This window comes from Natator depressus, chromosome 25 (assembly GCF_965152275.1).
Source record: "Natator depressus isolate rNatDep1 chromosome 25, rNatDep2.hap1, whole genome shotgun sequence".
Taxonomy (NCBI): Eukaryota; Metazoa; Chordata; order Testudines; family Cheloniidae; genus Natator; species Natator depressus.
The window spans coordinates 3,520,658-3,660,333 of record NC_134258.1 but is presented as its reverse complement, the minus strand read 5'-3'; the positions used below and the strand labels follow the sequence as shown (position 1 = coordinate 3,660,333).

Sequence of the window (139,676 nt, the reverse complement as noted above, 5' to 3'; positions counted from 1 at the left end):
CCGCAACCCCTCGGTCAGACGAGTTCCATGCCCCCATTGATTATTCGGGGGGCAAGGGGGGCAGTGCCCCTACTCCCCAACCTCACCCCATGCACGCTCCTGCCTGCAAGGAACCTGTTTATCACCCTCTGGTGACCAGCCCCAGCCCACAGGCCTTAAGAACCCAGTTTTCAGTATGGAACTGTAACACCACACATATTCACCGCACAGACATGTCCCGATGCTCGTGAGGCCCGGTGTAACACAGGCATTCAGCACGACACTCTTTGGTGAACTAGACCCCAGACCCAGGGGACCCCTGTAACCTGGATGCATCCATGCCCTTTGCCAGTGGGCACCAGCAGTCCCTGGCTCACAGCCCTCACCCCACCCCACCCCCCCTTATCTAATAATGAGTTTGGGGCCCTGCAGATTGGATCCATTCTGCCCCAGGCTTGGGAGGGGGAATTATGAGAGGCCTGGATCCACCAGAACTTTGGGGTCCCTTCTGCCCCCTGCAAAAAAACTCTAAGTCCCTCTTGACTCCTGGAACTTCTGCCTCCCTGTTCCCGCCTGAGCCCCTTGACAGTCAGATCAGAGCCTCCTCCGGCGGGAGGCTGTTGGGGCCAGAGGAGTTAGTGCGATCACTGGCATTTCACAGCAGATAACTTAGTAACTTACTCAGTAACTTTCTCCTGTGTCAGGGGCCCCCTCAGCTCCCTGGATCCTGCCAGGGCCAGGAGCCCGAGTCCCTGATTTGGTCAGGTTGATCTGATTTGGTGCCCTGCCCAGTCTCTGTGCTGAGCCCACTGTCTAGACACCAGCAGGGCAGTGGGCAGCAGTTTCGCACACGGAAGAGCTGGGGGAATCTCCTGGCCTGTGCTAGGAGCTCAGACCCAAGGAGCGAATGGTCCCATCTGGCCTTGCTCTCTATGTATCTGCGAGCACTGAGTTTTCCAGTAGCCGCCGACTGAGCCCTGGCACGGGGGGGGCGAGCTGCTGTCTGCTGCCTGGCTCCCAGCATGTTCACATAGCCTGGATGACCTCAGACCAGAAACGGGTTTTCATCAGGGTAATTCCCAGGCCGCTACAGAACAGCAGGGCAGTACATACGGCCTCCATCGCCCCAAGTAGGGGTGAGCTACCGGATATGGGGGAGGCAGCTCCTATGTCCATTGCAGCACTGGCAGGGGGCTCGCAGCTTTAGGGACTGAAGGAATCTCTCAGCCCTGCTCCGGCCATTTGTCCTCCGATTTTGCCAAGCCTGGTTCTGTTCTCCCCCTGGTATAACCCCCCACCCCACCCCACCCCACCCCCGACATCAGTGCAGTTCGTTCTCCTGGTTACACTGCAAACTCAGAGAGTCTCTGCTAGAGACTAATTCCCCCAGGCTGTCACTTCCTCCAGGGCAAAGGGGCTGGAAATGTTCCCTGTCTGACCAGGGAGCGCTCTTCACCCATTTGGCCCTCCCTTTGCACTGCTACCAATGAGTGCCCAGCGGGCAGAGCAACCCAGACGTAAGACACTGGTTCTAGCCCTGCCGCGGACACTGCCCCACTGGCTGACCTTGGTCAAGTCAGGGTTCTGCTCCGTGCCTCAGTTTCCCCATCTGTAATGTGGGACGAGGGCTCTGACCTGGCTCATGGGTCTAGGGGGAGGCTCAATCAATGGATAATTATAAAACACCTAGAAATCCTCAGTGGGAAAGAGCTTGAGCCGCGCCGCTGATAACGCCAGGCCCCACCTTCCCACAAGTGCTAACCGGTCATGGCCACCAAGCCTGCGTCTCCGCAGCGCTGGGAGTATGCTCATCCCCCACCCCGGTGATAAGTCCTGTGAGTGCTGTGGCTAAAGGAGACCTGCCTCAAGCTCACGCAGGCAGGGATCTGGGCTCCAGCTACCATGCTGCATATGTGTTCAGCTGGGCAGCGGCATCCACTGCCTGGAGACCCTGATTTGGTCCTTTGTCACAGCACCCACATGAGGGGCACACACACATGCCACTACTCCAGCCTCAACAGCGCTCACCCCCTCCGTCTGCCAGCAGCTGTCCAGGGGCCAGGACACAGGAGTGGGAGCCAGGTGACCTGGGACCTATTCCACCCCTCCGCCACTGACTTGCTGGGTGGCCTTGGGTGGGTCCCTTTCCGCTGCTCTCTCTGTGCCTCTGTTTCCGTCATACCCAAAATGGGGACCAGGCTTTTACCCCCTTTGTGAAGCCCTTTAGATCCCGGCTGAAGACGAGGCGCTGACGTGCTGGGCCCCTGAACCTGGACACATCTCCGGAATCCAGCCAGGTAGCCCCCAGCCTTTGGGATCCCCTGGGGGAGCCAGTGCAGCTGCCCGAGCACTCGCTTCCCACCCCACAGACCTGCAGCAGCCCTGTCAGGATGCACACCGGGCTATGCCCTCTGCACAGCTGCACGGTGTTCCGTACAGCAAGTGGGAGTTTGGATTTTGATGTGCAGTTTCATTTTGCTCTTTCGCTTCCTCTGTCCTACATACCACAGGTCCAGCCTACCCTACCCCCGCCTTCCAGGACAGAAATGCAGGCAATCATCCTCTCTGCAGGCCAGAAATAAACCTGCTCCCTTGATCTGTGCGATTTCAGTGGCCTCTTGATGGTTTTAACGAACAAGCAGCCAGAGAGGCATTAGGGCAGAGCCTTAGGAAGTGCAGCGATTGGCTGGCTGAGCCTTTAGGGACAGGAATAATCATCAATCGCACTCACAAACTGCCTTTATTAATAGTTATTTATCCTGCAGTGGAACCTCCGAGCCCAGGGCATGGAGAAGGACCCTGTGACACCAGGCGCTGTACACACGCAGAACAAGACAAGAGGGTAATTAACCACTGGAACAATTTATCAAGGGTCGGGGCACATTCTCCTTCATTGACCATTGTTTAAATCAAGACTGGATGTCTTTTAAAAGCCTAGCTCTAGGAATGATCTGGGGGCAGGTCTCTGACCTGTGCTAGACAGGTCAGACCAAATGATCTCAGTGATCCCTGTGACATTATATGATTAAAATATGACCCTGTAGATCATTGTTGCTACCATTGTTATATGATTGCAACACATCTCATACATCAGCGGGTCGCAAACTTTAGCAACCCCCATTTTAATTTAAAATTTTTCTCGGAGCCCCAAACCCCCTGCTCAGCCCCAGACCCTGCCCCTACTCCACCCCTTCCCCCAAGGCCCCACCCAACCTCTTCCTGCCCCCACTCCCTCCCTGCCCCTCCTCTTCCCCACCTCTTTCCACCCCCTCCCCTAAATGCACCCTGTCCCCACTCCTCCTCCTCCCTCCCAGTGCCCCCTGCACACCACTGAACAGCTGTTCCCCAGCATGCAAGAGGCACTGGGAGGGAAGGGGAGGAGTTAATCAGTGGGGCTGGTGGCCCCAGACATGATTCTGCCCCCTCCCCCGAGCGCACCCTGTCCCAACTCCTTCCCCTCCCTCCCAGTGCCTCCTGCACGCCGGGGAACAGCTCGTGCAGGAGTTGAGGGAGGGAGGGGGACGAGTTGATCAGCGGGGCCCACGGACCCCCTGCAGTACCCTCACGGACTCCCAGGGGTCTGTGGACCCTGGTTTGAGAAATGCTGTTTTATGTCATGGAAGGTGTCAGTGGAAAAGTGATGGTTTGCTGAATATGAGTATCCTATTTGTGTGCATGGATCATTTTTGTATCTGAAGTTATGAATATTGACCGTGTATCTGTATTTCAAATGTGTTTGCTCCTGTGGTAACACCCAGGAGGTAGTTTACATGGAGTCTAACCAGCACACTGTGAATGGAGTAGTCGAGCGATGGGCCATCAGTAAACACAATGGGCCATGAAAGAAGCTTATCCCCACCTGATGGACTTTCATGTGGCTGTTCTAACTAGAATATGGGTAATGGCCCCTGTTATGACTCAGCGAAGCATGCAAGGGCATGTGACTAGATCATGTGACATTAAACGCCATCCTGTGTCTGTATTTTTCCACAGACTGTGCTCCAGGATTTGTTTGAAACAATGAGTTTCCCTCCACATGGCAGAAGCTATAAAAGGCCCTTGAGACATCTCCATTTTGCTTCTTCCCTGCTCTAACCTCTGCACTTATACCAATGGGAGCATTCTAACCAAGGGACTGAGGACCTTCCTGTGACAGGGTGGGTCACAGAAACACCCTTGGGACTGCAATCTGATGTGCTGAGACTACCTCTAAGCCCGTTTTCCCTGGCAACCTGGTACCTTGCCGGGTTGTGCCAGACACGCCAGCCTGCTGCAAACACAGACCCAGGTCTGAAGCACATCCCCCGAAAGCTGCAGACTAAACTGAAAACAGCTTAATAAGTGCTCCTGTCTCCAACACCCAGACACCCAGTTCCCAATGGGATCCAAACGCCAAATAAATCCATTTTACTCTGTATAAAGCTTATACAGGATAAACTCATAAATTGTTCACCCGCTATAACACTGATAGCGAGATATGCACAGCTGTTTGCTCCCCCAGGAATTAATTACTTGCTCTGGGTTAAGTAAAAAGTGATTTTAGTAAATATAAAATGGAGGATCAAAGTGGTTCCAAGTAATAACACACAAAACAAAGTAAATTACCAAGCAAAATAAAATAAAACATGAAAGTCTAAGCCTAATACAGTAAGAAACTAAATGCAGGTAAATCTCACCCTCAGAGATGGTCCAATAAACTTCTTTTCCAGACTAGACTTCCTCCTAGTCTGGGTCCAGCAATCACTCACACCCCTGTAGTTACTGTCCTTTGTTCCAGTTTCTTTCAGGCATCCTTTGGGGTGGAGAGGCTATCTCTTGAGCCAGCTGAAGACAAAATGGAGGGCTTTCCAGGGGCTTATATAGTCTCTCTCTTGTGGGTAGAAACCCCTCTCTCTCCCTGTCATAAAAATAAAGGGAAGGGTAACCACCTTTCTGTATACAGTGCTATAAAATCCCTCCTGGCCAGAGGCAAAACCCTTTCACCTGTAAAGGGTTAAGAATCTAAGATAACCTCACTGGCACCTGACCAAAATGACCAATGAGGAGACAAGATACTTTCAAATCTGGAGAGGGGGGGAAACAAAGGGTTTGTCTGTCTGTGGGATGCTTTTGCCAGGAACAGATCTCAGAGCTTCTGTTAGTTAGTAAGTAATCTAGCTAGAAATGTGTTAGATCCTTTTGTTTAATGCCTGGTAAAATAAGTTGTGCTGAATGGAATGTATATTCCTGTTTATGTGTCTTTTTGTAACTTAAGGTTTTGCCTAGAGGGATTCTCTATGTTTTGAATCTGATTACCCTGTAAGGAATATACCACCCTGATTTTACAGAGGTGATTCTTTTACCTTTTCTTTAATTAAAATTCTTCTTTTAAGAACCTGATTGATTTTTCATTGTTCCTAAGATCCAAGGGTTTGGGTCTGTGTTCACCTGTACAAAATGGTGAAGATTTTTATCAAGCCTTCCCCAGGAAAGGGGGTGTAGGGCTTGGGGGAATATTTTGGGGGAAGACATCTACAAGTGGGCTCTTTCCCTGTTCTTTGTTTAACACGCTTGGTGGTGGCAGCATACGGTTCAAGGACAAGGCAAAGTCTGTACCTTGGGGAAGTTTTTATCCTAAGCTGGTAAGAATAAGCTTAGGGGGTCTTTCATGCATGTCCCCACATCTGTACCCTAGAGTTCAGAGTGGGGAAGGAACCTTGACACCCCCTGTGTAGAATCACAGCTACAAGATGGAGTTTTGGAGTCACATGGGTAAGTCACTTGTCCATGCATGACTCAATTCTCTACAGGCTGAGCCATTGCCCACATGTTAGTTTGAATGTTCCCAGGAAAGCTCAGATGTGGATTGGTGTCTCTGAAGGTCCATTGTTAGCTTAGTGCTCCCAATTACTTGAATAACCCCTTCACACTATGTTGACCAAATCTGCCTTATGTACTTCCTACAGCAAACACTTTAAATACAAGCATAGAGCCAATGCTCATAACTTCAGATATAAAAATGATACATGCATGCAAATAGGATGAATACATTCAGTAGAACATAACCTTTGCAAAGATATGTTACATGTATAAACATACAGCTAAGGGTAGCATAAAATCCCTTCTTTACTTGTAAGGGGTTAAGAAGCTCAAATAACCTGGTTGGCACCTGACCAAAAGAACCAATAAGGAAAGAAGATACTTTCAAATTTGCATGGGGGAGTTTTTGTTTGTGCTCTTTGTTGTGTTCTCTCGGGACAGAGAGAGGGACCAGGCAGGAAAAAAACGTCTCCTAAAACCCTACCTGAAATAAGCATCTAAGGGTATGTCTACACTATGAAATTAGGTCGAATTTATAGAAGTTGGTCTTTTAGAAATCGTTTTTATATAGTCGATTGTGTGTGTCCCCACACAAAATGCTCTAAGTGCATTAAGTGCATTAACTCAGTGGAGTGCTTCCACAGTTCTGAGGCTAGCGTTGACTTCTGGAGCATTGCACTGTGGGTAGCTATCCCACAGTTCCTGCAGTCTCCGCCACCCATTGGAATTCTGGGTTGAGATCCCAATGCCTAATGGGGCAAAAACATTGTCGTGGGTGGTTCTGGGTACATGTCATCAGGCTCTCCCTCTCTTCCTCCCTCCCTCCCTATGTGAAAGCAACAGCAGACAATCGTTTTGTGCCTTTTTTCCTGAGTTATCTGTGCAGACGCCATTCCACGGCAAGCATGGAGCCCGCTCAGCTCACCTTCACCGTATGTCTCCTGAGTGCTGGCAGACGTGGTACTGCATTGCTACACAGCAGCAGCAACCCATTGCCTTGTGGCAGCAGACGGTGCAATAGGCCTGAAAATCATCCTCATCATGTCCCAGGTGCTCCTGGCTGCCTCGGTAAGGTTGGTCAGGAGCACCTGGGCAGACATGGGCGCGGGGACTAAAATAGGTCATTCTCTTTAGTCCTGCCGGCAGTCCTATTGTACCGTCTTCTGCCGAGCAGGCAGGAGATGAGGATGGCTAGCAGTCCTATTGTACCGTCTTCTGCTGAGCAGGAAGGAGATGAGGATGGCTAGCATTCTTACTGCACCGTCTGCTGCCAGCCAAAGATGTAAAAGATAGATGGAGTGGATCAAAACAAGAAATAGACCAGATTTGTTTTGTATTCATTTGCTCCCCCCTCCCTCCCTCCCTCCGTGAAATCAACGGCCAACAATCGTTTTGGTGAGGTCTGTCAGGGGCACCTTGAAAAGTTTAATGGAGATTCAGTCCTGCCTGAAATACCAGGGGGAGGGATAGCTCAGTGGGTTGAGCACTGGCCTGCTAAACCCAGAGGTTTGAGTTCACTCCTTGAGGGGGCCATTCTGTGTGACAGTTGTTTTTGTTTCTCCTTCATGTAAAGCCACCCCCTTTGTTGACTTTAATTCCCTGTAAGCCAACCCTGTAAGCCATGTCGTCAGTCGCCCCTCCCTCCATCAGGGCAACGGCAGACAATTCTTCCACGCCTTTTTTCTGTGCAGGCGCCATACCACGGCAAGCATGGAGCCCGCTCAGATCACTTTGCCAATTAGGAGCACATTAAACACCACACGCATTATCCAGAAGTATATGCAGCACCAGAACCTGGCAAAGCGAAACTGGGCGAGTAGGCTACCTCAGCGCAGTGACGAGAGTGATGAGGACATGGACACAGACTTCTCTCAAAGCATGGGCCCTGGCAATGTGGGCATCATGGTGCTAATGGGGTGGGTTCATGCCGTGGAACGCCGATTCTGGGCTCGGGAAACAAGCACAGACTGGTGGGACTGCGTAGTTTGCAGGTCTGGGACGATTCCCAGTGGCTGCGAAACTTTCACATGCCTAAGGGCACTTTCATGGAACTTTGTGACTTGCTTTCCCCTGCCCTGAGGCGCAAGAATACCAAGATGAGAGCAGCTCTCACAGTTGAGAAGCGAGTGGCAATAGCCCTGTGGAAGCTTGCAATGCCAGACATCTACCGGTCAGTCGGGAATCAATTTGGAGTGGGCAAATCTACTGTGGGGGATGCTGTGATGCAAGTAGCCAACACAATCAAAGATCTGCTGATATCAAAAGTTGTGACCCTGGGAAATGTGCAGGTCATAGTGGATGGCTTTGCTGCAATGGGATTCCCTAACTGTGGTGGGGCCATAGATGGAACCCATATCCCTATCTTGGCACCGGAGCAGCAAGTCGGCGAATACATAAACCGCAAGGGGTACTTTTCAATAGTGCTGCAAGCACTGGTGGATCACAAGGGACGTTTCACCAACATCAACATGGGATGGCCGGGAAAGGTACATGACGCTCACATCTTCAGGAACTCTGGTCTGTTTCAAAAGCTGGAGGAAGGGACTTTAATCCCAGACCAGAAAATAACTGTTGGGGATGTTGAAATGCCTATAGTTATCCTTGGGGACCCAGCCTATCCCTTAATGCCGTGGCTCATGAAGCCATACACAGGCATCCTGGACAGTAGTCAGGAGCTGTTCAACTACAGGCTGAGCAAGTGCAGAATGGTGGTAGAATGTGCATTTGGATGTTTAAAGGCGCGCTGGCGCAGTTTACTGACTCGCTTAGACCTCAGCGAAACCAATATTCCCGCTGTTATTACTGCTTGCTGTGCACTCCACAATATCTGTGAGAGTAAGGGGGAGACGTTTATGGTGGGGTGGGCGGTTGAGGCAAATCGCCTGGCCGCTGGTTACGTGCAGCCAGACACCAGGGGGGTTAGAAGAGCACAGGAGGGTGCATGGTGCACATCAGGGAAGCTTTGAAAACCAGTTTCATGACTGGCCAGGCTACGGTGTGAAAGTTCTGTTTGTTTCTCCTTGATGAAACCCCCCGCCCCCTGGTTCACTCTACTTCCCTGTAAGCTAACCACCCTCCCCTCCTCCCTTCGATCACCGCATGCAGAGGCAATAAAGACATTGTTGCTTCACATGCATGCATTCTTTATTAATTCATCACACAAATAGGGGGATAACTGCCAAGGTAGCCTGGGAGGGGTGGTGGAGGAGGGAAGGACAAGGCCACACAGCACTTTAAAATTTTAAAACTTACTGAATGCCAGCCTTCTGTTGCTTGGGCAATCCTCTGGGGTGGAGTTGCTGGGTGGCCAGAGGCCCCCCCCACCGCGTTCTTGGGTGTCTGGGTGAGTCGGCTATGGGACTTGGGGAGGAGGGCGGTTGGTTACACAGGGGCTGTAGCTGCGGTCTGTGCACGTGCTGCCTTTCCTGCAGCTCAGCCATATGCTGGAGCATATTAATTTGATCCTCCATCAGCCTCAGCATTGCATCCTGCCTCCTCTCATCACGCTGCTACCACCTTTCAGCTTCAGCCCTCTCTTCAGCCCGCCACTTACTCTCTTCAGCCTGCCACTTCTCCTCCCGGTCATTTTCTGCTTTCCTGCACTCTGACATTGTCTGCCTCCACACATTCGTCTGTGCTCTGTCAGTGTGGGAGGACAGCATGAGCTCAGAGAACATTTCATTGCGAGTGCATTTTTTTCACCTTCTAATCTTCGCTAGCCTCTGGGAAGGAGAAGATCCTGTGATCCTTGAAACACGTGCAGCTGGTGGAGAAAAAAAAAAGGGACAGTGGTATTTAAAAAGACACATTTTATAGAACAATGGGTACACTCTTTCACGGTAAACCTTGCTGTTAACATGTGCACATGTGCTTTCATTCCAAGGTCACATTTTGCCTCCCCCCAGCGCGTGGCTAGCCCCTCCACCCTCCACCCTCCCCGTGGCTAACAGCAAGGAACATTTCTGTTCAGCCACAGGCAAACAGCCCAGCAGGAATGGGCACCTCTGAATGTCCCTTTAAGAAAAGCACCCTATTTCAACCAGGTGACCTTGAATGATAACACAGAGAGATAAAGAACGGATGTTGTTTGAATGCCAGCAAACATACACTGCAATACTTTGTTCTGCAATGATTCCCGACTACGTGCTACTGGCCTGGTGCGGTAAAGTGTCCTACCATGGTGGACGGAATAAGGCTGCCCTCCCCAGAAACCTTTTCCAAAGGCTTTGGAAGTACATAGAATCATAGAATATCAGGGTTGGAAGGGACCTCAGGAGGTCATCTAGTCCAACCCCCTGCTCAAAGCAGGACCAATCCCCAATTAAATCATCCCAGCCAGGGCTTTGTCAAGCCTGACCTTAAAAACTTCTAAGGAAGGAGATTCTACCACCTCCCTAGGTAACACATTCCAGTGTTTCACCACCCTCTTGGTGAAAAAGTTTTTCCTAATATCCAACCTAAACCTCCCCCACTGCAACTTGAGACCATTACTCCTTGTCCTATCCTCTTCTACCACTGAGAATAGTCTAGAACCATCCTCTCTGGAACCACCTCTCAGGTAGATGAAAGTACCTATCAAATCCCCCCTCATTCTTCTCTTCTGCAGACTAAACAATCCCAGTACCCTCAGCCTCTCCTCATAAGTCATGTGTTCCAGACCCCTAATCATTTTTTTGCCCTCCACTGGACGTTTTCCAATTTTTCCACATCCTTCTTGTAGTGTGGGGCCCAAAACTGGACACAGTACTCCAGATGAGGCCTCACCAATGTCGAATAGAGGGGAACGATCACGTCCCTCGATCTGCTCGCTATGCCCCTACTTATACATCCCAAAATGCCATTGGCCTTCTTGGCAACAAGGGCACACTGCTGACTCATATCCAGCTTCTCGTCCATTGTCACCCCTAGGTTCTTTTCCGCAGAACTGCTGCCTAGCCATTCGGTCCCTAGTCTGTAGCGGTGCATTGGGTTCTTCCGTCCTAAGTGCAGGACCCTGCACTTATCCTTATTGAACCTCATCAGATTTCTTTGGGCCCAATCCTCCAATTTGTCTAGGTCCCTCTGTATCCTATCCCTGCCCTCCAGCGTATCTACCACTCCTCCTAGTTTAGTATCATCCGCAAATTTACTGAGGGTGCAATCCACACCATCCTCCAGATCATTTATGAAGATATTGAACAAAACCGCCCCAGAAGCGACCCCTGGGGCACTCCACTTGATACCGGCTGCCAACTAGACATGGAGCCATTGATCACTACCCGTTGAGCCCGACAATCTAGCCAACTTTCTACCCACCTTATAGTGCATTCATCCAGCCCATACTTCTTTAACTTGCTGACAGGAATACTGTGGGAGACCGTGTCAAAAGCTTTGCTAAAGTCAAGAAACAATACATCCACTGCTTTCCCTTCATCCACAGAACCAGTAATCTCATCATAGAAGGTGATTAGATTAGTCAGGCATGACCTTCCCTTGGTGAATCCATGCTGACTGTTCCTGATCACTTTCCTCTCATGTAAGTGCTTCAGGATTGATTCTTTGAGGACCTGCTCCATGATTTTTCCGGGGACTGAGGTGAGGCTGACTGGCCTGTAGTTCCCAGGATCCTCCTCCTTCCCTTTTTTAAAGATTGGCACTACATTAGCCTTTTTCCAGTCATCTGGGACTTCACCTGTTCGCCACGAGTTTTCAAAGATAATGGCCAATGGCTCTGCAATCACAGCCGCCAATTCCTTTAGCACTCTCGGATGCAACTCGTCCGGCCCCATGGACTTGTGCACGTCCAGCTTTTCTAAATAGTCCCTAACCACCTCTTTCTCCACTGAGGGCTGGCCATCTACTCCCCATGCTGTGATGCCCAGCGCAGCAGTCTGGGAGCTGACCTTGTTCGTGAAGACAGAGGCAAAAAAAGCATTGAGTACATTAGCTTTTTCCACATCCTCTGTCACTAGGTTGCCTCCCTCATTCAGTAAGGGGCCCACACTTTCCTTGGCTTTCTTCTTGTTGCCAACATACCTGAAGAAACCCTTCTTGTTACTCTTGACATCTCTTGCTAGCTGCAGCTCCAGGTGCGATTTGGCCCTCCTGATTTCATTCCTACATGCCCGAGCAATATTTTTATACTCTTCCCTGGTCATATGTCCAAACTTCCACTTCTTGTAAGCTTCTTTTTTATGTTTAAGATCCGCTAGGATTTCACCGTTAAGCCAAGCTGGTCGCCTGCCATATTTACTATTCTTTCGACTCATCGGGATGGTTTGTCCCTGTAACCTCAACAGGGATTCCTTGAAATACAGGCAGCTCTCCTGGACTCCTTTCCCCTTCATGTTAGTCCCCCAGGGGATCCTACCCATCCGTTCCCTGAGGGAGTCGAAGTCTGCTTTCCTGAAGTCCAGGGTCCGTATCCTGCTGCTTACCTTTCTTCCCTGCGTCAGGATCCTGAACTCAACCAACTCATGGTCACTGCCCCCCAGATTCCCATCCACTTTTGCTTCCCCCACTAATTCTTCCCGGTTTGTGAGCAGCAGGTCAAGAAAAGCTCCCCCCCTAGTTGGCTCCTCTAGCACTTGCACCAGGAAATTGTCCCCTACGCTTTCCAAAAACTTCCTGGATTGTCTATGCACCGCTGTATTGCTCTCCCAGCAGATATCAGGAAAATTAAAGTCACCCATGAGAACCAGGGCACGCGATCTAGTAGCTTCTGCGAGTTGCCGGAAGAAAGCCGCATCCACCTCATCCCCCTGGTCCGGTGGTCTATAGCAGACTCCCACCACTACATCACTCTTGTTGTAGTACATCCAGGAGAATTTTATGGAGATGTCCCTGGAGGATTTCAGCTCCATCCCCAGACACGTAAACAGACTTTTCCAGTAGCTGTACTGGCCGCGAATGCCAGGACAAATTAATCATTAAACATGCTTGCTTTTAAACCATGTATACTATTTTAAAAGGTACACTCACCAGAGGTCCCTTCTCCACCTGGCGGGTCCGGAAGGCAGCCTTGGGTGGGTTCGGGGGGGAACTGGCTCCAGGTCCAGGGTGAGAAACACTTCCCTGTAAAATTACCTTCCATCCTGATTTTACAGAGGTGCTTCTTTTACCTTTTTTCTTTATACTAAAGTTCTTCTTCTAAGAACCTGACTGATTTTAGTGTCCTAAAAATAAAGGGTCTGGTCAGAGAGCCAGGTGCAGATCCCAGCTGCTGAGCAGGCCTCCCTACAGCCTCACCCCACCCCATGCTGGAGCCGACCCAGCCCCTCCAGCAGGGTGGGAGAAGGAGCGAGGGCTCTGGCTCCTGAGGGGATCGTGGCCCAGTACAGTGCAAGAAGGCAGGAACTCTCTCAGTGCCTAGGGACCCTGGGACTGGGGCTCTCAATGCCACAGCCTGGAAGGGCTCAGGGGGCCGCGGGGAGAGTCCCCTGCACTGGCCGCACCAGGCAGCGAGGCCCAGAGGGACGTAGCAAGGGAGGTCTGCTGCGCCAGGGCGGTGGCTACCTAGGGAGGTGCTGGCGGGCGAACACAGGGGCCAGATGGGCTAGAGGGAAGGGCTCTGGTTGAGGGTCTGGCTTGAGTCTATAGGGGAGGGGCTTTCTCTAGCCACACATGAGGGATTAAGCTGCTCACAGCCCCCCCGGCAATGTGGTTTTCGGGGTTATGCTCAGCAGCTCTCTCAGCATCACAGGATGGGCTAGTGGTTAGCACCGCACTGGCCCCAGAGCTCCTGGGCTACATTCCTGGGTCTCCTTTTGCTTCACTCTGTGACTTTGGCTAATCCATTAGCCTGCTGGTAACAGCCTGGGAGCCTGGGGCAGCCCTGCCAAGGGCACGTCCCCTGGTAGCTCTGGGTTCCATACCGAAGGCCCTTTGCCCCTCAGCTGGCCGTTAAAGGTCGGGCACTGCTGCTGCTGGGTCTCTGTGAGGACTGAACGGAAGCTGCCCGGCTTTAGGAGCTTGTGATTAATTACAAAGAATTAGGGCTGATTTTTTTCCCCAAGGCATTTTGACATTTACAAGCCAGAACAGGCATGGCCAATTGCCCTGAGGTGGCCCCCAGCACTCCCTCTTGTCACCCCGTTATGTGTTGTTTTATGGCACCAGCATTTTCCTTTAAAACATTTTTTTAAACCCACAAAACTTTCCAAGGAGCGACAGATCCCAATGCCAAACTAACCAGAGATGTTCCCAGCACAGCTCCACCTCCACACAAAGGCAAACTGGGATATAGGTGCAAGTTAGATCACCAGTTGCAACAAGGAATCAGTGTCCCACTGGGCGAGATTCATTATGTTAATAAAGGAAGTGTTATAATCAGCAGTAAGGGGAAGGGATGGGAGAGGTAAATTGATCAAAATGTCTGTAAAAATTAGAACTGGCTGGACAATTTTTGGTGGCGCAGTTTTTCCATTAGAAAACACCAATTCAATGTGAGAAAGTTTCACAGCAACATATCAGTTTGGTCAACATTTTCAAAAGGAAATATTCAAAACAAAGCATTTTGACAAGATCAAAATGTTTCGTTTTTGACTTTTATGTTATATAATATAATTAATTACAATCAATTAACTGTCAAAATGTTTTGCTTTTAATATTATGTTATAAAATATGAATAACATAAAAGTCAAAAGAAAATGTTTTGACCTTATTGAAATGAAATGTTTCAATTAGGTCATTTCCATGTTTCCAAGACGAAATATTTTGGAATTTTTATTTCATGGTAAATTTCAACTTTTTGTTCTGATTTGGAACAAAAGGAAATTCACAAATGGTGGAAGGGGAGCTCCGTTTTCCGACCTGCTGCATGAACGAGGCGTAGGAATGAGCTCCTAAGGGTACTGGGAGACGCCCCATTTAAAACTAGACGAGATGCTGGTAACTGCAGTAAGGAACCCTCCTGAGCTGGCGGATGGACTAGATGGGACCTAATGGGCATTTTCCATCTGTACCTTGAAAGATCTTCTATCTATTCCCAGGTGCTTCCAGCGAGTGCAAATCCAACCTCATCTAGGCGCTGCCACAGAACAAACACTATATATGAATGACAGGTTTCAGAGTAACAGCCGTGTTAGTCTGTATTCGCAAAAAGAAAAGGAGGACTTGTGGCACCTTAGAGACTAACCAATTTATTTGAGCATGAGCTTTCGTGATGCATCCGATGAAGCGAGCTGTAGCTCACGAAAGCTCATGCTCAAATAAATTGGTTAGTCTCTAAGGTGCCACAAGTCCTCCTGTTCTTTTTACTATATATGAATGGTCTCCACTACAAACTTATGGCAGCGTAACTCCGTTGTGATCTAACCTCCGGTGTAGACAGCGCTATGTTAATGGGAGGGCTTCTCCCGTTGCCATAGCCACCGCCTGTCTTCAGCGTAGGTAGCGTCTTCACTAAGCCCTACAGCCACTCTGTTGCACTGGTGCAACGCTGCAGGTGCAGACACATCGCGCTAGCCCTTGTGAACACATGGTAAGATAATCAACCCCGGAGCTGCTAGACTGAAATACAACCTGAGCAACCCCCCGTCTCCAGGGTGTGCCCGCTGAGAGGGCGTTTCAGGGAGAGGCGGGTTAGGATGATCTCCCGGTGGGCCGAGTAGATGCTGCATGGCTGACCTTCAGCACAAGAAGCACCGTGAGGAAATGTGCCCAGCACCATGGCGAAAAGCCAGTGCCCCAAGGCAATCTTCAAAGCCCCAGTTTTCATCTCTCTGCAGAATCCTGACCTCCCACTCCTGCTCAACAGTCTCATGCCCTGAAGCAGGAGGGTTTCTAACCCTTGAGAAGCTCTTGTTTATTTTTTAACATTCACTGCTATAACACTGGATGGTCACATGAGCCAGAGACATGTCCAGAGCTTTTCTGAAGCCTGAGCCCTTGGGCTTAGTGATATCCAGTGGCAGTGAGTCCCACAGGCCGGCAGCACGTTGGGTGCTGGTTTGAATTTGCCACACTGGGGCTGCCTGGGCGCAGAATTCAGGCCCCGTTTGCCATAGCATATTGAGCCGCCTCCGGCGCACGTGGAGTTTGCTGGTGAGCGAAGCCGGGAGTGGAACTGGGCCTCCAGCAGAGATGGCCCCTGCTAACAGTCCTGAACAGGAGAACGGCACATAAATCCGCTCGTGCCAAGGGAATCAGCTCTCTGGTGCCATCACCTCTCTCCAGGCAGAGGGGCTGCCCTTGCCTAATAAGGAAGTGAGCTGTCTCAGGCTTTAGGGATGGGACCCACCGAGCCCTCGTGTCTGCCCCAGCTCCTGGCTCGCAGGTAGAGCACGTCTCTCCACTGCCAGCCAGGGTTAGCAGGGGAGGATGGGAAGCAGGCCTGGCTCTTGCCCAGACTGACACTAATTCAGCTGCTGCAGCCAGGGGCTCAGTCCAGGGGCTCCTTCTGCCCTCTGCACCAGGCCCAGCCCCACAGGCCGGCTGCAGCCAAAGCCCCTGAGGAGGGAAGGGCCGCCCCATGCCCTTTGCTGGGCACATGGCTCCCGGTCAGTCCTGCCAGGAAAGGCTCTGCCCTCACATGTCAGCCGTCCAGAAGGTGGATCAGATGGCCCAGGGGGGTTGCCGCAGGGCTCCCAGTGGGGAAGCCAGTGGGGACCATTAACCCAGTGCAGTAAATCCTGGGCTGCGTGCATGGCTTTACTGCAGGCTGCACTTACAGCCATTGCGCACCCCCCCTTCCCTGCCAGCCCCCAGGTCCTGCTACAGCCGGGGGCTGGTGATGGCCCTGCTTCTGCTAAGTACCCACAAAGACCACAGTCTGACCCAGGGGCCTCCCTGGAGACCTCAGCCCTTTGCCGGTCACAGCCCCCAGTACCAGCAGGGGGCACTGTGTAGGGGCGCGAGGGCCCATCGGTTCATGGGCCCATTTCCAGCGCAGCTTGTGGAGGTGAAGGGGCAGGTGCTGCAGAGGGCCTGGCCCTCGGGGGGTGGGGAGGTGGGAGCTTGGAAGCCAAGCTGCCTCCACTGCTCCAGGCCCCGACCCATCGCCAGCAGCGGGAAGGGCCGGGGTGCTGAGGGACTGGCTCCCACTGGTGCGTCGGCCCAGAGGCTGTGTCAGCCCCAGCAGGTGGGAGGTGCTGGGCTGGGGAGGCGAGGGGGAGCACGTCATAGAATCACAGAATAATAGAACATCAGGGTTGGACGGGACCTCAGGAGGTATCTAGTCCAACCCCCTGCTCAAGCAGGACCAATCCCCAACTAAATCATCCCAGCCTGGGTTTTGTCAAGCCTGACCTTAAAAACTTCTAAGGAAGGAGATTCCACCACCTCCCTAGGTAACGCATTCCAGTGTTTCACCACCCTCCTAGTGAAAAAGTGTTTCCTAATATCCAACCTAAACCTCCCCCACTGCAACTTGAGACCATTACTCCTTGTTCTGTCATCTGCTACCACTGAGAACAGTCTAGATCCCTCCTCTTTGGAACCCCCCTTCAGGTGGTTGAAAGCAGCTATCAAATCCCCCCTCATTCTTCTCTTCCGCAGACTAAATCAGCCCAGTTCCCTCAGCCTCTCCTCATAAGTCATGTGCCCCAGCCTCCTAATCATTTTCATTGCCCTCCGCTGGACTCTCTCCAATTTGTCCACATCCTTTCTGTAGTGGGGGGCCCAAAACTGGATGCAATACTCCAGATGTGGCCTCACCAGGTCTGAATAGAGGGGAATAATCACTTCCCTCGATCTGCTGGCAATGCATATTGGGCTGCAATGACTAATACAGCCCAATATGCTATTAGCTTTCTTGGCAACAAGGGCACACTGTTGACTATCATCCAGCTTCTCGTCCACTGTAACCCCTAGGTCCTTTTCTGCAGAACTGCTGCTGAGCCACTCGGTCCCTAGTCTGTAGCGGTGCATGGGATTCTTCCCTCCTAAGTGCAGGACTCTGAACTTGTCCTTGCTGAAACTCATCAGATTTCTTTTGGCCCAATCCTCCAATTTGTCTAGGTCACTCTGGACCCTATCCCTACCCTCCAGCGTATCTACCTCTCCCCACAGCTTAGTGTCATCCACGAACTTGCTGAGGGTGCAATCCATCCCATCATCCAGATCATTAATGAAGAGGTTAAATAAAACCAGCCCCAAGACCAACCTCTGGGGTACTCCTCTTGATACTGGCTGCCAACTAGACATCGAGCCATTGATCACTACCCGTTGAGCACGATGATCTAGCCAGCTTTCTCTTCACCTTATAGTCCATTCATTCTTGCTGGCAAGAGTACTGGGAGACCATATCAAAAGCTTTGCTGAAGTCAAAATATATCACATCTACCGCTTTCCCCATATCCACAGAGCCAGTTATCTCATCATAGAAGGCAATCAGGTTGGTCATGACTTGTCCTTGGTATATCCACGCTGACTGTTCCTGATCACCTTCCTCTCCTCCAAGTGCTTCAAAATGGATTCCTTGAGGACCTGCTCCATGATTTTTCCAGGGACTGAGGTGAGGCTTGAAACCATTTAAATCCTACTTTTTATACTTAATAAAATCACTTTTGTTTATTAATTAACCTAGAGTAAGTGATTAGTACCTGGGGGAACAAACAGCTGAGCATATCTTGCTATCAGTGTTATAGGGGCAGACAATTTGTGAGTTTACCCTGCATAAGCTTTATACAGATTAAAACGGATTTATTTGGGGTTTGGATCCCATTGGGAGCTGGGTGTCTGGGTGCTGGAGACAGGAGCACTTGCTGAGCTGTTTTCAGTTAAGTCTGCAGCTTTGGGGACGTGGTTCAGACCCTGGGTCTATGTTGCAGCAGGTTGGTGTGTCTGGCTTAACAAGGCCGGGTTCTGGAGTCCCAAGCCATCCGAGAAAATGGGCTCAGAGGTAGTTTCAGCACATCAGGTGACAGTCCCAAGGGGTCTCTGTGACCGAACCCGTCACACTGTGCACTGCTGTATTGCTCTCTCAGCAGATGTCAGGGTGATTGAAGTCCTCCATGAAAACCAGGGCCCGTGATCTGGAAACTTCTGTTAGTTGTCCAAAGAAAGGCTCATCTACTTCCTCCTCCTGGCCTGGTGGTCGATTGCAGACGCCCACCACGACATCACCCTTGTTGTTCTTGCCTCTAAAATTAACCCAAAGACTCTCACAGGCTTTTCTCCAGTTTCATACCGGAGCTCTGAGCAGTCATACTGCTCCCTTACATACAATACAACTTCTCCACCTTTCCTCCCTTGCCTGTCCTTCCTGAACAGTTTATACCCATCCATGACAGTGCTCCAGTCATATGAGTTACTCCACCAAGTCTCTGTTACTCCAAACACATCGTAGTTCCTAGACTGTGCCAGGACTTCCAATTCTTCCTGCCTCTTTCCCAGGCTTCTTGCGTTCGTGTACAGACACCTAAGATAACTAGCCGATTGCCCTACATTCTCAGTATGAATCAGGAGACCTCCCCTGTTGCATCCTCCTCCTTTTGTTTCCTCCTGGTATCCCACTTCCCCACTTACCTCCAGTCTTAGGTCTCCTTCCCCCGGTGAACCTAGTTTAAAGCCCTCCTCACTAGGTTAGCAAGCCTGTCTGTGAAGATGCTCTTCCCCCGCTTCATTAGGTGGATTCCATCTCTTCCTAGCAATCCTTCTTCCTGGAACAACATCCCATGGTCAACGAATCCAAAGGCCCCTCTCCAACACAACCTGCGTAACCACGCATTTACCTCCACAATTCAATGGTTCCTACCTGGGCCTTTTCCTTCAACAAAGAGTACCTGGTGGGAGCCACATCGCTTGAGACAGAGCCCCTGGGACAAAACTGCCCTGGGGGACTGGAGGAGCCAGGTCTGCTCCGGGTCTCCATGCCCAGGGTCCCTGCGGAGCTCTCCAGTGCTCCCCCAGCCCTGCTCCCTGCTTTTCATCTCTCCATTGAGGTGGCAGCGTGGCCCAGTGGGCTAAGCATGGGATTTGGAGCTGGGAACTCTGCAGCTCCACCTCCATTCGCCGCATGGCCTTGGCCAAGCCCCTTTCCCATCCGTGCCTCCTTTCTCCCGAGCGATATGACCCACCTCCTCGGGTGGAGGCGGTCAGAAGGCTAATGGGTTTGTGTCTGGGTACTGCGGGCAGTGCTCAGTAAATGGCAGGAGAGGGCATGAACCTGACCTCACAGGCTGCCGGATAGATTCCCCTGGGACCTGCACAGCCTTCCTCTCCACAGTCTGAGGAGTCTCTCCCTGGTGCCTGCTTGCCCTCTGTCTCGGGAGCCCAAGGGCTGGTGCGGGAACCCAAAGGCCTGGCTCTATTTCCCCCCGTTTCCTTCGGCAGGATCTGGACGTCTGTGTCATCAGAAAAACCAACACACAGTTCCCCTACGGCTATGAATACCTTGGTCATCATGCTGCTCACTGACAGGTACAGGCACGGTGTGCCCAGCCCCTGCCACTCTGGGTACGGTCGGCAGCCCCCCGGGGCACACTGGGAGTTCAGGGGGATCACGAGAGGCACCTAGAGCTTGTTGGCTAAGTTAAGGTGATCGCTTGATCCCTGGCAATGAAACTGATGAGGCCGTGTGCTGAGAAAAGGGCTACAGGAGAGCTAGGGACTAACTGCTGGCAGTGCACGTAGATGGCTCCAGCATAGGTCTGTTTCCAGAGGCAGAGGGACTGGATGGGCAGGAGAAGAGCAGGGTGGACATGAGAGGGATGGAGAGAGGAGATCCCAGTGGCGGATGGCCCAGGGGCATGGTGGAGAAAGCAGGGAGATTGATGTGTGGTCTCCCCTCTTTTTCCGGGTGCTACGTAACTCTGACCACAGCCCTCCACCTCCACCGGGGAGGATCTCCCAAAGGCCCTGCGAGCACAGGGAAAACGGAGACTGTGAAAGACCTGGGCAAGGCCCTGGGCATGTATGTGATTGTAGTGAACTGCTCCAATGGCCTGGACTATAAATCCAGGGGGCACGTGTTCTTGGGCTTGGCTCAGGTAAGGGGTCAGAGATGCAGGACAGGCCACCGCACTGGCTCCAGAGCACATGGGCACTTCCCAGGGCTGGGACCTGTGCTAGACCCCACTCCCCTCCCAGAGCTGGGGATAGACCCCAGGAGCCCTGGCTGCTGGCCCCCCTGCTCTAACCACTAGATCCCACTCCTCTCCCAGAGCTGGGAACAGAACCCAGGAGCCCTGGCTGCTGGCCCCCCTGCTCTAACCACTAGACCCCACTCCTCTCCCAGAGCTGGGAACAGAACCCAGGAGTCCTGGCTTTATTCATGGTGCAGGTAATTTGAATCCAACAGACACAGACATAAAGACACTTGAGTCGGGTTGGACAATTGCAAAGAATTGGATGGCCTTGGCTGCACGCCTACGAATGGTCCATGTAGAGCATGTGTGAATGCGAGGAACCTGTCTGTTGCAGTCCCCACCCTCATCTTTCTCCTCTCCTCCCACAGACAGGAGCCTGTGGCTGCTTTGACGAGTTCAACTGCATCAACATTGAGATGCTGTCTGTGGTGGCCCAGCAGATCCTGTCCGTTCTCTCTGCCTTGGCCGCCAACGTGACCTCCTTCACCTTTGAGGGCCATAAGATCAAGCTGGTGTGGTCCTGTGGCATCTTCATCACCATGAACCCAGGAGGGAGACACGACTGCGCCCACGGAAAGGTCCCTCTCACTGGCAGAGTCGCTGGCTCGGGTGTGGCAAGCCCCTCCCCATTCAGAGTTCAGATGGGCACCATATGGCCACTAGGGAAGAACCCAAGACCAGCCCATCCCTATGCAGGGGCCTCGGCTCAGCATCCCGGGCCTGGAGTTGGGGTAAAGGGAGCGGGGCGGAGATGGCAGGTGGCCAGGGCTAATGTGCTGCTGGGTGTCACGGGGCAGGTTACGCTGGACGCACAGAGCTGCCCGACAATCTCAATCCATGTTCCGCCCCATCTCCATGGTGGTGCCAGACTCCACGCTCATCGCAGAGATCATCCTCTTCAGAGAAGGGTTCAGCAACTCTAAGGTACTCGCAGGCCTGGGGCCGTGGGGGCTCAGAGAGTCGCCCTTGCTGGGAACGCTCATGGCCTGGTCAGTGGGTCCAGTCCCAGCCAGGGCGGGGACTGGCTAGCTCAGAGAATGGGACATGGGGCCTTTCCCATCCAGGGGCATGGGCTCTCATCTGGCCCCAGGGCAGGGACTGGCTGGCTCAGAGAATGGGACATGGGGCCTTTCCTATCTGGGTGGCACGGACTCCCATCTGGCCCCAGGGCGGGGGACTGGCTGGGTCAGGGGGTGGGGAATGGGACATGGGGCCTTTCCCGTCCAGGGGCATGGGGTCCCATCCGGCCCCAAGATTGGGGGACTGGCTGTCCAGGGTGAGGGGGTTTCTGTTCTTGGGGGTGCTGGCTCTGGTATGGCCCCAGGTTGGAGCAATGGTTGTTAGATGGGGGTCACAGGACGGTAGGCGGGGCCTTTCCTGGCTGGCGCACTGCAGCCTGGGGTGAGCTGGGGGTTCCCAGGGCTCTTAGCAAGATGCCACCTCCGAAGCCTGGTTCCCTGGCCCCCTGAAATGGAGCCAGTTTGCCCCTGACTGCCTCACCCCTGCTGATGGGCTCTGCTCTGTTCCAGCTTCTGGCTAACGTCTACACCCTGTATTCGCTGGCAGTGCAGCAGCTGTCCAAGCAGGACCGCTATGACTTCGGCCTGTGGGCGCTGACGTCGCTGCTCCGTTACGCTGGGAAGAAGCTCAGGGTGCACCCCGACATCACCAACAAAGAGGTGAGGTGCCCCCGGGATCCTGCACTTGGGGAGGCCCTGGGTCTGTGCCAGGTGGTGTCGGGATGGCATGGGCAGCGCTGGAGGGGAGTTTTGCCGTGTAACATTCTTCAGCTGCCTTTCTGCTGGGGGCCTTAGGCCGTGATGCTAGCGCCATCCCATTGGTTTAGAAGGGCCTCTAGTGCTACTTTTAATTTCTGAAGAAATAATTTGGAAAGTTTCAGGAAAAACAAACCAAGTCTAAGTTCTACCATTTGGTTTTGTTGTATCATCTAGATGAAGGACTCAGATTAGCTTCATTTTTCCACCTCGGAAATAGATAGAGACCTGTAGGGCACAGCAGACCTCTGCAAATTCTGATTTTATGATCCTTTTCATTTGTTTAATACAATGAAGTAAAAATTGAAGTGCTCTAAATAAGATCCGCTCCCCCTGCTGAGACTAGTTTGATGTCTCTGAAATTGTGTATTGTAAATACTAATCTCTCACTGCTTGCATCTTACCCGGAGTTCAGTGTTATGCTAACATGTGCTGCTGTCAACAACTCGCTCATCTAAGGTGCTTGTTATTTAGTGGCATAAATGTTAGTTTAATCTTTTGTTCAAGCGTTTGACGTGGTACATATGGGATTAGGCTATTGGAGCCCTGCTAGAGATACCTTGGCAACAAGCTAGTTTAGTCTGGACTTGGCGGTCCGACTCTTGGATAAGGCCTTTGCAAGGGCAGTTATGGCCCAGCTAAGGGCTGCATGCAATGAAAGGTTATGGAGAGCGATTGATTTAAATTGTATGAGAGCAGGCACAATGGGTATTCTTCCTCTTCCTGCTCTTTCATTTACAAATTTTGGCTTGTTAACTTGCACAGCCATTGCTTACTTACGTTGCTACAAAAATTGACAATTCTGTGGCTGCGCTTGAAAGTAAAAGAAGAGACCCACCTCCCAGGGCAGGAAGGACACTGCTTGTACACCTACTTCCAAACCACAGCTGGCCTCATCACTTTTGTCCCTGTTCCTGAGGGACCATTTTCCACTCCCTCTTTTAAAATTTTGTTGCATAGAATAGCACACCTGGGATGCTGTGGGTAAGACTGTTCCTCCCCCACCCACCCTGGTTCTGCAGGAATTTGTGTCCGTCAGGTAACACCTATGGACTCTGGTGCTTTTTCTACCTGGCTCAGAAATCTATTTAATTTGAACTGAGAAGTGTTTTCTCTTAGATGCCTATCAACTCTACAGAACATTTGGGATATGAATGAGTTTCCAAAAGAAAAATATTTAATTCCACCAAGACACTCTCTGTGTGGGAAATTAGCCAGCTCTGCTGACGCGGGCTCTTGCGTGCTTGGCCAGAGGAATAAGTTGATTGTGTGTGTAATACAATTTCTATTTTTAGGGCAATCAGTTCACACTGTTGTGAGTTAAGATTTATTGTCCATTCTCCCAGAGCTAAGTGATTTCTCTCATGACTCCCTGAGAATTCAACCTGCCACAGCACCTGTTATCTCAGGATTTTCCATCTCATAAAGGTTTGAATATTTATGACTCTCTGCACCCCACAGCTTGCAGAATCAGCAGCACAAATGTTACCCCACTGACCGAGCCCTGCTGTGAAGCTGATCCAATAGTAATAAGCTTGACAGGATTAGATCTTTATCAGTAAACATTGATTTCACTGTACATGCACAGACAGACAACAACTAGAATTTACAGACAGGCAAAGCAAGAAAAATACTGCTGGAGAACTTGTTCGTTTGATTTAACGATATTTACTTTGTATCTTTTGACATGTGAGATTGACACTTTGTGTTTTAATGGTTATAACCCTTTAACTTTTTGAATGTGTCTACTGTAATTAAATAATTAGTCTGACCCCCCTCCTCAATTTCCTGCAACTGTGAAAATTTAAATAGATAAACACTGGGAAAATGCTTAAAACCCATAACTTTGCACAACTGTGAAAATTTAAAAATAGAAAAAATGCTTTAAAGTAATCGCTATGAGTGGCAATTACACGCAAATGAAAATCGAATTCTGCCAAGGCCAAATAATGAGCAATGGACTCCGAGCCTCTCATTTCCCCTAATCCTGCCAAGTTAGGAAGTAGAATTTAGATGGAGTTATTCTTCTGGGTTGGAATTCACTAACGCAGAAGGCCAGCTGAAGGCCAGTTCATCACTTAAGTCCCATTTAAACCCTTAGTGGTGCTGAACCGTTCCTAATTCACTCGGGACAGGGAAAGTCAGGGAGGCAATACCTCAGGCCCTGGTGGCATATTGGCACAGTGGCCTCTAAGCCACTCCTGCTTCTTTATCAGTATTGAAAAGAGTCCCGATTCAGTGCAGTCCTGCAGGTGAGATGGCTTGTAGCTTCAGGGGGCAACGTTTCAGAAAGTCAACTGCTGTTGCTCTATATTAACCCCAGGTTGTCTGGAGCATCAGTGTATTTATGCAGAGAAGTCAAGGATGCCATCCACAATGGCAAAACCTTGATCCTTTGGCACGTTTAGCTGTGCAGTGTCTTAGAGGAGGAATATGAGCTACTGGTTAGAGAAGAACCTTGAGCTCTTTGACTATCAGGCACTAAATAAATGTCAGCTACCATTTTTCAGTAGAAAAGAGATATATTATGCCCCTCAGTGAAAAGAAAATGGATGCAGCATCCAATGAGAAATATCTCTGCTTTGTTCTGTGTAAAGCCGGTCATGCTTCACAGAGGGCTAGCCAAAAGATTTAAGAAAAGGCAAAATTTGGTTGGTTTGATGACACCCCTCTCCCCCCCCCATGTCGAGGGGTAATGAATAGATAGGTCTGAACCGGAATTCTGCATCTGAGTGCACCCAATGGGAACTCTGGACTTGACCCCTAGGCTGAGCGACAACCACAGCTCTGACCCTCTCTGTGGAAAAAACCCAGATCCGAACTCTCTGGCTCCAGTTCGTTTTTGGGAATTAGGGATGTTGGTTTTGCTCCCTGCTGCTGCTGTGCTAAACCTACTGTAGGGACTGAGGCACCCAGTCTGGTGACCTGCGCATTGTTACATGACACCTTCTTCCCTAAAGATCTGCCTACCCAGTAACTGTGGCACCCAGAGTTCTTTGGAGAGGCCCTTGGGCCAGGTCACTTTCTGCAACAGTAAAACACATCGGAGGGAGATCTGGGGAGGAAGAGGTCTGTATCTCTGTAAAGATCTCCTTCCTATAAGAGTCTCCCCAAATCCTCATGTTGCCTTGTGTGGTGGTGCCCTCCCTTGTTGGAGAAGTCACAGGATTCAACCCCAAACCCTCCCTGCTCTGCTGGCTGATTGTGGGGCTGGTTATGAGAGTATTCTATAAAAAGGAGATGTCTATATCTGTTTGATTAGTTGGTTAATAGCTAAGGTTCCGGTGGACACAAGTATATCTGGGTTTTGTAAGACCAATAAAATATCTTGTTGTGCACTGCAAGTGGCTTTTTGGGTGCAGCTCTTAACAGGGCTCCCCCCAGTAGCCTGGCCCTGTTAGCTCTCTCTGCCTCTCTTTGTCCCAGGGAAGGGGTGAGGAATATGTGGAGAAGATCACATGGCCCCAGGCTGTATTATGTTTCCTGGGGAATAGCTGTGGGGCTGGACGGGGGATAGGTACAAGCTCTGCTGGCTCTAGCCTGCCTCTACCCCTCTCTCCTGCCATGGAGCCAGGGTAGAATTAACACTCTTTTTAGGGATTTTTTTACTTAAATACATTTTTCTTTTTAAAATTTTATTAAAATTTAAAATTTGAAATTGACAACCCATGTTAAGGCCTAGACTTCATATAATCTGCTAAGATAATGTAAGCGAAATTAAAAAATACTAAACATGTTTCCTGCCAAAGTTTTTAAGAAAGTCAAAGCACTGGATGGGTGGAAGTCACTGGTCAGCACCTGGAACCCGAATTTGCTGAAGGGGTAAATCAGACATTGCCGGCAGATGCAGAGAGACGATTTACTTCATTTCAGTTTATTCAACTCATGCAATTCAACGACTAGGCCATTCAAAGTTGAGAAGCTACTTGGGAGCTGAAAACCCAGGGAAGCTTATTTCCCTCCTCCAACCGATGAATAAAACTAGGGTTAAGAGAATGAGATCTACTAGTTCTAAAATCTTGAAGGACATGGTGACCAGAAACAACCAGTTCAAGTCACTAAACGCAGATAATACTTCCTTTTGTTTAATAAATCAGTATTAAATGCAGAACATGGTGCTTTTCCCCTACATATTCAGCACCTTAAGCTGGTTGTATTTAATTAATGAAAACAATTTTAAAATGCTGTTTGTGCATTTGTAATTGAATTCTTTCAATTTCCATCCAAATGCAGTTTGACACAAATTACAAGTGAAAAATTAATCATATCTAGTAAATAAGAAACGAGTCATTCACCATTTTCTAATGTAATAACTGCAAAAATTAAGAATCTCAATAAATGTGTGCTAAGCTATATAATTGCTTAAATAAAGAAAAACGTGTACAGATATAGTCTATCCTCTGTGACAAAGTTCCTGCTCTACCTTGGTGGGTCTTGTGCTTATTGGCGGATTTGCTCGCCTTGGAGCTTCACGGCAGCCCTCAGCTTGGCCGTTTTTCTGAATTCACAGTCCAGGTCGACTCCTCCTGTGTCTGACCAGGAGTTGGGAGGATTTGGGGGGGAACCTGGGCCTGCCCTCTACTCCGGGTTCCAGCCCAGGGCCCTGTGGAATGCAGCTGTCTAGAGTGCCTCCTGGAACAGCTGTGCGACAGCTACAACTCCCTGGGCTACTTCCCCATGGCCTCCTCCCAACACCTTCTTTATCCTCACCACAGGACCTTCCTCCTGGTGTCTGATAATGCGTGTACACCTCAGTCCTCCAACAGTCCGTGTTCTCACTCTCAGCTCCTGGCGCCTCTTGCTCCCAGCTCCTCACACGCACACCACAAACTGAAGCGAACTCCTTTTTAAAACCCAGGTGCCCTGATTAGCCTGCCTTACTTGATTCTAGCAGCTTCTTGATTGGCTGCAGGTGTTCTAATCAGCCTGTCTTAATTGTCTCCAGAAGGTTCCTGATTGTTCTGGAACCTTTCCTGTTCTGGAACCTTCCCTTACCCAGGGAAAAGGGACCTACTTAGCCTGGGGCTAATATATCTGCCTTCTATTACTCTCCTATAGCCATCTGGCCCGACCCTGTCACACCTCATTAACTAAAAAGTACGAACTACTGTGAATTGACCTTTCTTTAGCAAAATAAACTGAAAGTACAAATGCAAACCAAAATTTAAACTGATTTATTTTTATCAAGGTTTCCAGCTTGGTGATTTAAATCAATCCATACGGAGCACCTGCTGGGAGCTTTGGGGTGGGAGATGGCTCAAGACCCAATCCACGGTTTCTCCAATGTGGCCACTATGGCCGCATGTGGCCACCAGAGGTTTTCCCTGTGGCCATGGCAGTTTCCTGGGCAACATCAGCCCCTTCCCTTCCTACCTGTTGCTCCTGCGTGCGCCGCCTCACTGGAGACATAGGTGGACACAAGAGCCTTAAGGAGCAAGGTGAGGTAGCGAGGAGGGGGGGAGAAGGCGGGCAGCGGGTGGCGGGGGAGGAGGTGAGTGGCGGGGGGGCCTGGTGGACGAGGAGAGCAGTGGAGGAGAGGGGGATGAGGAGACAAAAGGGGGGGGTGGAGTGAGGAGGCGGGAGGGTGAGGAGGCGGGAGGTGGAGGGGTGAGGAGGTGAGCAGGGGGGTGAGGAGGCGAGCTGTGGGGCGGTGAGGAGGTGGGAGGATGGGGGTGAGGAGACAGGAAGTGAGCTGTGGGGGGGGTGAGGAGGTGGGGGGTGGGGGTGAGGAGATAAGCGGGCGGGAGGCAAGCTGTCGGGGGGTGAGGAGGCTGGGGGGGGTGAGGAGATGAGCGGAGGGTGAGGAGGCGGGGGGGTGGGGTGAGGTAAGCAGGGGGGTGAGGAGGCGGGAGTCGAGCTGTGGGAGGGTGAGGAGGCGGGGGGTGGGGGTGAGCAGGGTGGTGAGGAGGCGGGAGGCGAGCTGTGGGGGGGTGAGGAGGTGGGGGTTGGGGTGGGGGTAAGCAGGGGGGGTGAGGAGGCAGGAGGCGGGAGGCGAGCTGTGGGGGGTTGAGGAGGCGGTGGGTGGGGGTGAGCAGCGGGGTGAGGAGGTGGGAGGTGAGCTGTGGAGGGGGTGAGGAGGCGGGGGTTGGGGTGGGAGTGAGCAGGGGGGTGAGGAGGCGGGAGGTGAGCTGTGGGGGGGTGAGGGGGTGGGGGTGAGGAGATGAGTGGAGGGTGAGGAGGCGGGGGGTGGGGGTGAGGTAAGCAGGGGGGTGAGGAGGCAGGAGGCAAGCTGTGGGGGGTGAGGAGGCGGGGGTGAGCAGGGGGGTGAGGAGGTGGGAGGCGAGCTCTGGAGGGTTTAGGAGGCGGGGGTGGGGGTGAGCAGGGGGTGAGGAGGTGGGAGGCGAGTTGTGGTGGGGGTGAGGAGGCGGGGGTGGGGGTGAGCAGGGGGGTGAGGAGGTGGGAGGCAAGCTGTGGAGGGGGTGAGGAGGCGGGGGTTGGGGTGGGGGTGAGCAGGGGGGTGAGGAGGCGGGAGGTGAGCTGTGGGGGGGTGAGGGGGTGGGGGTGAGGAGATGAGTGGAGGGTGAGGAGGCGGGGGATGGGGGTGAGGTAAGCAGGGGGGTGAGGAGGCAGGAGGCAAGCTGTGGGGGGGTGAGGAGGCGGGGGCAGGGGTGAGCAGGAGGGTGAGGAGGTGGGAGGCGAGCTCTGGAGGGTTTAGGAGGCGGGGGTGGGGGTGAGCAGGGGGTGAGGAGGTGGGAGGCGAGTTGTGGCGGGGGTGAGGAGGCGGGGGTGGGGGTGGGGGTGAGCAGGGGGGTGAGGAGGCGGGAGGTGAGCTGTGGGGGGGTGAGGGGGTGGGGGTGAGGAGATGAGTGGAGGGTGAGGAGGCGGGGGTGGGGGTGAGGTAAGCAGCAGGGTGAGGAGGCAGGAGGCAAGCTGTGGGGGGGTGAGGAGGCAGGGGCGGGGGTGAGCAGGGGGGTGAGGAGGTGGGAGGCGAGCTCTGGAGGGTTTAGGAGGCGGGGGTGGGGGTGAGCAGGGGGTGAGGAGGTGGGAGGCGAGTTGTGATGGGGGTGAGCAGGGGGGTGAGGAGGCGGGAGGCGAGCTCTGGAGGGTTTAGGAGGCGGGGGTGAGCAGGGGGGTGAGGAGGCGGGAGGCGAGCTCTGGAGGGTTTAGGAGGCGGGGGTGAGCAGGGGGGTGAGGAGGTGGGAGGCGAGCTCTGGAGGGTTTAGGAGGCGGGGGTGGGGGTGAGCAGGGGGTGAGGAGGTAGGAGGCGAGTTGTGGTGGGGGTGAGGAGGCGGGGGTGGGGGTGAGCAGGGGGGTGAGGAGGCAGGAGGCGAGCTCTGGAGGGTTTAGGAGGCGGGGGTGGGGGTGAGCAGGGAGTGAGGAGGTAGGAGGCGAGTTGTGGTGGGGGTGAGGAGGCGGGGGTGGGGGTGAGCAGGGGGGTGAGGAGGCGGGAGGCGAGCTGGCGGGGGGATGAGGGATGAGGCAGCAACGGATATTGGGCCGCTCTGCAAATCATAACATCTTTATAGGCACAAGTTGGTGTCAGCTCTGCCCAGCCTGCCGGATGGCCCATTAAGGACCACCAGCTGTACGAGTGACCCACTGTGAGACGGCGGACACGCCTGGGGACTCAGCCAGGTGTGCAGGGACCTGCCCATGGACAGAACTCGGAGGTGTTTCCAGGCCAGGTGCTGGGCAGCTTGTCCTTGGGACAAAGAAAGCAGAGGCCACATGGCAAGAGACTGTACAAAGCTGCTGTAGCTCCTCCACCTTGTCTTCAGTCCTACTTCCTACCTCTGGAGGGACTTTGCTACAAACTGAAGCTCCGAACAAAGGACTGAAAGACCCATCCAAGCTGGGGATGTTCTCCAGAGACTGGATTTGAACCTGCCGTTTATTCCGTCACTGCTGCAAGCCTGAACCATGAACTTTGCCATTCCTGTGTGTCACTGATTCCATTTAACCAGTTCTAGCTCTCATCTATATTTCTTTCCTTTTTATGAATAAACCGTTAGATTTTAGATTCTAAAGGACTGGCAACAGCGTGCTTTGTGGGTAAGATCTAATTTGTCTGTTGAACTGGGTCTGGGGCTTGGTCCTTTGGGATCGAGAGAACCGTTTTTCTTTTACTGGGGTATTGGTTTTCATAACCATTTGTCCCCATAACGAGTGGCACTGGTGGGGATACTGGAAAACTGGAGTGTCTATGGTTAGCCAGCGGGGTGAGACCGAAGTCCTCTCTGTTTGGCTGGTTTGGTTTGCCTTGGTGTGCAAAGGAACCCCAATCTTGGGCTGTAATTGCCCTGCTCTGAGCAATTTGTCCTCAATTGATACTCTCAGTTGTGTCCCACCGAAGGCCGCATCCTTATACCAGGACTCCTGGATTTTCTCCCCAGCTCTGGGAGGGGAATGGGGTCTAATGGTTAGAGCAGGGGGCTGGGAGCCAGGACTCCTAGGTTCTATCTCTGGCTGTGGGAGGGGAGTAGGGTCTAGTGGTTAGAGCGGGGGGGGGGCTGGGAGTCAGGACTCCTGGGTTCTATTCCCAGCTCTGAGAGGAGAGTGGGGTGTAGTTGGTTAGAGTAGGGATGTGATATAGCCCAACTAGGGACTATTCTTAGTCTCATCTGGCTTTGAACTTTACCAAGTGTGACAAAGTTGGGGATTTTTGTAGTGTTTTACATGAATAGTGTGTGCGCGCCTCAGTTTCCCTGTGTACTGCATGTTTAACAACATGGTGGGAGAGGATTTATTGTTGCAGAGGACCAGGTGTGACCTCACCTACTGGCCGGGACCCCTGGACAACAGCCTGGAGATGGGGAACCCTAACAACTGGTGACCTGGTGACTAAGAGGCCCACCCCAGCTTGGCAGTCAGCGGGTTCTGGCCAGTGGGAGGACAAAGGGCTGAGGAGAGAGGACCCCAGTGACCTGATCAGGCAGTTCCAGCCAGAGGGAACAAAAGACAGAAGAGAGAGGGCCCCAGCGACAGTTTACCAGGGACGGAAGACAAAGGACAGGGAAGGAGCTGTTGGGGGTGGTGATATCGGATGCCCAGCTGGAAAGCGCAGGGTCTCGGAACTGGACAGAGAGAGCAGGCAGAGCCAATGGGACGCAGGAGAGACTTAGATGTACTTGTGCTGAGGGAGGCCAGGCCTGAGGCCCGGAGAGTTTCCTGCGCTGGGGTCAGACGCTCACTAAACCCTCCTGTGTTACGCTGGCTGAGAGTCGCTCCAGTCTAGAGAACAGGGGGGGGCATTATTCCCTCGGGGAGGCCTGGCTCCCACCGCCATGCTCTAATCACTTCATCGTTCAGCCTCCCTTGTCCTCTCCAAGCGCAGGAAAAGGGTCCCTGGCCGATGGTCCAGCCATCCAGAAGAGGCGCAGCATGGGCAGAAGCCGCCGAGCTCTTTGTTGCGCAGGTCCATTCACCAGCGCTGTGAGATGCCCCTGGAGCAGATCATGGCGCTGCGGCAGCTGCTGGCCACCATGAAGGATGAGGAGAGCACCCTGCGCTCCAGCCTGGGCATCTTCAGAATGGGACGGCCTGCTTCCAAAGACCTGCAGAAGCTCGAGAAGGTGGGAACCCCTCCGTGGCACGGCAGCCTCCAAGGCCCGAGCTCCCCTCTCCTCCTTAGGGGGCAGCGATGAGGCTCAGTCAGGGTAGGTTGGAGGGATCATGCTTGCTCTGCTGCCGTCTGAGAGCAGATCCACATCCAGCCCCCAGGGTCGGTGCACTACCCTTGGAAGTGGGGGTCGTAGCCAGCTGAGGGGGGTCCCCTGCTGGACTGGCCGGAAAGTGGGCCCAGGTGTCTCTCCAGCTGTGGCTAAGCTCTCTCTGTGCGGCGTCTTGCAGGAGCCAGACTACCTGCAGCACGTGTGGAAGATCACCGAAGAGTGGGAAGACAGTGGAATGAGTGGAAGACAGGAAGCTTCAAAACCCTGTGTAACGAGGCTGGTTCTGGTGGGACCCAACGGAGAGTGCCAATTCAGGACAAATTGCTTCAAGCAGGGCAGTTACAGCCCAAGGCTGGGGTTCCTTTGCACACCAAGGCAAACCAAACCAGCCAAACAGAGAGGACTTCGGTCTCACCCCACTGGCTAATCATAAGTCACACAAGCAATTCCCTTAGACACTCCAGTTTCCCAGTATCACCACCAGTGCCCCTCGTTATGGGGACAGATGGTTATGAAAACCAATACCCCAGTAAAAGAAAAATGGTTCTCTCGATCCCAAAGGACCAAGCCCCAGACCCAGGTCAATAGACAAATCAGATCTTACCCACAAATCATGCTGTTGCCAGTCCTTTAGAATCTAAAATTTAACAATTTATTCATAAAAGGAAAAAGATAGAGACGAGAGCTAGAATGGGTTAAATGGAATCAATGGCATACAGGAATGGCAAAGTTCTTACTTCAGGCTTGTAGCAGTGATGGAATAAACGGCAGGTTCAAATCAAGTCTCTGGAGAACACCCACACCTGGGATGGGTCATTCAGTCCTTTGTGCAGAGCTTCCATCTGTAGCAAAGCCCCTCCAGAAGTATGAAGTAGGATTGAAGACCAGATGGAGGAGCTGCAGCAGTCTTTTATAGTCTTTTCCAGGTATAAGAACCCCTCTCTGTTCTTACTGTGGAAAATTACAGCAAAATGGAGTTTGGAGTCACATGGGCAAGTCCCGGCATACTTTGCTGAGTTGCAAGGTGTATCTGCCTTCTCTCAATGGGTCATTGTATGCTGATGGTCCTTAATGGGCCATCCAGCAGGCTAGGCAGAGCTGACACCAACTTGTCTGGGGTGTCACCCAGAAGCACAGCATAAGTTTGAAATACAGACAGTATAGAGCCAATATTCATAACTTCAACTACAAAAATGATACACACATATAGACAGCACAGTCATAACCAGCAAACCATAATCTCTCCATAGATCCCTTACACAACAACCTCTATACAATATTTGCTGCAAATATATAACAGTGGTGGCAACAGTGATCTATACAGTTACAGGTTATGTTAATAATGTCACACCCTGCAAAGGAGGTGATGGATGGAGACCATGACTTATGGGCTCTTCCAGAAGCTCAACAAACTGAGTTGGGAGCTCAAGGTAAGAAAGGCTCCCCTGGCCGTGCACTGCTGGCTGGTCCCCTTGTGGTGTACAGGAAGGGCTCTTTGGAGGGCAACAGCTGGGGAACCAGGGCACTTGGGCGACAGAAGAGAGGGGGGCTCTGCACCCGGTTCCTGCAGACCGTAGCTGGAGGTCATTGGAGGGGCATTGTGGGATTGTGCTGGGAGGACCAATAGGACTGGTGCAGCTGCAGGGCCCTCACTTCCTGTCCTCATTCGACGTGGTGCAGAGGCTCACCCCAAGCAGCCCACTGGGGACGTGATCTCTTGTTCAACACTGCATGAAGTTCTAGGGGTGGATGTGATGCACATGAAAGGTGTGCCAAGGGGCCACCCAAATGAGTATTCCCCCCTTCCTGCTGTCACCCCCCTCCCCCAAACCTGACATTGCTTCCTTTCCAACCAAAGCATCAGAACTGGGAAAGTACTGAGACTTCCAAGGTGAAGGTCGAGCAGTTTAAGAGGACGTTGCCCCTGATCTCAGGAACCCGGCCTTGCGGGAGAGGCAGGTACGGCTCATCCAAGGGCACGGTCTGCACGCGCGCTGCTGGCCCAAGCTTCTGGGCCACTGGAGAAGCTCTGCTGCCCTCTGGAGAGTGGCGGAAAGCTGCTCCGCCATGGAGTAATATACGGGACACTGCGCCCCTGGCTCTGCCTGCGAGGCCGCAGGATCCCACTGAGGGAATGAATCGTCCTCTGCCTTTCCTTAGCTCCTGTCATCTGAGAAGCTCGCACACCTTAGCATGCATTTAAGAAAGAAATTTCCCCACCCCTCTGTGACATGGGTAAATTCGCTGTTCCCGTGAGGCCCAGAGAGGAGAAGGGATGTATCCAAGGTCACAGAAAGTGAGTGGCACGAATTGAACCCCGGAGTCCTGAGAGCATCCTCCCCCCCCCCAGACTACACTCCCCTTCCCCAATAGGAAAGAGAACCCAGGAGTCCTAACCTCCTCCTTTAACCACCAGACCCCACTCCTCTCCCATAGCTGGGGAGAGAACCCCGGAGTCCTGGCTCGCAGCCCCCTGCTCTAACCACCAGACCTAGATTACCCCCAGCCCAGTCAGGCCTGTTGACACGCAAATTGTCTCACTCTAACCATGGCCCACCCAGAGCGTGGATGCAGCAACACCGGTGTAAAGAGGACTTATGCCTACAGAGCTGGCCCTTCACAGGAAGGGGAACGAGCTATACTGGGATATGGCTTCTGTAGACCAGTATAACCCTGGCCCCAGGAGGGGCTGTGCTGGTCTGATGCATGGTTCAAAATCACCTCTGAGCTCCCAGGACAAATCCTGTATTCAAACCAGGAAAGTCCTGCCTTTTCCTGTCTCCGAGCCCATACACCGTCCCAGTATATATGCTGTCCCCTCCCACATGCTATCCCCACTCATACACTAGCTGGTGGCCCATATACCAGCTTCCAGCCCATATGCTGCCCTGGCCCAATACTAACGTCCAACACATACAATATCTAGCCCATATGCTATCCTGGCCCATCCCCCAACTGGCACCTCCCAGCCCAGGGGCTCTCCTGCTTAAAAGCGCAGGCTCCTCTCTGGGCCAGACTTTGCTCCCAACTGGAATCCCTCAAGCCCTTGTTTATTGTCTCCTAAATCCCTGTGCTCATTAGCAGCTCCGAGAGACCATCTGTCCCCGCCCCCATTAAACAACCCCAGGGATGCGCTTCACACTCTTAGGGGAGCTGGGGAGGATTGGCAGCCAGATTGCAGGCTGGTCTGGTCCAAGAGGAATCTGAAAGCGGCTGCAGACAGCACTGGCCTTGTTATTTCTGTATCCACAACAGCCTTGGGGCTTGCACAAAAGCTTCTCCTTCTCACATCCCGTGCTCTAGCACCCCGGCGACCTAGAGGGTTCAATACGCTGAGCTGCGTTTCCAGCTCCCCGGCCTTTGCTGCCTCCTGCTCACGGCCAGGAAACTGCAATTCGAAGAGCTGAGTGGCCTGGGAGCAGGCACTGGGAGCATGTGCCCTTCCTGGACGGGGGCAGGCCCTGGGCCCTCCCTGCCGCCCTCTTCCTGGGCCCTCAGCCAAGGCGAGATGGGTCTGGAGAAGGAGCTGTCAGGACCAGCCCGTGAGACTTCCACTTGGCTTAAAAAGGGGGGTGGCAGGGGGAGATGCAGCTGGAGAGGGGCAGCTTGGGAGGTGCCAGCTGCTGACAGGCCAGGACTGTCCTAGGCACATGGCCCAGGTGACTGTCTGTAGAACCGGACAGCGCTCTCGATCCAAGTTCAGCAACAGAGCAACAGTTGGTGGGTAAAAACCCTCCCTGCATGGCCCCCTGACCCCGTGCTCACCCTCCCAGCTAGACACTAGCCCCCAGCTACTTTCATCTTAGCCCCGGAAGGCAGCGTGGGTCCTGGAAAGGGGCAGAGGTGACATCAGCAGGAGCAGAGGGTGCTGGGCTCCCATCAGAGAATTGAATCTAGGCTCGTTGAGAAGGGAGGGAAGCATCCCAGGGCAAGCTCCCAAAGCAGGATCTCTCATTGAAGGCCCCACAAGAAAGGGCATTGAGGACACTTCTTGGGAACATCTCCGTTGAGAGGAGTCTGGCATGGGCCGCTCAGGCCTGGAAACCATCAGCAGAGGAAGGCCCAGTCAGCTGAGGACACAGAGCCAGCTCTTCGGTGCTAGGCCTGTCAACACACAGGGCGCTGGCTGCTAGTGCGTGACCCTTGCTCCCTACAACAGGGGAGTTAGGAGCTTGCAGAGTGGCCTGGCAGGGTAGGGTGGGGTAGCAGGGGATAGCCCCACATTGAAGGCAGCCCACTGGTGAGCATGTGGGGCAATTTGAGTAAAGAAGGCTAGGAGGCAGGACGCCTGGGTTCTATTCTGCACCTCTGTACCCCTCTGGACAATCAGGTGACGGGGGGGGGGGGCACAGAGCATGGCAAGGGGCTGGACTGATGCAGTCAGACCAGGGCAGCAGGTGCTCAGATGACTGATAGGGAGCCAGGGAGGCTCAAACGGACCCTGGAGAAGCAAGGCCCCAGCTGAGGGCTGAGCCGGGAACGGAGCGCGGGGACCTGTGTGCCGAGCAGCAGTCGCTGGAAGCTTGCAGCACTGTGCTGGCTGCTCACCATCCCCTCCCCCTGAGACACCAACTGACACCTTTAGCCCCGCTACGCTCTCACTGGCCCCCAAGGTTGGGAATCATCCCAGCAGCGAGGGGAAGGGGGCAGGTCTGGCACAGTGGTTTTACCTCATGCCACATCCCTCTGCTTGTGCACGCACACTGCCACTTCCACACTAGTGCACCTGTGGTGGGTGGGTTCCCAGGAGCGGCTGGGGGCAGCTCAGCGTCTGTAGTTATCTGGGATGGGCTGATGGCTATGGGTGGCGCCCTGGGATTCTAGCTTCCCACAGCAAGGATGAACAGGGGAGAGGAGGGGAGCTCCCATGGGAGCAGACGGCTTTTCCAGGGAGCAACTGGTCAAACTGAAGACACAAAGAAGCACGAGTGCTGGCCACCCTCTAGCAGCTCCTTTGCAGATGGCAGGAGGAGGATAGCACTGCCGCGGGGCTCTTGCTCACGGAGCGCCAGGTTTAGAGAATCTAGGTTTATTTTTCTGGGTGAGTCGCACCACACCCATCCCAGGATCCCCTACCAGAGCCCATTAAAAACACAAGGAGAAGAGAGCCCCCTCTCTGCCCCCCCCCCCCGACACGAAGCAATATACAGAGTGCGCCAGAGGGCCCACTGGCAGGGAATGTCCCTACAGTACAGAGCAGGGGCGGAGTACGCAGAACCTGCACCCTTTGGAGGTGAAAGAGCTCGCCCACGGGTGCGGCAATGACGCAAAGGGACCCTCAAAAGGGAGGCAGCCCAGAGTCAGCGGGTGGAAGGCCAACGCCCTCACCTGCGGTAACGGTACCGCTTGAAGTGGAACCAGAGCTGGAAGATGCCATTGGCGAACTGGCAGCGGAAGCCGTGGCGGTGCGAGTACTCCCACTCGCGGTTGACAATCTTGAAGGCGATGTCTTCGTAGGGCGGGCCAGCGTGGAAGCGCAGGATGGCGAAGTCCTTGTTGTCCTGGCAGGCCTCCAGGAAGTACTCAGGCGTGGAGCGCTTGTCAATCAGGTCGGGGTAGAAGATGTTGAACTTGTAGCCCTGCACGATCTTGGGTGGCGGGTTGTCGAAGTCGTAGTGCGTCTGGTTGTACTTGTTCCACTCAAAGCCTGTGTGGACCCGGTTGAAGAAGCGGGGCTTCCGGGGCCGGTACTTGTCGGCCCATAGGTAGGCCTTGCCCGTCAGGGGCATCTCCACACTGAACTGGGCCTCGTCGGCACCCATGCCCTCCTTGGCCCTGCGGAAGAAAATGTCCTCGGCGCTCTCGCTAGCATCTCCTGTGGAGAAGGGGCAGGGGGTTGGTTAGAGGGAAGCCTGGTGGGCGGGGCCTGCAGCACGGCTACTCCGGGGGCGCAGGCCTGGCACCCTCCCAGGGCAGCCCAGGATGAGGCAACACCACTGGATCTACCCCAACAGGACCCAATCTGGGAAGGGGGACTTGAGGCCCGACAGTTCCACCCCCAGCAGCCCGAGGCTTGTGCTGGGGGCCGGTCTGTGGCATACTAAAGAGAGAAGGGAGGAGCCCACACACCCTTCAATTGGTTACAATGCAAGTGGCCACACTGGAGGCTGCTGAGAACAGGGGGGAGCAGAGGGCTCCGGCTTGGGCTCCAAGGGAATGGGCTGGCTGCTTGATACCCAAACCCTAGGTTAGTGGGTCCCAGGTCTGCTCAGGCTCCTCCAGCCCCTCATCCCACACACCCTGAGGCAGGCACAGACTCCCCAGGGCTTTGCCGAGTCTGTCCCAAGCAAGGAGGCTGCAAGGCCTTCCCCAGGGAGCTGCTCTGCGGCCCCCATGCGAACTGCTGTTATCTTAGAGACCCAGGCCTTGGGCCCAGTAGGGAAGGCCCTGAAATCTGGACATAGGCAGTGCCTGAATGAACTTGCCAGCCAGCACCTCTCAGTGACACAGAGACCCTGAGAAGATGGGCACACCCACGCCATGGGGCACCCGCGCCATCCAGCAGCTGTACCTGTGGCCTGGAGCTGTTGTCTCAAGAGCAGCAGCCGCTGGAGATCCTCCTCAGCCTCTAGCACATGGGCGTCGCAGGGCAGCTCGTGGGAGTTCAGCAGCCTGGGGCTGTACCTCCCGGCGTCGTAGTCATCCAGGCTCTGCTGAATCAGGTCCTCCTCCATCAGCACTGCTTCCCCTTCCCCCTCGCCCTTGGCCTCTGCCTCTCCACCCCCCTCCGAGGAGGCTCCCGCTGTGGAGGGGCCAGGGTGCGCTGGAGCGCCCTCCTCTGGGTCCGGCCTGCAAGGCAGAGGGGAGAGAGGTTATGGCGCAGGGGGCGGGTGAGAACCTGGACGGACAGGCTCAAGCAGCGTGGAAGGACAGTGAGGACAGCTCTAACACCTGCGGGTGTCTGTGCTCCCACAGGTAGGACGAGTGCCACCATGCCTCTTCTGCAGACACTCGTCCTACCTGTGCCGTCCTGGCACCGTCCAGCTTTTGCAGCCTACAGAGGCCAAACACAGTGAAGCTGCCTCACAAACGTGAACGTTCCGCGGGCTACTCCTGCTCCAGGGCAACCCCATCCTGCCCTTCCTCCCAGGAGAGAGGACTTCTGGCAGGCGGGGGAATGGGGATGGGCTGTTGATGTGAACACCCCCAAAACACTACACTCAGAATGGGGCATTCTGTTGTCCAGGACTGGTGCAAGGCTGCTGAGGGAGGGTGGATGATCCATGCCCCAGAAGGGAAGAATCCACCCTGCAGTGCTCGTGACAAGGCACTGATGCTGGCCTCTGGAAGGATGGCGGCACCTTGATGGATCCATCGTCTGGGGGTCAATGGGGGGGGAATATTTGCCTAAAACGCCAGGAACTCGACTGGAGGGAACCCCCTCAGGTGCCGTTAGCCTCTGTGATCGAGGCTGAGCAGGTGGAAACGAGGAGAGGTAAGCCCAGAGATGGAGGGGGGTCACATGAAACCTGCCCACACCTATGCTTCCTATCTGTGTGCACAACAATGCTCGAAGCCAGCCGACCTTCCCATTGCTTGGGAGCTGGATCTTGGGAACTTCTCAATCCAATCAACTCTCCCCAGCCCGACATGGCAGCTCGATAGTCAACCCAACTTCACGGGGGGATTTTAGAGAGGTTTGGGAATCCAACTGTTACTAAAAACCTCATTGCAAACCTTGTCCATGGGACACACCAGCAACCCTCTGCCCTTCATCCACAGATCTCAAGGCATTTTATGAAGGAGGCTTTGCTTGGTTAGCACTGCTGTGCAGATGGGGAAGCCGAGGACAGCAAGGGGAAGTGACTTCAGCAAAGTCACAGAGAGGCAGCAGCAAAACCTGGAACTGAACCCTAGAGTCCTGTGCTCTACCTGCTGGGCCGTGCTGTTCAGCCATCACTAGGCCTTGGGGGATGCTCAGCAGAGGGAGTATTCTCAGGGGTCGGAGCTAAATAACCCTGCTTAGCTTCTGGCATCAGAAGGAAATTGCCCACCCTGTGTACCTGTTGCTGGGAGAAGACGGCTCCTTCTTCAGGATGGGGAAAAGAGGCTCGCTCTCCACTCCCTGCTCCTGCTTCAGCTTGTATAGCTTCTGGCGCAGCACGTCCTGGTGCCGCTCCCGAAGCCTGCAAAGAAGTGACGAGAGCAAAAAAGAGTGAGGCCCCCAGCACAGCCTTCCCCTGAGCCCTCCGGGCTGGGACCCCCTGGGCATCCAGCAGAAACTCACTATGTTTCACTCACACAACACCAGAACAAGGTGCGAAACATGGGCTCAGCGCCCACGGTCCTGCCCCGAGGGTTTCAGCAATGCTCCCAGCGAGACCCACACAGACAGTGTCCATGGTGGGCATGCAGCTGACTCCTGCAATCTGATGGTTCGTGATCAGACAGCTTGAGCCCCAGTCATTGTGGGGGGCGACGAAAGAAAAGCGGACTCCATATTAGCCTTTGTCCTGTGCAGCATCTGAACCGGTCACCCAGGCTAAAGGAGACATTAGGCACTCTCCTTCCCCTCAACCCCAGAAGGGAAGCAACCCATAACCAGCTGGGAGGGGACTAAAATGCCCACGTCCGGCTTGGCATCTTGGCACACCTCCCACTCCCGTGATCTGTGCCACAATTCCCCAATACCACCCACTGCAGGCAGGTGTTGATACCCCACCTTGAGGGTGCAGCCCTGATGGGATATGTTCCCCCTCCTGCTCACCTGGCCCGGGCCATATACGCTTTAAGTTGCTGCAGCAGACTCTCCCAGTAACCGATGTCCAGGTTGGGCCCCCCTGCTCGGATCTTGCCCTCGATCCCTTGGAAGATCACTTGCAGCTGGTTGTACGTCTTCCCCTTGAACACTGACTGCACGTCCAAGCTAACGGAGGCATTGACTCCTTCTCGGCGCTCTCCTGTCGCACGGACAAATGAGGGTTAACACAACTTAGTCTCAATGGGCGCTAAGGGGGAGAATGACCCACCGGTTACTGAGCCACAATGCAGAGTCTAGGCCTGCACTGGGCCACCCTCCAAAATCGGACACTCCATCAGTGCACCTCACTGCCTGGTGCACGAACCCCACCGAACCCCTGCTGGATTCTCCCTGCCCAGATGTTAGGTATTGCTCGGCTAACCCCAGCACTTTCCGTCCAGCCAGAGCCCACCAGTTACAGACTGAAGGCCGTTTGAACAGGGTCATTTGGCAGGGCCCAATCCCGCCAAGCACAGAGTGCCCTCGATTCAGAGAATATTAGAGTTGGAAGGGACCTCACGAGGTCATCTAGTCCAACCCCCTGCTCAAAGCAGGACCTACCCCAACTAAATCATCCCAGCCAGGGCTTTGTCAAGCCTGACCTTAAAAACTTCAAAGGAAGGAGATTCCACCACCTCCCTGGGTAACCCATTCCAGTGCTTCACCACCCTCCTAGCTAAAGTTTCTCCTAATATCCAACCTAAACCTCCCTCCCTTTGATGTGCATTGAGTACCAAGCACCATTCAGGATGGGGGTCTGGGCTACGATGCACATGCCACACCCAGTCCTTTACCAAGCTCTTGGCTGAGAGTTCCTAACCCAGGAGCTTTGGCACAAGCTTGGGCTCAGGTGACAGGATCGTGCTCTGAGCGTGGGAAGCTGTCGCTCACTGTGCCAGTGGTTCTGCAGCAATCTCCGGGCCCCATCTCTTCGCAGGCAGGATGGAGCCATGGGGCCTCAGTTCTACTTAGCTCAAACAGGAAGAGCAATAACTGCACATGGGCACTCCCTGGCAGCAGCAACAGAAATTGCAACTGCCAGCGAGCAAAGCTCTTTGATACAGGCCACGGAAGCGAGGCTGGGGAGCCGCAATCATGAGACTCAGGATTTTACCTGCCAGAGCTGACATCACCACTGGGCAGACAAGCAACTGTACACGTTACTGAGTTCTCTGTACAAAGGCAAGGGAATTCACTTGGCTTGGTTACAGCCTCCAGGCTCAGCCTGCACCTGCAAATCGGGACAGCTGAGGGCTCTTTACTAGAGCCAGGCAACCGAGAGTTCCCGGCCCGGGAATCGCCCACACTCCAGAACCACGGTTTCATGTAGCTCTGTGATTATTTTACAGCACCCTCGAGCCTGCTTGGCACTACACAGACAGTGCAGACCTCACAGTAGGGAGGTCACCGCGTCAGTGACAACAGCTCAGAGCGGAGAAGCAATTTGACAAAGGTCAGAGAGTGAGATGGGGCAGAGCAAAAGCACAGGCCTCTACTCTAACTACTAGGCCATGTTCCCCTCTATCACCCTCTCTCACCTGCACTGCTGTACATAAGCAATGCAGGTGCCAATAGCCAACGTTCTCCTCCCTCTTACCTGGGCCTTTCCCAGAAGCCTCTAGTTTACGGAGTTTGGCTATCTCATCCTCAGTGATAATGGTCATGTCCCTCCAGAAATCCACATTCTTGCCCTGCTCCAGTTCCATATAAACCTGAAACAAAGAGCCATATGAAGTCAGAGGCGAAGCCTGGCCTGGCGCTGCTGTTTGAATCAGGCCATTTGCAGCTGCAGGTGTTGCTATTCCAGTGAGTACTGGAGGCAGGGCTGATAAGCACCAGAGGTGGGGCACAGGGACAGCATGCAAAGGACAGGAAGGAAGGTCGGACAGCACCTAATCTCCCCAGCTAGAGAATGGAGGCCTGGAAGCAGCAGTACTGGGGAGAGGTACCTGGATATCCTCCAGCAGATCCTCCATGTCGGAGACCGTCAGGCCATTCAGGAACGTGTATGGCTCATGCATTTCCACCGCCAGGTCATCATCCTCTGCACTGATGTACTTGGCCAGCAAGTCGATGGGTTTGGCACGGCCATCCCGGATCCGGATTTTTGATCTGCAGGTAACAAGAAAACACGCTGAGCTCTGGCAAACAGGTCTCAGACCGTGCCCGCCCCCAGCACACAGGCCCGAGACAAGTCGCTGGTGCCCACCTACCGCAGCTTAGCCTGGTGGAGGTGGAAGTTGTCCTCTTGCTCCTCCCAGGTTTTGAAGTGCTCCGCCTCCTTCTCCCGCTGCAGCATCTCCAGCTCCTGCTCGCGCATCGCCTTTTCTCGCTCCCGTTCCAAGCGCAGCTGCTTCACCTGTCTCAGAGAGAGGGAAAACTGTTGCAGTGCAGAGCCTGGGGCACCATCCATTCCCCAAAGGCTCAGCCGGTCCCAGCATGTAAACTAATGGATGCTAGCTTCAAATCCAACCCAGCGCAAAACTGCCCCGTTCCCCATGACTGGCCCTGCTGGCTGGGGGGCACTGAGATCTCTATTGGTTTAATAGTGCGTCATTAAAGAGACCACGGACCAGCTCATTCTGAGGATTCAGTATTGAGAATAGGACACCATCTCTGTGCAGAGACAAGAACCTGCTTGGACCACCACATCCCTGTCACCACATATGCCAAAGATGGGAGCGTTAGACTTGGTGGAGGCAGAGGGGAATAAGACAGCCACCAGTAACCAAGTGACTTATATTGGGGTCAGTGTCCTCGCCTGCATTAAACTCCGCTGCAGATCACAGGCAGAGAAGGTCTATTGGCGCTCACCTTCTGCAGCTCCAGGCGGTTGTCTTCCTGGATTCGTTTGTTTCTCTCCTTCAGTTCTTTCTCCTCCAGGTGACCGATCCCTTTCTTCTCCAGGGCCTATAATCAATCACACACCAAGAGGAATTAGGCCCCCAACAGGCCTCTCAGTTGCCATTTGTGAAGTGGCAGGAAGTCCCCAACACAAGCCCTCTGCAGGGTGCTAAAGTACATACCATCCACACACTCCACCTCACTGCAGATGATGCTGTGGAACTAAAACTCAGCCAGTGGCCCCCAGGAATTTAGCTGGGGCAGCCTCAATGTGGATACACAAGAACCCACCATCCCATTTAAATTAAGTTCTATGTAATGCATAGGTTTTCAGTGGCAAGCTGAATAAAACTGCACTGGATCTTTAAGATAATTGCTCAAAACAAGTGGGTGCCTCTCCAGCATGTTCTCAGTGCAAGTTTCACCCTCACTTTTGCTTTGCTGTTCCTAGCATTTTCCAATTCCTCCCCCAACTCACTCCAGGCAAACGTGTCCCTCCCTGCGCCTCATCATCCCTGACCCTGCACCATCACCCCTTGGCCCTCTCCGCAGCAGCTCAGCCGGTACGTGCAATGCTGAACAAACTGAGGGTCCACGGGGGAAGCTCTACCATGGGGAGCAGCACGGCCCTGATTATCTCAGGACATGGGACGCTTGGGGGAGGGAAGACCTCATTTATCCCCCCACCTCACTGCCAGCTGAGGTAGAGAGAGGCCTCACCTTGCTCCAGATGAAGGTGCCTAGCAGATTGTTGTCCCCGAAGGGGTTATCAGTGTTGGTGTAGCCCATGTATTCCTCCCCCCAGCCCATCTTCTCACGCTTTTTCCTCTCCTTGGCTTCCTTCTTCGCCAGCCGCCTAGCCCTCTTCTCCTCTGGCGTTTCCAACGCCTTCATCATCTCAGCCTGCTTCTTCTTCTCCTCTTTCAGTCTGAGTCGCTCCTGAAGGCTCAGCTGTTGCCCCAGCTCCTCCCTGGAGCTCTGGGAACGTGAAGGAGAGGGAGATGTGACGGAGGACACAGAAGACCTGGAATGGGATCGCTTTCTTCTCCTCTCTCTGCTGTGGCCTCTTTTTTTCTCTCTCTCTGCCTCAGAGTCTGAGCTAGAGAAGTGATCCCGTGACCGAGAGCGGCGTTTCTTCTGGCTTTTGCGGTGCCGGTCCCTGCTTTTGCTTTTCTTCTTTCCCCATCTCTGCCTCTCATCAGAGTCAGAGCTAGAAGAAAACAACGACACTCTAGTGATAGCTACCACCTCAGAGAAAGACTGCATAGCAGCACAGGGCTGACATAGCACCCTGCCTATCTAGCTGTGCAAACGTTCATTCATTCACTCATCCTCACAACAGCCCTGAGATGGGTAAGCGCTCGCCACATTTCACTGGCAGAGAAAGTACAGAGGTAAAGCAGGCTCCCTAGAGCCACGCAGCGAGTTAACGGCAGAGCCAGGGAAAGAACCCAGCTCTCGTGACTTTCGGCCCTGGGCTTGTGCCTCTCAGTCAGGCCGCCTCTCCTGTTGCCAGCTCGCAACTTGCATTGGGGATGAAGCCACAGCCAACCAGACAACGCACCTACGAGACTCAGGCCTCCAGGGGTGACCCAGGAGAAGGCTGCTGGCTGCGGCTGTGATTTCTCAGAGCCCTTACACCCGAGGCTGGGCACAAAGGGGCTTGACGCCGCTTTGCTCTCGGGCCGGCTCGGACTGTCCCGGGACGGGGGAGGTGCTGGCGCTTTGGAGCGGGGCCCGGACCCGGGAGCTGGGCGTGAAGCGACGCGCCCCAGGTCAGAGACCCCCGGGCTGGGGCTGTCCCGACTCCCCCCCGTCCGGGGCCGCGCCTCACCCCGAGCCCGGCTTCCTGCGCAGCCGCGTCTCGCGACCCCGAGCCCGGCCGCTTCCATCGCTGCTGGCGCCGCTGGAGCCGGAGCCGGAGCGGGACCGGGACCGGCGGCGGCGGCGGCGCCTCCTCTCCCGGGACCCGCCCGCCTCCCTGCGGCTCCGGTGCCGCGAGCGCCCCGCGGGGCTCCGCGACCCGGACCCCATCAGCGCGCCGCTGCTCTCCGCCGCGCGGCCGCTTCCGGGCCAACGGGGGCCTCTCTCCCCAGCGGCGCATTCCCAGGCGCCTCCCAGCGCCTGACTGGAGCGGGCCTTTCCCCAGCGGTCCCGGCTGCGGGCTCCCACGCCCAGCCGCCCCCCTCCCCGAGCCTCAGCTATACAGAGCGCTGAGGCTGAGGCAGCTGCAGCTCCGACCCCTACTGCTGGGCTCTCCCGACAGGCGCCTACTAAGGCAGCCATAAGCGCCGGCGGCCTCGCAGGGATGAAAGCCCTGAGCGGGAGCATCCGGCGCGTCACGGCGATGAGGGGCGGGACCAGCCCTTAAAGGGGCAGGCGCCAGGACCACTTGCGGGGGGGGTTGGGCTCCCGTTGAGGCCAGAGGCTGCAGCAGCGGGTGCTGGGCTCGACACTGGGCCGGGCCGACGCGCGCACAAGGGGCCTCCGGCTCCCTGGGGCACGACCCAAGGGCGGCGCTGGGACCGGGGTGCGCGAAGGGGGAGCACAGCTGGGGGACGAAGCTCTCCCGTCAGCAGAGGTGAAATCTGCGCTAAGCACTACAGGGGTGCAGCCGCACCAGTAAACAAGCCCTGTGAGCATGGAGGAGCCCTGAGAAGGGGCCGGGGAGGGGAGGAAGAGGAGGGTATTTTTACCTAGTTGCCATGGTCGATCCTTGTTTTTAAACACCCCTGCCCCACAGAAGTCTTGAGGTTAAACTATCCACAGCCTCTTTGCCACTCCTGAAGTCGGTTTCCCCTTCTCAGGCCGGACAGCATGGAAGCTTCTTGCCGCAACAAGTCCTGTAAACAGGTCACCACACCCTGTCCTCCCCCTTCCAAGAGGCTCCCCCTCTTCCAACACAAACTTCATGTTGTTACTTACAAAGCTTCCACAATTTAGCCTCATCCCCTCTGACCTGTCATAAGAACATCAGAACGGCCAGACTGGGTCAGACCAAAGGTCCATCTAGCCCAGTCTCCTGTCTTCCGACAGTGGCCAGTGCCAGGTGCCCCAGAGGGAGTGAACAGAACAGGGAATCATCAACTGATCCATCCCCTGTCGCCCATTCCCAGCTTCCGGTGAACAGAGGCTAGGGACACCTTCCCTGCCCATCCTGGGCAATAGCCATTGATGGACCTGTCCTCCATGAATTTATCTAGTTCTTTTTTTAACCCTGTTATAGTCTTGGCCTTCACAACATCCTCTGGCAAAGAGTTCCACAGGTTGCCTGTGTGTTGGGTGAAAAAAATACTTCCTTTTGTTTGTTTTAAATCTGCTGCTTATTAATTTCATTTGGTGGCCCCTAGTTCTTGTGTTATGAGAAGGAGTAAATAACAACTTTCTTATTTACTTTCTCCACACCAGTCATGATTTTATAGACCTCTATCATATCCCCCCTTAGCCGTCTCTTTTCAAAGCTGAAAAGTCCTGGTCTTATTAATCTCTCCTCACACAGAAGCTGTTCCATAGACTATAAGGGTTGGAAGACACCCCAGGAGGTCATCTAGTCCAACCCCCTGCTCAAAGCAGGACCAATCCCCAACTAAATCATCCCAGCCAGGGCTTTGTCAAGCCTGACCTTAAAAACTTCTAAGGAAGGAGATTCCACCACCTCCCTAGGGAACACATTCCAGGGCTTCACCACCCTCCTAGTGAAAAAGTTTTTCTTAATATCCAGCTTAAACCTCCCCCACTGCAACTTGAGACCATTACTCCTTGTTCTGTCATCTGCTACCACTGAGAACAGTCTAGATCCATCCTCTTTGGAACCCCCTTTCAGGTAGTTGAAAGCAGCTATCAAATCCCCCCTCATTCTTCTCTTCTGCAGACTAAACAATCCCAGTTCCCTCAGCTTCTCCTCGTAAGTCATGTGTTCCAGTCCCCTAATCATTTTTGTTGCCCTCCGCTGGATGCTTTCCAATTTTTTTACATCCTTCTTGTAGTGTGGGGCCCAAAACTGGACACAGTACTCCAGATGAGGCCTCACCAATGTCGAATAGAGGGGAACGATCACGTCCCTCGATCATAGAATGATAGAATATCAGGGTTGGAAGGGACCCCAGAAGGTCATCTAGTCCAACCCCCTGCTCGAAGCAGGACCAATTCCCAGTTAAATCATCCCAGCCAGGGCTTTGTCAAGCCTGACCTTAAAAACCTCTAAGGAAGGAGATCTGCTGGCAATGCCCCTACTTATACATCCCAAAATGCCACTGGCCTTCTTGGCGACAAGGGCACACTGTTGACTCATATCCAGCTTCTCGTCCACTGTAAAAGATGGTTACTCACCTTTGTAACTGTAACCCTTCTGCCCATCAGAGTTGGCAGCAAAAAGGGCCAGGTTCAGTATCTAGGGGTTCCATTCCAATAACACAATGCAAAACCAGCTCGAGCCCCCACCCAGTGACCTGGGACAAATATATACCACCCCGCTGGGCACCTCTAAGAGAGGAAGCCCTCTCGCAAGCACAGAGTCTGAGTGTATCAAAAGCCTTTTAATAACAGAGAGAAACAATGTGGCATTATGTTGGGGAAACACCACCAACAGGATTCATAACACAACCCATGAGCAAAAAACCCACCCCAAGCAAATTGGGGTGTGTCCTTTCCCTTTGGTTGTTGAGTCCAGCAACCCAAAGTCCCAAAAGTCCAACAACCCAAAAGTCTCTGTCCCTGGTCAGTGCAGCGCCAGAGTTCAAAAGTTTATCTGCAGAGTTTTACCTCCCAACCTGGGTGGAGATCGGGGGTTAAGGGGCACCTTACGTGGTCCAAAGCCGATTGCCCCACCTCTCCATGGGGCTCCGCTCTACCAGCCATTGCTCCGCTCTGCTAGCCACACCCCATGAGCTGCTCCAGTTGCCCCACAAACCGCTCTGCTCCACCAGCCGCTCTGATCTGCCAGCCGTCCCATGAGCCGCTCCAGCCATCTCACGAACTGCTCCACAATATATCTTCCGTCCCCCCCACTACTTAACACAACACTCAGTGATTTCAGCTCTTAGTAATTTTAGCTCTTTTGTGATTTCAGCATGTAGTAGGGGAGTTTCAGTGCTGGTGTACCATTGGCCAAAAGTGAATTCAGCTCAGTAGCCTGTAACTATATTCCTAATGGAATCAAAATTAGCTCTAAGAAAAGGAGTACTTGTGGCACCTTAGAGACTAACAAATTTATTTGAGCATAAGCTTTCGTGAGCTACAGCTCACTTCATCGGATACATTCAGTAGAAAATACAGTGGGGAGATTTATATACACAGAGAACATGAAACAATGGGTGTTACCATACACACTGTAAGGAGAATGATCACTTAAGATGAGCTAATACCAGCGGGGGGGAGGGGACACAACGACGACATTCCACAGTGGAAAGAGGAGAAAGTGCAATTAGCATGTAAGGCCTTCACCAAAGGGCCCATACCACCAAGTATTAATACCTACCCTCAGCCTCTCTCAATTTGTTGAGTTTTGGAACCCATGTCCCTTGCTTAGTGATTGCTACTCAGTTGATGGCGAGTCCCTCCATCATAACAAAAGGCCAAGTACAGTTCCAGTGTCCTTGATTCACATAATCAGGGTAATAATAATTTATCCTTCCTGCCCCAATAACAGAGAAACTGGGGATCCCACAGCAGCCAAAGTGACCATTTGGGCAGCTATGGGCTTATGCTAGGGGGGGTGGGTGTGCCTATGCAAATGAGATCAGCCCCTGAAGTTCTTTTCCACAACTTGCCACAACTCACCACCAGATGTCTGGGTGGAGCTTATCCTGGCTCTGCTTACATAACTGTTGTTCTTCGAGATGTGTTGCTCATATCCATTCCAATTAGGTGTGCGCGTGCTGGGTGCACGATTGTCGGAAGATTTTTACCCCAGCAACACTCAGTGGGTTGGCTGAGGCACCCCCTGGAGTGGCGCCTCCATGGCACCGGATATATGCCCCAGCCGATCCAGCGCCCCCTCAGTTCCTTCTTGCGGGCTACATCGACAGGGGGGAAGGAGGGTGGGTTTGGAATGGATATGAGCAACACATCTCGAAGAACAACAGTTACAAAGGTGAGTAACCATCTTTTCTTCTTCGAGTGCTTGCTCATATCAATTCCAATTAGGTGACTTCCAAGCCTTACCTAGGTGTTGGGGTCGGAGTGAGATGTCGCGGAGTGAAGGACTGCTGAACCAAATGCAGCATCACCCCTGGACTGCTGAATTATCGCATAGTGGGCAGCGAAGGTATGCACCGATTACCAAGTCACTGCCCTACATATCTCCTGTATGGGTACGTGTGCCAGGAAAGTAGAAGATGAAGCCTGAGCCCGCGTGGAGTGGGCGGTAAGGTGCGTAGTTGGGACACCAGCCAAGTCATAGCACACATGAATGCATGATGTGATCTAGGACGAGATGCGCTGGGAGGAGACCAGAAGGCCCTTCATCCGGTCTGCCACAGCAACAAACAGCTGCAACGTTTTCCTGAAAGGTTTCGTTCGCTTGATGTAGAAGGCGAGGGCCCTGTGAACGTCCAGGGAGTGCAGCTGTTGTTCCCATCGAGAGGCGTGTGGCTTCAAGTAGAAGACGGGGAGGAAGATGTCCTGGTTGAGATAGAAGGCAGACACCATCTTAGGGAGGAAGGCCGGGTGGGGTCACAGCTGTACCTTGTCCTTATGGAACACTGTATACGGTGGTTCCGATGTGAGTGCCCTGAGCTCACACGCCTCGCCGAAGTGATAGCTATGAGGAAAGCTGTCTTCCACGAAAAAGTACAGGAGTGAGCAGGTGGCCATCGGCTCGAACGGGGCAGCCATGAGTTTGGAGAGGACCAGGTTAAGATCCCACATAGGGACCGGTTGTCGAATTCATGGGAACAGGCGCTCCAACCCCTTGAGAAATCTGCTGACCATGGGATTGGAGAAGACCGAAAGCCCATTTTTGCCTGGGTGGAAAGCCGAAATAGCTGCCAGGTGCACTCTGATGGATGCTATTGCCAAGCCCTGCTGTTTTAAGGACAGGAGGTAGTCCAAGATGATAGGTACTGATGCCTGTAGCGGGGCCGTATGACTCTGAGCGCACCAGGAGGAAAAACGCTTCCACTTGGCTAAGTACGTGGACCTGGTAGAGGGCTTCCTGTTACCCAAAAGGACCTGCTGTACCAAGTGAGAGCCGCACAGCTCAGATTGAGTTAGCCATGCAGCATCCACGCTGTGAGGTGGAGAGATTGCAGGTCAGGATGACAGAGTCATCTGTGGTCCTAAGTGATCAGGTCTGGCCACAGCGGGAGTGGAATTGGAGTGTCCACCGACAGCTCTAGGTGCAGGAGCTGTTACTTGTCCTGTGCGCTCCAGCAATGGACGCGGCTCCGACTGCAGTGCGGGAAGTGTCGGTGGCTGTCGAACCGACAAAGATGAAGATCAGTCAGCACCTGCTTGGGCTGCTTCTTCTTCTGGCCCAGAGACAGGGACCGGCACCGCGGTGGTGGAGGTGCCGGGGCGGCCTGACGCCGCGAGTCTTTAGCAGAGTCTGAATGCAGTGCTGGACCAGTCGGTGCCACAGGGGCACTCCGCACCAAAGACGACGCCGAGTCCCGGTGCACGGAGGAAGGGACCAGGCTACGTGCCGCCTCCATAAGGAGATGCCTGAGTCTAAAGTCCCGCTCCTTTTCGGTCCATGGCTTGAAGGCTTTGCAAATGCAGCACTTGTCCGCTTCGTGGGATTCCCCCAGACACCTTAGGCAAGAGTTGTGGGGGTCTCCCCTTGGCATCAGTTTCAGGCAAGCCAAGCAGGGTTTGAAGCCCAGGAGATCCAGGCATGGGCCCCGGTACTGGGATGGGGGAGAGGGGAGAAGACCCCGCTCCACCCTACTAAGTACAGTAATCTAACTACACTAACTAACTACTAACTACTATAAACAACTATTAACAGCTAATTACAACTATTAACAGGTACTAAGAGAGAAAGCTAGGGAGAGTGGAGATCAGCTATGCTGTGCTCCACAGTTCCAACGGTTAGAAGGAACTGAGGGGGCGCTGGGTTGGCTGGGGCATATATCCGGCGCCACGAAGGCGCCACTCCAGGGGGCGCCTCAGCCGACCCACCGAGTGTTTTTGGGGTAAAAATCTTCTGACGATTGTGCACGCGGTGCACGCACACCTAATTGGAATCAATATGAGCAAGCACTCGAAGAAGAACCCCTAGGTCCTTTTCTGCAGAACTGCTGCCTAGCCACTCGGTTCCTAGTCTGTAGCGGTGCATGGGATTCTTCCGTCCTAAGTGCAGGACTCTGCACTTGTCCTTGTTGAACCTCATCAGATTTCTTTTGGCCCAATCCTCTAATTTGTCTAGGGCCCTCTGTAGCCTATCCCTACCCTCCAGCGTATCTACCTCTCCTCCCAGTTTAGTGTCATCTGCAAACTTGCTGAGGATGCAATCCACACCATCCTCCAGATCATTTATGAAGATATTGAACAAAACCAGTCCCAGGACTGACCCTTGGGGCACTCCACTTGATACCGGCTGCCAACTAGACATGGAGCCATTGATCACTACCCGTTGAGCCCGACAATCTAGCCAGCTTTCTATCCACCTTATCGTCCATTCATCCAGCCCATACTTCTTTAACCTGCTGGCAATAATATTGTGGGAGACCATATCAAAAGCTTTGCTAAAGTCAAGGAATAATAAGTCCACTGCTTTCCCCTCATCCACAGAGCCAGTTATCTTGTTACAGAAGGCAATTAGATTAGTCAGGCATAACTTGCCCTTGGTGAATCCATGCTGACTGTTCCTGATCACTTTCCTCTCCTCTAAGTGCTTCAGAATTGATTCCTTGAGGACCTGCTCCATGATTTTTCCAGGGACTGAGGTGAAGCTGACTGGCCTAGTTCCCCGAATCCTCCTCCTTCCCTTTTTTAAAGATGGGCACTACATTAGCCTTTTTCCAGTTGGGAACCTCCCCCGATCGTCATGAGTTTTCAAAGATAATGGCCAATGGCCATACCCCTAATAATTTTTGTTGCCCTTTTCTGAACCTTTTCCAATTCCAATGTATCTTTTTTGAGACGGTGCGACCACATCCACACACAGTATTCAAGATGTGGGTGTACCATGGGTTTCTATAGAGGCAATACGATATTTTCTGTCTTATTGATCCCTTTTTTAACGATTCCCAACGTTCTGTTTGCTTTTTTGACTGCCGCTGCACATTGAGTGGATGTTTTCAGAGAACTCTCCACAATGACTCCAAGATCTTTTTCTTGAGTTGTAACAACTAATTTAGACCCCATCATTTTATATGTATACTTGGGATTATGTTTTCCAATGTGCATTACTTTGCATTTATCAACATGGAATTTCATCTGCCATTTTCTTGCCCAGTCACACAGTTTTGAGAGATCCTTTTGTAGCTCTTTGCAGTCTGCCTGGGACTTATCTACCTTGAATAGTTTTGTATCATCTGCAAATTTTGCCACCTCACTGTTTACCCCTTTTTCCAGATAATTTATGAATATGTTAAATAGGACTGGGCCCAGTACAGACCCCTGGGAGACAACACTATTTACCTCTCTCCATTCTGAAAACTGACCATTTATTCCTCCCCTTTGTTTCCTATCTTTTAGCCAGTTACGAATCCATGAAAGAACCTTCCCTCTTATCCCATGACTGCTTTCTTTGCTTAAGAGCCTTTGGTGAGGGACCTTGTCAAAGGCTTTCTGAAAATCTAAATATACGATATCCAGTGGATCCCCCTTGTCCACATGCTTGTTGAGCCCCTCAAAGAACTGTGTAGATTGGTGAGGCATGATTTCCCTTTACAAAAACCATGTTGACTATTACACAATAAATTATGTTCATCTATGTGTGACAATTTTGTTCTTTACTATAGTTTCAACCAGTTTGCCGGGTACTGAAGTCAGGCTTAGCTGCCTGTAATTGCCATGGTCTCCTCTGGAGCAATTTTAAAAAATTGCATCATATTCGCTATCCTCCAGTCATTTGGTACAGAAGCTGATTTAAATGATAAATTACAGTCAACAGTTAGTAGTCCTGCAATTTCACATTTGAGTTCCTTCAGAATATCATCTGATCCTGGTGACGTATTACTGTTTAGTTTATCAGTTTGTTCCAAAACCTCCTCTAATGACATCTCAATCTGGGACAGTTCCTCAGATTTGTCACCTAAAAAGAATGGCTCAGGTTTGGGAATCTCCCTCACATCAATCATGAAGACCAATGCAAAGAATTCATTTAGTTTCTCTGCAATGGCCTCATCGTCCTTGAATGCTCCTTTAGCATCTCCATCGTCCAGTGGACCCACTGGTTATTTAGCAGCTTCCTGCTTCTGATGTACTTAAAATATTTTTTTGCTTTTACTTTTTGAGTCTTTGGCTAGCTGTACTTCAAATTCTTTTTTGGCCTTCCTAATTACATTTTTACACTTCATTTGCCAGAGTTTATGCTCCTTTCTGTTTTCCTCATTAGGATTTAACTTCCACTTTTTAAAGGTTGCCTTTTTGCCTGTCACTGTTTCTTTTACTTTGTTGTTTAGCCACTGTGGCTCTTGTTTTGTTCTCTCACTGTGCTTTTGCATTTGGGGTGTACATTTAAGTTGAGCCTCTATTATGGTGTCATTTTAGTGTAAGGTTTATGCCTACTTTTCCAGTGTTGCTGCCCTCCAATCTCTTTCATGCTCTCTCTCATGCTGCCCCTTACAAGTGAGCAAAGCTCCCAGTCAGCATGCAGAAAGCCCCCAACTTGTCCTCAAAGTCCCTCTTAGGTAATATATTTAGGAATGAGAATAGCTAAGCAAGGGAGAGATCACTACTACTGCCCAGCTTAACAATTCTGCACATCCCCTTTTACCCCATCCCACCCAAGCCTGCTTCTCGTCTCATCCATTTGTTATATTTGATTGTTTCGTGGGTCAGCTCTTTGGGACAGGGCCGTTCATTTGTTTGTACATCACCTAGTACAATGGCTTGTGGCCTTCAGGTACTACTACAATGTTAAATAGTGAGCTCTGGGAGGTGGTTTCTCCTTTCCCATCTCCAGATCCCTGAACAAAACAAAGAACCCATGACATGGCTACATAGTGACCACTTCCTGTATTAACCTGTTGCATATATTAACTTCTCACTCTTGAAAAGACATTTTTATTTAACAAAAGGGAAGTGGCTTTTCACCACGTAACTGTGGCATTCATTTGATTTCTTGCACAAACTAAAGAAGTCATAACTCACCATCTAGTTCAGGGGTGGGCAAACTTTTTGGCCCGAGGGCCACATCTGGAAATACAAATTGTATGGCGGGCCATGAATGCTCAGAAAATTGGGGTTGGATGTGGGAGGGGGTGAGGGTTCTGGTTGGGGGGTGCAGGCTCCAGGGTGGTGCCAGAACTGAGGAGTTCAGAGTGCGGGAGGGGGGTCTGGCCAGGGGAGTGGGGGGAGGTGAGGGCTCCAGCTAGGGGTGCAGGCTCTGGGGTGGGAGATGAGGAGTTTGGGGTGTAAGAGGATGCTCTGGGCTGGGATCGAGTGATTCAGAGGGCAGGAGGGGGATCAGGGCTGGGACAGGGGCATGGGGAGAGGCTCAGGGGTGCAGGCTCTAGGAGGCGCTTACCTCAAGTGGCTCCCAGAAGCAGCGGTATGTCCCTTCTCCGGCTCCTACGCGGAGGCACAGCCAGGCAGCTCTGCATGCTGCCCCGTCCGTAGGCACTGCCCCTGCAGCTCTCATTGGCTGCGGTTCCTGGCCAATGGGAGCTGCAGGGGTGGTGCTTGGGGCAGCATGCAGAGCAGAGCCCCCTGGCTGCTCCTATGTGTAGGAGCCAGAGAGGGGCCATGCCACTGCTTCTGGGAGCCGCCTGTGGAGCAGCCCCCGACTCTGCGCCCCGGCTGGAGTACCAGAGCAGGGCAAGTCCCAGACCCCACTCCCTAGTGGGAGCTCAAGGGCCAGCTTAAAATGGCTGGATCCAGCCTGCTGGCCGTAGTTTGCCCACCCCCGATCTAGTTCTTAGTGGGCCAGGATGCCAGCGTTAACACTTCTGTTTTAGGAAACAAGTGTCAGGGGCCTGGGATCTCAGTTATACATTTCATATGAAAAGTGAGATCCTTCTGTAGCAGTGTCCCATTCCACCCCTCTGGGGGTATTACTTCAACACTCTCTCTTCCCCCATGTGTACCACAAACCAATTAATCATTTCTTGCAGCACATCTGAACTGCTCCTAGGAGCTCTCCCATGCAAGACCTAGGTTAGATTAATTCTTCTTAGCTTGCAAGAGAACAGGATCACAGCACAAAGCGATACACGCACAGCCATATCACGTGAGTGAAGAGGGACTAAGGGTATGTCTACCCTGAAAAGATGTTGACAAAACTGTTGTCTTTCATGGGTACTTAAAAAAGCCCCTCCACAAAAGACAAGTGTTGCCGATTCAAAGGGCAGTGTGAATTCGGCTTTGTCAGTAGCAGCACTCTCCTGCCACCAAAGCTAATGCCTCTCCTGGGGCTGGGCATATTTTGTCAGCAAAAGTGCCAACAAAGAGCTTTTACACACATTGACTTTTAGCGACAAGGCTGTGTCGACACAGCCTTGTCACTAAAAGCTGCATGATGTAGCCAGGCCTTAAGTGTGACGCTCTGTACCTCAGTGGAACACCCAGCACCCTCATACTCATCCTTGTAAAATGATTGTGTGATATCTAATGCGAAGTTTGTCATGTTGGGTGTCTTTGGAAGACTCATGATGCCTGAGCATGGTTGTTACAGTAATTGTTACAGTAAGGTTTAGTAATGTGTATAGTTATGAGGCTGAAAATGTGTCCTCATGGCTTAAAGCAAGCCCAGACAAAAACTCTCCAGCAGCAGAGGGGCAGTTCACACCTCATCAGGGTGTGGATGGGACAAACCCAGCGCAGCCTCACAGGAACAAAGGACAATGGCCTAGGCAGCAACAAAAGAATCTCAGACTCTCGAGGGAGTCACCCCCCTTCCTTTGGTCAGTTTGGAACTGTGATGGGGTAATGCTCACCTGACTCTGAAGTGGGGGGGGAAGGAGGGCGCAAAGCCAAGAACATGATAAAAGGGAGAGATTTGCCATGCTCGCTCTCTCTTCCACCTACATCTACGGACACCACACCAAGTGACTGAAGCACTGATCAAAGGAGAGATCCTGACTGAAAAGTAACCAGCCAGCGTGTGTTGAGAAGCATCTAAGTTTAGAAGGACACTGAAAGTGTTAAGGCAGCTTAGAATGTGTTTTGCTTTTATTTCATTTGACCAAATCTGACTTCTTCTGCTTTGACTTATAATCACTTAAGATCTCTCTTTATAGTTAATAAATCTGTTTATTTTACCTGAAGCAGTCCCTTTGGTTGGAAGTGTGACAGAGACTCCTCGTGGGATAACAAGCCTGGTACATACCAATTTCTTTGTTAAATTGATGAACTCATATAAGCTTGCAGCGTCCAGCAGGCATAACTGGACACTGCAAGATGGAGGTCCTAGGGTTGTGTCTGGGACTGGAGATATTGGCTAGTGTCATTCAGTTGCACAATCCAGAGAGCCGCTTACATGCCAGAGACCATGCGTGAACAGCCCAGGAGTGGGGGTTCTCACAGCAGAGCAGGGTAAGGCTGGCTCTGAGTCAAGGATTGGAGTGACCTAGCAGATCACTGGTCCAGATAACACCAGACAGGAACATCACACTAAGATTTTGGTACCCAACACCCTTGTAAACAAACCCTGATCAAACACAATCAAAGCTAGTTTGTATGTAGCAAATCAGGATGGTTACACGGCATCCAGTGCAAGAGGTTCTATAGGTCAGGGTTTTTCAACCTGTGGGTCATGACCCTAAGTGGGGTCACCAAAGTGTTTCAGAGGGTCACATAAGCAGCTCTGGTCCTGTGGGTCTGGGCAGGTTTGCCTCCCTGCTCCAGGCATTGCAACCTTCAGCATCAGAGTGCCACTCAGGTTTGGTCCCACTGCCCCTCCATTGTGAGAGGTGGCTGGCTGGGCAAAATTTGAGAGAGTGGTGCCGCCAGTCCATGCTCCAGGCTGCAATGCGACTTGCAAATTTGGTCCAGCTGGTCCATCAGGGGCGAGGCCAAACATGAGCGATGCTGCAACCCCAGAGGTCGCAACATCTAGAGCAGGGAGCTGAGTCCAGCCTGCCCCACAGTTCAGGAGTGACCGCTGCAGGGCTCTGCAAACCTCCCCCGGAGCATTCCTTACCCTTAAGGGTAGGGCCCACCCCCAGGGCCCATTCCCTGCCAGGGGCAGGACACAACCCCCTTCCCCAGGCCTATTTACAGGGTTGTCACAGGCCATCAACATACACAAATCGGTCCTGAGGCCAGAAAGGTTGAAAACCTTTGCTACAGGTTTCAGAGTAGCAGCCGTGTTAGTCTGTATTTGCAAAAAGAAGAGGAGGACTTGTGGCACCTTAGAGACTAAACACATTTATTTGAGCATAAGCTTTAGTGAGCTACAGCTCACTTCATCGGATGCATTCAATGAAGAGATTGAGGCAACTGCATGATTACCCTATTTATTAGAGAGATCCTTTCCAAAATAAAGGAAGGGGGAGGAGGGGACGCAGAATGATGAGGCTGTTGCATACAAGTTGCAGTGCTTGTACATTTTGTACAGAAATTCCACAGCTCTGGGTTCAAAGGTACAGCTCTCCCCTCGACAAAAAAGAGCTTAGAGATTGTCAAAGTACTGTCGGATTCAAAAGTTCTAACAGAACCCGCTGAAATAGTTAAGGACATACAACGTTTCATAAATTACAAAGTAAAACATGAGAGAAGATTGACCTCAATGCAATTTAACAACAAAAAAAGCCTTGATCAGAGTTTAATGCGAGTTAACTCACTGCAAGTTAAGTGAAGTTAGCCGACATGTCTGTGACAATGGCTGTGGGCACGTCACAGGTGGGTCAGGACACAAATGTGTGGATTGTCCACATATTTACAAATGAATTAACCAATCAACTCGAGCGACAAACCCAAGTCTCAACAAAACCAGCAGTCCCTCTGTGAGAGTCAGGAATGAGCACAGGTTATGACTGTAGGAAACATCACCAACAGGTGAGAGAGAGGACTCTGCTGTTAACAAGAGTATTGCCTTTTTAGCTTTCATGATTCCAGGAGAACATTGCCTCTAAACTGTCTCACAAAATGCCTTAGTTTTAATACAGTACAATAGTTCAAACAGTATCCACTTTCTGAGCAATAGCAGCCATCAGAGAGACAAGACAAACTAGGGGTGCAATCTCACGCTGAAAGTATTTACAAAATTCTTTACACTAAAAAGGGAAACAATATTTTTAGGAACCATTCCCATGGGGTTTCGGGTAAGGCAATTAATTCACTAGACATTATAAATAGTTTGCTTGCCTCTGTGTTTACATCAAAGACGACATTATGCTTTATCGCACAGCTGAAGAACAATTAGCATCAATTTACGTTTCTCTGAGAAAAGACTTCCAAAAAAGCGTTCAGGACTTAAACTGAAACAAAAAAAAAAGAAAAAAACATGACAATATCCATGGATTCTCATTTTTTTCAGAGAAGAACTCCCCCCTCCCTCTCACAAAAAACCCTACTTACATACATTCTTTACGTGGAGCATACATACAAAATGACCTAATATGAACATCAGCTATATTATACTTGGTCTAATGTAGACTTCAAACAAATCAGACATGATCCAGTAAGTCTGAGCTCTCTCATCTGCCTTTCCATTTAAAAACGTGGGCAATGATGCTGGGTGGGAGTGTGACGAAAAGATACCAAGGCTGGTTTTAGCTGCTCAGGGAAGGCTCTGTTAGAAGGAAAGGCTGGAACGTGTTTCAGGAGAGTCAACCGGCTGACGATGACAGGGACAAACAGAGCTTGTGTCATCTCTAATGCTGCCATCAAGGATCACAGTCATGCCAGCTTCAGTGCTGAGATTAAAACTTTTTGCGGTTTCACGAAGTGCGATTTCGACACACTCACCCAGATGATATTGGCGGGGGTGTGACAGCAGGATACTTGCAGTGACTGCTAGCAGCAGTAAAGGATACAGCTACGGATCCCAGTCTCCTAGCAGAGCCTGGGGCTTTTGGGGGTTCCAGAAGTCTCTCTGGAGCTGCAGTCTGTTCATTTTCAGTGACTGAGTGCACAGGTGGAGTCTTCTCCGGAGAAGCTGTTGCTCCTGTTCCCTCTGGGGAGTTCCCAAATGAACATAGAACTCACTGGAGCGGAGTTTGTTTTGATGGTGCACCTGCTGAATCATTCAAACGGAGGCTTCTCCCGCCCAGGAGCTGCTTGAGAAAGGCTCAGGCTTGTGATGGAACACCCGGCAAGTAACAGCTCAGAGGCCAGGACCATGCACCTTGGCAGTCAACATTTTGCATTTCTTTGCTGAAGTGGGGTCTTAATTATACCCCCGTCTGCATTCCGCACCCTGTAGTCTGGCACGAGACACTCCCCTCGGAATCCCCTACACCAGAGCTCAGAAATAGCCTTAGCAGAAGCAATGGCCACCCACTTTGAACAGGTGAGAGAGGCAGGATGCAGGGATGATGGTGAGACAGTAATGACATGAAGCTACTTTGAAGCCTAGGGTCTCACTGGATTGGAACTGGATTGTTCCACTAAGATTTCAGTGGAAAAGGAACAAGGTGTCTCCTTTCAAAGATATAAGTAGACTAGATCTTGAAACAGGCGATAGCTCATAAGCAAACTGTCAGCTATAGTGAAGCAAACAATGAAAATCCTGGTAGATACAGCAAATGTAAGAATGCAACTTTCATACCACCCTAAGAATGAATGTGAAACAGTACAGCTACAGCTCATGCTGTAGTGAGCAAGCAGATTGACTGCTGTTTTAACAGACACCCCTCAGTCTCCGAGAGAGGCCCCTGAGAAATTCTACAAATCCTTCCTTCCCCCCAATGCAAAGCCTCACCGTAGATCTAGGGCAGAATCAACCAGCAGAATCTCGTGATGCAACCCCTCTCCTCCCTGGCCCCAAAGAAAATGGCTGTGTCATCCCTAGAGGTAACTGACAGTAGCAGACCCCTAGCCCCATCCAGCTCTGGAAGTGGGGAGCTCTCACATGCCACCTACTGTAGGATTAAGTCTTGCAAAGCTACTGTGCTGAAGGCCAGGAGGCAAGGGGGAGAAAAAAAAAAAAAAAAAAGAGTCCAATTGATGGAAGAGGAGCCTGTTTTGAGCCCCAGGGTATATCTACACTGCAATTAAACTCCCATGGCTGGCCTGTGCCAGCTGACTTGGGCATGTGAGGCTAATTGCAGGGTAGAGGTTCAGGCTTCGGCTGAGGCCCAGGCTCTAGGACTTTGTGAGGTGGGAGGGTCCCAGAGCTTGGACAGCAGCCCAAGCTGGAACATCTACACTGCAGTGAAACAGCTCCTTAGCCCAAGCCTGAGCCAGCTGGCATGGGCCAACCGCAGGTGTCTTATTGCAATGCAGACATACCCTACAGCTCCCTTCCTTCATCCAGCTGCCTCTCCCATAATGGAAATGGGAGTTGAAGCCTACTGCGGGGCACTTTGTAACGGACAAGACAACACAGCACAATGCTTTGGGGGATGGGACTGCAAGTGAACAACATGGTTTATTTCTGACCAACTCCCCCTGCAGTGCAGCTCGCTCCTGGGAAGGGTTTTTTGATAATGTGGTTCTTTTGCATGTCCCACGGTATCTGTATCTTTATAAGAAATTCAGAGTCAATAACAGACCCTAAAATAGTTGCTTGCTGCAAAGGGCTGAAAACAAGAGATTTACACAGATGAAGCTGCCCTAGAAAGTCACGGAGCGGAAAACCCTGTCAGCAAGGAGTACTTCTGGAACGGAGGTAGCAAGATCAGTTTTCCATCACCACAGAACAGGGCTCTCAGCTTCAGCCTCTAATGCGGGAGCAGACCAAGGAAACTCCACAGTTGCAAAATTCATCACCAGAAAGATGCTTTGTCTTTGCCGCAGAGATACTGATTGGAGTGGGTGTATTGGACAGATTAGAGATATTCCAAATGGTTGAAAGTAATAATATCCTGCTCTTTATTCTTGGGCAATCAGAAGTGCCAAACTTCAGCATATTCTTTTAAAGGCATAAGGCTAAAGATTTGATTAGCTGCTTCCTTTCAGAGCCCTGAAATGCTGGTCAGAGATGGGCCTAGGTCATCTTCATTGCTCCTCCCAAAGCCTAGTTTACTGGATGTTGAAATCAAGGGCTTGGTTGTCACAGGGCTGAGCATCTGTGCAGCTCCCACTGGCTTCATTTGGACCTGGAGCTGCTCAGTGCTTCAGAAAAATCACGCTGTACATTTAACTGTGTGTTCTGAAATCTTTTGCCTTTAGCCCTCGGCAGTACCTGAGTCTACACACTGCTCACCTCCCTAGCTCCTTTGCCCAGCCTTCTCTTTGGAGAGGAGACAGCCAGGTGAGCCTGGGCTGAGCACTACAGACCACCAAATCCCCGAGTGAAGTTGGCTATACTTGTGTGTAATGAGAGAAGGGGCTGTGATTCAGAGAAAGCTTTTAGGAACCTGCCAGAGTTCTGTAGCAGATTCGCCACCTGACTCATGGATGTAATGGCAGCATCTGTGTTTTCACAGCTGTTAATGAGAGAAGTTAATCCTTTTAAACCCACCTGGATTCCAAAGAAAGGACATTCTAGACCAATCAAGGTGAAGATCAAGTGGTGGAATGGCGTCTCCGAAGCCTGGCACACATAGGGAGAGCAAGTCTTCGGCCTCTGCAGGCCGGGATTGAAAAGTCAGGCTCCAGGTATTTAAAGAAAGAAGAGAAAAGTCACCAGATGAAAACCCTCAGAACACTGGCGGCTCCTGGGAAAAGCTTCGACGCTCCCCTGACCCAGCCTGCCTTCTGGGACCTGAATGACAAGTGTGTCCTGAGTGCTGCCAGGACAGGCTGTGGTACTAGCTCTTCAGTGCTTGGCACGCGAGCCTATAGACTGGGGACATCCTCTCACGGCTACTGCACAGGGCAGCTTGAGAACAGAGGTTTGAAGAATGTAACAGCATTAAAAAGTGATCTTTACCCCTCACTTTACACGAGAGTCCAAGGAGGACAGAGACAAGCCCAAGCCCTCTCTGTGCTCAAGACTTTCTAATTCATGGGAGAGGAGATGGGATCGCTAGAGAAGTCAGGACCTACAGCCACAGCCACGAGGAGAAATTTGAAGTCAACACCGGGTCACTGCTTTGTGCCATTCATTGGTTAAGTGAAGCCAAATCTTGTCTGGTCTAAAGACTGCAACCTGCAAAGATGCCTCTAGAGCACTGAGAGCAGCACTATCCACCTCAGAGGCCACATCACACAGCTGGCTTCCCCTGGCTGCGTGTCCAATAGCATGTGTCACATGCCCAATACAGACGCTTCCAGCTGGGCTTCACTGACTTCCTTCAATATGGGGGAAGGGTGGCATGTTGGTTTCAGCTATGGAGGAATACACGTGAACCTCTGAGCCACTCTCACTCGCTTAAGCATCAGAGTCATGAACATGCTGCTGCTAAGTGACTTCAATAGCCTGCAATGCCCAGCCGCAGCTGTCACAGTTCTCCTCCTTCCACACCTCATGGCCGAGGCAGCAGTCTGCCAGAATATCAGTCTGCCCGCAGATCAGGGCAGATCTCCAGCCCACCACTGAGCAGCACAGTTCATGGTGAAGGCAGAGCCCCACCATCTCCAACACCCAGAAGAGAGCCAAGCCAAGAAGCCATGCCATTACAGCCAGGGTTTTTTTTGCTTCTCCCATACAGTTGATTGTAGAGGTCACTAGCGATTTCTAAATTCAGATCAAGTGGCATGTCTAACTCAGACTGCTTTAATATTAGAGCAATTCTAGTTACTGGCCTTGAATACATTGCATTTACATAGCACCTTTCAATCTGAGGGTCCAAGTGCTTTGACAAAGGTAGGGATTACCCACATTCACACATGTGGAAACCGAGGCACAGGCTAAGTGACTTGCCCAAGGTCCCACAGAGTCTGGACTCCTGACTCCCAGTCCTGTCGTCTGGGGGTTAGACCACACTGCCTCCTCATCAGTGAAGCTAGGACTGGACCTGCCCTCCTCACACCCCCGAAGTGAAGATTGCTCTCTGTCTCCTGTGAGGTTTCACACTCTTGATGAAGCACATAAATAGAATATGACAACCAAAAAAAGTGCAGTAAACTAAATGTTTAAAAAAAGCACATTTGTGCAGTGTCTGTGCAAAGATAAAAAATAAATACATGATTAAAAATTAAAAAGGTTCACAGTATCACACATGGATAGGTAGCTGTAGTGGTGCCTGTCTGGAAACAGTCACTACCCAGGACTCTTTCCAGCCCGCTTTACATAGGAGCTCTGGGTGGGAGGTTTCTTTGCTGTCCATGTCTCAGATAGATATAAATACACGTTTAGAGAACATTTCGCTCCAGCCTCAAACGCAGTGCCCAGGATCCAGCAGTGCAGCAAGCTCTTCCCCATCCCATCAGAACAACTGTGTCAACGAAACGGAACACATCAACCTGCAGAGGGAAACGCTGCTCTCTGGGTCTTCAGTGTCTGCATAGAGATTACTGAAAGAGGCAAGGAGGAGGAGTTAGCAGGTGGTGGCTGTGCTGATTTCAGTTAGCTTCACACTTTGCTAAGTCCCCTATATAGAGCGAGAGAACCATGCTCCCTTTGTACCCTCAGGTAACAGAACAGTTTAGATCTGAGGACTCTGGCTCAGTGAGGTTTGACTGTACTAGAAACAATTCAACAGAACCACCAGGAGTGTCGTCAAAGTGAACCTGCTTTCAGACTACACAGCAGATCTTGCCTGCTGTCAAAGAGCCAATCTAAGATGCAGCAGGACTACCCCAGCCATGTGAGTGCCACCCCTGCTGAAGCCAAGCCCCAGAGCCCCCAACCATATACTGGCACCGCAGCCCATGTTCAGAGCTTGCCCCTCTGGGTGCCCATCAAAGCTTTCTTGAACACTTACTGTATCACTCTCCTCATCGGAGACAGAGTGGACTTGAGTGCTATAGTGGAGAGGGGAGTAAACCCAACTCCTCTCGTCTGTAGGCTGCCAGAGTCGGCAGGGATAGTGCAAGAAGAGCAGCAGCAGAGCAGGGAGCGAGGGAGAGAAAAGGAGAAAATAGAGAGAGCAGGAAAATACAATAAGAACAGCTGTACACCCGGAGGAAGAACTGATTTTACAACAAGACTTCAGTGAAGGAGCCTTCCTCATCCTCAATACGTACCTTAGCCCCTAACAACGTCTGGGAGAGCCGCTAGCTGCGCTGCTAAAATGGAAATCTCTGTTCAGCTGCAGGGCAGAGGGCAACACTTTCCAGTTCCATGGCACCTTCCGTGTGAGCACCTCAAAGAGCTTTCAAGGCATTAATTAAGCCTCAAAGCCCCTGCAAGGCCAGCACCAGCCCCAATGACAGATGGGGAACCAAGGCACAAAAAGCTAAGTGACTTGCCTAAGTCCCACAGCAGGTCAGTGGCAGAGCTGGAATTAGACCCCAGATCTCTGGACTCCCAGTGCTGCATTTTACCCACAAGACCATTCCTTTCCCCACACCTTCAGCTGCAGTCGCATCTGCTTATGTTGGATGTTACTGTCACTTTAAACTTAAGGGAGCTTTTATGGCAAAACCAACAATATTTGTAACCCCCTTGTGCTGACGTGCCAAGCAAGGCGGTGGAAGTGCAGGGTTAGATCATGTTGGACCATGAAGAGGAGCTGGTTAGTCATCAATTGGAGACAGCAGGGAAATGGAGAACAGGGACTGGGGATGACAAAGGAGGCAACACAGAACTGGATTGTTTTGGGGAAGGATCCAGGGACTTAGCTACCCCAGAACCGCATTAATGCAACAGAAATGTGCTTCTGCTTCCAGACGAGCAGGGAGAGACTTGCAGTCGAACGCAAGGCAAGACACAGTTCAAGGGGGAGCCACTTTCATCATCAATCAGTCTGGTTTCCCACCGTGGTGTCTGAAGGCATGAGGTAAAGGAAGCAGAGTTGGCACTGAGTCTACGACATACAGCTACAACCAGCCAGACAAGCTTTGGCGCACTGGGGGGCGGGGAGGTCTACGACACAGAACTCCATGGATAACTGCAGGTTGTGCCAACAAGGAGCCGCTGGGAGGGGGCACCAGAATCCAGAGCTGAAGCTTTAAGTGCTGTGCTAGAGCCCCCAGAGCCTCTTCCCACTGTGCAGAGCCTGCCCTGCTCCAGATCCTTTGCTCCCCATAGCTGAGAATTACTGCTCTGGCTGAGTGAGCCCTGAACTCCACCACCCACCTTCCAAGCCTTTCGTGAGCGCCAGAGGCAGGTGTCTAGCGACAGCTGCTATAGAAATGGGTCTGTGCTGTGCGGTGACAGAGGAGAAGCATTCTGAGTATGGGCTAGAGTTAACCCCTCAGTGCTGGGACTTCCTAATAAATGGGGGACAAAGCGGGTTTACAAGATCCTGGGTGTGGGGGAGAAGAGGTTAACGATTCTCTCTCGACTCTCACTCCTTCCCCACCCCATCTCGCCAGGCCCAGTCTGCACATTGCTCGCCACCTACATCCCGTCTGCTTAATGCCCCCAGCCTCCCACCATGGCAGAGGAGGGGCTGGGAATACCAGCACCCATTAAACAGTCCCTTTGGACAGAGGCCTTGGAAGGGGAACAATTATCCCAAGTTTATAAATGGGGAAAACAAGTGAAAAGGTGAAGCGACACTCCCAAGGTCTCAGCCTGCTGAGGGCAGGGAAGGCACTGCACCCTAGGCTGGAGTCCCCAGCAGTTTCCCTCTTAGAGCCCCTAAGCTGTAGAAACTGGTCAGTGCGTTAGACACCTGGAAATCAGCCAGTGTCCTAAAGGGCCATGTTTGTAGCTGAATTTTATCCTCAGCTTCATACCGGCCGAGTGATGTCTTCCTGGAATCTAGCCTTGCCATTCCAGCCTACATGGCTCCCAGGAGGACTCGGCCCAGCAGGACATGTAAATACAGGGCCATGTTTAAGTTAATGGCAGATGTTGCCAAACATGCTGGCACAAAGGATTAATGATAAAGCACTTGGCTAAATTCAGTCAATCACATAACTGGCTGAGAAAAAGGGGGGCAGGAAGGAGGGAGACGCTCTCACAATCAGCTCCATTACCCTGGGTCCAGCTGAGATCTTTGGAAAGAGGCTGTAGAGGGTAACTAACCAGGGGCTTGCTGGCCATGCAGCCTTTATCTGTGGAGCCTGAATTGCTGTGCAGACACCCCACAAAACAGAACTAGTCCCTGGGGCATCTAGGAGAGAGGGAACCGCTAGGCCTTTGCTTGACCCCAGTGTTTCAAAGCTGCAGCCTGGCTCCCTTGCGTGCTAGCATGTTCACTTACAGTCCCAGAGGAAAACGAGGCGGCTCGGAGTCTGCGCTGGCGGGGAGAGTAAATCCAGTACCTCCCATCCGTGAACTGGATGGCACCAGGGCAAGTGAGGTGAGAAAGGAAACAGAGGAGAAAGGATGAAGTGAAAGAAAGGATGAAAGAGAACGCAACCAAGGGGCTGGGCATCTCCAGGTCTGAAAGGATTAGCTGGCAAGGGAGCCATGCGTGGGAACAGCAGAGCCCCATGCCCAGCCACGTTGCTCTGCGCCTCTATTCCCCTGCAGTGAGTAGGGAGATAAAGTGCATCCCCATCCCCCGCTGTTGCTGCTTTAAGCACTGGAAAGCAGATCTTTCTCAAAGGTGAGTTTATGCTCCCTTGAGACTTCTCCTCTGGTCCAAGCATCCCTTCAGATTCCCCCCAGAATGCAGCTAGCTATTGGACAGGGCAGCCAGTCCTAACCAGCATCATGCTCAGCTGCTCACTTGAGTTACCACTTAAGCAGTTTTCCTAGGTGAGAACCAGTGGGAACTAAAACTCGGTGCATTTCCCTTCATCTTGGTTGTTTGGAGAGACATACCACAGCACACTACATATGGCAACGCAAAGCCAGAGGGCTCAGATGAGTTATGAAATGCTGATGATGGATTACACGATTTGTGCACACTGCTAGGCACAGCACACCAACCCATCCATCCCAACAGGCAGCATCCCTAAGAAAGGCAGGTGGGCTTGTCTATGGCTGGGTGGTGGGGGAATGGGGGGTTGAACCCTGCTAGAAGGCACTTCCCAATGAGAAGGGAAGTTACCAGAAGGCAGCTCGCACTCAACTGCCATCCACAGGCAAATAAAGAGCAGCAAATGTTAGGGAAAGCTGTTTGCATTTTGAATCGCATGCATAAAAAAACCAAAACAGACAAGCTTTTAAAACTGAGCCAATTCCTCCTGCAGCTCCCTGGAGCTGTCAAATTACTCAGCAATGAATGAGCAATTCTGCAGTGGAGTCACATGAGCACAAGGAATGCCACAACGTGATACATGAATGCTCTAGGATATGCGATGTTTGAGGTACCCACTTTAGGGTGATCTCTGTTTCTATGGAAGTGCCAAATTGCAGGGCACGGCTCTTCCCTGCTGTAACTCCACTGCAGCCAAAACTAGCATCAATGCAAGGCTGAAGGTGTCAGCAGGCAGTCTGCCTCAACCTCTCCTTGCTGGCCTTTGGTAGTTCAGAGAGGAGGTACGTGTTGCTAGAAGTCTCGTCTCTCTCTCAAGTCTCCAGCAGGTGCTCAGACATTGCGAGAGCTGGTGGAGGGATACAGCTCAGAGATACTCCACACTCTGCTGCCAACCCGGCAACCCCCTCACTTACTCCCTGCCTCAGTACTAGATTTCCACTGCACCATCTAACGCATCTGCCTGCAGGGAAAGGAAAAATCAGAGTTCACCACAGACCTCTGAGGTCAGCCAGCACTGTAACATCCTGTCCTGTCTCCAGGAGGCTATGAGGAAAGAATAGGATCTGAAGCCTCATCTTTTCAGGGAGAGAAACAATGAATTCTGCTCTGTGGGGAGGAAAGAGAACTCGCAGGGTAACTGTACGTTTGAAGCGATAGAGTCCCAGATACGGACAGCTGGCTTGTTTAAGCCTGTCAGACGTGTGCATGTAGGTAGCAAAGTTGTTCATGTGGTGGACAGGCATGTCTACAATGTACATTGAAATAGCAATGCATATCTATCTCCTGTGCTTGAGCACATGCTATGTTTGAGTTATCAAAGGGTAAAACCAAAGTTACTGGGATTTAAAACCTTTCCATCTAACCAATGAGTGCACGGGCGACTGACAGCCACGTGTTTCAGATCCACAGGACATACATTACCCAGGTTAGATTATTTCCCTTCATCTGCTGCTTTGGTATCTCAGATCTAGCTACAGCGCTGCCTGAACACGTTATGGGTGTAAGATGGACCAAGCAGACAGAGTATCTTACGAAGTATATGTCTGCAACTGGCACATCATCTTCATCTGAAGCCTGGCTGGCTGGCTCCGAGGCCTGGCTGGCTGTTTCCACTTCGATTGTAGCTGTGGCTGTTGCAATGGCACAGGCTGAAGAGGCTGCCTCCCTGGGTAAGAAGCAAAGAACGTGAGGCCAGCTTCCTCCATCAAAAAAGGATGGAGCTAATGTGATTTACTACAGGAGAGCTGAAGGGGACAGGAAACTGCAAATCTGGACACCATCACTGCTCCCCAGTGCTAAGGTGCAGATCAATCTGGGGTTAGAAGCAGAATCACTCAGCACCCTGGGTGAGGCACCTATGCTTTTGGAAGTTTGGTACCCAGAGCAAATCAGTCTTTATGCATCTCAAAGCTGAGATGGAGACATCAGCCCCTTCCAGGCCCTAGAGTGCCATAGGCTGGCCAGCACCTGGAGGAGCTGCGCTGAAGCAGCAGTGCCATAGGATTAGAGGCAGGAATTAGCGTTTCTTCATGGCCAATACCAACAGCAACTCCTGTCTTTTCCACAATTGACACTTACCCTGTGTCGTCTTCCTCAGGAGCTATGATCTCAACATCACATTTGCTCTCCAACTCTACGGTTATCTGCTGGAGCTCCTCTTCAACCCGAACCTCCTCCTGTGACCTGCAAAACCAAAGGTACACAAGCCTATCTGCTCTGTTTCACATTGTCTCCTCCATCCCAGCGCTCAGGGTCTCCAAATACCACAGCACTGTAAGTCTGCTTTACGGCAGAAAAGCAATAGCCTCACGTACTGCAGCAGTGCTAGACTGGATGTGGCAAATGGCAGCCTTTTGCAACAGAAGTGGCCAGCATGCCACCCATGGGCAGTTGCACAGCACACACATAACACAGCTACATTAGCTCCTGCAGTCAGAGTCTCCTAGCGTCTGGTCCTTGGGACAACCATTTCTGACAGCCTAACTTCCCAGCCTAGAGGGTCAATCCCCTCCAAGTTCTGTGGCTGGGGAGGAGAGAACCGGGGCAGTGGGATTAGCTGGAGCAGGCCGGCTGACAACAGGAGACCCTGCTTTACCTCAGGATGGCTAGCAGCAGGAAGCTGCCTGCTGTAGGTGAGAAAAGCAGAGCTGCACAGCTGTCTCAGGTGTGCTGAAGCTCCTTGCCCACTTCTGTGTTTCCTGCCACGCAAAGATGTTCACAGGTACTAAAGGTGAATGACGCAGTCCAGACTAGATTATACACGTGTAACCCAAGGGAGAGCTGTGTCTCTGTGGATTGTCTGCCATTTCATATATTATGGTACCACTGCTCCTTTTCAATCCAAGTGGCTAGTCACAGTATGGGGCGACGGGGACATTCCAGTTGGGAACAGCAATTGGTGATAGTCAGGTGTTTCTTTGCAGAGAATATATAAAGTCCTGTGTCTCTGAACACAGAAGAAATCACATACCAGGAAACAGTTTCTTTTGCACACAGCACCAAGAACATTCTTTTCAGCCTGCACCCCTGACCCAAATCCCTCTGCCCAAGTTTCTTCCAGGGTCAGACATGGTACTTTCAGCTGCTCCTTCCTGCTGTCTGTGTTCCTCTGGTCCCCAGTGTTCTGCTTTCCCCTGCCCCACAAAACACCAGCAAAAACCTCCTGGGGGGTTCACACACTCTTTTTGTCCTAGGTGTGGGCTTATCCTTACAGATATGTTAATTGAAGGATGCACTCACACCTATCAATCTCAATAAGGTTTTAACTCAACCCATAATGAGGTTGCATCCAGTTCATAATATTATTTAAGTGACTGCTTATTTTAGAGAGGTTTAGGCCTGGTTGACACATAGCTACACCGCTCAGGGGTGTGGAGAAAAAAAACAAACAAACAAACAAATAAACGTCCCCTCCCTACACACAGCCATGAGCACCGAAGCTATGGTTTCAGAGTAGCGGCCGTGTTAGTCTGTATTTGCAAAAAGAAAAGGAGTACTTGTGGCACCTTAGAGACTAACCAATTTATTTGAGCATAAGGTATGGTGTAGCTGCAGCTAGGTCGATGGAAGAATGCTTTCCACTGATTTAGCTACCATCACTTGGGGAGGAGGTGGTCCCACCATGATGGAAACGCCCCTTCTGTTGCTACAGGCTGCATCTACACTACAGATTTATGCTGGCATAGCTATGCTGCTATAGTCCCTGAAGAATAGACATGGCCTTAGAATAGATTATTCGTTCGATGGTCTTCATGGGAGGGGTCAATGTTTGCTAAGTGGAGGACACAATCAGCTGGGGAAGAGAGAGTTATTTACAGTGTCCTGGGTTTGTAAGAGATACCTAAAGATATCGCAAACTCCCCCCGTTTGCTCACTTGACAGTGCTTGTGCACACTGCATAGCCAGCAGGGGGAGCTCTCATATAGTTCTATGGGACTCAGCTTGGGAGCTTTGCAGTTTCTTGTAGCGATGGCTCTTTAAAAATCCCGGAGGGAATTCTCCAGATACAGCACACAGAGAACCTCAACAAACTGGGTACGGTCCCTTTTGTTTTCTGAGCAAGTATTTTAAATTCACGTAGATTCATGTATTAATAAATGTGTACTTGCAGCACTTTTAGAGGATCTCAAAGGGCTCTCCACGCAAACATTAAGCCTCAGCCCCTTTATGAATAATGTATTTAGGCATCAGTCCCACCGGTGGGAAAACTGAGGCACAGAGGTAAGGGTCCACGTTTTCAAAAGCGTTTCCCTCCGGGTTGTCAGTTTTTAGGTGCCAAGTCATTAGACATCTTCAGTAAGGTTTTCAGACGGGTCGAGTACCCGACAGTTCCCCCTTACTTCAGCTGTGGGCGTGGGTCCACAGCACCTGGGAAAAGCAGGCCCTGGGCCACTAGTGAGACCAAGACAAGATTGCAAGTGGGACTGGACATTTATATAGAGAACAAAAATATCCAGAGTTGTTCGAATGAATGACAACAAATTTGGGGAGGGATTGATAAACCCTTGTGCTCTGGACCAAGCCAATCTAGCTATTAGAGACCAGGATGAGACCCACAGGGGGAATTCTTACACCTTCCTCTGACGTGTTGGGCACTGGTTGCTGTCAACTGTCAGTGAAAACACTGGGCTGGATGGACCTCGGGTCTGATCCAGGCTGGCTCTTCCTATGGGGCATCAGGTACCCAAAACCTGAAGGACCCAGGATCAGAGGCCGTATTTGGAAAAACGGTGGCCTTTGACTTGCTCAAGGGATCACAGCAAGTTTGGGGCAGAGCTGGCAACACAACTCAGGAGTCCTGACTCTGATTCCTCTGTTCCAGCATGCAGACACTACTGCCAGTGTTATCGGTGTGAGAAAATTCCAGTATAATTCTAGGATATTAGCATCCAAAGAAAGATCTTAAAGATATCCTCTAAGGAACAGGGGAATTCTGCCCACTTTGCCACCAGCTCCCCGCCATACATCACTGGAAGAACAGAGGGATGAACTCCCAGAAATGCTGAGAGTGAGCCCAGCTCCCAGTGTACATCAGTGGGAGCTGGGGGTGCTCAGTATCTCTTGAAAATTAGACAGAATCCAGCACCACTTTACGGAGGCAATGGATTGCATGCAAGAGGCATATGCCTGCTTTTCAGTGACTAGGGCACTAGACCAGGATGTGGGAGACAAGGGCTCTACTCCCAGCTCTGCCACTAACTTCAGGGTGACCTTGGGCAAGTCCATTCACCTCCTGGGGCCCCAGTTTCCCCATCTGTAAGATAGGGGTAATGATACGGACCTCCGTTGTAAAGTGCTTTGAGATCTACTGATGAGAATTGGTAGATAAGAGCTGGGGACTATTATTATTTATGATTACAGAGGGAGAAATTCACTCGTCTCTGCAGAAGGGGCCCAGCACAAAGCCTATGCACCACTGAAATCCCACGTAAGCCCTCAAAATAGGCCTGAAGTGGTTTACAGGCCTTGGCACTGTGGTTGCTTTTACTCAGCCCAGTCAGTTGAAGGGGATTTCTGGAAACCAGTTTCTAAAGCATGCCTGACTAATCTAATCGCCTTTTATGATGAGATTACTGGTTCTGTGGATGAAGGGAAAGCAGTGGATGTATTGTTTCTTGACTTTAGCAAAGCTTTTGACACTGTCTCCCACAGTATTCTTGTCAGCAAGTTAAGGAAGTATGGGCTAGATGAATGCACTATAAGGTGGGTAGAAAGCTGGCTAGATTGTCGGGCTCAACGGGTAGTGATAAATGTCTCCATGTCTAGTTGGCAGCCGGTGTCAAGTGGAGTGCCCCAGGGGTCGGTCCTGGGGCCGGTTTTGTTCAATATCTTCATAAATGATCTGGAGGATGGTGTGGATTGCACTCTCAGCAAATTTGCAGATGATACTAAACTGGGAGGAGTGGTAGATACGCTGGAGGGGAGGGATAGGATACAGAAGGACCTAGACAAATTGGAGGATTGGGCCAAAAGAAATCTGATGAGGTTCAATAAGGATAAGTGCAGGGTCCTGCACTTAGGATGGAAGAATCCAATGCACCGCTACAGACTAGGGACCGAATGGCTAGGCAGCAGTTCTGCGGAAAAGGACCTAGGGGTGACAGTGGACGAGAAGCTGGATATGAGTCAACAGTGTGCCCTTGTTGCCAAGAAGGCCAATGGCATTTTGGGATGTATAAGTAGGGGCATAGCGAGCAGATCGAGGGACGTGATCGTTCCCCTCTATTCGACACTGGTGAGGCCTCATCTGGAGTACTGTGTCCAGTTTTGGGCCCCACACTACAAGAAGGATGTGGATAAATTGGAGAGAGTCCAGCGAAGGGCAACAAAAATGATTAGGGGTCTAGAGCACATGACTTATGAGGAGAGGCTGAGGGAGCTGGGATTGTTTAGTCTGCAGAAGAGAAGAATGAGGGGGGATTTGATAGCTGCTTTCAACTACCTGAAAGGGGGTTCCAAAGAGGATGGCTCTAGACTGTTCTCAATGGTAGCAGATGACAGAACGAGGAGTAATGGTCTCAAGTTGCAATGGGGGAGGTTTAGATTGGATATTAGGAAAAACTTTTTCACTAAGAGGGTGGTGAAACACTGGAATGCGTTACCTAGGGAGGTGGTAGAATCTCCTTCCTTAGAGGTTTTTAAGGTCAGGCTTGACAAAGCCCTGGCTGGGATGATTTAACTGGGAATTGGTCCTGCTTCGAGCAGGGGGTTGGACTAGATGACCTTCTGGGGTCCCTTCCAACCCTGATATTCTATGATTCTATGATTCTATGAAAGGATGTCTTACCTGCCATCCTGCCCTGAGGAGTGTGTGCGCCTCCTGCGGAGACAAACCAAAAACCAAGTTTATCTGAGTGGCGATTTAAAAAAAACAAAAAACAAACACCACAACAACCACGCCTTCCCTGAGAGGGCTGTTCTACTTGACAGCAATAATGAATCCCAAAAGCATGTTCCTCACTCCCAGGAGTGGTTTAATTAAAATCAGCTGGTAGCACTCCATGGCAGAGCACAGCACACACTGTTGATTTGTAGGGCTGAGGCTAACCCCAGTCAGCTACTCCAGGATAACCAGATTAAGAACACTGTCCTTACCTGTACCTGGGCTGCTCAGAGGTCTCCGAGGGAGACCGCTCAGGAACAGAGAGCGACGTTGAAGAGAGCGTCGTTGCTATGGAGGCTGTGGTTGCTTCTTCGAAGGAAGGAGGAGTGCAGGGTAGCAGGTCTGGCCTTCCTGCTATGCCGAAGACCAAGAGCAGAAAGACGACAGGAAAAGAACAGGCTGAATGAGTTAAATACAAGCAACACTGGCCGGTCTCCAGCCAGCTGCTGAAGCCATGTCAGTCATAGATATTTTGGTCAGAAGGGACCATTATGATCACCTAGTCTGACCTCCTGCACAACGCAGGCCACAGAATTTCACCCACCACTCCTGCAAAAAACCTCACACCTATATCTGTGCTATTGAAGTCCTCAAATCGTGGTTTAAAGACTTCAAGGAGCAGAGAATCCTTCAGCAAGTGACCCGTGCCCCATGCTACAGAGGAAGGCAAAAAACCTCCAGGGCCTCTTCCAATCTGCCCTGGAGGAAAATTCCTTCCCGACCCCAAATATGGCGATCAGCTAAACCCTGAGCATATGGGCAAGATTCATCAGCCAGATACTACAGAAAATTCTTTCCTGGGTAACTCAGATCCCACCCCATCTAATATCCCATCACAGGCCATTGGGCCTATTTACCATGAATATTTAATTACCAAAACCATGTTATCCCATCATACCATCTCCTCCATAAACTTATCGAGTTTAATCTTAAAGCCAAATAGATCTTTTGCCCCCACTGCTTCCCTTGGAAGGCTATTCCAAAACTTCACTCCTCTGATGGTTAGAAACCTTGGTCTAATTTCTAGTCTAAATTTCCTGGTGGCCAGTTTATATCCATTTGTTCTTGTGTCCACATTGGTACTGAGCTTAAATAATTCCTCTCCCTCTCCGGTATTTATCCCTCTAATATATTTATAGAGAGCAATCGTATCTCCCCTCAACCTTCTTTTAGTTAGGCTAAACAAGCCAAGCTCCTTGACTCTCCTTTCATAAGACAAGTTTTCCATTCCTCGGATCATCCTAGTAGCCCTTCTCTGTACCTGTTCCAGTTTGAATTTATCCTTCTTAAACACGGGAGACCAGAGCTGCATACAGTATTCCAGGTGAGGTCTCTCCAGTGCCTTGTATAATAGTACTAAAACCTCCTTATCCCTGCACCACCACTGGATCCACACCCCACGGGTAGCGGGCAGTCTTAAATGCTGTGCACCTGAGGAGGTGTTTGAGGGTGGTCATAAAGTGACTAACAGCGCTGGCTTGAGCTAGGTGAGGGCTCAGCAGATTTCCTCAGAACAGCCCTACCAAGGAGCTTCACTCCCAACTCCACCAGTACAGAGCCTCCTGGCTGAAACATGTCATTGCAATATGGGCCCAGGGCCACTGGGGATTTAACACCATTGAAAGCTTCCTTGCTCATACCCCAAGCTGGCTTTCGGCTCAGACTGTCAGATCAATACCCACATGTGCTCAGACGATGAATGGAGCCCTCAGTGTTTCACCCAACTACGCTGTAAAGATGCCACATCTATGGGCCCAACTGGCTACTGCCTTTTACCATTCAGAACTGGTAAAGATAGCACAGATGTAAGTGATGCAAGGCTGTGGAGAATCAGACCCAGCTTTCTCCTCGCAAAGTTCAAGTCTTGTACTGTACAGTGGTACCTGAGCACCAACGTAATTGGGTTCCACATCCCCACGAATCCCCAATTCTCTTCTCACTAACAGCGAGATGGTCAACAAGCCATCAACAAGCGAGATGGTCAACAAGTTTCCATGGTGTCTGGACTGTCCCTATCATCCCTGTGAGTGCCAACTGGCAGTGGGCACCTTGCAGCAGTGACGTCAGTGACCATTTTTACACAGAACCCCTGAGGTGTTGGCTCTCTCCAGAAGTGCAGGGAAGGGACTTCACCCTCTTCAAAGCTGCTGGCGCTGCTTAACCATATACGAGTTCCCTAATACCATGCCAGAGCAATATTCTGTTAACCAGGACAGGGGGGAAGGCAAGTTTAGCACCTGCAAAGCACAGCAAGAAATGGAATGAAGAGCTGTTGATCCAGTTGCATATTTGGTGCACAGTGGGGGAAACTGAAAGAGTACAGGGGAGGATGCTAAGGAACAGCTACACACCTAGGGGGAGAGAATCGCCACAGGGCAGCCAAACCCACCACAACCGTTACCTTCGTCGTCCAACGTGGGGTAACTCCTGGCGGCTCGGAGATCATACTGGGCTTCATCCTTCTCCGAGGGGATCTGGCTAGCTGAAAACGCAGCTGTTGGACCAGGCATCTTGACAGCTAACAAGGCACTACGTCCTTTCTTAGATGGAGACGATTTCAGAGCTGCAGTCAGAAGAGTTAAGGAGATGAGACCACGAGCCACACTCACTGACTAGATACTAGAGAAACCATCCCACCCCTTGGATGAACATCCCCATAAACACAGCAACAGAAGGACTCAGTCTCCAGGAAGGCCTAGCTGTGGGCTGTTGATACCGTTTGCCTAAAGAGCTTCCAGCTCTGAATCAGGCACTTCGGTTAGAAAGTTTGGTCAGCTCCAAACTGCAGTGAGCTCCAGCTTCCTCGCCAATGCAATTTCCTAGCTTAGGCTTGGACTGCTGTGGGGAGAGCCGAATTTCCCCACATAGTTAGCTCACATAAGGAAGGTTGACAGGAGAAAAACGAGTTCCTCTTGGCAAGCATTTGCCAGTCATGTGCTCTCACTGATGTCTTGAGGCATGGCATTCTCCGATTCCTACATACCTGCTTTAAGAACTCTGTATACCAGTTCTCCAACTGGGGGTCGGGACCCCTCAGGGAGTCACAAGGTTATTACATGGTGGGTCACGAGATATCAGCCACCACCCCAACCCCCACTTTGCCTCCAGCATTTATAATGGTGTTAAATATATAAAAAAGTGTTTTTCATTTATAAGGGGGGGGGGGGTGTCACACTCCAAGGCTTGCTATGGAAAGGGGTCACCAGTACAAATGTTTGAGAACCACTGACCTTTACACTGACACAAGGGCACCAAGAGAACTATGCAAAGGTGATTATACATACAGGTGTCGGGAGAACTCAAATCACTCATGCTTTTAAAACTTTTAACAAATGCAAAGGAGTGGGAGCAGGGAGATCAACTGGGGGGATGCACTTCCTCTGCTACAATGGAAGCTGCAGGGCTACTTTAGTATGGTAGAGCATGCAGTCAAGGTCTTCCCTCCTAGCAGGGTCAGGGGACATGGGGTGGGGGAGGCTTCCTGCCCATCTCAAAGTGAGGTGGTCCAGCGGGTGCCTCAGAATAGTGAGTCTGCATACACTTACAGGAATTCTTTCGGAACACTGTGTTGCTCATGAATTTGAAGAATCTCTCTGCGTAAAAGCTGGGTCTGTGCACTGACACCGTGTCCTAGAAACAAGATAGGTGATCAACATTATGCTTAAAAACCATGGCCTTATCAGCAGTGCCCAGTGAGTCTTCTTTATTCCAACATTTAATGTTGACAGCACCTTAAGCAGATCATTTCAGGTAAGCCTTTCCATTTTAACACTATAAATACGCTTGGAGCATGTCCTTCGATTTGACTGCATTTTGATGAGGTTCTCAGTGTATTATGCTGGGCTGGTGATTCTGCTGCTTAGAGGGTACCTAGATTTTTGGAGGAAGCAAATGGCCTGATTTCATACAAGAGGGTCCCCCGGCTTTGTTTGTTGATGTTCAAAGCACACTTGGACATGGTCACCAAAATTCAGCATCACTGCATTTTAGTTGTACTGTGCAGTTCATTTCATGTACTAAAGCTGAAATGGTCTGAGACAGCTTTGATGTTCTATTCTGCTTCCGTAACCATCGGCTTCTGTAAATGAGGCAAAGGCATTTTATAGAAGTACGTGTGTTTCTGATGAGCAAGTCCCACCTGAAGTCAATTTCGTAGCAGCACAATTTGCTGCTGTGGAACACATTGGAATATCAGAGGAGAACAGATAGACAGTGACTCCTCGTTAGCAGATAATTCACCCAAGTGGAAATACAAATATATCACACCCAGTGCTCTGTGCTAGTACAAAGGTCCCTAGTACAATAGAGAGACAGAGGACAGAAGCTTGTAGTTGACAGCTAAACATTTGAGGAAGTGGGCCAAGCTAAGGGAACTAATGTACTCAATGCTTTTTTTGCCTCTGTTTTCACTAACAAGGTCAGCTCCCAGACTGCTGCGCTGGGCATCACAGACTGGGGAAGAGATGGCCAGCCCTCTGTGGAGATAGAGGTGGTTAGGGACTATTTAGAAAAGCTGGACGTGCACAAGTCCATGGGGCCGGACGAGTTACATCCGAGAGTGCTGAAGGAATTGGCGGCTGTGATTGCAGAGCCATTGGCCATTATCTTTGAAAACTCGTGGCGAACGGGGGAAGTCCCGGATGACTGGAAAAAGGCTAATGTAGTGCCAATCTTTAAAAAAGGGAAGAAGGAGGATCCTGGGAACTACAGGCCAGTCAGCCTCACCTCAGTCCCTGGAAAAATCATGGAGCAGGTCCTCAAAGAATCAATCCTGAAGCACTTACATGAGAGGAAAGTGATCAGGAACAGTCAGCATGGATTCACCAAGGGAAGGTCATGCCTGACTAATCTAATCGCCTTTTATGATGAGATTACTGGTTCTGTGGATGAAGGGAAAGCAGTGGATGTATTGTTTCTTGACTTTAGCAAAGCTTTTGACACGGTCTCCCACAGTATTCTTGTCAGCAAGTTAAGGAAGTATGGGCTGGATGAATGCACTATAAGGTGGGTAGAAAGCTGGCTAGATTGTCGGGCTCAACGGGTAGTGATAAATGGCTCCATGTCTAGTTGGCAGCCGGTGTCAAGTGGAGTGCCCCAGGGGTCGGTCCTGGGGCCGGTTTTGTTCAATATCTTCATAAATGATCTGGAGGATGGTGTGGATTGCACTCTCAGCAAATTTGCAGATGATACTAAACTGGGAGGAGTGGTAGATACGCTGGAGGGGAGGGATAGGATACAGAAGGACCTAGACAAATTGGAGGATTGGGCCAAAAGAAATCTGATGAGGTTCAATAAGGATAAGTGCAGGGTCCTGCACTTAGGATGGAAGAATCCAATGCACCGCTACAGACTAGGGACCGAATGGCTAGGCAGCAGTTCTGCGGAAAAGGACCTAGGGGTGACAGTGGACGAGAAGCTGGATATGAGTCAACAGTGTGCCCTTGTTGCCAAGAAGGCCAATGGCATTTTGGGATGTATAAGTAGGGGCATAGCGAGCAGATCGAGGGACGTGATCGTTCCCCTCTATTCGACACTGGTGAGACCTCATCTGGAGTACTGTGTCCAGTTTTGGGCCCCACACTACAAGAATCATAGAATCATAGAATATCAGGGTTGGAAGGGACCCCAGAAGGTCATCTAGTCCAACCCCCTGCTCGAAGCAGGACCAATTCCCAGTTAAATCATCCCAGCCAGGGCTTTGTCAAGCCTGACCTTAAAAACCTCTAAGGAAGGAGATTCTACCACCTCCCTAGGTAACGCATTCCAGTGTTTCACCACCCTCTTAGTGAAAAAGTTTTTCCTAATATCCAATCTAAACCTCCCCCATTGCAACTTGAGACCATTACTCCTCGTTCTGTCATCTGCTACCATTGAGAACAGTCTAGAGCCATCCTCTTTGGAACCCCCTTTCAGGTAGTTGAAAGCAGCTATCAAATCCCCCCTCATTCTTCTCTTCTGCAGACTAAACAATCCCAGCTCCCTCAGCCTCTCCTCATAAGTCATGTGCTCTAGACCCCTAATCATTTTTGTTGCCCTTCGCTGGACTCTCTCCAATTTATCCACATCCTTCTTGTAGTGTGGGGCCCAAAACTGGACACAGTACTCCAGATGAGGCCTCACCAGTGTCGAATAGAGGGGAACGATCACATCCCTCGATCTGCTGGCTATGCCCCTACTTATACATCCCAAAATGCCATTGGCCTTCTTGGCAACAAGGGCACACTGTTGACTCATATCCAGCTTCTCGTCCACTGTCACCCCTAGGTCCTTTTCCGCAGAACTGCTGCCTAGCCATTCGGTCCCTGGTCTGTAGCGGTGCATTGGATTCTTCCATCCTAAGTGCAGGACCCTGCACTTACCCTTATTGAACCTCATCAGATTTCTTTTGGCCCAATCCTCCAATTTGTCTAGGTCCTTCTGTATCCTATCCCTCCCCTCCAGCGTATCTACCACTCCTCCCAGTTTAGTATCATCTGCAAATTTGCTGAGAGTGCAATCCACACCATCCTCCAGATCATTTATGAAGATATTGAACAAAACCGGCCCCAGGACCGACCCCTGGGGCACTCCACTTGACACCGGCTGCCAACTAGACATGGAGCCATTTATCACTACCCGTTGAGCCCGACAATCTAGGGGTGGATAAATTGGAGAGGATTCTAGATTGGAAGGATGTGGATAAATTGGAGAGAGTCCAGCGAAGGGCAACAAAAATGATTAGGGGTCTAGAGCACATGACTTATGAAGAGAGGCTGAGGGAGCTGGGATTGTTTAGTCTGCAGAAGAGAAGAATGAGGGGGGATTTGATAGCTGCTTTCAACTACCTGAAAGGGGGTTCCAAAGAGGATGGCTCTAGACTGTTCTCAATGGTAGCAGATGACAGAACGAGGAGTAATGGTCTCAAGTTGCAATGGGGGAGGTTTAGATTGGATATTAGGAAAAACTTTTTCACTAAGAGGGTGGTGAAACACTGGAATGCGTTACCTAGGGAGGTGGTAGAATCTCCTTCCTTAGAGGTTTTTAAGGTCAGGCTTGACAAAGCCCTGGCTGGGATGATTTAACTGGGAATTGGTCCTGCTTCAAGCAGGGGGTTGGACTAGATGACCTTCTGGGGTCCCTTCCAACCCTGATATTCTATGATTCTATGATTCTATGAACTCGAATGGAAGTACCGCTCTACTGCCACAAGCCTACAGGTATGAAGAATTCCTCCTTTCCATTGGATTTAAGTTGTACCCGCCGAGAGACTACAAACAGCAAAGTAAATGGCACCAAACTGAATACAAGAAAGCAATGTAAGTAACCCTGCAGACCACAGCTTGCTGACAGCATTTCTCACACAAGGCTGTGTGTGTTGAATACTCACCCCATCATGGACAAGGGCCTTCCAAGTGTGTTCTAGCTTCTTGATGAACCTAATTTTGAGAGAGAGTGTGTTGGACACAGGTTTGCCCTCCTCGCCCTGGCCAGACCACCTTTCACACCCTCCCACAGCAGAGGACAGTCAGCTGCTAATATTCCTTCCCATTCTCAGAGCATAGCTTTCCTCTCTCCAAGACAGCTGCGCTGATGCCTCTGAAGCGGAGGTTTCTAGGTCTCAGCAGCTGGAAGGTCAAGACTCCCTGGAAATATTGGAGGTGGGAGGAGCACAAGAACTACTCCCCTACACACTGTACAACCCCTCCAGAAAGGGGAGACTTTTCTTTAAGAAAAGCAGATTCAGCACCACTGGCTGATATAAATCTTCAAAATTAGCAAGATAAAAACTCACAGCTTTCAAATATGCATTGATAAATGTGAGTCAGATTGGGAAACTTGCTCTTGGAGACCGTCGTCTCAAAGGCAGGCTTTAATCTCTCTCCATACAGTATTAAAACCAGGTTTTATAGACGCTCAGAGGTCAGAGGATGCTCAAGCCCCCTTACCTGTAGGACTGAAGGATATCTATTATTCCTACGTGAAGCAGGAGGTGCTCTCCTTTGCCATTCACAGCTGGGATTCCTCCCATTCTGAAGAAAAGAAAACATTGTCACACTAACACAGAGACACCCTAGGATACTTGTGCTGTATGTCAGAGAGGAAAGACACATATCCACATTACCAGGGGGACAATCTTGTGGTTAATCAGGTTGACTCTGGTGCCACAGCTTTCATTATAAGATACAGTACCTGTGGAGTTGTGCACTTTTCTGACTGAATGGAAGGTGGGGTTCTATGAGTCAACCTTTGTACAGCACTTGACCATATACAGTGCTAAGGTTTATTATGAAACAGGTGACTGCTTTCTCCTACCTGGGTCAGAGCACCCCAGGTTCCTGTCCTACGGTAGGACATGGGTTCATGTTCAGAAGCTAGAGGTAAAGAACCGGCTGCAGTGCCACACGTGAAATGCACCCTTCAGATACACTAAGCTAGCAGCTTTCTGCCATGGCAGCCTAGGAGGACATTAAGACACCTGTGGCACTTCAAGGAGGCATCCGGGCAAACATCCCCTTCTCCCAAAAATATACGTTCTGACATCAAGACAGGGTGTTAGCTCCCACCACACACACACCAGCTGCTCCCTACAGCAGTGGGAAGGTAAATCTTAGGAGTGCTCTTTTCAGGCAAAACGCTTTGAGAACCCCAGGGTAGAAACCCCTATTACATTGTAAGGGCCAGACTGCTCACCAATACAGATAGCATAAGTCCTGGATGCAGTCAGTGGGAGTTGTGTGCTTATAAAAGCAGAAGCTTGGCCCAAATCTTTAAGCACAAGTTTGTTTTCAAACCGCCCCCCACCTCCACCCATTAATACCCATCTTGAATTTGCAGCACAATTAGTGTCAGCACGTGGTAAGCTGACATGCGGACATCAGGCTGTCCACTGGAATTAAGAGTTATTTGAGAGAATGGAAACACCAACGTATTTCCTGGCTCTTTAACTGTGCAGAATCCTAACTGTTCAAAATGGAGCAGCTGGTCTCTCAGCACACAGATGCCATCAGACAAACACAGCAACCCCACAATTTGTTAGTAAGGCCAATCCACCGAGCCATAAACACAGAATGCTGCAAGAGCCACATGCGGCTCAAGAACTACGGATAAGGCAGAGTGCAGCAAGCACCGGGCAAGCTTCCGCCGCCCACAGCTCCAGCTGTGAACTTCCAATCCTCCCCGTCAAACCCCAACATGCCAACGCCTGGATCTCACCTGAGCAGAGGCCGGGTGCTGCGAAGCAAGTCAAATCCTCAAACCACACTGGCATGCTAGGATTCCACAGGGAGCAAGTGACAGACTCATGACCCAAGCAGAAACTGAACTCCAAACTCCACGGGCTAGGCTAGTGTGTAGCCCCACTGCATCACCACACTCCTGAGCTAAGCCTGCCCCCATCTCTCCTCCCAAGACCAGTGCTGTGCCTACAGGCTGGTACAGGGCCCAGTTACCTACTGGATGGGGTGCAATTCATGGTCCTGACCATTGTAAATAACAAAATGGGAATTGATAAAGTGTTTCAGAATGACAACGACCACATTTCACAACAAACTACTCCATGCTACACTACATCAGCGGCTGTGCTCCATTTTCCTTAAGGCAGATGGGTCACGCAGATAGCTCAAGCCAACGGCACAGGGTGACAACCTTGAGGGATTTACTACTTTGGCTTTTTGCTTCCACCCACTCCCATTACAGCAGTACAAGAGAACCATTTTCACCTACGTGTCATCTGTATCTATGGACTCCCCCCGGGCAGCCCCACCCTGGATGGACTCCATGGCTGTGGAGTAAAGTGCCTTCTGCCCAACGGGACGCTTCTCATCAGACGTGCTCTGGGCTCCCTCAGTTTGCTGCTCCCGTTCTTGCTGGTCTATGTTATGCACCCCGAGCAGCAGGCTGTAGTCCATGATTTTAAAGCTTTCCAACACCTATAGGTTAGTATTGAGTTCAAGAACAAATCAGACAAAAAGACAGTCAGTCCAGTAAGTTCTCACATGCTACTGCAAAGGCAGACCCAAAAGCGTGGGACAGTCCATCTTGGTTACACAAAACTCATGCCAGCAACTCCTTAGCAGCAGCATAAGAGAGCATCAGAGTTAATCACCCTTTGTTTCAACATACTTTGGGCTTGGTCTAACGGATCTCAGACACCCTTGCCATTGGTCTTTTAAGTGGGTTGTGGGATGGCAAAGAGTTTACAAGGGGCCAGCTCTGCTTCGTCACCTGTTGTACACTGTACAGCAGAAGCTCGTTCACCCCAATGACCCCGTTCTGGATGACTGAATTGTGTGAACTGGAGAATAAGTGAACAAATGTGATAGGAAAAACCAAGAATTCCACAGCATATGGCAAGCTGTGTCCCTGGGAGCCAAGTGTCATTTGGTTTTATGACATTTTGTAATGGATGTTCTCTGAAACTAGCAAAGTACCTAACTACTGCACTCTGCTTTTGGGTGAGCTGAGAACCGGGATGGAGACAGCTGGCTTTGGGTTTACAGATTAATGAGCTAACAAAAGCACGGGACACTCCATCTTGGTTACAGCTGCCTGAGAGCTAGAGACCTACACAGTTTGTTAGTCCAGCTTCCTAGGTTTACCTTGCCCTTACCAAGCAGTCTCGCTGAAGTGTTTTCACCAGTGCACTGAAGGTGTCTGTGTCCAGCATTAGGCCTTCTGGCATGTCCTGCATGAAGTCCAGGTCCTTGAAAGTGGGGCTGGATTTCTCCTTCTCCTTCTTGGATGCCCGGCGTTTGTAGGTCGAACCTTTCAGGTCAAATTTCAGGTGCATTTTCACCACCCGTGGCAGGATATTGTTCATCACCACCACCCGAATGTTCTTGCCTCCCGACTGAACGCAGTACAGTCCATAGAACTTTGGCAGCAAGGTCCGTGGGTTCTGGTTCAGGTTCTGCAGTGGGGCAAGGAAGGCAGAAGGGGGAGGTTAGAAAGAGCCTTTGTGAAAAAACAATTTCTGCTTTGTTTAGTGCAGAACCCAAGATCAGATTGGCTTTGGGAAGGGTTCACAGATTAGCATTTGCGCATCCAGAATTTATTTTTACCTTGACAGCTTTGCAGGAGAAAGATCCCAAACAAACTTCAACTAACCATTTGAATGGCTCCATCTAGGATCTGGCTTTACAAACTGGAAAGACTGCTATGCCTTGACTTGCCTATAGAAAATAACATTTTGCACATCTCTCTGACAGATTTCCCCACAAACTATAGCTAAGGAAAGGGAAACCTAATCATACCCCCCACCCCCAAAAACCCCCCCAACTAGTTAGTGGGAATTTAAAGTATCAGATATCCTCATCCAATTGGAGACCTTACAACTATGAACTGTTCCCTAGCTCAGAACAAACCAATGGCATAACATTTATTACAACATCTCTATGAAGCCTCTCCAGAAGGATATACTATCATCGCAGCTTACCTTTAACAAAGTCAATTTATAAAACAGTCTGCCAGAGAGATCAGTTAACCCACCCCAATGTCAGGCCCATTTTAGGCAATCATGTTATTAGGAACGATATCACAAACGCGGTTTGCTTGTTCAGCGCTGGGAGGCTTTTAAAAGGAAACAAAAAGAGCTATGCATGCTATATGAGAGAAGAGATGAACCTTCCAGATTTCAAAACAAAGGAAAGCAGAAGTACAGCAAGTGTATGAAAATTTAATGCCCTTCATCTCATCTTTTCTAACTAGACCCATGAGTGAGTTTTCTTTATGAGCGTATCAGTCAATATAGTGCCGTACAAAGCCACCACTGCCAGCCAGCAGCTGAAAGCAGAACTCCACTTTCCAGAGTTAGAGCAACTCAGCACCAACCGTCCCCATGTCTTGTCTGTCTCAGGTCATTTTACACCTCAGAGGAGTTTCTGACAGCAGCAGGGAGACCCTCGTAGCAATTAGCATAGTGTAACTTTACAACATATCGGACAACAGTACAAGTACTTTACAACAGGGCAAGTCGTCGTGTTTGATCCTCTATAATTATTTTTATTATCCAACCATCTAAAGCTCCTGGGACAAGAAGAGTCTAGTTACTACTTTCATTTGAGATGTCCTAATCCTAGGAGCCTTGCCTAGCATGTTTTACTCCCTACAGGGAGTAAAATTTTCAAAAGCTCTTAAGTGATGTAGCTGTTTAAATCCCATTTTCAAAAATGAGCCATTGACTTTCAGTTACACTCTGGAAGCCTAGGTGCCTGAAGTGCTTCTGAATAATAATTCCTAGCTCTTATCCAGCTCCTTTCTTGAGTAACTCTCAAAGCACTTTACAAAGGGAGGTAAGTATCATCACATCCTTTTTACACATGGGGAAACTGAGGCACTGGGAGCAGAAATGGCTTGGCCAAGCTCACCCGGCAGGCCAGTGGGATAGCCAGAAATAGAATTCAGGTCTCTCCAGTCCCAGACCAGTGCTCTGAGTGAGGCAGGGATCCTGAGGAAAACAGCTCATCAGGTAATTAAAGACTAGTACAATGCACACGTACAAAGGGCAGAGTGAAGGTTGTGTAGGTAACCTTAGTTCTGGCATTTCCATAGCACAGTGCTTCCCCTTTGCAGGCTTCAGGTTCTTTGAACACAGTTTTTTTTATCTGGAATTGGACCCTAAGATGCATCTGTGTAGGAGGAGACACTTCCTGCCACTGGGGGGACCCACCTTCCCTGCTACAGTGGGCTCCTGTTCTGGTTCTTATTTTCTCCTCCTGGAAAGTCTCTGCTGAGCCTCAGTGCACTGCCATGCTAACCCACCATGCTGCTGCACTGTAGAGCAGCCCACAGTCTGGGGTAGGTTAGAAAATACCAAGCTGCAGCCACGGGCTGATACAGGCAAAGGCTTCAGCTGACAGACTGGTACCAGGGCCTGTCGATGGCAGGGACCCACGACAATAGATTGCTGAGCAGATCACTATTAAACGGCGCACACACAAGGGAAATTCGGGAAATAGTAGGGATGGGTACTCCCGAAACAAACATGCTTGGGCGCTGCACAATAGCAGGGCAATAACACACCCACTCTGCCACACAGCTGCCTTCACAAACCTAAGAACATCTGATAGGAGACAAAGGGGAGGAGAAAGTTTCATCCCTTAAGGCCTCCAACAGTTAAGGCATGATAATCTGCTATCCTGGGATACAACAGCAGTAAAGCTGGAGGAGGGTGCAAACACTTGTCAGGACATGGCTCAGCTATCTCCAGGTTTTAAGTGGGTTGAATTTTGTTTCCACATCAGGCTTCACAATAGGCTGTTCATTTTGTCATGTGTGCTGGGCAGGCGGGCAAAGGAAGCCCTGCTAGGTTACCAAAACACCACCCTTTGTGGTGCTGTGGACAGGCAAGCTGTACATTTCTCCCACAAACCAACGTCCTGATACCCACCATGTAGTAGCCAGGGAGAAGTTTCTGTAAGAATTCCGCTTCCTTGTGCATCACAGTTTTTATGATGAACTCGTCATCACTGGTGACATAGAAGAGGGAGCCGCTGGCACCAGGATTTGACAGCTCGATCAGAGGCTCGTTACATAATGAATACTAGGAAGGAAAGAAAAAAAATAAGATGTCATTCATACACCACATGATAAACTAGGATCAGAATAATACATCTACAAGGCACTCCTAAGGCACCACCCCATGGAATCTAGACCAAGAGGTCTGGGATATTAAGCAGTACAGAAATTGTGAACCTTAAACTGGAGTTAGTCTCACAGTGGATTGGGTGGAAGACAGCTTACAAAGAGATGCATATATTACAGTCCAGAGTGCCCTGACTGCTCACAGAGTCAAGCTAATCTGCCTGCCCTCAGTAACACCCAGGCTGCATAACATCAAATCTTTTTATGTTTTGTGCCCTGTACCACCACCACATAGGGTTCTTTCCCTCAATGTGTTAGTGTGCGCGCAGACAGAAGGATCAGATTTAAAGAGACAAGCCAGCTTGTTCAGGGTTCTGCATGTCTCAGTTCCAGAGAGGAACAAAATGCACTGCCTGTTCCCAAGACTAGAGCTCTCCCATGTGCTCAAACATTAAAGATACATGGTTTGCAGAGGCGTCCCTCACACCCTCAGTGCAGCAACTAAAAGAGGTGGGAAACCACCCTCATAAAACTCGCGTATCAGTAGGCATGTGGTAATTATGCTTCCCTGTATTCAGAACCCAATCCTGGAGCACAGAGCAGGGACTAGAAATCTGAACAGCAAGTTCCCAGAGCAGAGCAGGGAGGCAGAGGTGTTGTGTGGATACAAATGCAAATGTCCAAAAACATTTGCATATGTCAGACAAAAGGGGTTAGGGCAACATTATGTAGGAGCTGATATTTGAAGAAGATAAAGCAGAGGGGACATAATCAGAGCAATAAATTAAATGCTATCATTACATGCTGAAAACAGCTTACAGCACTGCATGGATTAACGATCCAAGACTTTATCAACTTAATTATCTCATGCATAATTAAAAGGCATTCACTGCCATAGTGGGCCAGAGAAAGGGGAAGCAGTGGCTGCAAATCAGATCTGACACCTTTGGAATTCAGGCAGGATCTCTCCCTCCCCCAAGTTTGTAACCACTATCAAGTCAGCAGGCATTATCCCAGATGGCACAGATGGGGATTTCTGTTGCTGTCAAGTAGCCCCATCATACAGGCTCATTTCTGTTGGTATGTTTTCAGTCCTCATTTCTGACTAACTGCAGATACGGGCAAAGCGGTTACATAAAAATGGCACCTTCTTAAGACGATCTGCTCCTGCCTCCAACAAACTCTGCCTTGCTATCAGCACGATGAGGTGCAACCACTTACACACAGGAGCCAACTTTAACTGAGGCCTGACCTACACTTCAGTTTTAAACTGACGTTGCTCAGGGGTAGGAAAAGTTCACAAAGGACATTGCAATTAAGCTGACCTATCCCCTAGTGTGGGCACGACTAGGTAGATGGAAGAATTCTTCCATCCCCTAGCTACCACCTCCCGGAGAGTTGAATTAACTACAGCGATGGGAAAACCCCTTTGTCACAGTAGGAGGCAGCTACACTGTGGTGCTACAGCAGCACCATAGCTGTGCCACTCCAGCACCCATGTGCAGACATGGCCTTAGTCTATTCCAAATCCAATCAGTGATCTTACGGGAGAATACTGGTTAGCCCTGACAAGCCATTTCAGCTCTAGAAGAGCAAGTTGGAGTCTATTCGGATTTTCACGTTACCAAGTGTTAACTCTCAGATTGTTAAATCTTTATTACTGGGGATGATGCATGAGGCAGAAAACATCTTCCCTGAGGTTCCAAGGGAGTTTAGAATACTTGTCTTTTTTTCTTGTAGACAGAGTAAATTTGTTGCATTGTCAGTGAGACATGGAGCCCCACCATATCATTTTAACCAAATACACTTTAAAGACTCCATGACAGTAGATTATTCCATTCTTCTTTTAACACAGGGTGCCCCAACAGACCTAATTTGCTAGGAATGGACTTGGCAAACCCAAGCAGAAACACCAGAAGCCTCTCAGACCCACTCTTCCAGCTGGTCTCTCTCACAGACTGTACAAGAAAAGAAGCACCACCACAGACTGCCTCACATTTGGGATCTGCTTAATGTACAGGATCAGAGATTCTCTCTAATCCCAGTACTGTACCTCAGTCTCCAGCTACCAAATATTAGGTGGGGGATGTTTGGCTTTCTTTATGTTCTCTCCTCAAATTTGACTTCAACTCCCCCTGTGATACTGACCCTATCACTTGACTCCATGCCTCAGTTTCCCCCAGCTATTAGCTGGAGACTGAATTTAACAAAAATCCAAGGAAACCCCCTAATCCTGTGCAGCTGACTGGTCACATATCAGTCTGTGGTATGGCGTTTCCCCATCTTCAATTTTGCTGAGGCTTCAAGTAAAGCAGTTCTATCCAAGCCCATTCATACCTAGTACTAACCACAGAGAAATAAAGAACTCCATACATACCAAATAATCATCTGGACGAATTCCAAAGAGCTCCCGGAAGTACCGAAAAGCCACGGGTGCATAGGTTTTGAACCTGAAGTCAGGGTAATGGTGAGCTGGAGTGAGGTTACTTCCTTCACTGCATGGAAAGGATACAAAAAGAGCAGGCATGTTATTTCACATTAATGCCTCGCGTATTTGCACATTTACACCCAGCCAGTTGATAGATACGAAAAAAAGGAAAACTGAGCTTTGCAAAAAGGCATTCTAAGAAGCCACCAGCCTAGACACAAAGATCTTGCCTGACCTCATCAGGACACTAGCAAAAAGATCTAATATTTTAACCATCTGGCAAGGAAACTCACTCCTTGGGAAGAGCAAATAGAAGTTTGCAAGGCTAGACGTATATACATACAGACTCTAGTTTCTGTAAGCCCTGCACATTAACAGCTCAGCCATGCAAAAGTTGAAGTGGTCCAATGAATATTGTTGGCTGGGGGGTTTCCTCAGTCTCAGGCCAAAGAATGTAACACCTGGAGGTGAAAATTCCACATAGGTAGGTTAAAAAGGACTACAATTATAAAGGCAACAAAAGCTTCAAGGCTAACAAGCCCAGTAAGCAGATATATCACAGCCCATAGTAAATCTAACCCCATCTCTTGAGCTGCAGCATCATGGATTCTAATGCTTCCAGTAATATGCTGGTAAGAAATAGGTGCACACTTGAAATTCTGAGGGCCCACCTTTCTGCTTAGAACGAAGCCCCTTTAAATCAGCATGATGAAAGGAAACAGCCAGCCCCTGCATTTTGTTTCACTTGTCCTCTTACCTGGGAAAGAAAATGCTCTCCACCACGTAAAAATCCTGCATCAGGACATCTCTCTCTGGCTTGGAGCTCAGGTTCCCCACTGTGTAACCAATACCCAGCTGGATGGCCCCCTTCAGAGTGGTCGAAGTGGTCTAGCAGAAGGAAGAGAGCAGTCAATGCACATTCACCGTTAAGTTACGGCAACAGCCCCCAAATATAGGTATCCTTGATGCTCTGTGATCATGCTGATGCCTTGTGGGAGGTCTCAGATATTGGCTGCTTTGTAAGAGAACACCACTATAGAGTGCCTCAGGTTTCTATAGAATGACAGTTGTGAAATGCTTGTAGCGTGTAAGGTCAGCACAGTACACTGCAGGGAAATCTAATCAAATTGGTTAGCCAATCGCACACCTGTATTCCCCCTTTGTTTCTTACAGTTTGAATGACCTGTTCATACACACTTGGTCGCTATTCTATTCTCAACCTCCCATTTGTATGCGTGGCCACTACTCTCCAGAAATCAATCAAGAGACGGAACCTTTTTGTAGGTAGTTTCGCCAGAAGCATCAACTCCTCGATGACCTATCTTCTTTCCTTGGCCAACTCCAGGCTGTCCTGATAATGATGGAGCCTGGGAAAGAGAAGTTTCCAGGTCAGAGTGGTGAAGAAAAGCTACTCTAGCGGAAGGAAGAAAAGAGGCACAGTGGTGCAGTCAGGACTAAGGTGCTGTGGTTATAAGGAATGCAATGGTCTGCATTTATTCCTGTGTAAAGATCTGCAGAGTGCATACAGATGTATCTGGCACCAGCAAGCTTTAAACACTAAATTATACACCCCTCAGGATGAGAGGCGAGTTGATAGCCAGCGAGTTTATCACACACAGGACTGTGGATCTTGACATACTGGGAGGAAGGATGGTCTTGGGTTAAGACACTGGATTGGGACTCAGATCTACGTTTGTTTCCCAACTCCATCAGACTCCCTGTGTAAAAGTCAGAAGGTACCATCATGATCCTCTGACCTCCTGTCTAATGAAGGCCAGCGAACTCCCCCAAAACAATTAGTTACTTAATTTCAGTACCTCAGTTCCCCATTTGAAAACTGGCGATACTTCCCCACCTCACAGGGTAATGGGAGTAGAACTGCATTCATGTTTGTGGGCACTGTGTGGATGTGAACCAACTACTAGACAGATCAGTCTTTAAACACCCCACTCCGATAAAGTACCAGGCCATTTGGGCTTTAGAGCTCAAAGCCAACCCCTTATACTCCATCTGAAAGCCAGCAAGCAGAGTGGATAATGAATCACCAATGTTGTGTTCATGGGGAGACACTTCACTTAAGCAAGCTGCTGTTTATGAACAACTGATTCACCAAGCCAGGTGAATTGCTGTAATTGTAGCAGTTTCCTCCAGAAACGTAGCAAAGGTGCGTAAAGTGCGGTCTGAGCGCCAACACTAAAACGATAGCCCTTCTGTCCCATCTCTTTCCTCCATTTGCTCCTTCCAGGATCAGCAGCAGAGCTCTACACATCAAGCCAACTGCACATTGTAAAGTTCAAGGCAGTGTTCCTCTGCAGTCCCACCCACCTAAACACATCTCTGCCTTGGCGTGCTGCTTGAATGACTCTGCAGCTGCCCACTACCTACGGTGATGGAGAAGCGTCACAGGCGCCAACAACTTTCAGTGGACTCACCATGTACATCTGGGGGGAGCTTGAGCATTCTGCTTCTGTGACACCATTAACAGCTGGCCATGGCTTTAGACATGACTCATCTAGGCACAATTTGTAATGACCCAAGGCAGTCTCTCCTGGAGGAACACCGCATCAGTGGTATTGGTCTATGCTGCAGCACTTGACAATTTATCAACACTGAAGTTTACACAAAGAGGGTGAATCTATTCAGACTGCAGCGAAGTATTGCAATATTTCCTTCCAATTACCCAAGCTGCTAGAGCGCCTTCAGGACAGGACCAACTGGATGCCTTTATTTCTTTCTATAAAGATCTGTGTAGTCTTGGACATTTCTACAGCAGACTCCAGCCATTCTGACTACTATTAATCCACACATGTAGTTAATGTTACATTTTTCATCTTCCACCCAATGACCTCAAAACTCATTACAAACATGAATTAAACTGTTGCAATCCCACCCATGCTGTGGGTAAACCACCCCATTTTACACACTGACCAACAGTGGCACAGACAGGTTACGTGACTGAAGTCACATAGCAAGTAAGAATTGGGGATAGAGGGCAGGGGCTCGATGCCCAGGCCCTTGTTCTAACCATAACAGAGCATTTCCTGTCCCAGAGAGGACTGGATATTTATTTGTGCAATGAAATAAGGAGTTAGCCTGTCCAGAAGTTTAATTTCCCACTAGGTGCTGATTTTGGAGGTGTGAGAATTCCTAACATACTCCCAGAGCCATCTCTTTATAGAAAATTATAATTATTGTTAGACATTTAAATGAGGGCCTATCACAGCATCTGGGTGCCTACAAACAATGACCCCCCCTCCCCCCCCAAAGTCTGACACAGCTGGACCAAACAAAAATTGGCTGAACACTGCCCTAGAGATCAGGGGCTGGCACATGGGATCCTCCCTGCTGCCAACTGTGGTGTTTAACTCCAGAAACCAAGAGCAACTTAGCAAACTGTAACCTTATCCTAGCTAATGAGTGACAGAGGGGTGATCCCTGGGATCCACCCCCTATGTAATTAATAATCATCTCTTCTACTGTGTTTAGTAACATCTAGCTTTTACATAGTGCTTTTCATCAGATCTAAAAGCACTTTACAAAAGAGGTCAGCATCATTATCCCCATTTTACAGATAGGACACTGAGGCACGGGGAGGGGAAGGGACTTGCCCAAGGTCTTCCAGCAGGCTAGTGGCAGCGTCAGGAATTTAGAACCCAGGTCTTCTGAGTCTGTCCAGTGCTCTACCCACCTGACCACACTGATACACATTCAGGACTTTACAAATTGCACCTAGAAGCCAATCAATGGAACATTGGGGAGATGCACCCACAATAACCCACCTCACCCAAGACATTTATAGCAGCTTTTCTAATATTTGTTTTAATTCTACAACCACTAAATCTGCACAGTATTACTTAACAGTTAGCAAAGGGAGAAAAATTCAAGCATAAACAAGAGTTAGATGAATTTTAAGGTGAGATTTCAAAGAGTTGATGAGGCACATACACTCAGTGGCAGCATTCAGAGGTGTACCAAGAGCAGTGGGATTGTCGAAAGGTACACAGAGACAAGTGGTAGGTGAGTAGCTTGCGGGGGGCGGGGGGGAGAAGATTGGAAGAGATGCTATATTTGCATAGCTTATATTCGTCACAGGCTGTTAAATCCATGAGTATACTTTACAAAGTTTTTGCTCTTATCTGTGCTTCATTCTCAGTGGAAACACTAACCAGAGCCAAGAGCTTACTCAGATTCTACAACCAATGCCAAAAACTGACCCACACAAGAACAGCAGCAGAGAGAGGGTGGGATTGGCAGCTACAATGTGTAGCATTGACTAGAAATCTGGTAACTAAAGTAGCGAACTGAGCAAATATTTAAAGGCCCGATTTTCAGGTGAGCACCTGCAGCTCCCATCAACTAGCTGGAGGATGGGGTCTGAAAATCAGACTCTCAAGTTTAGTCTCAGCTCTAGGAATCTTAGCAGCAGCTTTCCCCGTTTCCGATTGAGACTTGCATGCTGCTTAGTGAAGCTCAATTTATTGGGATCTCTATTCTAAGACAGACAAAATGTGCTTTGCTGAGGTTCAAATACTTAGATGGGGGCCAGTTTCAGTAGATACATTTGTTGTGTTAGACTACAGGTGCCCGAGTTGCTCAGGACTGGTGAAGGGTTACAGAGCTTTGACCAGAAGGCCAGGGATTTGATTTTGGGCCTGCATTGGTAGCAAAGTACTTACATGGCTTTCGTCACTGTAGTAATAAAATCCTTAAGACGATCTTCTCAAAACCCCTGAGAGGTAGGGATGTTTCATCCCCATTGGACAGTTAGGAAATAGATTAAGTGACTTGTCCAGGGTCATACAGAAAGGTTGTGGCAGAGGCAGGAATCGAATTTGGATCTCAAGTCCTAGCTCAGCCCAGTGGAGAGCAATGGTGAGATGGCCCACTTCAGTGCGCGCGCGCGCTCTCTCTCTCTCTCTCTCTCTCACACACACACACACACACTGAAAGCCTGTGCTATCAAAGTCATGTTGTAAAAAAAGCCAAAAATACCCAAGAAGTTAAAAATTGGACACTAATAGACTGTGAATCCCAGTGATTGAACCTGCTGAACTGTGGCAGTTGGGCCCAGAAATCCATCTGTGCACTTTCCCACATACAACCAATGAAATTGTTGCAGGAAAATTGTCTGTAGAGTAAGGGTGGTGATGGGTTGAGATTCTGTCGTCATTACAATGGTCTAGGATTCTTGGCTTGGTACAGATACATGTTGCTAAAAGTGGCTTACTTTAGCTAAAAGCCCATGCTTTCACACAGGTGTAACTTGTAGAGTCGAAATAGCTGAGAACTTAAACTGATCAGTAACAAATCCCAGTGATGAGTCAACCTGGTGACACTCAGCCATGCTTGTAGCAGTTTCCATTGCTCCACATGACTCAGACATTCTAGCCTTCAGAATGAGAATCCCTGAATATTACATAGATTGGTTGGTGGGTCTCAGTCCAGTTCCAAATGGTCATATCAACGTAACAAAACCCATCACCATAATTTGCCCTACCACTAGCAGTCAGCAGACAGAAGGGCTGAATGGATCATGAAAAATACCCTCCCCAGATGTGATCACTATAGGTCAAAAACACCCCAGACCCCAATACCTTGCCCTGCTGCCAACCATTCTGTAGGAAGATAGAGGACCTCATTCTCGTAGGCTGCCAACCTGGCACCTTCACCAATACCAAGATTTACTTAAAAAACCATGACTCTCCCACCTTGCACATTCCTCCGTTTCAACTGTGCGCCATAAAAGTTCTATTTGGGTTCTCTCTCCCCCTCTGCAGAAGGTTTTAAACAGCTGTATGCAACTCACCTCAGTGAGGGCAGTCTTCTTCAGTGCCAGACCTGAGGAGAGAAGAACAGTAGGTCAGTAGGAGGATGGTCACAGGCTCTTAGCAGGTGCATTTATCCCAACAGCTGATCAGTCGAGCAAATAGTCAGAAGAAACAAGGCAGTAATTTTTTGCCCAGCTTTCATTTCTGCAAGTGCAGGGGTCCCAAGTTAAAGAACAAGCCTGGACAACCTGGCTTTTAGAAGGTCATAGGTTGCCCATGTCTTCTTTCCTAGCTGTCGGTGGGGTTTTTACTCTAAAGGTGTTACATTGACATAACTTTCCCCTACTTCTTGCTGCTCCTCTAGTAATGGGACTGTGCTACACTGAATAATTATTTAATTAAAGCCCAAAAGAGGCTTTTATGATTCTCTCTTCTAGACACTCAACAAGAGGAAAGACTGGTCTGAACTGAGCCCCAGATCTACTTAAAGAACCCCAAGCACACTAATGTATTAGCTTTCACGGCACCCTGGTGAAGAAGGAAGTATTATTCCCATTTTACAGACAAGGAACTGAGGCACAGATTAAATGACTTGCCTAAGGTCACACAGAAAGGCAAAGTCTGAGCATGTCCCACTAGCACCTTAACACAAGCCCATCCTTTTCCCACCTTATCTGTAGTCAAACTTTGCAGACTGAGCCATGCACGTTTCTAAATGAGAACAGCCCCCTTTGCTGTCTGAACCAGAGCATGCTAACTGAGCAAGGGGCCTTTGCAATGGGCTAATGCAGCGCTACTAAATTTTCATTCAAAGGAAAAAAAAACCAAAAAAACCCCAAGCAGTTATGTGCACATATCAACAGCTCAACCGCCCCTAATTCTGGAGAATTCTGGCTTTCATGAAGCTGACCCTGGATGACTTCAAGCATCAAGAGCTGCTCATAGAGGAGCCCTTTCAGCAATACAGCACACCCCTGCAGAGCTGCCCTAAAGGCTTGCAAGTTAAGTAATCATCTCCTTAAATGGAGAGTTCTGCTGGAAGAGCCAATGTGCTAAATGGGAGGGAAAAGCTCTTTTTAAAAAGAAGAAATAATGGATTTCACTGTGAGGCTGCCTAACTAGCGTTACCTGCTTCCAGTTACCTGGTTTGAGAGACACACAGGCCTTGTACATGCTTCCACGTTTACAGGAACGATAGGATCAGCAGACTATTGAACAATCCTTAATCCTTCTAAATGAAGGATTTCATGCTGCAAAGTAGAACACTGAAATTCATTCTGCACAGAACAAAGGCTCCATACCCGCAGCCACCCCTCCCCACTTAACCTGCCCTTGAACCACCAGGTAGACATGTAACTGATGCAGCTCCTGCTTATGGCCTAAATGCAGATTTCCTAAAGTCTAAGGGAGTAGCTGTTTCAGCAAGGCAGGAGGAGCAAGAGGATGTTTCTGTCCAATTCTTTAGGACTCATGACATGCCAGCATGGAGCAGTGCAGGCCAAGGGAACCAGCGCTGCTGATCAGACTTTCCCATTCCGTCAGACATTATGGGAACTAACGCAGCTTGACCCGAAAGCTCTTCAGAAAAAGAGGGGATGCTGTCAGTAAGCTGGGATGTGCCATACCCACCCTTCTTGAAGAGCTCAGAGATTTTCAACCAAGTGGCAGTACAAGATCTGGTTCAAAATTAGTATTAACAAGAATTTGAGATTAGCAGGAACATCCTAATACCGTGCTGATCCCACAACAATACATCTACAGGGTCCTATCACAAGGGCTCCCTTCGGTTATATTTCAGGAAACAAACAGAAAGAAAAGCGCTTCCTACTGGCCACCTGGGGCTGGGCCCTTTCTGAACAGATGCTGGAAGATGATCTCATTGGCTTGGTTTTCACTAGGAATATTTAAAAATAAAAGTTTACCACTGCATCCATGGCCCAAATCCTGTGTTAAAAAGATGAGGAGCCCTAGCATCAACAGGCCTACAGCGGCTTCCACGGAGCAGGTCTAGGCAACCTGATGCTTTGAATGGTGATGGCAGGCTGACCACCCCCGGGCTCCCGATGTTGCTAGCACAGCTAGAGCTGAACCAGCCGTAGGTAGATTGCCCTAGGCAAACAGAACCAAATATCTTATTCATTTATTTTTTAAAAAACTCCCCCAAGTGCAACAGGTAAATGACCAGTAGGAAGGATGAGCAGAAGGGCCCTGGATTCCATTCCACTGCACTTTCTTCAGTAACCAGTACTGTTCTTCGCATAAATCGTATCGCTCACTCCCACTTCAGAGCTCATAGGACTAACCTCCGCTAGGACGACGAGCAGACAGAAAATCCTTTCACAACCATTCTAGGTCACAACATGGTCTCCTGTGTGCCTGTGCTGCCTATCCAGATTGTAAGTTCCTCAGGACAAGGCCCCTCTTCTCAATGCCAACAAACACGCCATCTACTCAAAGGCATGATTCAAAGGGCCAGATTCTGTTCCCAGTTACACCAGCATAGCTTTGTTGAAATCAATGGAGGTGCACAGTGTAACAGAGCAGAATTTGAGCCAGAGAGGCTATGTTTTCTATGCTGACTGTAGGAAGGTAAAGGCTAAGGCCCCTTCTGCTACAGCTTTGTATTCCACAGGAGTTAATCTTTCTGCACATTGTCCAAATTCCAGAGCAAGAGATTATCTTTAATTTTGTGATAATTACCATAAGCTGCTTTAGTGCCCAGCATCTGGAGTGTCCAATGTTGTCTGTGTTCCAAGTGCGGAGTCCACACTGATTGTCTGGAGTAGGGGTGATCAAAACAGCCACCTAGGGCAAGGGATCACGGCTCTTTGGAACAAATTTCGTTTCGGGGGACAACAGCATTGACAGCAAAAATCGGCTTTCAAAACAAACAGGCTTTCTGTCTGTGCAGAAATCGAAAGTATTCCATTGGCTACTCAGTGTGCAGCATTTGGCTGTGCTTATCTCTTAAGTAAGCTGACAGATGGCTTGGTGCATAGACAATCCAGGAAGTTTTCGGAAAGCGTAGGGGACAATTTCCTGGTGCAAGTGCTAGAGGAGCCAACTAGGGGGGGAGCTTTTCTTGACCTGCTGCTCACAAACCGGGAAGAATTAGTGGGGGAAGCAAAAGTGGATGGGAATCTGGGGGGCAGTGACTATGAGTTGGTTGAGTTCAGGATCCTGACGCAGGGAAGAAAGGTAAGCAGCAGGATACGGACCCTGGACTTCAGGAAAGCAGACTTCGACTCCCTCAGGGAATGGATGGGTAGGATCCCCTGGGGGACTAACATGAAGGGGAAAGGAGTCCAGGAGAGCTGCCTGTATTTCAAGGAATCCCTGTTGAGGTTACAGGGACAAACCATCCCGATGAGTCGAAAGAATAGTAAATATGGCAGGCGACCAGCTTGGCTTAACGGTGAAATCCTAGCGGATCTTAAACATAAAAAAGAAGCTTACAAGAAGTGGAAGTTTGGACATATGACCAGGGAAGAGTATAAAAATATTGCTCGGGCATGTAGGAATGAAATCAGGAGGGCCAAATCGCACCTGGAGCTGCAGCTAGCAAGAGATGTCAAGAGTAACAAGAAGGGTTTCTTCAGGTATGTTGGCAACAAGAAGAAAGCCAAGGAAAGTGTGGGCCCCTTACTGAATGAGGGAGGCAACCCAGTGACAGAGGATGTGGAAAAAGCTAATGTACTCAATGCTTTTTTTGCCTCTGTCTTCACGAACAAGGTCAGCTCCCAGACTGCTGCGCTGGGCATCACAACATGGGGAGTAGATGGCCAGCCCTCTGTGGAGAAAGAGGTGGTTAGGGACTATTTAGAAAAGCTGGACGTGCACAAGTCCATGGGGCCGGACGAGTTGCATCCGAGAGTGCTAAAGGAATTGGCGGCTGTGATTGCAGAGCCATTGGCCATTATCTTTGAAAACTCGTGGCGAACGGGGGAAGTCCCGGATGACTGGAAAAAGGCTAATGTAGTGCCAATCTTTAAAAAAGGGAAGGAGGAGGATCCTGGGAACTACAGGCCAGTCAGCCTCACCTCAGTCCCTGGAAAAATCATGGAGCAGGTCCTCAAAGAATCAATCCTGAAGCACTTACATGAAAGGAAAGTGATTAGGAACAGTCAGCATGGATTCACCAAGGGAAGGTCATGCCTGACTAATCTAATCACCTTCTATGATGAGATTACTGGTTCTGTGGATGAAGGGAAAGCAGTGGATGTATTGTTTCTTGACTTTAGCAAAGCTTTTGACACGGTCTCCCACAGTATTCTTGTCAGCAAGTTAAAGAAGTATGGGCTGGATGAATGCACTATAAGGTGGGTAGAAAGTTGGCTAGATTGTCGGGCTCAACGGGTAGTGATCAATGGCTCCATGTCTAGTTGGCAGCCGGTGTCAAGTGGAGTGCCCCAGGGGTCGGTCCTGGGGCCCGTTTTGTTCAATATCTTCATAAATGATCTGGAGGATGGTGTGGATTGCACTCTCAGCAAATTTGCAGATGATACTAAACTGGGAGGAGTGGTAGATATGCTGGAGGGCAGGGATAGGATACAGAGGGACCTAGACAAATTGGAGGATTGGGCCAAAAGAAATCTGATGAGGTTCAATAAGGATAAGTGCAGGGTCCTGCACTTAGGATGGAAGAACCCAATGCACAGCTACAGACTAGGGACCGAATGGCTAGGCAGCAGTTCTGCGGAAAAGGACCTAGGGGTTACAGTGGACGAGAAGCTGGATATGAGTCAGCAGTGTGCCCTTGTTGCCAAGAAGGCCAATGGCATTTTGGGATGTATAAGTAGGGGCATAGCAAGCAGATCGAGGGACGTGATCGTTCCCCTCTATTCGACATTGGTGAGGCCTCATCTGGAGTACTGTGTCCAGTTTTGGGCCCCACACTACAAGAAGGATGTGGAGAAATTGGAGAGAGTCCAGTGAAGGGCAACAAAAATGATTAGGGGTCTGGAACACATGACTTATGAGGAGAGGCTGAGGGAACTGGGATTGTTTAGTCTGCGGAAGAGAAGAATGAGGGGGGATTTGATAGCTGCTTTCAACTACCTGAGAGGTGGTTCCAGAGAGGATAGTTCTAGACTATTCTCAGTGGTAGAAGAGAACAGGACAAGGAGTAATGGTCTCAAGTTGCAATGGGGGAGGTTTAGGTTGGATATTAGGAAAAACTTTTTTACTAGGAGGGTGGTGAAACACTGGAATGTGTTACCTAGGGAGGTGGTAGAATCTCCTTCCTTAGAAGTTTTTAAGGTCAGGCTTGACAAAGCCCTGGCTGGGATGATTTAATTGGGGATTGGTCCTGCTTTGAGCAGGGGGTTGGACTAGATGACCTCCTGAGGTCCCTTCCAACCCTGCTATTCCACGATTCTATGAAATGCCCCTTTAAAGAGAATCCTGCCACATTCTGGGGTTCTAATGAAAAAACTGCAGCTAAATATAAAAAAAGAAAACTGATTTTATTTTTATTTATAGAATAATTCACTCGTTTTGATTTAACTTAAGACTAGAATCTATATAAGTAAACACCTTAACTGAAACTGGTTTCACAAGTTCTATAGTAGGAGATTCCAGGGTGCCAAAACAATCCTTTATAGAAGAGAAATAGGCCATAAAGCAAACTCTTCACACTTGCTCCCTAATGTGAGTTTGAGACTCACTGCCACAAAAATTGGCACCTAGATAATCAATGACAGAAAACATCTTAACTTTAGTTGTCTGCTCCAAAGCCCACTGAACAGCCACGACTGTACTCTCAGGTGGAAAAATGAGGCAACACTTAAAGATTTAAATGACGACTGCGAAGCTTTCATAGAAATTAACTCAAAGAGCCAGTGGATTGGATGCCCTAGTGCAGTACAATATAACTGCACTGTGCTAAATGCAGGTGCACTAAGTTCTAATGGGCTGAACCTCCTCACTGACTATTATTTGTGGGCCAACTTCCAGCCCTAGTTGTACAGCAGGGAGAATGCATGGAAGGAGACACCGGGTAAACTTAACAGGTGGCAATCTGGTAACATTTGGGTTGAGACTTCACATCAGGAAAAAACAATTAAATACATTTCTATTAAGTATTATGATAGGAGCCAGTAGCAACACAGCTAAGGTTGCCTAACACTTTCCATTACTGTCCCGATGCTTATAAAGCGTTTGCCAAACTAAGCAATTGGGTTGAAATTCTTTATGCTAGGTGTCTATCTCAGGGTAAATTTATTTGGAAAGTTTCAGCCAAAACAGTTCAGATGTTTCAGAGAAGGTGGTTTTTGTTTTGGGGGACTTTTAGAGGGGTAAAGGTAATCAGATGTTTTCCCAGTGCAGCCACAATTTTTCCCTCACTGTGCAGAGTGTTTAAGTTGAATACTTAACTGTGGTGTGCTCCATGACTTTTCCAGTAAACATGGCAATGAAAAAAGGCAGTAAAGAGTTGTAAAGTCCCAAGACAATTCAATCTAAATACATTCAAGAATCTTATTTAGCTTAGCCCTAGGTTAGCTTAGTCTAGTCACAGGTCTCAAAGCACTTTACAAAGAGATTTCAGAACTACTCCCATTTTACAGATGGAGACAAGTGAAGGAACATGTCCAAGGTCACCCAGCAGGTCACTGGCAGAGACAGGAATAGAACCCAGTGCTTCTGCCTCCCAGACCATGCTGCCTTCCCAAGAGTCTACAGCTGGGTGTGTGCATGTATAGGAGGCGTTGTCTACACCACACTTTCATCGGTAAAACTTCTGTCATTCAGGGGGTGTGAAAAACACCCCCTCACCCCCGCCAACGACAAAAGTTTTACCAACAAAAAGCGTCAGTGCGAACAGTGCTGTGTCAGCGGGAGAGCTCTCCCACCGACAAAGCTCCCACCTCTCAGTGGGGGTGGATTTATTTTGTCAGCATGAGAGCTCTCCCCTACTGACAAAGAGTGACTATACTACGCACCTTTTAGTGGTACGGCTGTAATGGCACAGCTGTGTTGTTAAAAGGTGTGTAGTGTCGACATAGCCTAAAAAAATCCGAAGACTACCCATATGCCGTTTCTTAGCCAAATTTCAGTAAAGGCAAAAAGGCCCTCATTGGCCAAAACCTATGTAAAGACTGAAGTTTTAAAACTAAGTTTTTCAGTTATTTAAGCACAAAGGAGAAACCTGAAAAGCTAAACGACTAAAGAAGAAATTTTCAAAGCTATTCCTTCAAAAGCAGCTAGACGAAGCCACCAAAAATGTTCACTTCTGAGCTAAGAGTCACAAGAAGTTTCTATCCAAGGGTAACTCCTTCAGAACATTTAATGACATCTGATAATAGGGTCTTATAATGAAGATACCCCTACCACTACCAATGTTATTGCTACGGTGATGTTCTGCAGGGTAAGGCCAAGGAAGTAAAGCTTGAGTAGCTGGTGAATTTACCGAGGACTCATTTGTTGTTACAATCAACCTCAGATGTCAGTAACTAAGTACACTCCTGAATATGAAATGCCACTTAGTGGTGGGGGGAGGGATAGCTCAGTGATTTGAGCATTGGCCTGCTAAACCCAGGGCTGTGAGTTCAATCCTTGAGGGGGCCATTTAGGGACCTGGGGCAAAAACTGGGGATTGGTCCTGCTTTGAGCAGGGGGTTGGACTAGATGACCTCCTGAGGTCTCTTCCAGCCCTGATATTCTATGATTATCCTTTTATTAGAAAGTTATATTGATAACACCAGAAAAAAAATGCAATAGACGGTGCATAAAAGACTTTTGGCTGATCAACACTGGTTGTCCATTTTAGCAGTCGCAACATAGCTGAACTTTGGAAGCTAGTGTGTGAAAGCACTGGACTACATTTTTATTTTATGACTAGCAGTGACATTTACAAGCCTGACATTTCTTCAGTGCTGACCCTTTCCAATCAACTAGAAGATTGTATGTTATGCTACTATAATGCAATGCATGTACACAAAACATTTATGTTTGTTCAATCTGCTCCGAATGAAACTGAATTGCAGGAGGAAGATATGATTGTATGAGGAGGGGGTTAAACTAGTAAAATGGGAGGGTAAAAAGAGGGAAGATATGAGCACTCAGATGGCATAAAATTGAGATGTCGAGAACAATATTAATCAAGGAAGCAAAGGACATGAAGAGAAGGAATTCTTGAATTGCCTATTTCCCAAAGAACCATGCACATTCTTAACCTGTCTAGACAATATGGAGAAGCAAAGAGAGCATCAAGGATGTGAAGATTTCTTGTTAGGTCAGTTCTAACTGCAGCTTGTTCTGGTCAATGTATTACATTACAAAGCACTGGAAGAGAAACTGCAGAGCGCAGAGGTATGAGCTATAAAAAGGGAATGAAAACACACATATTAGACATGTTATAAGAGAAATATGGTGGGAAGTACTGGAAATGAAATATCCATCTTAAGAGACGGCACGATGCTATTCTTTTCCATTAGAGACTGATCTTAAAAAGAAATTAAGGAAAAAGCAATTCGGAAAAGATGCCAAAAAAGGACTTCTCATGCTGAGACTCATAAGCATCCTAAGTAGGCAAGCCAGCCAGGCAAGGTTGTAGAGGAGAAATCAGTGCTGGCATTCAGAATGCATCAAATGGAAAAGTGGACTGGGATGAAGCCAACCTCAGAGCGCCTCCATCTTGTCCCCACAACATGCAGTCTCAGTTCCTACCCAGCGGCACAGCACGAGGGCAGTAATTAGAGGGAAAACAGAGTAACATCACTCTGAAGGGGAAGCTATTTACAAACTGGCCTTCCCAGAGATCTACAATGACCTACTTTACCTTGTTAAATAGATAAGCCTTCCCTTTAAAAAGCAACACAGCTTGCTGAGGATGATATACGTAAAGTAACCCACGATTTAAAAAAAAAAAAAAAATACAGCACATCCCTGCGAGGAGCTGCTGTGGCTAACTGTACCCAGAACAAAGAAAATTCCGCAGTTTATGCCATTTGTGAGCTTACAGAATTAGTGAAGTAAAGCAATTTGAGAGGTTGTACTCATTAAGGGGGAAAGACAACATAAGACGAGCCTGTAAAAGGCAAGCAAACTTTATATACCGAAATGAATCCATTCTCCCCTAGAGCATTCAGGACAATTCAGTGAGTTACTTTAGGCCTGTCTATACATAGGAGTTGCACCTGTTTAACTAACAAGCTACAAAACAAGTCACACCAGTTCAGCTCTGTGTTTAGATGAGGAATTTCTACAGCACCATAAGTGAGCATGGTGCATTATAAGCACCACACAGCTCAAGCCCTGGAGAGCTTACCATCCAAGCAAGCTGTATCAAAGAGGGTAGAACTGAGTAGCATCCAGCTTTCCATAGCCACTGGCTGGAGCAGGCTTCACAGGAGACTTTCAGAGGCCCCCAGACATGAGTGGAGGTATCAGACTACTTACTTCAATTTGGCCTCTGGAGTAAACGGCCCATCAGCAGAGAGGGAGAATGTCCAGCTACCTCCCAGTCCCACCACTACAGCTTCAACTGCTTGGTCCTCCATACTCCCCTCCTTATCCTCCCTTCCTTCCCTCCTCTACTCCTATTAATTCTTCAACTCCCTCACAGTATGTAAAAAACCAACCACCACCACCACCACCAGGTGGAACTACCATGCCATTTGCCAACCATCATCCTCTGCACTCTGATTGTATGTTGCACACAAGTGTGCTGAAGAATATCCATGCAATCCTCTTCAAGATCCTTCCTATCCCACAAGCGAAGGAAGACAGAAGTCAGAAGATTATGAAAGTCAATCGCTGACTCAGTAAAGTGGAGTAGAAGTTTGTTTTGTGGAATGTTGGTCCACCTTCTATGGAGAGAGGGGGCTAGATAGTTTGGATGGACTCCACCCCACTAGAACGGGACCAATCACCTTGGGAACAGACTGGTCAGAAAAGTCAGGAAGGGGTTAAATGAATAACAAAAGAGGGTAAAAAGAGGGAAAATATAAACTCTTCACTGGCACAAATCAAGATGTTGAGAACAATATTAATCAAGGAATCAAAGGATATGAAGAGAAGGCATTCTGGAATTGCCGATACACCAACGCTAGGAGTTTGGGTGACAAAGAAGAACTGGAATTGCTCATTTGTGAACGTAAATTCGATCTAGGTGATATTATAGAAACCTGGTGGATGTTCTGCACAACTGGAATGTGAAAATCTATGGTTAAAACCTATTTAAGAAGGATTGAGTGGACAAAGCGGGAGGGAGAGTGGCACTGTCAAAAATGCCATTGCCCCGTTTCTGAGTAACTGATAATTCAGAAGAAAATAATACAGAATATTGATCCATAAGCATTCAAACAGATACAATACAAGGTCAGGTATTAGTTGGTACTGACAACCAAATCACACTAAGAAACAGGATGACCGCTACCTTATGCGCCTATCTATAAAGTGTAGAGGAAAAAGCTATGTGATCATGGGGGACTTCAACTGGAGTGACATATGCTGGAAGTCTCATGTTGCCAGTACTAAAACATCCTTGGAATTTCTAAATATTACACATGACAATTTCTTAACTCAAAGTGTTGTAGCCAACACAGGACAATTCGATATTAGACATTGTCCTAACAGATAAAGAGGAACTGATCACTGAACTAAAAATTAATATTAGCTTGTGTACAAGTGTTCAAGACTTGATCACATTTATAATGTGCAAGTTGAATGAAGTCCAGACCAGTAAAAAAAAAAATATATATATATATATATATATACACACACACACACACATATACATATATACACACACACACACACACACACACAGTGCTTTAATAGGATGAATTTCACAAAGCTGAAGACAATTGTGAGCCAAATCAGCTCAAGGAAGAATTTAATCAGAAAAATGAGAATGAATACCAGATATCCCAAAAGCCACAAACCCGTAATCAAGGAAGAAGGCCGTGCTGGTTAAAAAACTGACCTGGTTTAGAGAGGAAATGAGGGCAGCTGTAACAAATAAAAAGATAATATAACAAATGGAAGAAAGGGAAAATTAATAGTAATGAATATAAATGAGAAGTTAAGTACTGTAGAAAATTGATAAGGGAAGGAAAGGGACAAGGAGAAATCTATAGCCAGCAGAGTTAAGGACAATAATAAAAAGAATCCTGCCAATGGTATTGGTCCATTACTCAATGTAGGTGGTAGAATTATCAATAATAATGTAGAAAATGCAAAGTGTTCAGTAAATATTACTGTTCTATATTTGAGGAAAACAACAGATATATTCTCATTGTATGGTGATAACAGTCCATTCAGCTAGTATCTTTGGAGGATGTTAAACAGAAGCTACTAAAATTAGACATTTTTAAAATCAGCAGGTCCAGATAACTTGCATCCAAGAATTTTTAGAGAGCTGGCTGGGGAGCTCGATGGATCATTAATGTTGATTTTCAATAAGTCTTGGAGCATTGGAGGAGTTCTAGAAGCCTGGAAGAAAGCGAATGTTGTGCTAATTTTTAAAACGGGTAAACAGGATGACCCGAATAATTATAGGCCTGTCATCCTGATACCAATCCTGGGTAAGATAATGGAGCTGCGGATTCAGGACTCTATTAATAAAGAATTAAAGGAGGGTAATGTAATTAATGCAAATTAACATAGGTTTAAGGGTAATAGATCCTGTCAAACTAACTTGATTTTTTTAATGAGATTACAAATATGGCTGATAAAGGCAATAGTGTTGACGTAATATACTTACGCCTCTCTAAGGCGTTTGACTTGGTACCGCACAACATTTTGATTAAAAACTGGAACGATATAAAATTAACATGGCACACGTTAAATGGATTAAAATTTGGCTAACTAATAGATCTCAAAATGTAACCATAAATGGGGAACTGTCGTAGAGCATGTGTGTTTCCAGTGGCGTCCCACAGGGATCGGTTCTTGGCCCTACTCTACTTATCAATTTTATCAATGACCAGGAAGAAAAGTGAAATCATCATTGATAAAGTTGGCAGATGACAAAAATTGTGGGAGCGGTAAACAATGAAGACAGGTTATTGATTTGAGTGATTTGACTGTGGTTCTCAACCAGGGGTCCGGGGTACCACTGGGGGGCCCCAAGCAGGTTTCAGGGGGTCCGCCAAGCAGGGCCAGCATTAGACTTGCTGTGGCCCAGGGCAGAAAGCTGAAGTCCCACTGCATGGGCTGAAGCTGAAGCCTGAGCAACTTAGCTCCACAGGGCCTCCTGTGGTGGGGGGTCCCAGGCAATTGCCCTGCTTGCTACCCCCTAACACTGGCCCTGCCTTTTATATGCAGATGGTTGTTGTGGCACAGGTGGGCTGTGGAGTCTTTATAGCATGTTGGGGGGCCTCAGAAAGAAAAAGGTTGAGAACGCCTGTTCTAAAAGACCTGCTCTAGGAATTATTGTGGGGCAATTCTCCGACCTGTTTACACAGGAGGTCACACTAGATGATCATAATGCTCCTATCTGGCCTCAGAATAGATGAGTCTCTTTCCCACACCCTTTGTCTTGCCTATTTTGATGGTAGGCTCTTCAGAGCAGAAAAATGTCATCTTATATCTGTTTGTACAACACCTAGCAAAAAGGGGCTCTGATCTGGACTGGGGCCTTTGGGTGCTACCGTAATATAAATATTACTATGCAGCAACAGCAGAGAGCTATGAGCCCCCCAGAACAGTTTCTATACCACACTGTACATGGTCTCTCTCAAGATAAAGTGGGACTGGGGTAGCTTCAAGAATCCCAGGACACTCATTTTAGTGCCTCTTGCTGGCACAGTCTATAGCTGTGAACTCCCCCATATTTGGCTACAGACTGGCTAACCTAGTGAGGAGGGCTTTAAACTAGGTTCGAAGGGGGAAGGTCATCAAAGCCCACAGGCAAGTCAAAAATATGGAGACCTGGGAGAAGGATTGGACTCTGTGGGGAGCATGGGCAGAAATAAGGGAGAGACAACACAGAACTGGGAGTGGGGAGAGGGAAATCAAATCAGTATCGTAGATGTCTGTGTGCTAATGTGAGAAATATGGGGAATAAGTAGGAAGAACTCGAAATGCTAGTAAAACACACACAACTATGAAATAGCTGGCATCACGGAAACTTGGTGGGATAATCCACATGATGGGAATATTGGTACAGAAGGGTACAGCTCGCTCAGGAAGGGCAGGCAGGGAAAAAAGGGAGGAGGTGTTGCCTTATACATTAAAAATGTACACACTTGGATTGAGGTTGAGATAGAAATGAGACAGAGTTGTTGAAAGTCTCTGGGTAACGATAAAGGGGGTAAAAAAACAAGGGTGATGTCATGGTTGGGGTCTACTACAGACCACCAAACCAAGAAGAAGAAGTGGATGAGGCTTTTTTTAAAAAACTAACAAAATCATCCAAAGCCCAGGACTTGGTGGTGATGGGGGACTTCAGCTACCCAGACATCTATTAGGAAAACAACACAGCAGGGGACAGATTATCCAACAAGTTCTTGGAATGTATTGGAGACTATTTTTTATTTCAGAAGGTGGAGAAAGCTACTGGGGCAGGGGGAGGGGGAGGCTGTTCTAGATTTGATTTTGACAAATAGGGAAGAACTGGCTGAGAATTTGAAAGTGGAAGGCAACTTGGGTGAAAGTGATGATGAAATGGTAGAGTTCATGATTCTAAGGAATGGTAGGAGGGAGAACAGCACAATAAAGACAATGGATTTCAAGGAGGCAGACTTTAGCAAACTCAGGGTGTTGGTAGGTAAAATCCCATGGGAAGCAAGTCTAAGGGGAAAAACAATTGAAGACAGTTGGCAGTTTTTCAAAGAGACATTATTAAGGCCACAAGAGCAAACTATCCCACTGCATAGGAAAGATGGGAAGTATGGCAAGAGACCACCCTGGCTTAACCAGGAGATCTTCAATGATCTAAAACTCAAAAAAAAAAAAAAAAAAAAAAAGAGTCCTACAAAAAGTGGAAACTTGGTCAAATTACAAAGGATGAATATAAACAAATAACACAAGTATGTAGGGATAAAATTAGACAAGCCAAGGCACAAAATGAGATCAAACTAGCTAGGAACATAAAAGGAAAGAACAAAACATTCTACAAATACATTAGAAGCAAGAGGAAGACCAAGGACAGAGTAGGCCCGTTACTCAATGAGGGGGGAAGACAATAACAGAAAATGTGGAAATGGCAGAGGTGCTTAATGATTTTTGTTTCGGTTTTCACTAAAAAGGTTGCTGGTGACTGGACGCCTAACATAGTGAATGCCAGTGAAAAAGAGGTAGGATCAGAATCTAAAATAGGGAAAGAACAAGTCAAAAATTATTTAGACAAGTTATATGTCTTCAAGTCACCAGGGACTGATTAAATGCATCCTAGAACTATTAGCAATTATCTTTGAAAAGTCATGGAAGATGTGAGACATTCCAGAAGACTGGGAAAAGGGCAAATATAGTGGACCTATAAAAAGGGAAATAAGGAAAACCTGGGGAATTACAGACCAGTCAGCTTAACTTCTGTATCCGGAAAGATAATGGAGCAAATAATTAAGCAATCAATTTGCAAACACCTAGAAGATAATAAGGTGATAAATAACAGTCAGCATGGATTTGTCAAGAACAAATCGTGTAAAACCAACTGATAGCTTACTTTGATAGGGTAACAAGCCTTGTGGATGATGGGGGGGAAGGAGCGGTAGAGGCGATATATCTAGACTTTAGTAAGGCTTTTGATATGGTCTTGCATGACCTTCTCATAAACAAACAAGGGAAATACAACCTAGATGGAGCTACTATAAGGTGGATGCATAACTGGTTGGAAAATAGTTCCCAGAGAGAGTAGTTATCAGGGGTTCACAGTCATGCTGGAAGGGTATAACGAGTGGGGTCCTGCAGGGATCAGTTCTGGGTCCAGTTCTGTTCAATATCTTCATCAATGATTTAGAAAATGGCATAGAGTATACACTTATAAAGTTTGCGGACCATACCAAGCTGGGAGAGGTTGCAAGCGCTTTGGAGGATAGGATGAAATGATCTGGACAAACTGGAGAAATGGTCTGAAGTAAACAGGATGAAATTCAATAAGGACAAATGCAAAGTACTCTACTTAGGAAGGAACAATCAGTTGCACACATACAAAATGGGCAATGACTGCCTAGGAAGGAGAACTGCGGAAAGGGATCTGGGGGTCATAGTGGATCACAAGCTAAATATGAGTCAACAGTGTAATGCTGCTACAAAAAAAGCAAACATCATTCTGGGATGTATTAGCAGGAGTGTTGTAAGCAAGACACGAGAAGCAATTCTTCGGCTCTACTCAGCACTGATTAGGCCTCAACTGGAGTATTGTGTCCAGTTCTGGGTGCCACAATTCAGGAAAGACGTGGACAAATTGGAGAAAGTCCAAAGAAGAGCAACAAAAATGATTAAAGGTCTAGAAAACTTGACCTGTGAGGGAAGACTGAAAAAATTGGGTTTGTTTAGTCTGGAGAAGAGACAACAGAGGGGACATGATAATGTTTTCAAGTACATAAAAGGTTGTTACAAGGAGGAGGGAGAAAATTTTCTCTTCTTAATCTCTGAGGATAGGACAAGAAGCAATGGGCTTAAATTGCAGCAAGAACGGTTTAGGTTGGACTTTCGGAAAAAAATTCCTAACTGTCAGGGTGGTTAAGCACTGGAATAAATTGCCCAGGGAGGTTGTGGAATCTCCGTCATTGGGGATTTTTAAGAGCAGGTAGGACAAACACCTGTCAGGGATGGTCTACATAATACTGAGTCCTGCCTTGAGTGCAGGGGACTGGACTAGATGACCTCTTGAGGTCCCTTCCAGTTCTATGATATCTAGACTTCCTGCCCTATCGCATGAGAGACTTACACTGCGTGAACCTAGGACCAGAGGAAAGAGCTCCCCTGTGACTCTACAGTCATTTCCTGAACTCACTCCTATAGGAAGGAGACCACCAGTTGAACTGTAGCCATATATTCTTTGAGCTAATCATTACACACTACATTATACAGCATAACCAGAGCTATGGAATAAGATGCCTTGCTCAAGGAATCTCTTTAGTATAAATGACTGCAACAAACAGGATACTTCTGCAGTAAAAAAAGGCATCTAACCAGGCTATTTCTAAGAAGTTCTTCAGCAGAAACTCATGCTGTCACAGGAAATAATCTGCTGTTATCCAGGATCACGAGGTGATTCAGGATAGCAATTAACTCATCCCACTCCAAGCCTAGACTACTTCTCACCACAGGGTATGCTCTTTCTCTCCTGACTCGCTACAACGGGGCATTCCTCCCACAGCGGGAACTGCTGAGCTAATACATACTGTGTTAAAACGTCTCCTTGACAACGAACCAGGAAACATTTACAGCAGAGAGGCCAGTTCCAGCTCTGAATAAGCAGAACAAATGCAGTGAAATTTAAAACAATGAGCTATTTTACTGTTTTAAATCAGCTGCACGGCTAGGAAGGGCTTTTCAGAGAGCTTAGCATGAACTGTATGATAGGTCATCTGGAAAATGAATCAAAAATCTAATCAAGAAGAACATACACAATACCTAGTCGCAGAGTACACTGCTCCACATTCAGCTGTATCATTATGTAATCCAGTGGTACGTTCAGACGTTTAACTTTCGCAATACAGTTTTTTACCACTGAAGACGAAGTGCAGATTTTAACCAAAAATAGTATTTCTTTCCACTTCTATGCCACCTGTCATTGGAGGATTTCAAAGATTAATCAAGAAAACTTCTTCACACCTGTGTTGTCACCAGTTTACAAATGGGAAAAAACAGGCAGATATGGGAGTGACTTTCCCAAAGGTCAACCAATGAGCCAGTGGTGAAGAAATGGAATCCTTTTCCTAATCCTTGGCTTTCCATTATTACAACCTCCAAAATCAAGCATTCACTATTGGCAAATTTTGACCTACAGACTAATTTGAGGCAGTCAACACCATTGGATCTCTTTTATCCCACAATGAGGGTTGTATAAGAACTGTAAGCTCTTTGAGACAGAAACCCATCTTCCTACATCTATGACATATCCAATGCCCTTTGACAGACACACCTTAGCAGGCCATTATACTGCCATGTTGATTTGTAGCAGAGGAAATAAGGTCCTTGGACATCCCGCAATGGATGTCTCCAGAGCCAATCAATATCATTCTGAATACTCAAAAGCTATCCCGGGGGTGGGGGGGAAGAGGAGAATCTCACTCAAGAGCAAGAATGCACTCTCCTCAGTCTACCCAGGAGAGAAATGTACTGTCTAGACCATCTCTGCTCCTGCCACACGACACTAGGACCCCAAAATAACAGACACTGAGCTTCCTCATTTGATCACTGGAGTTAACTGGGCAGACCCTACAGCTTTAGTATTTATTACAAATCATAACTACTTTACCCATCTCTTTCAAGAATGGAGGCAGCAGGAGGTAGAACAAGAACCATGCTGCTCCTTTGGTTAGACTAAAAGGACAGGCTAAACTGACCATCAGCAGATTCCATCAGAACCACCAGCAGCATGTTGGACAATTAACAAAGGGGTCTCCAACTGTCCCACAAGACCCCAGACGACCTATTTCTGACACTATATTGAAACCTGAAGCTGACCTGGAGAAGCCTGACAAGAGCTGATATATTCAAAGGCCTTAGAACTCAGCTCAGAATTAAATTCCCCTCCCTGTCAGATCCACACACTTTAGCAAAGCATTGATACTTCAAAACAAACTATGGATTCCTGCAGGAAAGCAAGGCGTAAGCAGCTTTAAAGCCTCTGGGCAGGGAGAGAAACTGATCTGCAGTGTCTCCGCTGGGCTCTTCCTTCTAACATGTTAATAAAGGGGAAGATTTAGTGAGTTCATGAGTTCCACCAACCTACCTGGCATCACAGACTGCTTGGGAAAGCAGTTATTCCCCCCTTAGATACCACCCTACTCTATTTCCCCAGACACACCCCTTTTGTAATGGTACCTGTTCCAGAGGGATAGGTGCACAAGGCTCAATTCCAAACCTCCCGGCTTTGCACTGCAGAGGGGGCTAGCGCTGGTGGAGGGGACTTCCTCAAGCGACAGCAAATCAACCCACCTAGTGCCCTCTGACACTTGACCACCAACAGCCTTTGAGGAGGTGGCTAGTCCTCAGCTACAGAGTTAGCATGACAGTATGGCTATGGCTGACCCTGGAGTTAGGAATGAACAAAGACCTGCAGCCAAATCGAAGCCCTTCACTCAACTGACAAAGTATCACAAACTGCTGCTAACCAAACAAAAACCCTGTACCCAGTGGTCCTGGAGATTAGCACCGGGCAACATCTTTCCATACTAACCACACTTTGATCTCCATTACCTGTAGTAATACCTCCAGAATTCCACACTCCCCCCCCCCCCAGTGGTTCTAGAAACATCCGGTGGGGCAGAGAGACCCAGTGCATTGCTCACAAGAACACTGTAGCAGACAGAAAGGAGTAGGGAATTTAAGTGGAACTGAAATACTGCTGATTTTCCCCCTTACAAAGTGCTCCACAGAATGATAAAATCAGAACCTCTGCACTACATGAGAAAGATGTAGGAGGGATAAATTAGACAGATATGTTCATTAACTATTTCCTTCATTATGTTGTGTTGCTAGAGGGGACGCAAGCTATCTGCTTACTACCAACCACTGTTCTAAGACTAGAAGTTACATTTACTAACTACAAACTCCTCCCCTCAAACTGCTAAAGACATTTTGCTACCACAGAGAAAGATTCTGGCCTTCTGGAAGGACAAAAGATAGACACCCAGTTGAGAAACTAACGATTGAAAGAACTAAAGGTAAGTATATCAAAACACTCCTCTAAATCCAGTGCTAGTGGGGAAAAGGAGTAGATCCAAAATTTCACTGCCCTAGTACCAGGATACGCTGGCACTACTACAGTCAAATTCAGTGCAGGCGTAAGCAAGTACAACTCTGATGTCAGTGGGAACTCAGCACCACAAGATCAGACCCCAAAGATGTAACACCCTTTGCTCACAGTAAAAGCAACTGTCTGAATACTAAGGCCATGTCTTATGCGTCACTCTGGAAACGTACCTGGATTTTTCTTAGCGGGTGGGGTATTTTCCGATTTGCTTTGCAGCAAAAGCTGCTTGTCTAAATCCTCCAAGATTTAATTCTACTCTTGTTAATGTTGCATGACAGGGAGATTTTCCTGGGGGTGCTCAAAGCAGCACAGACGAACAGGGGATTTGTGAATGGGGCTGTGTAACAACATGCGTCACTGAACATGCAGCCCCTTTGCTAGGCTGCTCACATCACACTGACTAAACTCCTCTCCTTCATGAAGCACTTTCCAGTGGCCAGAGGCTAGAGCTTACAACGTCGAAGAGGCTGGGGGAGAGGAGAAGAGAAGGGGACATTAACATTTTATCTAATTTGAGGTTAATTTCAAAGAGAATGTTTCAACTTGATTTATTGAAACTGATTTTTAAAAAAAAAAAAAAAAGAAGAGTTCCTGTGTCTTATACTGCCCTCTTTAAATAATATGTCCAACATTTTCAGACAAATGTGGTTTTCAAGTTGGTGATGGCCCTTTAAAAATGTACAAGTATAGGAAGAAGAGAGGATCAAAGAGAGGCACCTAAACTGTTCAAACAAAACAAGCTCAAAGTGAGCTGCCAAAGACCATAATGAACCTTAAAGATGAAACTTCAATAGAAATCCTATTTCCAGAGGAACTGTCAGTGAGGTATGGCACCTTGTGACTCAGCCGATAAGCCGAAAAGTATGGATGCGTTAGCTACATGACACTGTACACCATTCTCACAGGTGCTTCTAACATGGCCAAGCCAACCCCGAGCTAAAGAACAGCCCCTTCCTAGTACAGATCTGCAAGTTTGCTCAAAAGCAGACTGATAAAAACGAGGCAGTATCTCCAGCCCATTGAGCAGCGTTCTCTCTTATACTCTTAGCTTGGCATCTATTACTTCCATTTAACAAATACGGCTGTGTCAAAATTTTTATTCATTCAGGAACGAGTTCTCCCCATTTGTGTGCCCAGACTTTGTAAGGGTAAATGGTCCGAGCTAAAGAACAATGGTCTTTTCAGACAGGAATCTTAAATTAGAATATAAATAAATAGAGCAATAACATTATATATTAAATACAGAAAACTTCCAAAGACACTGGGGTTGCAATGTCAAGCATTCAAGACTTAGGAAGTGCCAGAATTAAGAGTGATCATGCAACTTTCATTCTGGCCTCCTGCACTGGTACATTGCAATAGTCGTGCCCACCGTCACAAGCAGTTAGAGGCAGAGCCAGAAACCAAACCCAGCTCAAGTTCTGGCCTTGTGCACAAGAGAGAATCATTTCTCTTCATGCAACACACTGCCTCATTCACTGTCCATCCTACACACTGAATGAGACAGGGATGCTTAGACGAGTAAGTTATGTCACATGCAATTCAAGATTATAACTTGCAACCTTAAACTTAACACCTTAAACTTAACATTTCTTAATGTCTGAGTGCCTGATTTTGCAACCTTAATGTTCTTTTAACATCTTTACAATAGTTTCCTAAGATTCTTAAAAAACAGAAGTTAGATCATGTAGAACATGAAGACCCTCTGCATGGAGGGTTATAACCCAGAATCCTCGGGTCCAAGGCACAGACCTCTACCACTTGAGCTAAAAGAGTAAGTAACCGCCATTAGCCTCTATGTGGATGAACCATAAGGTGGCTTGACACAAACTTGCCCATGGCTTACACAACTATTTGTTAGACAAGAGAGGAATGCTGAAAATCTCTGGCTCTATTCCAGATGCTGTAGGAATAGTGGGAGATGTGGTCTGCACAGCCAGGCACATAAACGTCACACATTCTTTCAGGGCAGGGCACCTAAGAAGAAAGAGGCTTGGGTCTGTCATACTAGAGATTGAGCTCTATTCTTGGTTCTACTGGAAGTGACCTCGTGCAATCTCTCAGTTTCCCTCATATGTGAAAAGGGAGGGGGAAAAGTGATACTTGCCTACCTCCTAAGGTAGGCAGATGGACCCCCTCTCAGTGAGGGCTGTGAAGTGCACAGAATTAAGTCAGTGGAAAAGCAGGGACTGCTCCTGCGGTAAATCCGTGCAATGCAGAGTTTTGCAGAAATTAATGTTGTGCACGCAGAATTTCCTTTCCCCCACAAAAATGGGCGCAGTGCTGCTGGCCGCTGCTAGGGACCGCTGGACCCAGCAGAGCCCAGCTTGCACCCAGAAGACACTACTGGGGCGAGGTGGGGGGCAGAGCTAGAGGGTTCCCAGCAGCTGCAGTTCCCAGCACCCCCTGAGGGAAGGAGACAGCGGCACACAGAAAACTCCACACAAGCCTGGGACCCAGCCTCAGACTGATTCTCCCTCTGGATCCCTGGGCTCTGAGGAGTGAGGGGGGGGGGTGTGGCTTGGTGCTGGGGGAGGTAGGGGGTTCAGGTGTATTGGATGGGGGGCCCCCAGATGGGCTCAGGACGGGGAGGAGGCAGAGAAACACGAACTGGGTTGTCCTAAGAGTTTCTTTAACACACTACTCCTGGGGGGAAATTTCTGTGTCTCTGTATTGTTACAGACATACTTGCTGACAGGTATTTTGAAATAAGTTACCAAAATAATTGGAACTGGCATGATTATGTAGTGTTATTTTGAGAAATAAAATTTGCAGAATTTTAAAATAGTGTGCAGAATTTATTTTTTGGGTACAGAATTCCCCCAGGAGTGTAAGACTAGAACTCATTATCTTTTTCTAGCTCCCAACCCAGCGAACTTTTCTTCTCAGACACAGGGAGTTGTGGCTGCTGTGATCCCTGACTGGAGCTCTAGCTCTGTGTCCACCATGAAAGAGGCTCAGTGGGGGCTTGCACCATGACCAAAGAAATTTTAACAAGCTCTACTGAGCACGTGTAAGTGGATGACTGGGAGGGGGAAAGCAAAAGGCAGTTATCTGACCCCAGCACTATCACTTTCAAGTTTCATGATCTTACTTCAAAGGATGGGGATGCTAGAGCTCAATGGAACAATGTGTAATACTGGCAAAGCTACTTTTCTTGCCCTCATTCTCAGAAACGACTGAACCAAAAGTCAGCCTGAGGGAAAGAGCAAACATGGAAATGTCCAACCCAAATGGTTAGCAAGCAACTGAAAACAGGGCTCGTTATGGAAAGTGTCAGGCTACTTTAACTAAAGACAATCCTACCAGTTCTGCCTAAAATACGTTCATCAATCAATCAAATGCTCCTTTAAACGATCACCCTCAATCCAGGTGCCTGTTACTCTCCTTTCACAACAGGCTCAGACACTCCCTATTACAGATTAAAATGGTTTTCCACATCACCTTGGCACAAAAAAAAACCCTTAAGTCTGTCCCAAGGTGCAAATCCAGCTTAATTTTTATGCTTCTGCAAATTCATATTGGTCAGTTTTAGCTTTCTGGTTGCTAATTAACACTCATTTTCACATTTTGGTTTTTATGTATTAGTACAACACTGCAATGCTGGGCTCACTAACTAGGCAGAAGATGGTTTAAAAGGAAAAAGATTCACAAATCTCAATATTAATAGAAGTGTTTTCATGAAGTTTGAAGTTAGTTTTTCCAAAGTTCATTTCAGTCACTCTGCTTTTTTAAAAGCAACTTTGTCCATCCATTGTACCTTTCCATCTGAAAATCTCAAAGTACTTTACAAACATTAAGCCCCAACACCTTGTGAAAGCTAGTTTTATGCCCATTTTATTAATGAGGAAGTGGAGGCACAGACACATTAAGTGACTTTTCCCCAAGGCCATGGAGTCAGTAGCAGATTCAAGAACAGAATTCAGGAGTCCTAATATCCAGTCCTCTACTCTAACCCTTATCTTTTCTTCTCCAAATGTTCTTAAAATTGGCATCAATGTGGGGTTGCCATCCCTGTTCACACAAAACACAACGAGAGGTAAATCTAGTTTATGATTTAGAAGCAAAACAGGCCTCCTGATTCCACTCCTTAGGCCTGGTCTACACTGGTCGAATTTAGCCGCGTTAGGTCGATTTAAAAATGACTGCGTCCACACAACCAACCCCGTTCCATCGACCTAAAGGGCTCTTAAAATAGACTTCTGTACTCCTCCCTGATAAGGGGAGCAACACTAAAATTGACCTTGCTGGGTCAAATTTGGGGTAGTGTGGACGCAAATCGACGGTATTGGCCTCCGGGAGCTATCCCAGAGTGCTCCATTGTGACCGCTCTGGACAGCACTTTGTACTCCAATGCACTAGCCAGTACACAGGAAAAGCCCTGGGAACTTTTTAGTTTCTTTTCCTGTTTGGTCAGCATGGCGAACTCAGCAGCACAGGTGACCATGCAGTCCCCCTAGAATCGTAGCGTGTAGAATGTTTCTACGCTCCCCCTATTATCTCCATCCCTGAGGTTATTGCAGATTAGAAGATGAAAAAAAACGCACTCGCAATGACATGTTTTCCGAGCTCATGCAGTCCTCCTGCACTGATAGGGCACAGCTTAATGCCTGGAGGCATTCAGTGGCAGAGGCCAGGAAAGAATTAAGTGAATGCGAAGAGCGGAGGCAGAACATCATGCCGAGGCTAATGGGGGAGCGAACGGCCATGATGAAGCATCTGCTGGAGCTGCAGGAAAGCCAACAAGAGCACATCCCCCCGCTGCATTCCCTGTATAACCACCTAACCTCCTCCTCATGTTCCATAGCCTCCTCACCCAAGAACGCCATGGGGGGGGGGGGGGGAGAGAAGAGAGGGAGAATGGGTCAGCCACTCCACTCCAGAGGATGGCCCGAGCAACAGAAGGCTGTCATTCAAACAGTTTGATTTTTAGTGTGGCTACAATAAGCCATGTGGCCTTGTCCTTCCCTCCTCCCGCACCCCACCTGGGCTACCTTGTCCATTATCTCTTTTTTTTTTTTAATTAATAAAGAAAGAATGCATGGTTTCAAAACAATAGTTACTTTATTTTGAAGGGGGGAGGGTGTTTGGCTTACAGGAAATTAGAAGTCAAAGGGGGCGGGTTTGCATCAAGGAGAAACACAACTGTCACACTGAAGCCTGGCCAGTCATGAAACTGGTTTTCAAAGCCTCTCTGATGTGCAGCGCACCTTGCTGTGCTCTTCTAATCGCCCTGGTGTCTGGTTGCTCAAAATTTGATGCCAAGTGATTTGCCTTAACCTCCCACCCCGCCATAAATGTCTCCCCCTTACTCTCACAGATATTATGGAGCAAACAGCAATAACAATGGGAATGCTGGTTGTGCTGAGGTCTGATCAACAGCGCCAGCGAGCTTTTAAACATCCAAAGGCACATTCTACTACCATTCTGCACTTGCTCAGCCAATAGTTGAACTGCTCCTTACTACTGTCTAGGCTTCATAAGCCATGGGAGCAAGGGGTAGGATGGGGTAGGTGCGACTGTGCGGTGCTGCCGGCTGGGAGAGCAGCCTGAGGCAGAAGGCTCCAGCTCACAGGACAGCAGAGTTGCAGCGGAAGCAGTAGAGCCGTACACCATGGACAAGGACGGCCAGTAGTCCTACTGCACCGTCTGCTGTGAAGGCACCCAGGAGCTGCTGCTGTGTAGCAATGCCAGCTGCTGCAGGTGCTTCTGTGTTGAATGCTTGGAGGTCCTGGTAGGGCAAGGTACCTCGGCCAAGGCAAAAGAGCAAGAGCCCCGGACCTGTTACGTGTGTCAACCACAGAAGTACTATAGGGTGTTACAGCGCCGACCGGACTTGAATGTACGGCTGTAAGACTTCTTCACCAGAGACAAAGGACAGAAATATGATGCACCTAAAATCTAAAAAGACCTGCACATTTCCCAGAGTCACTAACCTTGATAACAGAATGTCAATGATTGCACTGGCTACTTAAATCAGAGCAGCCCCCACAATAGACTTGCCCACAACAGCAGCGGTGACAGTGAGCTGAGCGGGCTCCATGCTTGCCATAGTATGGCATCTGCGCGAGTAACCCAGGAAAAAAAGGCACGAAACGATCGTCTGCCCTTGCTTTCACGGGGGGAGGGGCGACTGATGACATGTACCCAAAACCACCAGAATATCCATGGGTGGCGGAGACTGCGGGAACTGTGGGATAGCTACCCACAGTGCACCACTCCATAAGTCGATGCTAGCCACAGTAGTGAGGATGCACTCCACTGACTTAATGTGCTGAGTGTGGACATACTCAATCGACTGTATAAAATCGAATTCTAAAAATAGACTTCTATAAAATCGACCTAATTTCGTAGTGTACACATACGCTTAAACTGTCAGCATCTCATTGCAATAACTGTCTTGTCTTGTTCCACAACAAGCATAGAGTCAGGACTTAGATATTTAAAAATTCAGGTTTGCAGGGACTTCAGTGGCCTTTTGGGGGGTGCTGGGATGAGAAGGAAGGGCTATATATAGTCACACATGATTAATAAGTGAACAAGCCACAAAAAGTCATTAGCAAAATTTTAGGAAGTTCTCCCCCCAAGATTCTCATTTTCTTTAATAAGCATTTTCCAGCATTACTGTTTCAGAAGCCGTTTTCTTAGGAGAGAACCCTAGAAAGTTAATCCACCAGTGACTCCTGTTTAATATTGAAGTGAAAAAAACAGACATTCAACCCTGACAGACTGAAGTGGAGAAAGAGGCTGCATAATCAGTTCTCTTTCATGAGGACAAACCGAAGACAGAAGAGATGCCCAAATGCTATGTCTAAGGAGAGAGATCCTATACCCTCTACACTGGAAGAATTAACTTCCCACCTGCTTTCATGAGGAGATTTAATAAACCATTGCTGGAAAAAGAAAAGATTGAGTGGTAGAGAATGAAGCATAATTTGCATTCCACAAAAGAAGCTTAATTATTGATCTAATAATTGGTGGTCTTAGCATTACGTAATAAAGTTAGGAATGTAACAGATCCTGGTTAATCTTCCAGATCTCAGCTTTGATAGCTCAAAGAACAATCCTTGTGAACAGAACAATATTACATGTGTTTGATTTAAAACCAGGAGCCAGAAAACACCGGATTCCAGCGTGAAACTTTACCCTTACTTCTCCATTCTGCCAAGGCAAGCATTAGCCCAGCAACTGAATAGGACATCATTTCTTAACTCTCTAAAGTGTTAAGACCCTGGAATAGTTGCAAGGCTGTTTTTATCTTAGTTCCAGCTTTGAATTTACATACTATTTCTACAGTTTGCATTTCTGTCAACAAACTCTACTGAGGTTTCAACACAGTGTCCATGAACACGTATGTGGGCAGATGGTGAGAAGGACCATTGTAGAGTGAATATAGAAAGGGAAGCTGCCCTTTAAAGGGACATCAATTTGAAACCGACAATTAAAAAAAGTACTTTCAGTACCATTTGACCAGAGTCCCTCGGACAATTTATGTAGGTTTTCAATCACATTTCCTATCCCCCCCCCCTTTTTTTTCTTTTTAATTTAAAATTTCTCCCGTTATTGCACAAAGCCCACAAACACACAGGGAACTGACTGACTTAACAGGGGAAGCAGGGAAATTGACTATATACAAAGTGCTCTTACATGCACAATGTAAACCTGAAAAACATTCCGTTAATCTTTCAATCACATTCATTTTAGGAGTTATTTGTAACCCTTGTAGGCAAGGAGTTTTCAGAGAGAAGGGTGGTTATTTAGTTGACTGACTTTCTTTAAAAATGGGGTGAGACATTCCTATTGTGAAGGCTTTACAAAAGTCAGTTTGCGAGATGAACAAAGATTTGGCTGAAAAAATCCCTAAATGATCAAAATTTGCATCCAATAGAAATCTTCCATGGAAAGTGAAAGTCTGATTCCTTTCCCATCTCCACCATAGAAAGAGAAAAAGAGCCAGTGTGTCTTTGGAAGTTTTCATCAAAGTCCATTGCGTTCCCTGCACACCACAAACGGCAAACACAATGGCTGAATGATTCTAGTACATCCTGCTGCACAGCCTTTGGGCAGCAGCAACTGAGAATGACTGGGAAAGTGCCAACCTGGGCAGGCTCTTACCATCCTCATGATGAGATCCAGGTAGGCCAGCACCAAGCACCAAAGCCCATGTAGCACTTTAGAAGATTCATTTTTCAAAGACAAACCAGAACAGTTTGAACCTTAAATCCACCAAAGAAAATCTGAATTGAAGTTTTCAATGCTACAATAAGGTCATATCTACACCTTTTAAAAACAGAACAGCCAACTTAGTGGTAGCTCTAAGAGGCAATGGTTAACCATCTTAATTTGACTTGTAATTGAGACTAACCTTCATTTCTAGGACTTGTGCCAGGACCGAAGTTTTTCTTCCTATTCCCTAACCTTTGAAGGCCCTGGGTGAAGTCCTGGCCCCAGTAAAGTCAGTGACAAAACACCTACTGACTTCTATGGGGCCAGGATTTCATCCCATTTCCAAAAAAGCACCAGTAATGAAATATTAACGATGTCTTATCTCATCTGCTGTAACCACAGAGTTCCTACCAATTTTGTTAACACAGTAAGAGTGCTTTGTATACAGGTTATTTCTATCACTACAATGCATGCCGATAAGATTTAGCACTTCAAGGCACTGCGATCTGCTGGGAGCTGTGTGATGATAAACTGATTTTACAGATGTGTCTTGAGTGATGAAAAGGTCTCAAGCCTGCCCACTGCATGGAAGCATTCATCTGACTTTATAACTCACACACAACACAAAAGGATTTAGCCAATACAATATGTACCAAAATTACTCAATTCCCAAGCTCCCCAATTTGGCCTAAAGTGACCTCAATTACCTGAGTTTCTAGAGAGTCCTAAACAAAAGTGAAAATCCACATACCATCCTTATTGACTAAACTCTCATTGCTATAGACATTACATGACTGGTATTAAAAATATGGTTATGCTGTTATTTCAGTGGTTGCTTCAGTTAATGCAAGATTGCCTGGTTCACAACAACTCAAGACAAATGAATATTTACGAGCTTAGAAAGACACAATCAACTTGAAACTTTAATAGTCTCACTGCATCCCCTTTAAATAATATGTCCTTGTCCTGAAAAGAATCGAGAATACCTTTAAACCTTTATGTTATACATACAGTCTTATTCTGCTCCACTGCTGAGAATTTTTTTGGTATGTAATAAGCTATGACAAGAGAAGGTTAGGGTTGCAAAGCACTCCACAGCTAGAATGTGGCAGAATTGGGGTTGTCCACGCATCCTTCATTCAGTCCCCTTGTGCATATGCCTTATTCATAGACTCCAAGGTAGACGAGACCATTGTTATCATCTAGTCCAGGGGTTCTCAAACTGGGGGTCGGGACCCCTCAGGGGGTCGCGAGGTTATTACATGGGGAGCTGCGAGCTGTCAGCCTCCACCTCAAACCCTGCTTTGCCTCCAGCATTTATAATGGTGTTAAATATATTTTAAAAAGTGGTTTTAATTTATAAGGCAGGGAGGTTGTACTCAGAGGCTTGCTATGTGAAAGGGGTCACCAGTACAAAGGTTTGAGAACCACTGATCCAGTCTGAGTTATATAATACAGGCCAAAGAACTTCCCCAAAATAATTCATAGTGAAGATCTTTTAAAATCAAGATTGGCTGTATTTCTAAAAACAAACCATGGTAAGTTATTCCAGTGGTCAATTACTTATTTAAAAAAAAAAAAAATCTACACCTTATTTCCAGTCTGAATTTGTCTAGCTTCAGCTTCCAGCCACTGGATTGTGTTAGACCTTTCTCTGCTAGATTGAAGGGACCATTATTAAACATTTGTTCCCCATGCAGGTACTGTACTTACAGACTGTAATCAAGTCAACTTTTAACCTTTTCTTTGCTAAACTACATAGATTGAGCTTTGTGAATAATGCTATAAGGCAGGGATTGGCATCCTTTGGCACGCAGCCCACCAGGGTAAGCCCCTTGGGGGGCCGGGCCGGTTTGTTTACCTGCCGCATCCACAGGTTCGGCCGACTGCAGCTCCCACTGGCCACAGTTCGCCACTCCAGGTCAATGGGGGCTGTGGGAAGCAGTGACCAGCACATCCCTCAGCCCGTGCCGCTTCCCGCAGCCCCCATTGGCCTAGAGCGGCAAACCGTTGCCAGTGGGAGCTGAGATCGGCCGAACCTGCGGACGTGGCAGGTAAACAAACCGGCCCAGCCTGCCAGGGAGCTTATCCTGGAGGGCCGCGGGACAAAGGTTGCCAATCCCTGCTATAAAGGCATGCTGTCTAATCCTTTAATTATTCTCATGGCTCTCCTCTGAACCGTCTCCTATTTACCAACATCCTTCTTGAACGGAGGGCACCAGAACTGGACTCTATAGCCAGCAGTGGTCACACCATGAGAAATAGAGGTAAACACCTTTCCACTCCTACTGGAGATTCCCATTTATGCATCCAACGGTCACATTAGCCATTTTGGCCACATCATCATACTGGGAACTCATATTCAGCTGATTATCCACCATGATCCACAAATCTTTATTATATTAGTCTGATCCACCACATAGAAGAGGCAGAGATGGGGGCAGAACCCAGCTCTCCTCAGTCCCAGTTCAGTGCCTCAGACATAAGAGGACATCATTTTTCTTCCTATAATCCTTTGTCTCATTCACTGTCCATCCTTTGGATGGAATTAAGTTTAATCCAAAGCACGGAGGAGCTAGAGCACTCCAAAGAGAATACTGAGGAAATAATTTAACATTGACAAGACTATTTTCCCTTAACCTCATCCTCAAGCAGCTGATCAGCTGAAGTTAAGTTGCTGAAACTTAAAAAAATATCAACCTGAGGCAGAGCAGGCAATGAAAAATTTCAGCCCGAATAGTTGAGCGTTTGGCAAAATTATATAAGCAACAACAGGGTCTTATCAGGGTAAGTGCTGGCAACTTCAACTATAGACGGTGCTACCGGCTCTGCATATGAGGGTCCTTCCTGCATAGTCAGTCTGCCTTCATGCTAAGGCAACAGTGAAACTGACAATACAAAGTAAACAACTTAATCTTTCAGTTGTACCCATTGTAAATTATACCTATAACTATTGCGCGCACACTATTTTCAGACAAACGTGATTTCTTTCAAGTGGCCATGCCCCTTTAAATGTTGTATCTCAAAAGTTACACACACACACACACACACACACTCTACACTTGTGCGCTAGTGTACAGTAGACTCAACAAGCGTTAGCCAATCATTGCAGTTCACCTGGTGCTGAAGATGATTTAGCTGCACTCATTGCTGACAATCCTTATAACAATGGGTCGCTTTGATAGTGTAGACATGGCTTTGGTGAAATCCAAATTAACGCAATTTCCATTGTAAAAGCATCAAAGGCTGACTGTCTAGTTATCAGTGTTTGGATTTAAGGTTTATTAATAGGCACACAATCTTTTCCATATGTTGTGAAGACTTTTACAAGGTTATACAGTAAAGGAGGAAGATGTATTCGAGCTACCCAGCTTTGAGTACAATACAAGTGCATTATTAGTGCTTTATAAATACCAGATACAGTACCAAGTGCATGCTAGGTCTTAACAGACCAGAAAGATGACAAGATCATCATCATAGAAAATCCCAAGGGGACATGCCTTCTTGCAGACTGAGCACCACTTGGATTGATCGCTACCTAGGTCCTTAAGGTGGCATGGCTGGATATTCACTTTATGTCCAACACTGACAGTTTTAGTGCCACTGAAGCTTTTCTCAACCATGTGATCATCAGCCATGTAGTGACACTGAAGACAAGATGACACTGCTCATCTTGTGGTCAACTGACATCCTGCTAATTTAAGATTAGAATAGTGTTCCACAAAATGGAAGAAAAAGTTGTTTGCCCTGTGTTCAAGTTGTCTGAAAAGTTCCCATGCTCAGCTTGTTTACAGATCATTTCAGAAGCAGAGTGTTTGTCACAAGATTGGCTTGGGGACAGACAAGTTCATAAGCAATAAGGAAGCACACAGCTACCCGTTGGTTTGCCAATATTTATCCCTGCTTTTCTGTGTAGTGTTTACAGATGAACGGGTAGATATACCCACTTCCAAATGAATATTTCTTACATGAAGATTTTTTAAGCCAATAGTCTCATGCCAAAAGGCAGATTAATATTACTATTGCAGATATTGCTAATTCTAAATTAGAGACAAGACTGAAGAGCACATCCCCATCCTGAATAGTCTGCGACGTGACTTGCACTCTCAGCACTATACAGATGGCTGTGCACTGTGATATTTCATTTATTGACATTGGGTCCTCAGTGACAGAAAAACCGTGCAACTGTACAGAGGGATAATTCTAGTCGGCACTGTTTACTACAGATGAAATTTGACTGCATGTGCAGTCTGAATACTATAAAATAATCGTTCCCCTTTCCTGTTCTACAGTAAATATTTAAGAACACCATTTATATCACAGAGTCACTCATTGGCTTCACTTATTTAGATATAACAGAATCAGAAGGGCAGTGGCATTTTGTTTTACTCGGTAATATTGTAGGAAAAAATTAGTGACAGTAAATAGCTCACTAGGAGCTGGAACTGCTCAGGGATGTGCAGTCGCCTCTGCAATCTAGAGAGGACAGAAAGAGGCCGGTTGAGCACCGCTGGCAGTTCCAAACAGCATAAATTGGTGGGAACATGTTGAATCCTCCAGATTTACCCACCACACACACTGAGTCAGTCTAGTTATTCACCACAAGACAGTGAGGAAACTCACATGTAACCTGGAGAAGCCACAAGAACACATGTCGGAAAACAACTACTGTACACCTAATTATAGGTTGAAGAGATTTTGTTTAAATATGTGGGTGAGAAAGAGAAAGTGAGAAAAGCTACTGTCGTCGGCTTTGGCCTTTTCTTTATTACTAGAAACGTCCCCCAGGAAGTTCTGAGGTTAATTAGGCTACCTACAACACTGGAAAAACCCAACACAAAAACACACCACACAGCCCTAGGAGCAGAATATTTGCCTAAAGGAAGGCAAGACAGCACTATTGGCTCTTAGACCGTTCACAGGATTTCAGTGTTGGTGAAAGGTGTTGGATTGATATCTTCTACAGACTAAAGCCCTCTACTTCTCAATAGGTCAGGCACAGCAGGAAAGCCTTTCCCACTAGTGTGTGTCAACCCTGATCTCTGGGTCTGCAATCTTTGGGCTCTCTGCTGGGAGCACTAGTTGTGATATAGATTAAAGCTAAACTCATTTCACACAGGCCACCAAGCAAGTTACAGGCTTTTCCATCACCTCCTTTTTTGGATTTTTGTTATTTAATATCAGCATCAAGCAGCCTTTTGTTGGACATCACTAACTGACTGACTTATCTTTGTATTGGGTTATTGATGTTTTGCCATCATAAAAGGTATCAATATAGCGGAATTGTAAAGCTGCATGCAGTAAGGTGCTTGGCATGCCACAGATCTGCATTAAGGAATCTTCCATGCCACAAGAGAGAACATGTGGGTGCTTGTGCATGTACTGAAAGAGTACAAAGCAGGTACACAACCAACATGCTGTAAATACAGGGTGGATCTGCGGGGCAAGCAATTTGCTTTGCCAAAGACTTACAGACAGTGACAATATTTTCAAGAAGCACAGGAGTACTTGTGGCACCTTAGAGACTAACAAATTCGAGCATAAGCTTTAAGCTCACTTCATCGGATGCATTCAGTCGAAAATACAGTGGGGAGATTTATATACATAGAGAACATGAAACAATGGATGTTACCATACACACTAATGAGAGTGATCATTTAAGGTGAGCTATTACCAGCAGGAGAGTGGGGGGGAAAAAACCTTTTGTAGTGATAATCAAGGTGGGCCATTTCTAGCAGTTGACAAGAATGTCTGAGGAACGGTGGAGGGTAGGGGGGAATAAACAAGGGGAAATAGTTTTACTTTGTGTAATGACCCATCCACTCCCAGTCTCTATTCAAGCCTAAGTTAATTGTATCCAGTTTGCAAATTAATTCTAATTCAGCAGTCTCTCCTTGGAGTCTGTTTTTGAAGTTTTTTTGTTGAAGAATTGCAACTTTTAGGTCTGTAATCAAGTGACCAGAGAGATTGAAGTGTTCTCCAACTGGTTTTTGAATGTTATAATTCTTGACGTCTGATGTGTGGCCATTTATTCTTTTACGTAGAGACTGTCCGGTTTGACCAATGGACATGGCAGAGGGGCATTGCCAGCACATGATGGCACACTCTCAAAGAAACTGTGGAACCACCTGATCAACATCCTCTACAGCAAACAGGGAAAGATTAAGAATGAGCTCTCAAAACTGGATACTCTCATAAAAAACCAACCTTCCACACAAACTTCCTTGTGGCTGGACTTTACAAAAACTAGACAAGCCATTTACAACACCCACTTTGCTTCTCTACAAAAGAAAAAGGACACAGTATGCCAACGCTCTCACAGATCTTGGGAGACAGCCCAGTCCTTGCTTACAATCAGCCCCCTAACCTGAAGCAAATACTCACCAGCAACCATGCAACAGAACCACTAGCCCAGGAACCTATCCTTGCAACAAAGCCCATTGCCAACTGTGTCCACATATCTATTCAGGGGACACCATCACAGGGCCTAATCACATCAGCCACACTATCAGAGGCTCGTTCACCTGTGCATCTACCAGTGGGATATATGCCAACACCCATTGTTTCATGTTCTCTATGTATATAAATCTCCCCACTGTATTCTCCACTGAATGCATCCGATGAAGTGAGCTGTAGCTCACGAAAGCTTATGCTCAAATAAATTGGTTAGTCTCTAAGGTGCCACAAGTACTCCTTTTTTTTTTTGTGAATACAGACTAACACGGCTGCTACTCTGAAACCTGAAAATATTTTGTTTCTACAAGTCTCTTCAACTAGATTAAGGAACAGTAAAGTGCAGTGCAGAGGTACCTAATGTAAATTTATTATTGGGAACTCAAGCCACAGAATGAGAGCTCTTTTAGAATATATCAAACCAGTTCAACTTCATATCCTGCTCTGTGCACATGAAACTGAACAAGCTCAATACTTTGGGCCTATTGAGTGCATGACTAACTCTTTATTAATGTGGCTAAGAATGGAACAAGTTCTGCTCTCAGTTGTATTCATGCAGGTTGCACAGCTGTCAGGAGATCAGAACAAGACACGGCATCTCATGGGAAAGCCATGTATTTGAATTAAAGGACAGTCACCTAGACTTTTAAAAATTAAGTAAAAATAACACTCTGATAGAGTCCCCTTTAATCTTTTTTAAAAGACTCCTTTATGAAAAAATATAGATAGGATTTCCAGGTGCTCTGCTGATATTTATACGGGTCCAAACGTACTTGGGCTCACCCCTCCTCTTGCCTCCATGCATTTGCATCTTCAGCAGGAGTTGCAAGGCAAAGCCTCTCTTCTAACCTCCTCTCCAGGACCTGCAAAGAACACCTGGAAACTGAAGTACTACTTCTCCCACAGTCCCTGCCCAAGCTCTCTCTGCTCCACAGCCTGTAAAAAAGAAGGGGGCTCCCTGGCACCCAGATTTTATATTCCCTAGCATCAGAAGGGTCTAGAGAACAAAGGGGGCTCTGTGACCCACCAAGCTCCCATTGCAATCCAGCACTATAAAGATGTCTTGGGATTGAAGAAAGTGATTCCTAGCTTCTGCTGTTCCCCACCTCAGTGCAGGGATCCTAGAAACAGGAGACAAGCTCCTGGAGCTAAACTCCAACTGCTACTGTGTTACTGGTAAATACTGGGGAAGAGAAGGCTCAAGACAAGAAGTCAACAAATCAGAGTGCAACTGACTATGCACCAAGTATAGACACTGACAGGCAGAAAAATGTTTTCCCTCTAATTTCAGTTTTAGCCATCTCTGCTGTAGTTACACGAGACTAGGGTAGAGGCAATCTTTTCAGACAAATGTGACTTTCAAGTCTATTACATCTTGAACAGCTCTTTGTTCCCACATGCACAGAGATGGGAACTAATCATGTGCTGGAAAAAAAGCCTCTTAGAAAATACTAAGGTGCAACATCACCACTGCCAGAAGAAAGGCACCCGCCAGGCTCCTGCAAATTAATTCTGGCCTGCAGGAACATGCTCAGCAGTCCAAAGAGATGGATGGGAATAAGAAGTGACAAAGATGTAAGCAGCACCTGATGAGCACAGTACTCCAAACCTTTGTCGGAATATCACATGACCATGTCAGAGCTATTTCTGGATTTAATTTGTTTCAGCTGAAAGATGCTTTCATGAAGAGAGCTAGCACTGTAAGTTGGACTTTGTTTTTATACTGCAAGATCTGTATATGGGAAAATTCACATTTTAATCAGATTACGGGCTCTTGCCAGAAGCACATAAATCATGTGAGTGAATTGCTTTAATCATTGGGCTCAAATTATACACTACTTGTACAGTCTCAGATCATTTTCTAAGGAAGACTTCTTCAGAGACCTATAAGAAAGCTCCCTGAATGGAATACAGCAGCAGCAATTCATTCAGTCCTATCAGTACTGGCTTGGGGGGTATGAATCAGTGTTCACGCCGCACTGCCAGTCGGTACCCAGCGCAGGACAGGGAAGCTAATGATCCAGCCTGCGGACCAAATTTGGCAATGAATCCTGGTCACGTGCCACCTGAGGCATGTTGCACATATGCTAAGTAGTAGTACTGGATTATGCAACTAGCTGTTACATACAGATCAATGCTGGCTAAGCCAAAGTGTTAGTAAAAAAAAAAATCAAGTCCAAAATATTTTAAAAGAGTGGCTAGAATACTCAGTGCTAAGACGGAAAGTCTCTAGTTCTTATGGTCCTTCCTCAGCTCTCAACTTCCACTAGAAATCTTCCTGCCCTTCGTGTTCACTTCCTGCCTATTCTCATTTAAAGGGGCAATTAGTTTGCTAAACCAGTTATAACTTTAGTTCAAAGGCTTTCTTCTAATTTGCCACAGATGGGCTATGTACTGGGCTGACTTAGGGAGAAGCTATTGCAGAGGGTCTATAAAATGTCAATGGGTCTGGGGGTGGGGGTCTTCTAACTAGCCACCATCACCTTAACTGGCACCGTTTCCAAGGGCAGTGGGCATGCACCACAGCACCATGCTTTGAACCTTCATCACACGTGGGATGATGTTTATATCTGATTCTTCCTCAAGCTTATCAGATCTTTCCATTCCCAGAGCAACCTCTCCAATTTTCTTTTTCACCACATTGGGAAAGATTGAACTGTTTCTGGCCTGCAGGTAGACTTATCTCAGCTTTTTAATCTGCTCACTGGATAAAACCATTTCCCACATCCCTTGTGAAGTTACTTATGATTTTATCTTTAGGCTGAGGAAGAGATTTTCCACCAATGAGCGAACACTTCATTGTAATAGTGTTCTAACCAGCACCCCTAACACCAACATGTCAAGATTGACTGAAGCTATAATGCCAGTGTCCACGGAGGCTAAGAGGGTGAACACCTAAGAGTGAACAGACTCCACCCTGCACTCCCCCTTTGTCTCCAGGGAGGGAAAAGCAGACAGTGAGAAACACTGTACTAAGCCAGATAATGGAATCCAGCTATTAGATCATCTAGCCCATCTCCTGACAAATAGAGGGCTCACCCTCTAGACACTGGAGGATTCTAGTGTTTTGCCCAGTCATAGAATCATAGAATATCAGGGTTGGAAGGGACCCCAGAAGGTCATCTAGTCCAACCCCCTGCTCGAAGCAGGACCAATTCCCAGTTAAATCATCCCAGCCAGGGCTTTGTCAAGCCTGACCTTAAAAACCTCTAAGGAAGGAGATTCTACCACCTCCCTAGGTAACGCATTTCAGTGTTTCACCACCCTCTTAGTGAAAAAGTTTTTCCTAATATCCAATCTAAACCTCCCCCAGGCTAGCTTTTAAGAGTCACAAGTGATGGGGCAAGACTTGAAAAACTGACCAAACACCAACTAGATAGAGAGATCAGAAAGATGGTGTGGGGTGAGAGAGAAATCTAGGCCTCACCTCCCTAAACTGCTGCGATTCCTACAAGTATGTTGCCTTTGGACCCTGCTTGGGGGCACCATCTTTGTAACGCCATTATGTAGTTGGGTCTCCAATAATTTGAGCCCCACTCCCTACAAGGAGTTTTTGGACTCTTCTCATTCCCTCAGAGCTTCCTGGATGCTGCTAATAGAGGGAGGAGAGAAGGATGAGGTCATTGCTATTCACCCTTCCCAACCACGTTCTAGGGACAGGTACTCCATTCTGAGTAACTCCAGGGCCTGCCACTACTGCTGCTTATCAGAGCTTCCCCAAAGACCTGCCATGTGAAGATAATGGGATTTTCACCACTTTCACTGCCGCTCACAGCGAAACTGAGCGAAGTCCTCAAGTGCTGCTTGGTAAAACTGCATGCAGCTGTCCAGGCTAAATGGCCCCCTCAAGGATTGAACTCACAACCCTGGGTTTAGCAGGCCAATGCTCAAACCACTGAGCTATCCCTCCCCCCATAATGGCTAAAACCAGGGGGGGGGGGGGGGGAGCAGAGGAAGAAAGATCAGACTCTGCAGAAGTTGATGAATGAGACCCTTGTGCTCATGAATGAGCACTTCCTGCTTGCCAATGTCAAGTGTGATTTTTTCCCCACGGGACATCATGAAGCTTCCAAAATTCCCCTTGGGAGATCCCTCCACAATTTAATCCATCTGACTGCCAGAAAAATGTTTCTGATATTCAGCCCAAATTTCCTCTTACTTCCATCCCATGACTTCTAGTTACGTCCCTGTGCATACTAAGTGAGTCCTCTCTTTCCTTGAAGTTCACATCATGCCATTTCTTCCCATGCATTCTGGAGGCCTTTACTGACCTGGACAAGGCTGTTAATTAACTCTGTCAAGTTCATTTAATAAGGAAGCACAGCTCTCAGCCAATCCAACTGCAAAGTGGCTTTTGTCTATACCAGCAATCTTCCATTAATGGTAGCAGCAACGGGTGCTGGTGCAGTGAGTTTCCAAAGCTTTAACCATCACATCAATCAGCATTTGTGTACAGCAGCTACAATGGTGGGAAACATAGGAAAACTGCTAGTGGAGAAACAGAGGGTGAGACAAGGAGAAGTTCTATCTGGGAGGTATCCATCCCAAAATATGCCTGGAAGCAAAGGAACAGCGTTCCCATTCATAGGAATGCGAGTTCTCAAAACACATACCCACCCCGCTACATCACTCAGTGCCCTGCCCTCACAGGATTTCAGTGTAGTCCTTATGGTGACAGCGTGCCATAACCATGCATTTGGGAATATTTCACAGAAGAATGCATGCAGTCAGGCTTAGGTCAAACTTTCTTTTGACAATGTTTTTAAAACGTTTCCGTCTGCTGCCCATCTACCCCCATTCCCGGTTGCCTATTTTAACAGTCAGCACTTCAGGGCAGGGACCTGTCTATATCTAGTCATGTGGAACACTTGGAAAGCTATGTAAGTACCGAGTAAGCAGTTTTTCAAATGAAAACATTGACAACATTATTCTTTGCCCTGTATCTGCCTGGTGCTAGTCAAATGAGACTAGATCTCCTACAGCTTTAGGTCAGCCAGTGTGCTTTTTTTGGGGAAGGAAAAAAATTATCCACTCATTGTTTTGTTTTAAGTCAGCAGCTGAGCCATAGCTTCCACAGACTCCTTGCTGCGTCCTAAGCAGCACAATAATATTCTGCTGTCCTCCGACACTCTTAGGAAATTAAAGAGGTTTAAAAAAAAAAAAAGTCAGAAGAGCAAGTAAAATTTTTGTTGCTTTGTGACAAAGCGTTTTCTTTTTTCTACTCAGCATCAAAAGCCATAAAGCCTTCTAAACAAGCCTCACACTGTGCTCCAGAAAAGGAAGCCTAGAAAAATTTCTGATTTACTTTTTTAGATCTCTCTTGCAGCAAGCCACATGCAGTTGTTCCCTCCATTATCCTAGCAGTACTGACCAACTGAAGCAGAAAGTGCATGGCCCGGCTGGGAGTCTCTAGAAGTGTGGCTACGACCACCTTTTACAACATTTGGCTTATTAAACACTGCCAACCCCATTAGATGGCATCTCCACCAATTTCTGTAGTAGATTATTTAAGTTCTACTGCCTCTAAAAACCCAAAAGAAATCAGATCATTGTGTTGTGACATCAAAATTTAGCTCGTTCTGTTAAATACTATGAATAAATTCAGCCTTTAGAGCCAGAGATACTCAGCATCTCTCTGAAAGGGACCCACAATGGGAGTTGTTGTCCGCTTAACAACCTGGAATAGTTGCATCATGGTCATATGCAAAACTGAACCTAAAAATTGTAAAGTTATAATGAACTGTAAGTCAGCGAGCAAGAACAGATGCACAGGGATTTGCTCAGCAATGTGTTTCTGATTTTGTCAGTTTGAGACTCCCAAATTCATTTATTATCATCAGCAATAGCCAGGCCTCCTCAGGAGCTTGTTTCCAGCCTTATAATCACTTTCAGGCAGCCTTGAGAAAGCAGAGCTTTCTGATCTTGCTTTGGATAAGATGAACTGATAACGTGACAGAAATATTTTCCTGTGACTGGAAAAGGTTCTCACAACTTATACGGGCTACATGGGGGAGGTCATAGGAAGAGCTTGAGTAAGCAGGGGGTTGGACTAGATGACCTCCTGAGGTCTCTTCCAACCCTCATCTCCTAGGATTCTATGAAAGCAATGAAGACCAGGGATGCGAGAGAGGAGACCCCTCCCATCCCATTCTCTATGGGAATGAATATGAACATAACATTGTAGTTTATCAAAGGAACAGAGCCAAATGGATTCGCACTTTCCAGAGAAAGTTGTGGTTGGTGCACAGGACTGAAACCCAGACTCAGTGTGTGATCCCTGGGCAAGTCATTTAAAAGCCCTAGTGTCTATAAAATGTGGTTTACCATTCCCTGACCGTGCAGGGATGTTGCAAGGATAACATCAAAAATGCCTGTGAGGCTACTCAGATATTACAGGGACAGGAGGGCTGAGAAAAGCCAACAAACCCAGGCAGCAACAGGCTTCTTGTCGGCTCAGATGTCACCTGCTAGTATTTGGTTGGGAGAAGAAGGGTAATTTTTCCCTAAGACCCTGCATGTTGCTGATATTCCAGCACTCTCCTTTCAAGAGAGATGACAGAGAAAGCCTATTCAGTCCCATCTAGTTCATCTCAGTAAGGAAAGACTGTGCCCTATTCTCCAGGGCTCAGTCCTGTGTAGACGAGGCACCATCCCCTGATGTCCTACTGCTAAGCAATGGGGCTCCCACCTCTCCCATTCCACAAGCTGCTGCACTGCACTATTCCCTCCCCGCCCCCCAGGGGCAGCCCAGACTGCCCCTGACATTAGTACATTACTTTTAATGCACACAGCCCCTCCCCGCCCAAGCTGCAGGGTCTTCCACACCACCCAGAGCGCCCAGCTCCAGGGGCTCCCCACCCCAAGCTGCCCCTTCCCAACTCCTGAAGAGCGAGCAGCAGGGCAGGCTCAGGGCAGTGCCACCCTGCAGAGCGGAGCAGCCCCAGGCTCGCTTCTTGAAAGAGGGCCCCCACAGGAGAGAGTCATAGAATATCAGAGTTCGAAGGGACCTCAGGAGGCCAGCTAGTCCAACCCCCTGCTCAAAGCAGGGCCAGTCCCCAATTTTTGCCCCATATCCCGAAATGGCCCCCTCAAGGATTGAACTCACAACCCTGGGTTTAGCAGGCCAATGCTCGAACCACTGAGGGATTCTGCCCAGGCAACATTATTGAGGGGAGGCAGGGGGCGCTCAGCCCGGACGGGTCCCCGCCGGGCGCCCCCGTGGGGAGAGCCTCAGCCCCCACCCCAGGGCATCCGCCGCCCGTTCACCTCCTGCTGAGTCCGGTCCCCCCCATCCAGCCTCCGGGCTGACGGCTCCGGCTCCGGCCTCGACCGAGCTCTCCGCACCGTCCGGCACCTCCAGCTCCATGGCCGCCCAGAGCGGGCAGGCCCCGGCAGCGCCCCCGCGCGCACTCCCCCGGCTCCGGCCGACGGCAGCAGCGAGGCAGACGCTGAGGAGAGCGGGGAGCGCGCCGGGCCGCGCGGACCATAGAGCCAGGAGCGCGGCGGCTAGAGGCGCCCTACGAGCCCCGGCGGCGGAAGGAGACCATAGAGCCCGCAGGAAGCGGAGGTAGCGAGCCCCAGGTACGGAAACGAGGCCCCCATTGGGCGATGACGGGCGGCGGGGGCGGGACTGGAGAGCGAGGCGGCCGCGGCGGGCCGGCCGCTGTCACCAGGAGCAGCGGGACTGGGCGTTAGAAGCGCACAGCGCGGGGGGCGGGGCCGGCCGGGTCACCATGGCAACACGGCCTCGCTTTCCGCGGGAGGCTGTCATTGGCCGAGCGGCCCGGCCGGTTCCACTGCGGCGTCGGGCGGGAGCCGTCGTCACATCCCCCCTGCCCCAGCCCCGGGCGGCGCTACGGCTCTGTGCTGGGAGGCGGCAGGACGGAACGTGCCATGGCCCCCGGGGGGGTGCGGGTGAAGGGTCACCCCCCCCCCCGATTTGCTGCTTGGCTTGTACTGAGCATGCTCACAGGGACTGAGCGGGCTCAGGAACCCCGCTGAAGCCGGCTGTGCTAACGCTGCCCCCCCTCAGCTGGGGCGTGGCAGGACGGGGCGTGGCATCGCCCCCGATGGCCCCGTGGCCCCGTGCTGGGGCGTGGCAGGAGGGGGCGTGGCATCCCCCCGTCGCCCCGTGCTGGGGCATGGCAGGATGGGGCATGGCATCGCCCCCGTGGCCCCGTGCTGGGGTGTGGCATCGCCCCCGATGGCACCGTGGCCCCGTGCTGGGGCGTGGCAGGAGGGGAGGTGGTATCGCCCCCCGATGGCACCGTGGCCCTGTGCTGGGACGTGACAGGACGGGGCTTGGCATCCCCCCGTGGCCCCGTGCTGGGGCATGGCAGGACGAGGCGTGGCATCACCCCTGATGGCACCAGGGCCCTGTGCTGGGCCCTTGCGGGATGGAATGTGGCATTGCTCTGATGGCACCACTGCCCTTGTGCCAGGATGTGGTAGAATGGGACATGGCATCCATGGCTTGACCTTGCAGCACCTGGATGCTTCTCACATTGGACTGCATATTGCCTCATACAATAAGCCCTGATCCTGGGGTCTCCCTTGATATTACTGTTATAAATGTGATAATGACTAATACATGTGAATCACCAGCGCCTCTGTCACCCCCTCCTCTCCCTGGTAGAGTCAGTCAGTTTCCGCTGTTGTTTGTGTGGGGTTTTAATTCAGCAGCAGAGGAGAGGAAAATCTTTTTAACTAGAGGGTCACGCTGCGGTGCCTGTGCATGCCGTGTCCATTGCACGCCCTAGGAGTTCTCAGCATCCCTCCATTCCCTCCATGAGCACCCTGTGTGCCACCCTCCCACTCCCCTCTATTTCAGGGACTCCTTGCAACCCTCCCACCCACTCCCTCATTCCAGCAGCATTCTGTGCCTCTCCCTATTCCCCCTTCTCTCTATGTCAGTGTCCCCTCTTTCTACCTCCCCCTTCCAGGGATTCTCTGTGCCCCCATTCCCATCTTTGCTCCATTGTCCCATGCCCCCCTCCATTCTCCTTATTTTGGTTCTGTCTGGGAGAGAAGGCTTTCAAGGTGCCAACATTTTAAACCAGGCCAGATCAGAGCTGAGGGATGTTATTATGCTGAAAGGCATTAATTTCTGCCATGAGCTGGTTCTTTGATCTACAGACAAAGGTGGTAAAAGCAGACACTCTGTTAACCAGATGGCAGGGGCTCTGTGTGTGCCCCATTTCCCACCCACCCCAGTTTTCACCACCATAAACAGGTTTCTGACCACTGATACCATTCCTTGACATTTTAGCATTAATCAGATGCAGCATTCAAAAATTATCACAGTACCGACACACAGAACAATGCAGTCAAGTTATCGCATTACCAACATACAAACAGAGCAATGCAGTCAAGTGGAGTATTAGACCTCACTTTGCTTCTGCACAAATGGGGAAATGTGATTGGGAAATGGATGGGGAAGAGGGGCAGTGAGGAGAAGTTGTGGAACCTGCAAGTATTTTACAGCATAGTTGAAACTGACTAGATTTGAAATTGATGCTCCCCTTTCCAATTTGAATCAGCAGCTCTGTGACCAACACCCTTAGGTTCCAAAGTTCTTTTCTCTACATTCTTTAAAATTCAGCCTTGGTGTAAGTGAATGCAACAGCATTTCAGTCAATAGAAGTTTGTCCCCTCACATCAGGGCTGAACCAGGGTGAGGAAGTCATGCAAATGCCAATGTCAGGCTGGCTTGGTCAATCTAATTGGTGATGTTAGGATGTTTGGTTTCTAAAGAGCCACTAACAATGCCTTAGGAAAGCTTTGTCGTCTAAAAGGAGCTCTTCAAAGAAATTAGCCCCGAGACACGCTTTGGATTTAAAGGGGGGATCTCAGACCACATTCGAACGAACCCACTCTGAAAAGCCTAGTGTAGACAAGGCAGCAAAGACATTAACATGTTACGCCACT

General features: G+C 48.8%; 2 protein-coding genes across 6 annotated transcripts; both read right to left on the bottom strand.

Annotated features, from left to right (window-relative positions):
• Nucleotides 1–37,372: 37,372 nt before the first annotated feature.
• On the bottom strand, nucleotides 37,373–45,790 carry CACTIN (cactin, spliceosome C complex subunit). The gene is made up of 10 exons (XM_074939751.1): nucleotides 45,591–45,790; nucleotides 44,477–44,966; nucleotides 43,727–43,822; nucleotides 43,126–43,271; nucleotides 42,862–43,024; nucleotides 42,510–42,624; nucleotides 40,880–41,072; nucleotides 40,176–40,298; nucleotides 38,684–38,961; nucleotides 37,373–37,987 (listed from the first exon to the last, which is right to left on the bottom strand). The coding sequence occupies exons 1-10, from the start codon at nucleotides 45,788–45,790 to the stop codon at nucleotides 37,497–37,499; spliced, it is 2,295 nt and encodes a 764-aa protein (XP_074795852.1). The 3' UTR covers nucleotides 37,373–37,496.
• Nucleotides 45,791–58,232: 12,442 nt separating this feature from the next.
• PIP5K1C (phosphatidylinositol-4-phosphate 5-kinase type 1 gamma) lies at nucleotides 58,233–137,229 on the bottom strand. 5 transcript variants are annotated; one of them, XM_074939680.1, is made up of 19 exons: nucleotides 137,016–137,229; nucleotides 96,295–96,326; nucleotides 91,763–91,855; nucleotides 91,246–91,376; nucleotides 90,438–90,555; nucleotides 87,867–88,019; nucleotides 85,089–85,388; nucleotides 84,203–84,408; nucleotides 82,426–82,509; nucleotides 81,867–81,915; nucleotides 78,046–78,130; nucleotides 76,902–77,063; nucleotides 74,713–74,854; nucleotides 74,405–74,437; nucleotides 69,697–69,801; nucleotides 69,151–69,283; nucleotides 67,174–67,248; nucleotides 64,783–64,866; nucleotides 58,233–64,372 (listed from the first exon to the last, which is right to left on the bottom strand). In XM_074939680.1, the coding sequence occupies exons 1-19, from the start codon at nucleotides 137,113–137,115 to the stop codon at nucleotides 64,370–64,372; spliced, it is 2,088 nt and encodes a 695-aa protein (XP_074795781.1). In that variant the 5' UTR covers nucleotides 137,116–137,229; the 3' UTR covers nucleotides 58,233–64,369. The 5 variants fall into 5 exon arrangements, with proteins under 5 accessions (XP_074795781.1, XP_074795782.1, XP_074795783.1 ...); XM_074939681.1 differs by having other exon boundaries at nucleotides 58,234–64,372; nucleotides 74,713–74,851; nucleotides 137,016–137,228; XM_074939682.1 differs by lacking the exon at nucleotides 67,174–67,248 and having other exon boundaries at nucleotides 58,234–64,372; nucleotides 137,016–137,228.
• Nucleotides 137,230–139,676: the final 2,447 nt, after the last annotated feature.

Coding starts and splice junctions, on each gene's coding strand:
- CACTIN (XM_074939751.1), bottom strand. CDS start 45,790: ATGGGGTCCGGGTCGCGGAGCCCCGCGGGGCGCTCGCGGCACCGGAGC. Junction 43,272..43,726: donor ACCGCCTGGAGCTGCAGAAG/GTGAGCGCCAAT, acceptor TCTCTGAGACAG/GTGAAGCAGCTGCGCTTGGA. Junction 40,299..40,879: donor GCGTATATGGCCCGGGCCAG/GTGAGCAGGAGG, acceptor ACTTCTTTGCAG/GCTTCGGGAGCGGCACCAGG.
- PIP5K1C (XM_074939680.1), bottom strand. CDS start 137,115: ATGGAGCTGGAGGTGCCGGACGGTGCGGAGAGCTCGGTCGAGGCCGGA. Junction 78,131..81,866: donor AGGCCCTTGTCCATGATGGG/GTGAGTATTCAA, acceptor TCTTGTTTCTAG/GACACGGTGTCAGTGCACAG. Junction 69,284..69,696: donor CCTGAGGAAGACGACACAGG/GTAAGTGTCAAT, acceptor CTTCTTACCCAG/GGAGGCAGCCTCTTCAGCCT.